The sequence below is a fragment of the Rutilus rutilus genome (assembly GCF_951802725.1).
Source record: "Rutilus rutilus genome assembly, chromosome: 19".
Taxonomy (NCBI): domain Eukaryota; kingdom Metazoa; phylum Chordata; class Actinopteri; order Cypriniformes; family Leuciscidae; genus Rutilus; species Rutilus rutilus.
The window spans coordinates 12,482,390-12,626,568 of NC_140232.1; the positions used below are offsets into that span (position 1 = coordinate 12,482,390).

A 144,179-nucleotide genomic window follows, 5' to 3' on the forward strand; every position below is an offset into this window, starting at 1 on the left:
GTGTTTCTTCATGTGCAGTATATCCAATGAACTACGTACACAGAAAGTCACTGGAAAGAACCGACCGTTTATTCATACAAACAAAGCGGCCACTGCCGCTAGCACATGCAAGCCAGACTTCTTCCTCTTCACACTCCAATAACCCCCTTTAACCCCCAGGTGGCCCTCTAGTGGAGACAGTAGGTAATTACATCACAAATGCATTATGCACAGCAAATGCATTAAACACTACATCACATCCCCCTTTTTCACAGCAAACAACACAAACTATAAACAAGATATATGAACATTAGGCAGTCCATTAAGCAGTTCAAAGCTAGTTCATACAATAGTCCTGAAACCTCACCGGAAGTTTCACAACTCGACCACTCCTGGTGGTTGTGGGACTGCTGTTATGAGAAGATTGCTCTGGCACATACTGTACAGACCGATCCTTCTCTTCATGTGCCTCTGGGACGTGAGAGTGTGCATTGTCATGGGTCTCATCCGCTACTTCAAATGTTTCTGTGTGTTTGTGATTTGTTTTCCTCAGATGGCGCCTGTTGCGACGGAACTGTCGTCCTGCTTCATTGATGACATCATACGATCTTGGCTCATCACGTTTTGAAACAATGAGACCTCGTTGCCACCCCTTATCCGTCTCCATGTGCACAGTATTTCCAGCACGTAGTTCTGGCAGGACTTTTGCTCCCACATTATAATGACACGCTTGCTTCTTTTGCAGATATTGGAGCGCCTGATGAACACCTTTAGGAGTGACCGGTCGCAGAACTTCACTGGACACTGGTAAGATGCTCCTCAGAACTCTTCCCATCAGTAACTGAGCTGGTGAGTAGAACGTACCAGTGATAGGCGTATTTCTCAGCGAGAGAAGAGCAAGATGATGATCCACCCCTGATAATTCTGCTTTTTTCAGGACATATTTAACAGTTTTGATTGTCCTTTCCGCCAGGCCATTTGATTGAGGATAGGCTGGACTAGAGTGTGTCAACTTAATCCCCCACTCTGCAGCAAAAGTCTTCATTTCATAGCTAGCGAAGGGCACATGATCGCACACTAGTTCTTTGGGAATGCCATGCCTTGCATACACTGCTTTCATCTTTTCAATCACTGAGCGCGCTGTCTTGTCTTTGATATTCATCACCTCTGGATACTTTGACATGTAATCGACAATCAATAGATATGACTGACCTCCGATTTCAAAGATGTCGGCAGCTACTTTTAACCAGGGGAGCTCTGGAATTTCATGAGAGATGAGTGGCTCTTTCTGGTTCCTGGGCTGGAACTGTTGGCATGTTGAACACCTTTCAACCATCTGTTCTATGTGTTTTGTCATTCCAGGCCAATACAGAAATTTTCTGGCATGTGCTTTTGTGCGCTGCATTCCTTGGTGTGAGATATGTAATTTCCGCATCATCTCTGTTCTCATTGACTCAGGAATCAAGATTCTCCCTGATACCAACATTATGCCATCCTGCACAGCCACAGTGTGTCTAATAGGCCAGAACTGATGAAGTGAGGGGTTGAGTTTCTTTCTATGTGTCGGCCATCCTGTTTTTTGCATTTTCTCAAGCAACTGGAGTGTACTGTCTCCTGCAGTAGCATCTATAAGCTGTTTCAGCATTTCTTCACTGAGAGCCTCTGTAGCCTGAAGTGAATATACAACTCTCTCATCACTGAGATCATCTGTACCTGTGTGTTGGCCTTCAACGACAGCACGTGACAGTGTATCAGCAATCAACATGTCTTTACCAGGCTTATATTGGACAATCAGATCATATTTCTGTAGCTGTAAGAGCATACGTTGGAGTCTCGCCGGTGCTTTGCTCAATGGCTTTTTGAAGATAGCCTCCAATGGCTTATGATCCGATTGGACATTCACACTGCGCCCGTACACATACTGATGGAACTTTTTGGCCGAAAAAACAATCGCCAATAGCTCTTTTTCAATTTGGGCGTAATTCTTTTCTGCATCCGATAAAGCCCTGGATGCATATGCTATTGGTTGCCCCTCCTGCAGCAGACATGATCCTAAGCCATCTTTGGATGCATCTGTTTGTATAGTGAGTGCTGTGTTGGAGTCATAATACCTAAGAACTGGTGAGTTGGTCAGTGCTGTTTTAAGTGCAGACAGTGCCTCATCATGTTCTGGTTGCCACTGGAATGCAATATCTTTTCTCAACAGCTGTCTGAGAGGAGCTGTGAGTGATGCCTCACCTGGAATAAATGGCGCAAGGTATCTTATCATACCCAAGACCCGCTGCAGTGCTTGTTTGTCAGTGGGTGCTGGCATGCTCACTACTGCCTGTATTTTGCCGTCATCCGCCTTCACACCCTGTGGAGTAATCACATGGCCCATGTAATGTACCTTGTTCACCTTGAACTGGATCTTGTCAGGGTTGAACTTCACATTGTGTTCTTTTGCTCTCTCCATAATTTTAGCAACTATGACATCATGTTCTTGTTCTGTGGCAGCTGCAACAATCATATCATCCGCTACAATGTGTACACCGTCAATGTCTCCGAACACTTCATTGTTGTACTGCTGGAAGACCTCACTAGCAGATTTGACACCAAACGGTAGACGTTTAAATCTGTATCTCCCCCATGGCGTGTTGAATGTGCATAGCAGGGAGGATTCCATGTCAAGTTTGACTTGCCAGTAGCCATCCTTTTCATCAAAAATAGAGAAAATTTTCTTTCCAGCAAGCTTACACAAGACATCTTCAGTAGTCGGAATAGAGAAGTGTTGACGAAGAACGGCTTTATTTAGATCCCGAGGATCCAGGCACACTCGTAATGACCCATTCTTTTTTCGGTGACAACCAGGCTGTTAACCCATGAAGTTGGCTGGGTGACTGGCACTATAACGTCTGCTTGCAACAGCTGCTCCAGTGTGTCCTTCAGTTTGCCCAGCACTGCTAAGGGAATTTTCCTGCAGCCATGTATGACCGGGATTGCTTTCGGATCAACATGTATATGATGTTCACGTGGAAACTGACCGAGCCCTTCAAAAGCTGTTGGATGTTGTGCTATCAATTCCTCTTTGGAGGTAGAATGCTTGACTACAACAGTCTCAACTCTTTTCAGCAGTTGCATCCGTTCACATGCTTCTTTACCAAGTATTGAAATGGACGAATATCTGGTGATGTAAAAGGGTAAGCAAACTTGTACTTTAGGAGTGTTACACTGAAGATTGACCACACCTTCTGGTTTTAACTTAGCTCCACCATATGCCACCAGCATGGTTGAAGTCGGTTGCAAGACCACTGTTTTGTCAAGTAATTGATAAATATCCAATGGTATAATATTGGCTTCGGCCCCAGAGTCCAGTTTGAACTTCACAGTCACATCTCCAATATTTACATCGGTATACCATGCTTTCTGTACAGAGCTGTAGGCTTGTTTCAGTTCAACTGATCCGATGAATAATGAATCAACAGTGACATTTCTATCATATTTAGGCTTCTTGTCTTTTTGTTCAGACCTGCACACTGAGGCAAAGTGATTACGTTTTCCACAGGTATGACATGTTGCACCAAAAGCTGGACACTGTCTTAGAGGGTGAGACTTTCCACACTTTTTACAGATAAAAGAATTTGATTTGTATTGTTGAGATAATGGCCTTTCATATCTCTTTATGTTCTGTTTTACATCTTTTATCCTATTTTTAATGGCATGAACAGTTTTACTCTGCTCTCCCATTGCTTGGATCTGTGTCTTTGCTGCCTCTGCCGCTCTACAAATGTCCACAGTTTTTTCAAGGGTCAAGTTCGTTTCTCTTAAAAGCCTCTCCTTTAAACGCTGATCGCCGACACTGAACACAATCTTATCTCTTATCATGTCAGATTCTGTTGGGCCAAATTCACAGTCCTTAGCCTTTTGCTTTAGTTCTGTGACGTACTTATCGATGGTAATCGTATCGGGCATGGGGTAGACCCAGAATTGATGCCTTTCAAAAACAACATTCTTTCTCGGTAAGCAGTACGTCTCTAGTGCAGTTACTATATCTTGCATCGTTTCATTTTCCCCTTCTGGCTCAACAGACAGTGAATTGTAAACTTCTAAGGCCTCCTCTCCTAAAGCATGAAGGAGAATGGCGATTTTTACCTTTTCAGTTTTTGAGTCCGATCCTGAAGCAGTCATATAAATGTTGAAACGCTGTATCCATCTTCTCCAATTTTCACCTGTATTCCCCGACAGGACTAATGGAGGTGGTAATCTGAAATTATCCATGTGTATTTTCTCACTATGGCAGACTCACTTCAATCAGGATGCACTTATTCTCTTCGTCGTGTCTCAGGCAGACGCAGGCTCGAGTCTTCTGACACCATGTAGTGTTTCTTCATGTGCAGTATATCCAATGAACTACGTACACAGAAAGTCACTGGAAAGAACCGACCGTTTATTCATACAAACAAAGCGGCCACTGCCGCTAGCACATGCAAGCCAGACTTCTTCCTCTTCACACTCCAATAACCCCCTTTAACCCCCAGGTGGCCCTCTAGTGGAGACAGTAGGTAATTACATCACAAATGCATTATGCACAGCAAATGCATTAAACACTACATCACACTTGACTCTTTAGCTTAAATGCGGGAAATTTCTGGAGATTACTCCGCACAGCTGCGTTCTCTGACTTGCTTTCTCTCATCTGCCGCTCGCATTCAAAGAGGGACTTGCGCAACCTGATGCGCTGCTGCCATTGGCTCACAGAAGTGTCAGTCACTGCAGTGCAATGTGTGATTGGGTGATTCTCTTTTCAGTCTAGAACAGTCTTTTTCTCTTTTTTTCAGCTGTTCTTTTTCGATTAACTCACATACTTATTTGTTTACTAGTAGCCTGGGTTACACTTGTATCTGTAAAACCGCATTTTTCCATCTAAATTACGCTCATATGCTCTCATTGACAAATGCAGAACAATTAACGTTAGTTCATGCGTTCATGACATCAAGGCTAGATTATTGTAATGCTCTAATGGGTGGTTGCCCTGCACGCTTAATAAACAAATTACAGCTGGTCCAAAACGCAGCAGGTCGAGTTCTTACCAGAACCAGGAAGTATGACCATATTAGCCCTGTTCTGTCAACTCTGCATTGGCTCCCTATTAAACATCATACATTTTAAAATATTGCTGATTACTTACAAAGCACTAAATGGTCTAGCACCGCAGTACTTGAGCGAGCTCTCAACGCATTATAGTCCTTCACGTCTATTGCGATCTCAAAATTCAGGCCAGTTAATAATTCCTAGAATATCAAAATCGACTGCTGGCAGTAGATCCTTCTCTTATTTAGCACCAAAACTTTGGAACAGTCTTCCCAACATTGTCCGGGAAGCAGACACACTCTGTCAGTTCAAAGCTAGACTAAAAACACATCTCTTTGACCTAGCATTAGACTTGTAGTCAAGACCGCCTAAACCGAGACCAAGACACTACCAAGACCAGAGGGTATCGAGACCAAGACAAGACCAAGACCAAGACCAAGACCAAGACAGACCAAGTCAAGACCAAGACCAAGTCGAGACCAAGACCGAGACCAAGTCGAGACCGGAGGGAAAAAAAATAGACTAGTGTTGAAGCTAAGCAATATGAATTCAAGAACAGGGCCAGTGACAAATAAGGTTTTTAACTGATAAAAAATTCAAATAGGTTAAAACTGCACATCAAAGTAGTTATTATCTTTATGGGGATGTTTTTTACTTATTACTAAAATCTCAATTTTAAACAATGTATTTTAAGCGGTTTAACTGAGAATCATGTGACGACACCAGTCAAAATGTCATACGGGATAACGTTAATGCATTTTCTAAATATTATGATATTAAAACTTTTCAAATCAATAATACTTATTGAATATATAAAGTGATGCAGTAAACAATATTTAGCCTAGAGGTCAAAAAATTCTTTTTGCACAACTATTTTTTCTCATTATATTGTGATTTCTTTAAACGTGACCCTACTTGTTCAAGTTCTTTACCCACATTTTAACACTGCAATGTGATTTAAAATGCAAAATGTCTGAAAATGTTTTACAGGAGGAAATGACCAAGACCAAGACCAAAGACCGTCAAGGCCGTGACAAGACCGAGACCACGTAAAAGTCATCAAATTAAAGATACGCAATTATAAACTTGGATTAGGCCGTTTAGTCAACAGAGATATGCAGATGATATTTAAAAGACCATTTATTTAGTCTAACACCATCTTAAATACAATACTGTAATCAAACAACACACACACACACACATGCACACACACACACACACACACACACAGAGAGAGAGATATCAAAGACACAAATTCATCTAAGCAAATGCCTGACTATCTCTGCCGATTTCGGAGTCTCCAAATTAATCCATTCTGCAACTTTTAAATACATAATAAAATGTTTAAAAACGAAATTATAGGCTTAAGTGCAGGATCCGAAAGTTGGTCGCTATGGTTACACACACACACACACACACCGTTGGCGGTGCGCTGACTGCGCTCAAAGTCATCTGTCAGTTGTGCAGTTACCCAAAATCTCCTGAATGAAGTTAAAACCCATCATGTCACTGATATGTGTTTTTTAAATCAAGTGATCAACGTGCTCGTTGCCGCTGCGATCAGTGGCGCGGATAAAGTGTTTTCTCGTATATTGGGCGCACACGCCGCACTGTCTTCACTCGGACGCGCGCTCCGTTGCGGATAATAATGTTGGATTATCGAACGTTGTGTCGTCGTGGATATTGTAGTAGCCTATTGTATTGCTAAATCCCCGACCACTATGTCGGTCTGAGACAGCGAGACCTAGACAAGACCGAGAGGTCCGAGACCAAGACAAGACCAAGACCAAAGACCGTCAAGACCAAGACCGGTCTCGAGACATAGCCTACATCACTACCTAGCATACACATAACACATTATAGACTTCTATAATTCCATATTTTGCTGCATAGATTAGGCCAGCCGGAACCAGGAACACTTCCCATAAATCCTGATGTACTCGTTACATCATAAGAAGAATGGCGTCTACGCTAATATTAGTCTCTCTGTTTATACCGAGGTTTACCGCAGTCCACCGGATTCAGGCCGTATCCAGATCTGATGAAGGACCTGCGACTGGACGCGACGACAACGCAGTCCTGAAGTGTCAACTAGTATCTCCTCTTCCGCCGGATCCAGGCCTTAACCAGATCCGATGAAGGACCTGCGCCTGGACGCGACGACAACGCAGTACTGAAGTGTCAACTAGTCTCTCCGTTTACTGAAGTGAGGTGGACCCCGGCCGTATCCAGATCAGATGGTGGATCTGCACCTGGACCTAACCATGACGCATCCCTGAAGTGCCAGCCTCATCAGCCCTGTGAAGGCCTCATCGACACGACCAATCTGACTTCTGACCTGTAACGCTGCCTGGATCATAATCATACACTGTTCGCTCGTTGGCCAGAGGAGAACTGGCCCCCGACTGAGCCTGGGTTCTCCCAAGGTTTTTTTCTCCATTCTGTCACCTGATGGAGTTTTGGTTCCTTGCCACTGTTGCCTTGGCTTTTGGTTTGCTTAGTTGGGGACATTTCATATTCAACAATATTATTGATCTTGATCTGCCTTATTTAGGGTGGACAATGATGCAATTTTCTTCTAGAAACAAACTTTGTTGTATTATTTTCATGTTATCAATGTGAAGCTGCTTTGATACAATCTGTATTGTAAAAAGCGCTATATAAATAAAGGTGACTTGACTTGGACTTGACTTGACTTAAAAAGCCAAAATTAAACACATCACTTGTAGAGAATTACCGACCTGTCTCTCTCCTACCATTCATTGCGAAAACACTTGAACGAGTTGCTTTTAACCAAGTAACATCCTTCTTGTCTTGATCCCCAAAACTGTAAGAAAGCTTTAGGATCCCTAAGCAGCAGAGGCAGAAGCAGAGCGAGCAGCAGAATCCCTCACCATCTGTGGCAGCAGAAACCCAGTCCCTTTGCACAGTCCCTTACTTGACCACCCATGTCCAGTCAGAGTAAGAGTTACTTATTTTCAGATTTCAAAAAAAAAACAAAAAAAAACATTGACTTCAAATATACTTCTATGTTTTCTAGGTCCTCGATTCAAATCCTTTTATATTGTATTTCAAAACTATAGAAAGATATGTGTTTAGATTTAGTCTTACAAGCATTATTATGTTTGTTTCTTCAACGGGACAATGTAGGTGTGTGTCAGCCACCTTCCCAAAATAAAATATATGTGGAAATTGGCAAGAAGGTGCAGCTGAATCCTAAACTGAGGAGCCAGAATCAGATAAGCTCTTCACACCTTGACCAGAGCAGCAGCTGAGCCGGAAGAGAGCATTGGTTAGTTCCCTCCTTTCTTTCAGATTTAAAAATGTAAACACTTTAATAATTTAATATATGACTAGTAATATATTCTTTTCAGTTTATAGAACCCTCATATTGAAATTGTATAGGGAATATGTCTTAAGATTTTCTCTAAGAATCACTCATTAAATCTGGTCAGCGTGACATGACTATATGTCTGTTTCTTCAACAGGACAATGCAGGTGTGGACCAGTCACCTCCACAAAAAATGCAGCGCTTGGCAATCAAAGTCAAGGACCAGCAGTTGGAGCCAGGCAGCTTAAAGAAAATGTGCTATTTATGTAGCATATTCATCAATTTTTATAACGTTTTAAATATATAAAATATATTATGTTATATTGTGTTGATACGTTTTTATTTGAATGCATAATAAAAAATAAAAAATAAAATGTGTTTTTGTTTATATATCTAGGACAACACACATTAATTAACACTAGTGTTATATGAATGTGCCGCTTTAAGCCAAAATAGATCATTTTCATCTCCTGTCTCTGAGCTGATTAAATGTTAAAAAAGAAGCTGTACATGAAGACAAAAGACAACATTGCAACAACATATATGATTCGTATTTTCTACAATTTATTTCTGAAGACAATGGTTGTATAATGCTGTACATTCATCCGCATCTGCATTCGTCTGCATCCTAAACATCATCAGATAAAGGTTTGTATTAAAAAACATGTTTTGTTTTTTCAAAAATAAACTTTAAGATTTAAGCTTAGCTTTTACTTCTTGGGGTGCCTACCCCAAGACTTTTTATACTTTACTTTCATTATTGGGCCTTTTGTAAGAGGAGCCTTTTGGAGGAGTTTATAATCATATTCTCAGTCACGAACACTCAGAGTCAGAGGAGACCTTTTAAAGCTACACTGTGTAATTTTTTAAGATGATTCTTTGCAAAAAACACTGTTCTTTTTAAAAATTTGTGTGCTCATTAATGTGTAATTACTTGTACCAAGTATTCTCGTAAGCGTAGAATCTGCCATTTAGAATACATACGAGCGAGTCGCTCGAATGGCGGCAGCCATGTTGTGCCTCCATCTTGAAAATACATTAGCCAAAGAGGGACATACATGGAAATTCAAGCTTCGCCTTTCGCATTTTTACACTTTTGCCTGACCACAATAACACTTGCCTGACGACAATTATTAGTTAACTCTAAGTTGTCAACACTACGGAAAAAATTATAATTTGTTGTTACACTAAATCCTTATGCATCGCTTTCTGTCAGGACTTTTACATGCTTTTCTCAACTCACTGAAGTGACGTTGGTGTCCGCGTTAGCAGTAGCATGAGCCATCAGGCAAGTGTTATTTAAATAAACTCCTGATGTACTTACAAACTTTCCAGTGCCTCGTTTCATGAGTACAGAACCTATTTGTACTACTGTATAAGTTTGGTACCATTCTGGGCATTATTAGTGGGGTAATTTACGAGATACAAATTTGGAGCCATTATGTTTGGCTCGAGGTCATGGTGCAAAGGACCCTAGGTTGATTTTACTCCGAACCATCCCTTTAAGTTGCGGTGTTCAAGGACCTAAGAGAGGTCTGCCAATGTTTTCTAGAAGTAGTCATATTATGTGCTCGTGTGTACAGTCAAAAGCTTTGATGTTAATAAAACTCACATGTTAATGAAACTAAGTATCTTTATTGAAACATCACATCGTGTCAGAAGTGGAGCGCCGTTATCACCAAGTTTCAGCTCCCAGACAGTTTTGATTTTGGCCACCTCGAACGATGGCTGGAGTGGCGTCAGAGATTTCGCCGCTACAGGATAGCCACTAAACTGTACAAAGAAGAGGCTGAAGTTCAGGTCTGTACACTGCTTTATTCAATGGGACAAGAAGCTGAACAAGTGTATCAAATCAGCGAGGTGGCCGGCGCCAGGGCAAAATCCTACCATAGTGAAAGAGGCAGACAGCACCGTGACTCGAAACGGAACCAGACGGAGCATGTAACTGAGTCGAGATGTTAAAGATGCGGTAGAAATCATGGAAGAGGGGAAATCTGTCCAGCAAAAAGTGCTGAGTGCCATAAATGCAGGAAAAAGGGTGATTTCGCTGCAATTTGTAGAAACTGAGAAGTCCATGATGTCAGCAAACCACAAGATGTCAGCAATGTAACGCACTTTTTTAGTGAGTTAACTCACATCAGTGACAGTTGTGGAGCATGGATGGTCACACTCCCAATTAAGGGCACAAATATAGACTTTAAAATTGATACTGGCACTGACATAAGTGTCATTTCTGAGAAAACCTTCTCTGTTACAAGACAAAACTTAAAGTTGATGTGAAACTTGAGAGCCCAGGGGGTACATTGCACAGCAGAGGACAGTTCAGAGCTATGAGTACCTTTAAAGATAAGCAGTATAGTTTTGAAGCAATTGTGGTGACTGGTCCTCATGTCAACAATCTCTTTGGTCGTGATGCAGCAAGGCAATGGGTTTAGTTAAAAGACTGGAAGAGCTCCAACCCATTCGTTTTTTCTGAACTGGGACTAGTAAAGACAAAAAAACAAAACATTAAAACTCCTGAAAGAGGATGCTGTACCATACACTGCAAGACTGGTGTCTGTGCCTTTGCTTCCAAAGGTCAAGAGAATGGTACAATGCGGAGTAACTGAGGAGGTCACTTATCTTACTGAGTGGTGCGCCCCTATAGTGGCTGTTCCAAAGAAGACAGGGCAAATTAGAATTTGTGTTGATATAAAACAACTAAATAAGGCTGTGAAATGAGAGAAATTTGTGCTGCCAACAATTGATGACATTCTTCCTAAACTAGCACATGCCCAAGTTTTCTCACTTCTTGATGCAGCTAGCGGCTTCTGGCAGCTGCCACTGGATATAGACTGTGCTAAACTAACAAGCTTCATTACTCCTTTTGGAAGATATTTTTTCTGCAGGCTACCGTTCTGGATCACCAGCGCACCTGAAATCTTCCAATGGGAAATGTTGACAATCCTCAAAGACCTGGAAGGGGTTGCCACTTTCATGGACGATATTATAGTATTAGCAACACTCCCGAAGAACACGAGCAGCGACTACAGAGGGCTCTGGAAGCCATTGTCCGAGCTGGTTTCAAGCTGAACAAAAGCACCTGTTACGACAGAGTCAACTCAGGTACCTGGGACATGTCATAGACAAGAGGGGCATATGCCCAGACACAGCCAAAATCGAAGCTATCACGCACCTTGAGAAGCCAAAGAACATCTTCAAACTAGGGAGAATGTTAGGAATGATTCATTACCTGGGAAGGTATGTTCCTCGTCTCTCAGAGGTTAATCGACCTCTCAACGAGTTGTTGTAATGAGATGCAGCATGGTACTGGGGAGCTGTACAGGAGGAGGCCTTTGAAAATGTAAAACGCCTAATCACAAAAGCTCCTGTGCTAGCACTCTATGATGTTACAAAGCCCACAGTCGTCAGTGCAGATGCGAGTCTGGGGGGTGTTTTGCTGCAGGACCATGAAGAATAGCTGAAACCAGTGGCCTACTGCTCTAGGGTACCGATGCTGCAAAAATCAAAAATAGAGTGCCTGGCGGCTGTGTGGTCCTGTGAAAAATTCTCATAGTTTCTGTATGGATTAGAAAGTTTCATTCTGCAAACTGACCATAAACCACTGATTCCACTGATCAGTGACAAGTATCTTGATTCAGTTCTGTTGAGATGTCAAAGGCTGTTGTGGATGATGCGTTACAATCCTGTTGCACAATATGTACCTGGCAAACAACTGATGGTTGCAGATACGCTTTCACGATACCCTCAGCCAACCATCTCGTCAGTGGTCTCAGAATTAGTGCAAGAAGTGGAAGCTTATGAGAAGTCAGTGGTGCATGGCCAATCTCTCCCACAAAGCTGGAATGTGAAAAGAGAGACAGATAGATTTCGAGCTACAAAAGGTGAAGGCAGTACAAGACTGATGGTTGGCCCAGGTATGCAGCTAATGTCCCTCAAGCCTTGAAATCATACTACAGTGCACGCCATCACTTGTCAATTTTCCAGGACCTTGTGCTTTATGATGACAGGATCATAATTCCCAAAAATATAAGGTCTGACATACTACAAAGATTGCACAGTGGTCACTAAGGCATTGTGAAATGTAGAGAAAGAGCCAGATGTTGTGTGTGGTGGCCAGGCCTAAATAAGGAAATCATTCCTATTTTGCACCCGCGCACAGCAGACTTTTCCCTCCACCTTCCGTTCCTGGGGGCGGTTCAGCGCAAAGAGGAGGCATGTTCCGGCCCAAACGTTCCCTGGTGCTATTTTGCAGGTTTAGAAAACAATTCCGCCACTGACCAGGAAAAACCTAGTCTAAAGTCAGTGGCGCGTTGCGCATGTTATTCATAATGCTATTTTAAGGGCGCGTGCTTGGCCATAATCAATGTAGCGTGTGCACAACGCGCATGCACTTTGCTTATCTCATCTACACACAGAAGCAGCAGTTCTCATTTTTAGAAAACCATACATTATTACAAGGAAAAATATTAACACATGAGGGAAATCATTGTTGTGTCCATGAAGATGTGAAAAAAATAGGCATAAATCTAGCTTACATTTACCCAAATTTTTATACGTCTGTTTAACCAAAGCTAATTTGGGTGGGTTTCTCCCATCCCCATACAATGTCACTTCTCAGTCTTTTACGGCACTGACGTAAAAGGGCGGCCCTTTTACGCCCTTTTACGGCCCTGACCGAGAACGTCGGTCTCCTCGGCTGTGAACCGCTCCTGGCGTGCGCCTGGCAAATAATAGCCAGGTAATAATAGCAATTCACCATGGAACAAGCACGCCTGCTCTTAAAGGGAATGTGAGATGTCGCTCTGATTGGTTTATTTCACGTTACGCCCAAACCACACCTATGAATAATGAAGCTACTTCAGGCCAACCCATTTTAGATTTGCGTCGGACGCAAGAGTCATTTATCCCGCCGGTATAAAAGCAACAGCGCCCAAGACCCGCCCACAAAGTTACTTGCGTTTCGCGCTGGATACTTGCATTTCAGATCGTTAAAATAGGGCCCTATGACTTTCAGAATATTACTTTGCGCCCTTATTATGCCCAATCGAAATGGAGAGGCTGAGAGGGCAGTGCAAACATCTAAAAAGATTCTGAAACAGTCTGACCCATTCACAGCTTTGATGAGCTTCAGAGACACACCCCTTCAAGCTACAGGTGTAGGTCCCGGACAGCTCATAATGGGTAGACAAATAAGAACTACATTTCCCACGTTAGAGTCACACCTGCAACCTGAATGGCCCGATCTTTGGCAAGTGAGAAAGGCTGATCAAAAGGCCAAAAGATAGTATAGACAGTATTACAACCAAAGAAACTGTGTCAGAACATTACCAGAGATTCCACTTCCATTGCAGTCAAGCTGGATGATAAAAGAGGGTGGATAAGATCCGGCACTATCATAAAGTGTGAGACACCACAGTTTTACCTTATCCAATCAGAAACTGGGGTACTTCGATGAAATCTACGATACCTGATGCCAACGGTCAGTGACAATGAACCAGCATCTGCTTCAGTTCAACGGACAAGGGACTAAAGGAAATTCACGGTCAGGATCTACTTGCGTCCACTAAGCCTAATAATGTCACTTATCCATTAGTAGGCGACCAAGTGCTTGCTAATAGTTAAGATGCAGTGTTCAAGGAACTAAGAGAGGTCAGCCACTGTTTCTAAGTGTAGTCACATTTTGTGCTCATGTGTACAGTCAAAAGCTTTGATGATACTAAAGCTCACACGTTAATGAAACTAAGTATCTTTATTGAAACATCACAAGGACTGTTTTTAAGGTGATAATTCATTATAAATATGAAGATTGTGCTGTATCTAGAAGATTGTTGTATTGTATCTTCTATAAAGATGAGTATTGACATTTCGTTAATAAAAAAAAGTACAACAAAAACAACGTAGCCTATGTTCAGTTGTGTTTTGTGTTATTAACATTTGTGAATGTGTTTTGACTACTTTTTGTAGGCTATGTTGTATAATAGTAGTATAATCTAGGTAATGAAGATATATTAAAAAGCAAGACACAACTGACAAATGTCAGGGCACGGAAAACCCCTGAACTGTTAAAAGGACAATATATCGCTGCGGACATTCAAACGGATTCTTTATTACGAATATAGGACTGACCTGATGGAAAATGCTAGGCTATATCTACTATAAATGCAGGTTCACTCGCTTACTTGATCTCTCACAATACTCTATAAGCTTCAATATCAATGAGAACATTTGTTTACGTTGCTAAGAGTGGTTAATACTGGGTTTTGTGTAGTGATACATAGAACCATTGGGTGAAGCATCATAGCCGCGTTGTATCCTTTTATCGTGAATAAAACAGCCATTGACAAATCAGAATCAAGGACTGGAACTAACCGTTTTAAGCATGTTTAGGCGATAATCCATTCAGAATTTGAAGAAAACGTATGTTTTGCTGCATTGGGTAAGGCCATGGCTTGCCTGTTCAAATTATAGTGGTTTGTGATTGTGAACGTAACCACTTTAATAATAGTGTTTATCCTGGGATGTGTAGGTTGTTGATAGATGACGTAACTATTTCATGACATTCTATAAAATGTGTAGAGATGTGTAAAAAGGAGGAATCACATCTCGCCTTACCCTAGAGTTGGTTCACCCTCTGCCTATGCTAGTATCTAAAGAATAAGCACTAGTAGCTAATGAATAAGTACTAGTAGCCTACTTAAAGTGTAACTCAACCCCTGGTCAGAGCCTAACTCCACCCACTGGCAATATTTGAAAAATGCTGGAAAGTGGGCAAAGCCCAGCGGAGACAGAAGAGACGAAACGAGGGTGGGGCTGAGCGGGTAGGGCGTGCACCTGAGACCCGCAGTGGCGGATTAATTGACACATAGGCGTAATTTCCGGGTGGGACATGTCCCCACCACTTAACATCTCGTATGTACCAATACAAATAAATAAAACATCTCCAGTTAAAGGAACACGGCGACTTTTTGGGACTTTAGCTTATTCACCGTATCCCCCAGAGTTAGATAAATCCATACATACCCTTTTCATCTCCGTGCGTGCCTTAACTCTGTCTGACGCACCCACCGCTAGCCTAGCTTAGCACAAAGATTGGAGGTAAACGGCTCCAGCTAGCATACTGCTCCCAATAAGTGACAACATTTTCCTATTTACATGTTGTGATTTGTATAGTCAAAGCGTGTACAAATAACATGGTCACATGAGACACAGCCATCTTCTAACTGTATACATACTGGGAACTATTCTCAGAAGGCGAAGCACTGCTACTTCTGCGGAGTGATTTACTTCAACTCTGAGCGAACTCTCTGCTCCTTACTATAGGGCTTCTCAGGTGCAAATCACTCCGCCCAAGTAGCAGTGCTTCGCCTGTTAAACAATACAGTTTACAACTTTTTAACCCAAATGTCAAAATATTTACTCGAATCAATGAACAGCACTAATAAGACCCCAGTCTTACAGATCATTAACTAAAAAAAAAGTTGTTTTAGGGTTTAATTACCCTTTAATGAAATAGATACTAGTATCTAAAAAATAAGTATAATAACATGAAAATAGATACTAGTAGGTTTTAAGGATGTTAAAACGGCTTGCCATACTTTTTCTCTCACATTTCTGATTCTTTTTCTTGCAATTGCGAGTTTATGGTATTTCACAATTATGAATTTTTTTCTACGAATTGTGTTTATAACTTGCAATAAAATACTAGTATCTAAAAAATAAGTAGGCTATAGTAGGCCTAGCATGAAAATAGATACTAGTAGGTTTTAAGGATTAAATGTTAAAACGGAATTACCATAATTACAAATGGTAATTGCAACATTTTATCTTGAAATTCTGACTTTTTCTTGAAATTGCAAGTTTATATCTTGTTGCAATTTTTACTTTATTTCTTGCAATTCACTTTTTTTCTCTGGATTGTAAGATAGAAACTCAGAATTGCAAGAAAAAAGTCAGAATTGCGAAATAAAAAGTCATACCTTTTTATTCCGAGGCAGAAACAAGCTTACATAGTGAAACGGCTTCTCGAACAAGAAATCAAATGTAGGGAAAAGTCGGCAAGACTTGATTTTTTTCCATCTGGAATTGATTGGATCGTTGGATTAAGTCAAGTCAAGTCAAGTCATCTTCATTTATATTGCGCTTTTAACAAATTATTATTGTGATTAATTATTGTGGTTTGCTATTGGTGGATCTCATGCAGGGCCGGCCCGCGGCATAGGCGGTATAGGCAAATGCTAAGGGCGCCACTCATCCATAGGGGCGCCAGAATGAGTGAACGAGTGAATTTTTTTATTTTATTTTATTTTTTACAATTTTTTTTTTATAATAGGCTACTATTTTAAAACCATTAATTCGAAATACTACCAAATAAAGCAAAAAAAAAAAAAAAAAAAAAGTCCGGCTCTTCAATCTTCCCCCGCCCATCGAGTGCTTGAAGTGCGTCAGAAACAGAGCGCGCGCGCGATCAGTTGTTGGTAATTTGTTGTGTAGCGTGCCCGACGCCGCATCCAATGTAGACAGCATTGCTTTTGTTAACACACAGCTCGTAGAAACGGGCCTAGCAGCTCGCGCCAGTTCTAGACACGGTGAAAGTTTCCTGATTGTGACAGAAGGCCGAATTTACATGACACATTATAAATGAGCATAGTCTGCGATAGATACAGTGCCAAAAAGAAGAGAAGAGGATAAAGACAGAGGTAAAGTGATGTAGTGAATGAACAATTTATTGCATAGGAGTAAGATACTATAATTTCATGGCAGTTATTTTTACCTTAAACTTAATGTTAGCAGCTGTTCTGAGTTCTGAGTCCCCAGACTGTGATTTTGTAACAATCATGTCAGTTTTAAGACGCATTTTTTATTATCACTTTTTTATTAATGTTTTACTCTACAGTTGTGCAGTTTTGGGGGGATACAGTACAGGCCAAAAGTTTGGAAACATTACTATTTTTAATGTTTTTGAAAGAAGTTTCTTCTGCTCATCAAGCCTGCATTTATTTGATCAAAAATACAGAAAAAAATGTAATACTGTGATATATTATTACAATTTAAAATAATTTGTTTTCAATTTATTATACTTTAAATTATCATTTATTTCTGTGATGCAAAGCTGAATTTTCAGCATCATTACTCCAGTCTTCAGTGTCACATGTGTGTGTGTGTGTGTGTATATATATATATATATATATATATATGCTAAATATATATGCTAAATCATGAACACAATGACAGGGTGAAATGGGCTGTGATGCATGGGGCGCCAGGTAAAATCTTGCCTAGGGCAGCAAATTGGTCAGGGCCGGCCCTGGATCTCATGTCAACACCGGTGAACACCTCATCAGAGAAGAGAAGTCACTGCTTGAGAGAGGGCAAGTTATTTTGATTAAAGATTACTTACAAGGTTGATTTTTTTATATATATATAGGCCTATATAATAATGATGTGCACGGAACATCATTTGTAATAAATACTGCATACTGCAAATCAAGAATTGCCCATTTTGATTTCATGGTGTGTGTGTGTGTGTGTGTGTGTGTGTGTGTGTGTGTGTGTGTGTGTGTGTGTGTGTGTGTGTGTGTGTGTGTGTGTGTGTGTGTGTGAAACGATCAGTGTTGACTGTTTGGTGGTTGCATGAACAATGTATGAATAACATCTCAGTTTTTAGACAGTCAGTTATTTGTGGAATGATGGCAAAAAAAGTAGGCCTAGGCTTACTTAATACACTATTTGGGAACTTTGCATGTAGTTTCATTAAACTATTGAATCTGTTTAGCAGTGTGGCCCCATATTGTTCTGAAATATGGAAACATATTTTATTGTAAAATGGCTGGTTTATTAGCAGAAACGACATTTTTGTGGCATTTGGCAGTGCAGTTTATCAGTGCCATTAAGGTAGATTTATTGGTAGGCTACTTTGTTTGGTTGCTTCATGTGACAGTACAAATTTAATGCAGAAAAACTAATAAGAAAAACTAAGTAAAACTAATATTCGTTTAAAACTTTCACATTTGTATCATACGTGACAACTGTTTTGTACAGTCTATAAGTTGTCACCATCTATGGTGACAACTTAACCTTATTTTTATTCAGCTGCAGAACCACATCCGCTGTAAAATGTTCACTGAAGCTCATAGACAGCTGAAGCTGCGCGAGCGTGAGGCGGAAGTGGATGCGCGTCATTGGCTGTTGAGCTCCTCTTCAGAGTTGTGCTCGTGCTCGTATATTCATTCAAACGGCTGACTTCTGGAGCGCGCGCAAGAAAAGGGTTGATCTCCTTCGAGCTCAAATTCATGTTTCATCCGTTTACTGCATGAATCGGTCAACCAAATCTAAAGGTAAGAGACCATTTAAAGCGATATTATTATCTTAAGCCAGCGCCAGCTGACAATTTCTCCTAAGCTAACCTTGTAGCAAATAAAAAAATAAGGCGGTTGTATTGACCTAATAAAGTCAAGATCCTTCAGCAAATGAACGGTTGGTAATTTTGGGGCAACATTTGCTACTTTTATAATAACAAGAACAATGTTTTGTAACCTTTAGCTAAATCCAAGAGAACCGTACTATTTTATGTGTTAGCACCGTGGCTACCGCAAACTATTCACAAACTAGCTAACGTTACCGTTAATGTTTTGACAATTTACAAAGTCACCTTGTAAAAAACCTAAAGTTTTAGAAACCAACATATTGTTACCAACAGTGAGCTTTTGTAGCCTGAGCAACCCAATTTGTCTATTTATTGCAATAAAGTGTAATAACATACATTTAAAGATACTTCCTGAACTGAAAAATGTCAGTAAGCCACCAAAAATTACGCTTTTTGACACAACCTGAGCTTGAATCCAAAAAGCGCCACTGCTAATGTGATTATGTGAGAAAGCAGGACTAACGTTAACTGTTAAAGGAATAACTGTCAGTGTTTCTGTTGTTTTGAAACACTCGGTTTACACAGACATATTGGATGATGTTAAAGAGACAGTTCACCCAAAAATGACAATTCCGCCACCATTAAAGTGAATGGTGACTCAGACTATCGTTCTTCTTGTGTGTTCCACAGTAAAAAAAAGAAGTAATGCAGGTTTGGAATAACATTAGGTTTAGTAAACGATGACGTATTCTCAGTTTTGGGTGAGCTATCCGTTCAGTAATCCATGTAAAACCACCATGTCATTAGATGGACATTCAACATTAGCTTGCTGGAGTGAAAGTGTAAAAGTCTTTTAAGCTGCTAGAGTTAATCTCATTGGGATGAGTCCTGCTGGTCTGATGGGAAACGGCTCTGATTATCTCATAATAATGTTAAGTCTGGGGTCTTCAAGCTGTGCAGTTGCTTTCGAAGAGGCTTCATTATGTTAGGACTGATAGTAATCACATTCGAAATCATGAATGTGAAAGTTCACCCAAAAATGATTTAGCTGTCATGATGTTGTTCCAGACCCATTCTACTGTCTTCTGTGGCACACAAAAGATGATGTTTAGCAGGGCTGCGTTTCCCAAAGCACTGTCAGCCTAAGTTGATTGTTGAAACATTGCAACCAATGGTCTCTACGATCAACTTAGGCTTACAATGCTTTTTGGAAACGCAGCCCAGAATGTCAAAAATTAAAATTTTCAATACAATAAAAGTGAATGGGAACCAAGAAAAGCGGTAATCACCACCTTTCAGTGGAAAAGAGCAATTTAAACAAGAGGAAAAATGATCACATTAAAGGCCCGTTCCCACTAATATATAGTATAATAAAAGAAGTCATTTGTGGTCACCAAGGCTGCATTTATTTGATCAAAATAGAGTAAAACAGTCATATTTAAAATAATATTTAATTTAAAATAAAAACATTTATTTTAATATATTATAATAAAATGTTTTTATATATTTTATTATATATTATTTAAAACAATAATAAAAAACATTTTTTTTTTCAGGATTCTTTGATGAATAGAAAAATCATTGAACAGCATTTTCTTCTTTTTACAATTTTTTTTATTTATTCAAAATTTTGGGGTATCACCTTGGTAAGACTTCTTTTAAAAACCATAAAATTCTTACTGACCCCAAACTTTTGTAATAATTTCACAGTATTTCTGTTTTACTGTATTTTTGATCAAATAAATGCAGTTTTGTTGAGGATTAGAGACTTCTTGTTCTTTCAAAAATGAACTTACAAAATTTCAACAGTTCTAATTTTATGAGAATAGGAAAGTACACGGTATAGCTAGCGATAACTACACAGAGGAACAATATCATTGGAAACACTTTCTGGACATTTTTTTTCCCCAGCTGATGAACGATAAAAACATTAACAGCCAATAAAAATCCACCCAAGTTCAAATGTGTGAGCTCTTTAAAACGCCAGACAACATAACTGCAGAGTGTGCTTATAAGTCAATTGGTGTGGATGCTAATATATTTTTCACTACATCATGTGAACTGGCCTTAACTCTAGTCCATATGTCTTCTTGCTGACTTCAAGGATGACAAGACAGGAGTGACGTGTCTGTTCTCGGCCGGAGCGTGAGGTTGGGCAGAGGATGCTGGAGGAGGGTGATGGAGAGGTGGAGGGGATCGGAGCAGGAGAAGGGGGGCTTCAAGCAGAGGTGGAGAGGCTGACGGCGGAACTCCAGGAGGCCAATGAGGAGAAGTTACAGGCTGCACGGTACGGCCTGGCCGTTCTGGAGGAGAGCGCTGCTCTGAAGACCAAACACAGCCAGCTGGAAGAAGAACATGAAGCCCTTAAGATGGAAATGCAACAGCTCAGAGAGGTCAGTCAAGAGAAAGAGATGGAAAGAGTGGCAGAAGCTTGTTAAATGTATTCTGGATCATCTTTCTCTAGATTAATGAGCTCCTGTGAAATGCAAGGACTTTACTTCTTGCCAGATTATATCAGTCAAGTCAAGTCACCTTCATTTATATAACGCTTTTAACAATATGAATTGTTTCAAAGCAGCTTTACAGTGATAATATGAAATTACAGTAACAGAGATTGTTTTGGCTTTACAGCAGCTCTAGGATAAAGTTATTGTCCAGCTAAAGTTAGTTTTTATTGATTGATTCACCTCTGTTGCGAAGATCATTAGTTATTAACTTAGGGACTGCTTACACGACACCGTTCTAACAGAAAACCCTCAACACGCTCCGGCCGCCCATCGAGAACGCACTCCCGGAAATAGTTTTCAAGGTGCAAACGATTATCAGTTATACCTCTGCAACCTCTGCGCAAACACCGACGTCGCACACATGCTCATCACGTGTTCAGTCCGTTGGTATGCGCGTTTTAATATATATGTGCGCAAGCGTGTAGTCCTATTTTACAAATCAACCCTCAACAAACTACTTGTCTGGCCTTAAAAATGTATAATACAGAATAATTTATCACGTCCGCGTAGCCACGTGGTGACTCTGTATAGATAAAACGACAATGTTTTATCTGTACAGAGGTAAAGGGAAGGGAAGATCATTTGTATTTTTTTAAATTGCCTTGTATAAATCCCCATTTATAATAATTTGCTGCACAAAACTTTGTCTACAAAAACCGTGTTTATTATTGAAGCAAGTGAACCTGTGTTAAATGTAGTCTGGGTCATGTTTCCTATTACCTTGACTCTGAGTGGTTTTGTTTATTTGAGGATGAGGGCATATGCAACCTGTTCATGTTTGCATCTGAAAACAGATGAATTTGTTGAGAGAGAATTTGAGAATTTGTTTTTTTACTCATGACCAACCAGTTTAGAACCGCTAAGAATCATTGAACTTGTGATTTGCCTCCTGAAGTGCTTTTTTTCTATAAAGGGCTTTTGTCCAAGGAACAATCAAGCATTGAGAAGTCATGTCGTTTAGCTGTTACACAACCAGCCTGGGGACTTTTTCTTTGCCCTTCTTCTGTTGAATGATCAGACTCATCTTCATCCCTGTGTGATTCATATCCTTGTGGTGTTAAAGATGGATAGTTTGCATACTCCTATGTTTTGTCTGGAGATAGGACACCACTTTCAGTGACCTCTGTTTTCCATTCTTGTCAGTATCATTGCAGGATTTGTCATTTCATTTTAGGTTGAAAACTTGGGGATGATGGCTAAATTAGCAAAAGCTTTTCCCTGCAGAACTCTGTAAAATCTTACCAAACCAAAACTTGACATTTAAATTGAATGATAATCACATGACACATAAACAGTTCTTTGGGACCCAGGGAACTAACCAGAAGTAGTCAGATATTTATACAAATGATGGCAAAAAGGAAAATGGTGTAGTTTTGATGATTCAGCAAGCCAAATCGAGCTTGATCGAGTGGTCTGCATGTTATTCTTTTGATAATAATCATTGAATAATCTGTGAAATAATGAATGATAAAATGCCCTATCTTTCTCTAGATTATTGAGCTCCTGTGAAATGCAAGGACTTTACTTCTTGTCAGATTATTAGGTCATTTGTATTTATTTAAATTGCCTTGTTTCCCCATTTAAAAAAATATTTTTCCAAATGTTTTATAGGAAAATGTATAGCTTTTTTTTTGTTTGTTTGTTTGAAATCAAGGGGGTCTTTTGAATTTTAAAATTGAGGATATGTATTAATATGTTCCCATTTCCCAACACTACCATTTTAATAGATCATCTGTTCAGACAGATCAGTCTTTGTGGTCCATGGCCAAAGATGAAAACAAATAGGCTGTAAGCCTGGGACGAATTAGCTTTTTTTGGCTCTCTTTGTTAACTGATTTATTACATAAATCTGTGGCCCAAAATCCCTGCGTTTGGACTTTTACAGTTCTACAAATTTGCAGCACATTGAGGACATTATATGTACACATGCATTATTGGCTGGCCAACTTCGGCTAATATGTCACTCATATTTTATATGAAGTTCACATGTGGACATTGTTGACCCACTCCCTCTGATATGAAGATTAGGCTCACGTATTTCTCTCTCTGTGTGTCTGATTAGTAGAGCATGAAATCTTCAAAGTAGGTGTGTGTGTGTGGTAGAGTGAGATGCCTGGAGTGAACAGATCTGGGTCTAGTGTGATATTCTAGAGATGTAGCCTAGATGTGGTTCACATTGCAGTTGTCATTTCCTGTTTAGTCCTCTAAGATTATACTAATTAATACTTTGATTGAATTGTCTTTTTCATTCAATAGTTCATCCACAAATGTAAATTGACTGACCCGCCTCTCCTGTGCTGTTTAAAAACAATATTATTTTCTTGCTATCTTGAAACACAAAAGAAGATTTTTGACAGAATGTCCAAGCAGCTCTTTTCCATACATTGAATTAAAAAAATAGTGTGTTGAAACCAAAGGCCATTGGATCTTGTGTGTTTGCGAGCTCCTATGAAAGATGTGGAGCAGTTATTATAGTTAAAGGAGCTGTATGTAAGAAATGTATTTCAATTAATCATAAAATAGCCCTTATATGTCACTAGACATTAAGAAATCATGTTCATTTCAAATACTTATATCACTGACAACAGTAGTCCGGCCAGGATATTTTCATTTAAAAAGTGAAGTTGCAGCCCTCAACTGATGTTGATGTTGTCATCTTGTGTTTTGGCCTGAAGCGCCACCCTCCACCTATCTACCAATCACGAAGTCAGTAGTGTTTCGGCATCGAGGTTGCCAGCTCTGCTCTAGTTACCACAGCTACGTAGCAGCCTACGTTCCTGCTGGATCCTGCAGCCTGTCTGGCAACCTCGAGTCAAGGGGGAGGGGATACACCACTCTACAGTAATTTGAAAGTGATTGCAGTACCAGTTTTGGCCACAATCTTACATACGGCTCCTTTAACTAATACTAAAACCATAAAAAATGTAAACTGAAATAAAAGAAACTTGTTTTATTTCTGCTAGTTGCAACACTTCTCATTTTTATTCTTTGATTTTTCTAAATGACTTTACTGAAATAACTAAAACTGAAGAAAAAAAATGTGTAATAACTATAGATGTAATAAAAACATATGACAATGCACCACAAAATTACTGAAACTAATTAAAATGAAAACAAAATATAAAAAATAACTCAAAATATTCATAAAACCTATAATAGTAACTCTTGATAATAAAATAAAAAACCCACCAATTTGCACTTATAATTATTTAGAGCTGTCACGATTTAAAGTCGAGTACTCGATTTAAAAAAATCCTCGATTGCAATTTAACGGTGTTGAGTAACCGTCAAAATACCGGAAGTGGCGCGTTCCACGGACTAGAATCTATGAACCGCCATATTACACTGTTTTCTAAGGCTACGCGATAAATTTAAAGGCACAGTTTCCGTTTTTCTGTCGTTTATGTCATAAATACCACTCACGCAGAGCCGCCATTCACTTTTACTTGACTCTTTCTTCGTTTTCTTTGTCAACTCTGCCATGATTCACCTCTGAAATGCGTGCTAGTGTCTCCATAGAGGCTGCTTCATATGTTGTTGATGTATGTGACATCGTGCCGTAAAGCAAGTCGTGATTCTTGCGATTATTTGTTGGGGCGCCACCTCTCAAACCTGCATTGCTGGTTTTGTTTAGGTTTCCAATAATGCACATTTGGGGATGCAAAAAGTCGGACGCGGTTTGTGTTTCATAGTTGCACTCAAACTCCATCTCTGCATGCTTTGAGTTTGGGTTGCTAATAACGTTCATCTGGGAACGCAGTTTGCGCCATTTCACAAGATTTGTAACGTAACTCGTTTGTAAATCTACGCCAGCACTGGAGAATACATAAATATGTTTCTAAATATCCAAATTGTTGTTCATCGCGATTTCTAAATAAAAGTTGAAACCCTCGCACTGAGTTTGCATGTTTTGATGTGCAGTGTGCACATGTTCTTGCTCAAACAATTACAGCGGCTGTTGCATTTCTATCGTATAGAAGTGACCAAATATTAAAGAGTAAGTGGACATTTGAAATAAATATGGTTTGGCCAATATTAAACAAGGATTTAATCATGCCGAAGTGTAACAATTACTAACACCAGGCCGTTGGCCCCCTTTGCAGGCATTTGTTATAATACGTATTACGTAATGTTATATTAGTTTTATTAGTTATATTACTTATGTTTATATTAGTTTAGTTTATCATTCATTTTACATTGTGTATTTTAACAGTGTTGTTCAATAAAATCCATATGATTACTTAACATATGGGATAAGAACAATTTATTTGAACCAATTATTATTGCTTGTTATATATTTGTATTTTAAGTCATTTTAAAGGCTCTTGTTCACTTGGATCTATTTTTATTACCACAAATTTATTTGATCTGTTTCCCTGATTAATCGATGGAATAATGGGCAGAATATTTGATTACTAAAATAATTGATAGCTGCAGCCCTACAATTATTGCATGTCTTCAGAACCATGGACCACTTTTAATACTTTTATGGTGCTTTTTTATCGCTTTAGAGCTTAGTCTTATAAATCACCTTCTATTTTTGTTGTATGGAATAGAGCTGCTGAGATATTCTAACATCTCCTTTTGTGTTTCACGCAAGGAAATCATTTTGGGGGACATCTTCTTTTAAACAGCATGTTCTGCTGCTCCACATAATGTGCAGAGGTATAAATTCCCCTGCATATATCTTACAGGCTCTCATGTACACTTCACTTCCCCCTCTTCACTCTGCCTTTCATCATTAATTATAGAGCAGCACAAGCATGTTTTCCCACATGTTCTCACATGATTCAAATTATAATGTTCAGAGAAAAGTGTGTGGTTACGCTAAGGCAACCTGTCCAGTATTGGTTCATCTGGTAACAGTTCAATTCCCAGTCTGGGATATGTTTGTTACGGTTTGTCCAAGCATAAAAGCGGCTTTAGCATGAATAAGCTGGAATGTAATTGAAAGTTTCACTTCGCCAGCTCTCAATACAGTTGCTGTTGTTTATTGGCTAGGCAAGTAAACAAATCACTCAAAATAATTGAAGACTAACAACTTCTTAACTTTCAACAGCTCTGAAAACTCATTTGAAGAATTTCAGACATTCACGCAAAATAGCAGAGGGCTGTAAATTGTGTCAGTGTTGCTTGTTCATTCAGTCAATAAACTAAATTGTTTTGTTTCTTCTTTTGTTGGGAACTGGCAAAAACCTTTCTAGTGTAATTCAGAGTCTTGGCTATGGTGGAGATGAGAGGTAAATGTTTGTAAATGTAAATGTTTATAGGCTCTGGCAGACTCTGTGAGCAGCCATAAGCGTGCAACTGCAGATGGGGAAAGTCGAGAAGAGAGGCTCCTGCAAGAGTCGGCCACTAAAGAGACGGCCATGGAGATTCGCATGGATGAGCTGCAGGCGGAGCTTAAACAGGCCCGCGTCATGCTGGCCAATGCCTCGGCTGAAAACGAGAGACTGTCCGGGCTCTCCACCCAGCTGAAGAAGGTACAAACACCATCATCAGTATAAAAATGTGCCTTACCTCATAGACACACGTCCAATAAAACTTTATTGACTTTGCTATATGAGCTGTATAATAGGGTTCATATGCTAAGAGGCTATATTTATGTGTAATAGCATCAAACAAATGAAAATTCTAAGCTGAAATGGCGCTCATTAATGTAACCTCTGCTTGCATACTAGCTGATCAAAGTAAAAGTAGAAATATGAGTCCTTGTTTTCATGAGGCCTGATCATGTGACACAAAACCGGTTTGAGTTTCAAAGTCAGCTTGAAGTGAAGAGAGTCCATAGTGAACTAACAGAATTATTGTACATGTACAATGCACTAATATGCTTGTCACATCTATAAGTAACAGATGTATAAATGTCATGCATATTTAAAGGTAGTAATGCACTGCACATTTTTGGGCTTTGGTCAAGAATTTGTTTCAGACACTGGCCAAAAACTTTTTATAATATATTTATTTTTATATATATATAAATTATAATTTTTTTGTTTCTTGGAATTACAAATTTATATATATTGTGTGTGAAAAATTTAAAGGAGTAGTTCACTTTAAAATGAAAATTACCCCATGATTTAATCACCCTCAAGCCATCCTAGGTGTATTTGACTTTCTTCTTTCAGACGAATACAATCAGAGTTATATAAAAAAATATCCTGGCTCTTCCAAGCTTGATAATGGCAGTGGATTGCAACCAACAGATTGAAGCTCAAAAAAGTGCATCCATCCATCATAAACAAACTCCAAACGGCTCCGGTGGAATAATAAAGGCTTTCTGAAGCAAACCGATGAGTTTTTTTTAAGAAAAATATGCCATTTTTGATAATGGCTAACACTGCCATATCAAGCTCGGAAGCGTCGGGAAGTTTATTAATATAACTCCAATTGTATTCGTCTGAAAGAAGAAAGTCATATACACCTAGGATGGTTGAGGGTGAGTAAATCATGGGGTTATTTTCATTTTAAAGTGAGCTCCTTTAAGAGCTTGTGTGGAAAAAAATAATGACTTTTGTGGGGGAAAATAAATGAATTTTAAGCACTTCAAAGGATAAAATGATTTTTTTTTTCTAAAGGAAATTTGGCAAGTTCTTTAATAAAAAAATATTAATACTACTCTGCCTTATTCCAAATAGCCTCACAATCTGCACAACTATAGTGCATTAAATTGTCATGCCAGGTTTGATGTCAATGGCCGTCTTCATTCAGTTCAATTACAGTATGGAAAAGTGCACCTAGGACATTGTGCTAAACTTCACATTTTTTGTTCAAAGTAAGGTTTGAAATGACACGTGGACGTGCAAATCATGACAGAAATTTAAATTGAGTAACCCATCGCCTTGAGAGAATTTTTATTGATTGGATTTACAGCTGCAACATTTTATGAAGCTACCATCATGTAATTGCTGTGCAGATCTAATTACTTCTGTTCAGTCTACTCTGAATTCTGTGGACCTGTCCTGATTGACTACCTCTGCTCTCTAGGAGTACGAGTGTTTGGAGTTGGAGAAGACCCGTACGAGAGAGGAGATGAAGGAATACAAGGCTCGAGAGGTGCAGCAGCTTCAGGATAACAGTGAGCTGGAAGAGGAGAACATCTCCCTGCAGAAACAAGTCTCAGTGCTTAAGGAGAACCAGGTGTGTGAGAAAATGGGTGGGAGGTGTTGCTGCAGATCTAGAGAAGGCTCATATTTAAGTATGATTTGTGTTCTTGTTTTCTGTATTTATTGAATAGCCAGCTGTTTCTCATAAATATGTCATAGTACATAGTACATAGTGTCATATTTACAAGCAATGTTAAGCCCTTTATTTTAGTGTTTGCTGAACATAAGTCTCTCCTTGTGGAATGTGCTTCACTAGAGATGTCTTATGACTTTGAATGTGTTTCTTGCAGCTGCTGTCACTGCAGTACAAACACTTCTGTTGTAGTGCTTCAGTCTCAGCTGATTTTTGACAAAGCCTTCCTTCTGAGGGAACGCACAAGAGAAAGGTTTTATTCACTTCCCGCATAAATATTCAGACACACAGGCTAGAATGCCTTCCCTATTGGACAAAAAAAAAGATTTGCTCAGTAAATACACAAATAAGCTGAGTTGTCCTCAAGACTTGAATTTAATAACTGGACTAGTCATTGTAAATTAACTCAAATATGTGTTGTGTCTCAAGAATTTAACAGCAAGTTGTGATTTAATGTCACCAGTTCTCATCGTATGCAAAGTTTTGGGATTGACACTGCAGCGTGACTCTGAATGCTAACAATTGAACCCATTTGATGTTAAATTGGTCTGGAGGTAGTTTGATATCACTGGGGTCAAAATTATTATTATTATTTTTTATACAAGTATCTGAATGAGAGTAAAATCACTGCACTGAACTAGTTTTTCAGTTCTGTTGTTTACAAACTATGATTTTAATGTAAGTGTGAAAGTCACAATCAGGAGCAAATCCAGTGTCATAATAGCCCAACAGTGGCTATGATGTCACGAAGAGGATACAGAGCTGGCTTCCTGTTTTTCCCTAGTAAAATAATTGATTTATTGTAATTTGTCATCAAAATTTGTAATATTTGTTATATGACATGAGATCCGTAAAGGCAGGCTAATCCAGCCTAACAAGTGAGGGCAGGGAGCTACATGGGAAGTAGACAAGCGGAAGTTAGTGTATGACTTCTAGTAACCTTAGTCGAAATAATAGTTGCTTGGTGTCTTTGGCAGTGTTGTTATTGCTAACTAAACCTATTATTGACAAACCTAAAATATAAATATTACATGAAAAACTTAAACTTAATTCAGTTAGTTGTCAAGGCAAAGTTTTTAATTTCCATTTAGGCACTAAAATAGCTAAAACTGAAATAAAAAATAAATTAAAGCTTAAAATAATGATTAAAGCTTAAAAAAATGACAAAAGCACACAACAAAATTACGTAAATTAAAATGAATACAGAAAATATAAGTACAAAAATTCAAAATATTGATAAATGCTATAATAGCATGTAAATGACACTGGTCTTCACATTCAGATCTCTAACAGGCAAGTTTGGTTAAATAATAACTTTCTTTTTATCCAAACTAACTATTTAAGTTTCTATGAAATCCTTATACCTATATTTTCAACAAGTAATATTAATATGTATATGCGTTACTATTACAACTAGACAGACTATCACTAAACATTAACATTTGTTTCCACAGGTGGAGTTTGAGTCAGTGAAGTTGGAGTTGACCCATAAAGACGAGGAGCTGGAGCTGTTGAGGGCACAGCTGGAAGAGGCCGGGCGTCTGAGGGAGATTGCAGAGCGCCAGCTGGATGAGGCACTCGAGGCCCTGAAAGAGGAGAGGGAGCAGAAGAACAGCCTGAGACGAGAACTTACCGCCCTTACCCTCAACCCCTTCGATTCTATTGGCCACTTAGAGCTACAGCTGGACGACAGCCGGGATGGAGAGAAGGACAGAGAGGGAGGAGAGGAGGAGGAGGAGGAGGAGATGGACAGTGGGTATAATAACTCTAAAGGGATGGAGAGAAACAGGTGCTCCACACCCAGAAACAGTGACGTGTTCCTCAGACCTCAGGCTCCTGGGCTGGTGGCCGACCTTCTGAGTGAGCTGCACCTGTCCGACAGCCAGAAACTCAAGCAGCAACTGCTGCAGGTGAGGAAACCTGTTCACACCCTACTTGCTCCTTCCTCGTTTCTTGAGCTGTGGCAGCATTTTCCTTTCAGAGGTTCATCACTGGAGTTTAGTTTGCTAAACTATCTGAGAGAATTGTTTGTGTGTATTTGTGTTTTCTTTCCTTCCTGACTTTTTGCATACACTGACATGCAAATTTAACTTTGCAAATTAGGTACTAAAACGCATGTTTTTCTTTTTGGACAATGGGACTGTTCATTCCAAATTCTACACCCAGCCACCTTATTATATGAGCAATGTTACACAAGTAGCAGTGCGATACGGATGTATATCGGCACGGCTGTAATTCGGCCATAGCCACGAGGGCAAACTAAGTAATCACAGCGTGATGATGTATGGCCATATTGCACCACTACGAGTGTGATATTGCGTTTATACCACAGTTAAACGGCTCAAGGGAGTAAATAAATAAGAAACAACAACGGAATATCATGGATTTAAATCTTATCTTGACAGTTGAGCCCAAGCCTCTGTTACTAATTCTAAAAAACTAATTCTTTATTCTGAACTAATTCTATTATGAGAGAGAGTTCGACTAAACGAGTGTATTACCTGCTTCTGATATAGCATTCATTCAGGTCAAAGTCCATAATATTATTTCCAAAAAATAAGTTTGAATATCCTGGAAGGTGATTTGTTTGTTATTGTCATTCCCATGACAGACAGCGCTAAAACAACTTCCTTGTTCTGACTCATTCGTAAAAACAGTATTTTGCCATCTAAAGGCGTAATAATGTAACTTTCACTGAAGTCCAATCACGATCCTTTCTCAATACCAAATACGGCATATTATTTATATAAAATATTTATACATTTTATATAAAATATTTATTTATTTATACAACAATATTTAAATTAACAACAATCACCATTATAAAAGATGATAGGAAATAAACACAGGCAGACAATTCAGTCAAATATACAAAAGCAGTGCTCTAGTACAGGATTTAAGTGAAAAATAAATATAGCCTAAATATAGTTATGAAACTTAATTTTCCACTTAACCAAAATCGATTTGCTGTGGAACAAGTATTAGATTAATAAGACCAAAGATTTCTCATTTGATACACCCCAAATAAATGAAATCTTATGTTTAACCACTATCTACATAAGAGCCAGCTGCAAATTCCCAAAGGACTGTCTCTGCGGGTACATGAGCGCTGCAGAGACAGACGTGCTCAGCGCTGTTATTTAGCCTATCATAACTATTCTGGGTTTTCAACCACATAAGGTTTATTTTAGGTTTCAGACATTCAAATACACATAATTATTAGCAAAACAACATTTATAGTTTGTAAAATACACACTGATGGCTATGGAAGCGGCAATAATTTCGGTATCCAACCCTAAACGCAACCAATCATAGTTCGTTTTGTTCCGCGTCATGTTTAGTGTGAAAATGTGAAGTCGACATCCCTATAATAACAGGCCGGCATATCCATCTAATAAATTATTCATTTAAGAACGTTGTGCAAGTTTACTGCAACAATAGAGCCGCGAACTTCACATACTTTTGAAATCCACCCTTCAGTTGATCCTGATAAGAGCTCATTGTCACAGTTGTAGACATGACGGCGTTCTTCTTCCACGAGGGGATTCGCGTCACAGCATTTAAGGTGATGCGTTCTAAAATAACGCTCACCTTGTGCAGGACATGCAGTAAGTCAGGAGAGGTGTCGTATTTTGTCAGAGAAGGCAAAAAATGTGAAAAGGATTGCTGAAAATTAAAGCTGGTTTGTAGCATACCAAGAATACAGACTTTGCTGTTATTAGTACTGTAGTGTTTTTTTTTTATTGTTAAATTATTGTAGTTGGGTTAGGTGGCTTCAATAAAAAAGCAGTTTTTTTTTATATCATTCACCATCGTTTTGAAGGTCTTTTTTTTTTTTTTTTTTTTTTAAGTATCGGTTCAGGCACCGATTAGGCACCGGTACCATTTTAAAAGTATCGATTTGGAACCGGTATCGAAAAAAAAAAAAACGATACCCAACCCTATTCTCGCCTACAAAAAACTCTTAAAACTACATTTCATGACACAACAACAGTAGTTTTTCTTTTTAAAATATGGTGGATTTGCTCGACTGCAAGCTGAGTGATACAAACGGTGAAACTGTTCAAGTTCTGATACTGTGTAAATATCACACGGCTGGAAATGGCTCTTAGCCAATCAGATTCAAGAACCAGAAAGAAACTGTTGTATGTTATATTATATTATTTAGGGCTGCCCCCTAATATTCGACTAATTAGTCGACTGTCGACTAGAAGAGACTTAGTCTACCAAAAATTTTATTTGTTGGTAATCGCAAAAAAAAAAAAACCTTGCGACGAAGTCACGCAGTCCGTGAGGGACAGGTCGTTACCAGCTGGTCTTTGTGGTAATTACAGTATGTCGGGCAGAAAATCAAAACGTTCGTCTATCATTCATCAACCTCAAATATGGCTTATCATTTGAAACATGCAAGTAACTTGACTCTCACTCTTGAGCTTACTCTAATGTTAACCTAGATAAATGTGCGCTATTATTAGGCAGATATCCAAGTGTTTGTGTGGAAGCTGAAGTATTACATGGACATGACATGACATGGAGGCGCCAGCACGATCACTTGCATTTTTTTCTGGTAACAGCGGAAACTCGTTTTTGGTCATATAGATAAGAGTAATACATAATTTTATTTGTGTAAACTCAATATAACAAGAAAACAGTGGCCTTTGTAAAATAAAGAAAACAAACAGGATGCGCTTTCTGCTGTCTCTGTCGAGGACAGCCCTTATATTATATTATATTATATTATATTATACTCTAGATATTTCAATAACAAGATATTTTAATTATTTAAAACACAAAGTTATTGAAATGATGCTCTAGCAATATGGTATGGGTTTCATGACTCCTGATCATGTTTATAAATCAGGGGAGCAAGTGAAATCAAAGAGTAACCAGGTTCATATTGGCGGATGTCCATCTCTTCAGATCTAACCTCAGACTAAAGTTTAAAACATTCAAACCCCATGATGTAAACACCTGTTTGAAATGTTGTGGCTTTTTATTTTTAACTCGGCTGTTTCATGCATAATACCCTCATCTGACAGATGACTACTTCCTTTTTCATACCACTTCCTGCTCATGATGTACCATCAAGTCAGTTTTACTAAGTAACAGTGTCTTCCACCCACCCCGCTTTTACCTTTTCTAGCAGATAGCCAAGTTTTTTTCTTTTTCTTTTTTAATTTATTTATAAAATGTATAATTGATAATGGATTTTCATTATTAATTTTTATAAATGTATTAAGGTAGGCCTACATTTTTTACTTTACTGCCTTTATCTGATAGGAGACATGAATGGAGTGGAGATAAGAAATGGGATTGGCAAAGAATACTTTGTGTTGTGATTTTCATAATTAATGACATTTAAGCCCTATTCGGATGGGATTAGTTTTACAAGGGTAGATGGAGTAATGTAATTTTACCACAGGACGTCTCATCTTATACATCATGTACAGTCTGTATAAGTGTATGATTTAACTTTTCCCGATGGTCTAGTGATAAAAAAATTGCAATATATTGCTATAGCGAATCACAAGTCTTAATAAAAAAAAAATCGCAATACATATTGTATCGGCACCCAAGTATCGTGATAGTATAGAATCGGGAGGTAGGTGTATCGTCCCAGCCATATAATATATATTAACATATAACACAGTTTGGTCCGGTCAAACAGTTAATTAAATTCTGATTGAATTCTGTTGGTAATAGGCCCTAAAGCTAAAAGAAGTTTTGTGCCTCTGACAAGTGCTTTCAACCTTCTTTTTTTATCTGAATGGTATGCGGAAAATGCTTGAGTTTTGCCACAGACTTGTCCCACCGCCTAGAACGTTACTGAATGCTTTTTCAAGCGCCTCCATACTTGAAAAAACGTGGAAACGTACTTTACCTGAGGTAATTTTTCCAGACCTTTTTACTGCAGGTAAAAGTCGCTGTAATCTTTATTGACATTGTCCATGATGATTACTGAGATGGCACATTAGGAATAGGGCTTTTGTCAAACCTAAGAGAATTGTGGATTAAATTAGTTAACTTAAATCAGTCTAAAGTGGTCCTTCCTTTAAAGAGTTTTTAGTTCTAGTCTAAGTATCATTTCTCTCCAGTGTTGTTTTCTATCCAAAACATTAGGATTGAGTTAATCAACTGGAATAAACCTTGTATTGTGACAACATTTTTGCTGAGAGACATATTGTGTACCCATGTCCAGGTGGAGAGAGAGAAAGCCACACTGAGCAGCACTGTGCATGACCTTCAGCAGCAGTTAGTCCAGTCTAAAGATGCTCTCAGTGAGCAACAGATGAAGATGGATCAGCTGACCCAATGTTTGGAGACCCTTCAGAGTACAGTCTCAAAAAGGACTTGTGAACAAGGGAATCGAATGAGCCTGTCTCCCAGATCCCTTCAAAACCAAGAGGCTGATAATGGCATCAACTATTACGAAGTGGACGCAAAAAGCACAGAAGTACTAGAGTGCCGTATGCAAGCGGCAAACGAGGAGCTTGCACATCTGCGCAAGGAGTTGAAAGAGGCCGGCGAACGCTCCAAGGCCCTGGAGGGGCGCTGCAAGCAGGAGAAAGAACGCTGGAGGGGTGAGGCTCAAGAACTCGCTGATCAAATTCGACAGTGTATCACTGCTAGCCGTCAGGACCAGGAGCGAATAGGACAATTGGAGCGTGAAATCGGCGCTACGCGACAGGTCGCCACTGACTCTGAAGGCCACCTCAGTGTTGCGCAGGAGGAGCTTCTAGCCTTCTCTGAGGAGCTGGCTAACCTTTACCATCATGTGTGTGTTTGTAATAACCTCACGCCTAGTCGCGTTACACTGGATTACTATCGCGAAGGAGCCCAAGCAGGGAGAACGCACAAACATTCACAGTCCCACCACTATCGCGGATCCTTCCGCAGGCACAGGCGGTCGGGTGAATTGTCGGACTTGGGCAGCGGAGGAAGCGGAGAAACGTCCTCTAGCTGCGGAAGTTGTCCAGGGTCTCCTACATTAGACTTCAGGGACCCGACCAATGTGCGCAATCTGGTAGCTATCATACGCTGCCAGATTAAACATTTACAGGTATGTCTTAGCTCTTTATAGTAGAATAATAAAGAAATAATTAAAGGACACTACACTACAATTTTTATTCATGTTCTAGAATGTTCTAGAAGACCCTTAAATAAAGACAGTTAAAAATGTAAAAAAATTAAAATAAAAGAGTAAATAGCCCTGCAAGATTATAGCTCATCAAAGGAACATGTCATTTTAATGTGTTAGTTCACCCATAAAGGAGAATTCTGTCATCATTTTCTTATGTCATTCTAAACTTGTATCACTTTTTTTTTTAAGATATTAAAGAATGTTTGGTATCCAATCTGTTTTAGTTGCCATTGACTTTCATTGTATGGACACTTTTTTTTATATATACACAAAAGGAAATAACTCATAGAGGTTTGGAACATGAGGGTGAGTAAATGATGACAGAATTTTGGGTGGACTATTATTTTATTTTAAGCCTTTAAGCCGCTTTTTTGGGGGGAGTAAGGAATGGAATATGAACCGATCTGCCAAAACTGCATTAGGATGCCTGCCTGAATCTTTTTTTTTTTTTTTTTTTTTTGTGTGTGTGTGTTTTACTTTGTTGATGATTAATTTTTTATTTATTTTTTTACTGCCTTGCATTTTATATTGTCATGTTTTTTCAGTACTTCGGTCAGTATCGCTGTGTTTAAATGTCTTGTATAAATACATTTAATTTATTTAATTACTTGCTTTTGCTAAATTTTCAGGTAGCGGTGGACCTGTGCAGGCAGCGCAACCTGTTGTCCTCTCCAGCAGCTGCAGAAAGCACTGATTCAGACCGTGACACAGAGGCACTGCTTGAGGAAGTGTTAAAACTGAAGTCCTTGCTGAGCACCAAGAGAGAGCAGATAGCCACTCTCAGAACTGTCCTAAAAGCCAACAAACAGGTACAGATGTTAGATATGTAAGATGATTAAATGCATACTAAATAGTAAAAATGTGTTTCAAAGTTCTAATAAAAAAAAAAACCTTTACCCAAATATTTATATTTAAAGGGGCCTTATGTAGTATTCAGAAACACTTGTTATTTGTGACACCAGTGGCCGTTAAGTGAACTGCAGCAAGCAAATTATTACTTATGCATATGTAACGTACAAGAGACTGAACGTGATTCAAGGACCTGATTTACTTACAGCGTAGTTATTTTTTATTCTTTTTCACTTGGAGGTAAAAAGGAGTTGAAAAACCTTTGCAGCGATATACTTTTAACAAACGCCCCGACGCCGCCCACACTGCTGAGAGCGACGTTTAGATGAGTATGTAAATATGTGCTGCGTGCTTTCCTCTCAATAACAAAATATACAACAAAAATGACAGTTGCAAGAAAGCAGCAGTTTAGAAAGCATCTGATCATAGCGATGTGGATATGTTTGCACCAGCTCTGCCTCTGCAGTTTACAGATGAAGTAATTGTTTAAGAATTCATTTAATGTGTCTTTGAACAGAAGAAGAGTGAGTAAACAACAGTTTAGCGCGTCTAAACGTGCCGAGTCCTTCACATAAAAATCAGTCTACAGGCTTTCATAGAGAACCTAGGAAGTCAGGGAAGGTCTCGTTTTTTAAGTTTCTGTACAAGCTTGTTCACAATAAAAAAGCGATTAATACATGAAAATTCTTAAATATGTTAAAACCTTTACATATGTGAAAAGCCCTACTTTTCAGTTCTAATCCTGTACAGTGCAGTAAACACTTACTTAAAATATTTATACAGAAAATGTATATTATCATTGTCAAGTTTGTCTGTAGATTTCAGAGCAGACACAACTCTTGAAATAGTCATATATTGGAAAAGTACTTGGCCTGGCCAATATATCAATCTATCACTACTATGTTTTGTAATGTCCTTTACTCTGTGCTTCTAAACTGAAGCACATGGTTTTGATATTTTGATGTGATGACTGATTTAGTCCTTTTTTTTTTTTTTTTTTTTTTTTTAGACGGCCGAATTGGCTTTGACCAACCTGAAGACAAAGTACGAGACAGAGAAAAGCATGGTGTCTGAGACGATGATGAAACTGAGAAATGAACTGAAGGCTTTGAAGGAGGATGCAGCCACCTTCTCCTCCCTACGGGTCATGTTTGCAAGCAGGTATGATGGGATTACACGTGCACAAAGTGCTTTGTGTACTCGCAGGCCAAGGAAGTTTCTTAGGTCATCATTCATGCAGCACATAGCTTCTGTCTATTAGGGTTTTAGCGTAAAACTGGTTGTTTGTACACTGGTTTGATTTATGGAAAGAATGCAGATGAGTTCATGGGAGAAGTTGGTTCTCCCAATTGAAATTCCAGGTTTCCCTTGTTAATTCAGAAAACAAACTAATCAATTTTAGTTTTAGTAGTTTTAACTTTTATATCTAATCATCTTCATGGATTGTCTTGGGCTAGCTAAGAAAGCATAAATCATCAGCTGAGGTGATATAAGGATTTGTAGAGACTTTATAGTCATAGTACAACCTGCATCATGGTGATAGACTGCAGGCAGTGTTTGTTTACATTTATTGAAAGACTTATGAGAGGTCTTTGGGATATAGTCATAGAGATTAGACAGTCATGACCCTGTTTTAAAAGCACACTAATAAGATTATAATCTCAAGGCCTGTTCTCCCACGAGTTCCTCTCACATGCTGATTAACGTGCAGCTCTCTGATCCCGTGTGCAGACAGGGCAGCTCGCTCTCAGCTCAAGTCATAGATCAAGTGTCAAGGGAACAGTGAGTAGTGGAAGCTGGGATAACGTTCTGAGTCATGTGACTGTAAAAGGAAGAATCTAGACCTCTATAGAGCATTTATACAAACTCATATGTTGGCTAGTGGTCAACCAATATTGTTTTTTTTTAATGGCCGATGCCAATATAAAGTCTAAAAGTAGAAATGATTTTCAACATTATAAATGTCTTTACTGTGCATCCTTCCTGAATACCTATTAATATCTTACATTAATAATAAAAAAAAAAATGTCAACCCCAATCTTTTGAATGGTTGTGTTTGTATTGACTTTTATACTGGCCATCGGCCGCCCTCATTTCTAAAATATCAGCATCAGCAGTTTTAAAGGTGCAGTATGTAAGATTGACAGCTAGCGGTTGAAATGGGTACTGCAGTCCAAATTCAAAGTATTGGAGAGAGTTGTTTCCCCCGCCCCCTCCTCCTCAGACTCAACACTCACGCGGGTTCCCAAATTGAGGACACGCAACAGGAACGAGCGAAATTGACAATGGAAGGCGACGAGCCTTACGCTGTAAGTTAATGAGTATTTATCCATGTTTAATGTCTTTGGACCGATGGATGCTGAGGCTTTTTAGGTTGGGTAGAATATGTGTTCTCTGACCCAGTTCGTTTGCTGGCTTCCATTGCTGTAATAAGCTTTGTTTTCCGTTAACTGGCAACCTAGAGGTGTCGACTTTCTGACATGGAACAAAAATTGTGAAATGGAATAACTGGCTGTAGAGTTGTTTTTCGAAGAAACACGTATGTGAACTTAGCATGTTTCCTAAATATCTGCAAACATATTATGGTATTTTTATGCTTTAGTGCAGTCAAAAATATTACATACAGCACCTTTAAAAATACCTCTAGTTACTAGATGGTTGGTTACAGTCCCAAGACAAAGGTGCTCTCTTCTGTATCTTTCTGTTTTGATCCTTTGGTATTTTCAGTGTAAATCTATGGGATTGATACAATTTTTTTTTTTTTTTTTTACCCACTTTTTCCACCACCAGGCTAAAATTGTAAGTTTGCACAAGTCTCTCCTTAACAGAACAGTTTTTCTGTCATGTCTAACACAGTTAGTCCCTAACATGTTACAGGCCAAAGTTATATACTTTTGGATTGGATTAAGGATTTGTTCTAAACTAAAGTATGAGCAATAGTAATAGTGATGCAAGCATAATTATCAAGGTTATTAACTATTTGCTGATTTATTGTTATTCTGAAGCATTTTATTTTTTAGGCACCAAAGGCTTATGCTCTGTTGTGTGTGTGTGTGTGTGTGTGTGTGTAGCGCTCTCATGAGGACAGACAGACAACACTATTCCAGACATTCTTGCATCAGTTTTTAATAAAAACTCAAATATTTTTAAGGGATGTTTATGCAAAGTGTAATCCCTTTTATTATTTTGTTATTTCATTCTATATTTATTTCATTCTTGTATCTCCATTCCCCTTTTCCTGTATTCTTATTATCTCCCCGTTTTCACAGATGTGACCAGTATGTAACTCAGTTAGATGAGATGCAGAGACAGCTCGCCGCCGCTGAGGATGAGAAAAAGACGCTCAACTCTCTCCTCCGCATGGCCATTCAGCAGAAACTGGCACTGACCCAGCGGCTGGAGGACCTGGAGACCCCTCTGTCCCCTCTCAGTAACGGTGGGAGCCCACGCTATTCCCGGACCAAGCATCTGACCAAATCAGGCCGAGCACCGCGGAGCCCCATGAGAAGCAGTCCACGCTCCAGTCCGGTGCTGGTTTCTACTGGCCCGCAGAACATGAGCAGCCACTTGAGGGTGTTCTCTCGCAGCCTTCACAGCAGCCCCGTAAGAGTGCCCTCGTCGTCTTCCTCGTGCTCGTCTTTTTCTGCCTCAAACCAACCCGAGTCCTCTACGTCCACGCAGAGTTTAGCATCTGTCGGTCTTGTGCGCGACACTACTTTCGTTCGGAGTTACGGGTCGAGTTCGTCCCGCTCCTTAGATGACTCTACTGGAGGGTTGGGACCCTTCGCTATTCAGTCACGACAACCCAAAGTTAATGAGTCACAGGCAAACAGCCTGAAAGTGTCAGCACCGTTTCGCAGTAACACGTTTATTAAAGCACGTCGCACGTCTTTACCTGTGGCCAAAACTGGCTCACATTCAGTCGAAGCTCTTGCCACACGATTAGGTAGAACTGACGGATCAGAGAAAAGACGTAAGGTTACGATGGAGGAAAATGATCTTAAACTTTCTAAAAAGTTCAATGCAGAACGTGCGTTTCTCAAAAAGCAGTCTAACGTCTCTAAATCCCGATCTGCTGAGGGAACTACTTTGAGTCGCTTTGCTTGTTCTAATACGGCATCTACAACGCAATCCAAATTTCTCCCTCGGGCAACCTCAAGTGTAGCGTCTCCCAGCAGTCCATCAGATAAACACCGGAAATCATCATTCCCCTGCAGGACCGAAACATCCTCTAGGTTAGCGAGCCATTCAAACTCGTGTCAGGAATTTGTTGAGAAAATCATCTCCAACCCGAGTCGTGAGATTAAGAGGCAACAAGATCCAATCCGAAAACAGCAAAGAGGTGTTGATGCAGCAAACGGGTCATCACACACTTACACACGCCAGACGAAGTACAGAGCCACGTAACTGCTCCGTTGTTCACATAAGTAACACAGTTTTACAACTAGCTCCAATAAGACGATTACAAAAACATACATAGAGACGTTCAGAATGATGTTGATACTTCTGACAACACTTGTGCATTTCATCAAAGCTTTCATTAACGAGTGAAAACGCATGAACATTTACAATCATCTTTCTTGTCTCGTCTGTCATAGATTCTCTGCATCACGTACCGTTAGTGAAATTCAATACATGTTTTTGAAGTCTCTTATGCTCACGAAAGCATATTTTATTTGATCAAAAATAAAAAATTATCATTTAGAAGAACTGTTTTCCGGTTTAATTTATTTAAAAATGTAATTTATTCCTGAGATGGCAAAACTGAATTTTCAGAAGCCATTACACCAGTCTTAAGTGTCACATGATCCTTCAAAAATCATTCTAATATGCGGATTTGGTGCTCAAGAAACATTTCTTATCAATGTTGAAAATGGTTGTGCTGTTTCAGCTTTTGGCATTTGTGTGAACGAACCCTTTTGACTTGCTTTGTCACTCTGTCTTTGCAGAAATGAAAGCCTCCTTGTGTCCTCCCTCTGTGCTCCAGTGTACATGGACCATGTTCATGCCCAGTTCATGAACACCCTCACCCTGCAGACCTGTCCCAGCATCCTCCTCCTCATCAGACCTCACCTCATTGGATCTCTCATCATGTCTCTCGTGCCTCTCCCACCCTCTCTCTCTCGCCTGTTTAACATGTGCTCATCTTGTTTTTGTTTGTTTGTATCATGCCGTTCAGCTTTAAGACACTGAAAGCTGAACACCTTGTGTCATCTCACGACTTTTCCTTATTCATGAACATATGTACCAAATCAAAAACTCTTGAAGATTATTATTATATGAAGTCTAAACTGGCTGTGACTGACCTTTTATTATGCTAGCCATAGATAAGCACACCTTGTTTTGGTTTTAGCCATTAAAAAACTGAATTTTTAGGTATCAATGAAGACATTCCTCTGGTATAACTGACCAGTTGTGCTACTGCTCATTGGTTCTTGACGTAACTTGCATTGGCCTTTAAATAAATGCATACAGTATAACCAGTAAGCAGAACAATCAACTATGCAGAGGTACAAAGACTTTTGCTGCTAATTAGCTCATGCAAAATAATCTACTTAACAAACTGCCAGTTTATCCTACCTACAACAAGGGGTTAACCAACAGCACTGTTAAGACATGCGATTTATTTTCATTTAGTATGATCGTGGAAAACTGCTGTGACAGTTGTTCATGTCAACATTGAACTCATTGACGGGGAAAACTGTAATAGGATTTAAAATAGTGCCTTAATATTTGAGTGAAGATTTGTAGATAATTGGTTTAATATTTTGTTTATTGAATTAATAGGAAGGGTTTTTGTTGTTTTAAGACTAATTATGGACATTTACGCATGCATGTGCAGATTACATGCATGTTACATTCCCTGCAATAGGTTTGTTTTGTTAAAAACTAGGCCTTCGCAACCAATATTTTACTGTTCTTGTCAGAACCGGACGTGTGTGTGTATGTAAGATGTGTCGACTTGCCTGTCAACACTTTCATCTTGTTTTCAGTCGTTCATGTTTCTATATTTCAAAAATGCTTCCTGTTGTATTTTTATTGTTGTTTATTTTTTAACTTAATTTTCTTTTATATTTTATTGTTCAACCCTACAGAATAGTAATTATCATGAAAAATCAGGTCTTGTTTGTGAAGATGAAAAAATAAAATTGTTTTCAATGTTCGTGTATTTTGTTTTTTGTTTGTCTTATTGAGGATGAGTTGCATGTCAAGCCGTGTCCTGCAGTGGGATGACACACTTCGTCTGAAATGGTTTTTAAAATTTCTTTACAATTATATAATTGCTGATTATTATTATAATTTTTTTTTTAATCACACTGCAGGGTGGTATTTTAGTATAATTTATTTTACTATTGTAGATTTTAATATTTTGAATTACATTTTATTTCAACTTAAAAATGTGATATTTTGCCTTGGCAACTAGCCAAGTAAAGTAAACTTTTTTTTAGTAAAGTAAAAAAATTGTATTTAATTTTCATTCAGTTAATTTGAAGTAAAGAGTTTTTTTTTTTTAGTTAATGATAATCACAAGTTGGTGGTAAGGCAATTGGTGACTCATTTAAATATTAATGGAAAATATTCCCATTTTTCTACCATTCTTTTCATTCTATACGTTCATGTGCTTAGAATTTAAAAGTAAAAAGTTTAACTATTTAGAATTTAAATCTAAACCTAAGCTAATGTAGAATTTAAAAGTAATTTAGTGGTAGTGTCTAATGAATGAGTACCAGTCTCTAAAAAAATAAGAACTAGTATGTAATGAATAACTACTAGTATCTTTTAAAAAGGTGTTAGTATCTAAAGAAAAGGCAATAGTACCTAAACAATAAGCCTTAATAGCTAATAAATAAGTACTAGTACTTAATGGAATAGATAGTAGTGTCTAGAAAATAGATACTAGTAGGTTTTAAGGATTAAATGTTAAAACGGCTTGCCATAAACGTGTTGTAGCTATGCTGAGCAAAGGCAATAAGAAAACACAGTAAGGTTTGCGGTCTTCCCCAAATGATGAATCACCCCTTTTTTTGATCAGTAGCTACTTGAACTTTGTCACAAAATAGGTTTTGATGAAGAATAAATATATACTAAAAAGAATTGATATTATCAGTTGATGCCCTCTGTGTGTCTCTTTTCCAGTACACCAATTCGACATCTAGTGGTTGATGATGGTAAGTGCAACCAGATATTCACTCACTACATAGCCAGCATGAGCCAAGTGTGGGTCTCTGCAGGTTGGAGTAATGGAAAGTTAGGGGAAAGTCACTTAATTTATTTTCTGATATAAATATAGATGTAGTTTCAGTTGTGTCAATCGCTGTATGGCAGCTGCTATGCAAGTTTTAGCTCTGACTCTGACTGAGGCCAAATAATGTAGCCTAAGTGGGATTCTGCCAGGGGTAACTAATGGCGCTTTTCCACTGCATGGTACGGTACGGCTCGGTTCGGTACGGCACGCTTTGGCGCTTTTCCACTGCATGGTACGGTACGGCTCGGTTCGGTACGGCACGCTTATGGCGCATTTCCACTGCATGGTACGGTACGGTACGGCTCGCTTCGGCTCGCTTTAAATGGTACCACCTCTGTTGAGGTTCCAAGCGTACCGTACCGGTACTAAAATGTGACGTGAAAACACTGAAGATCACTGATTGGTCAGACAGAATCGTCACTATCAGTGTCATTGTATTTGCGACACGAGACCATGCACGAGACAAACCCGCTAGATTTAAATAGCCAGTAGACAACAGCCAACGCTGTAGTGTCTTGCAGTTAAAAAGTTTCTTGTAAACTGTTTCTTGCAGTCAGGGGCGGCGCCGGATAATTTTTAACGCATGTGCTGAGGGCACACACACACACATATGTGTGTATATATATATATATATATATATATATATATATATAATTAATAAATGAGAAAAAATTGGCCACAAAATATTTAATATTCAATTATTTTAATGATCACAATTAAAGTTTTAATTTTATTAAATTGTACAAGCGCAAAATTCAGCATTCAATCAAATATTCAAAAAGACTTAATAATAATGTTTTTTCTCTCTATAGGTGCGTTTACTACGAATATGGCGATCGTCAACTTCATCTTTGCCAGACACTGACAGAAAACACTATTTTATAAATAAAAATCAGTGCACGCGTCCCCGGATTTACAAACGCACATCTTGCTTGTTGCACGCACATTATGTCGAAATAACGAGATATTATGTTGAAATAACATTATTATTATTAAGTCTTTTTGAATATTTGATTGAATGCTGAATTTTGCGCTTGTTCAATTTAATAAAATTAGGCCTATATATAGCCTACTATTAATAAATGAGCAAAAATTGGCCACAAATTATTTAATATTCAATTATTTTAATGATCACAATTAAAGTTTTAATTTTATTAAAACGCGTGCACTGATTTTTATTTATAAAATAGTGTTTTCTGTCAGTGTCTGTGCATGGCAAAGATGAAGTTGACGATCGCCATATTCGTAGTAAACGCGCCTATAGAGAGAAATGCACATAATGGATTACATAAGAGAGTAGCCTATTTCTTTTTGTTTTGAATTATTTCGTTTAAAGACATTTCAAGCTTTGTGTATTTGAGGATGAGATGCGCTCCAGTTAACGTGACCGCTCGGGCGCCTCAATGGTTAAATTGTCTATTTTGCATCTTATTCAATCCAGGCAATTGTTTGATGAAAAAATTATTAAAATTAAGATACAATTTATACAAAACGAAATTCACTTTAAAGAAAACAAAGTGAACAAAACTTAATGAAGTGGTCAAAATTATGTCTGACTCGCTCCATGTCTCTCTACTCGTCTCGTGCTGTTCACTTTTCATAATCAACATATGCAGATGGAAAAAAATAACTTAACATTAAATGCGCTTTTTTAATGGCAGTAGTTTAAAACAGTAGGCTACATTAGGCCTAGACTCTCTATTTGTAAAGATTGCTGCACATTCATTTAATTCTGAATTTTGCACACACAAGTTGAAAGGCATTTGTTCAAATCAAGTTCACGGATAATTGTGCGTGCATTTATTAATCATTATGATACTAAAATCATAAAGTAGGCTATGCTATGTACAAAAAATCAGATGAGCCCAGAATATGAACGCAACGTTTAATTACACGTTAAGAATTTTCCTTCCATATAGTAAACCATTATAAGAACGTTTAATTTAATTTAAAAACATCCACAACATGCCGAGAATCAAGAGCACCATCCCCTGTGTTGTGCGTTTGAAATGTGGCGCGTTTACGATGATGTCATGGCAGTAGAGGCGGCAACTATAACGATCAGTCCCACCCATTTTGAAGCGGTACTAACTGCAATGGAAAAGCAACCGAGCTAAAGCGAACCGAACCGTGCCGTACCGAGTCGAGTCGTACCACGCAGTGGAAAAGCGAAGCGAGCCGAACCGTTCCGTGCCGAGTCGAACCGTACCGAGCCGAACCGTGCCGTACCATGCAGTGGAAAAGCGCCATAACATTGTTTTATGTCTAACTTATGTTTTAGCCACTGCGGGGAGTAATAAGGCATCTGCTGGGCAGCTGCTAGCCTAAATAAGATGCCAATTTTCATGGTTGGTGCTCCTCCCGAACTATACTGAATGTCATACTGCGAAGAATTATAGTGCAGGCTAGCCTATCTTCTTTAGCGAGGACTAAACCTGCTAGTCCTTCTAAAGCGACCAACTAACCAACAAAAACTGCTCCACATCAATGAAACACCTTAAAATATTGAGCCTATAGGGAAGACAAACAGCAGAATCGAGGAAGATGTAAAAGAAGACGTCTATGGAGCTTCCCATGAGGAAATTTCAGGGAAAGAGACTGGGCTTTGCCCATTACTGTGGGAAACCCAGTTCTAGGTTTCCACACTGTCCCTAAGTTTAAAGGTCAAGGGTCATCCAGTATACAACCATTGTCTTCAGCCATACATTGTTGAAAAGGAATCATATATGTTGTTACAGTGTTGTCCATTGCTTAGAGTACAGCTTCTTTTTAACATTTAATCAGCTCAGAGACAGGGTATGAAAATGATCTATTTTGGCTTAAAGTGATCTATTTTGGCAATTTACATTTTATTTTGTATCATGCATTCAAATAAAAACGTATACAACACAACATATATATTAAATATTTAAAACATTACAAAAATGTATGAATATGCTACATAAATAGCACATTTAACACCAACTGCTGGTCCTTGACTTTGATTGCCAAGCGCTGCATTTTTTGTGGAGGTGACTGGTCCACACCTGCATTGTCCTGTTGAAGAAACAGACATATAGTCATGTCACGCTGACCAGATTTAATGAGTGATTCTTAGGGAAAATCTTAAGACATATTCCCTATACAATTTCAATATGTGGGATATAAACTGAAAATAATATATTACTAGTCATATATTAAATTATTTAAGTGTTTACATTTTTAAATATGAAAGAAAGGAGGGAACTAACCAATGCTCTCTTCCGGCTCAGCTGCTGCTCTGGTCCAGGTGTGAAGTGCTTATCTGATCCTGGCTCCTCAGTTTAGGATTCAGCTGCACCTTCTTGTCAATTTCCACACATATTTTATTTTGGGAAGGTGAATGACACACACCTACATTGTCCTGTTTAAGAAACAAATGTAATAATGCTTGTTAGACCAAATATAAACACATATCTTTCTATAATTTTGAAATACAGTATAAAATGATTCGAATAGAAGACCTAGAACCCATATTTGAAGTCAATGTTAATTTTTTATTCTAAATAAATCTGAAAATAAGTAAAAACGAGAGATGGAAGGGACTTACAGATGCTTCTGTGCTCCACCAACTCTTACTCTGACTGGACATGGGTGGTCCAGGAAGGGACTGTGCAAAGGGACTGGGTTTCTGCTGCCACAGATGGCGAGGGATCATGTATTTCCCTTGATTTATGGTTCTGCCGGGCACTGCTGCTCCCTGTGGGGTCCCCTGTAAGAATGGGGACAAGTTCACGGGCACAGGTGCATCTTGTGGAGCCCTGGTGGCCATGCTTCCTGTTGAAACCCGGATGCTCCCTGTTGGGAACAAGGTAGAACAAGTGCACTCTGTGAGGTCTTAGGAGTCACAGAAGCTCCCTTTGGGATATTCTGCTCCCTCTGCTGTCCCTGCTGCTTGCTCTACTTCTGCCTCTGCTGCTTAGGGATCCTAAAGCTTTCTCCCAGTTTTGGGGAACCTGGAGGCACAAGTGATCCCTGTGAGGTCCCCAGAGGGCACTGCCGCTGCCTGAGGAGTCCTGGCAGGCACTGCTGCTCCCTGTGGGGTCCTGGCATGCACAGGCGCTCCCACTGGGGTCCTGTCAGGTAAAGGTTTATCCTGTAGTGACTTGGCAGGCAAGGGTGTTCCCTGTACGGAAGAGGCCTGGGGCTTCTGCTGCAGCAGCTCCTTCCTCAGCAGCTCCGGGATCTTCAGATTTCTCTTCTCTGGAACCTTGTTAGGGACGGGTGATCCCTGTGCACAACAGACAGGCTTCTGTTGCAGCATCTCCAGCTTCAGTGGCTCCAGGATCTTTAACTTTGGGGCAGGCACAGGTGGTCTCTGTAGAGACTTGGGCACAGGTGCTCCCTGTGGAGACCCAACGGGCACAGGTGCTTCCTGTGGCCTTTTCTGCTTACACGTTCTCTGCTGTTTCGTGGTTTTCAGTGTTTTATCTGAGTTCAGGGCATTCTCGGATGCATCAGCGAAGAACAGGGATGAGGTGAGGTTCCCCTTCTTAGAACAGGCATGCACATGTGCTCCCTGTTGGGACTTGGTGGGCACAGGCACTCCCTGTGTAGACTTGGCAGGTATGAGGCCTCTGCTGCAGCATTCTGGGACCTTTTCTGGCATGGGTGCTCCCTGTAGAGAACATTTACATTTACATTTACATTTAGTCATTTAGCAGACGCTTTTATCCAAAGCGACTTACAAATTAGGACTAAATAAAGCGAGTCATCATGAAGAGGCAAAAACAACAACAACGCAAGAAGTGCTCAGAATACAAAGTTCAGGCATTTTTTTTTTATTTATTTTTTTTTATTTTTTATGAGGTTAAGTGCTCACGGAAGAGATGGGTTTTCAGCTGTTTTTTGAATGTTGCCAGTGATTCTGCATTCCGGATGAGGCCGGGGAGAGCGTTCCACCAGCATGGAACTGTGAATGAGAATGTTCTGGAAAGTGATTTTGTGGCTCTCTGTGATGGAACCACGAGACGTCGCTCGTTGATCGATCGTAGGCGTCTGGTAGGGATGTAGACTCGTAGGAGTGAGTGAAAATAGTAGGGAGCTGAGCCTGTGATAGATCTGTAAGCAAGCGTCAATGTCTTGAATTTGATGCGAGCAGCGAGAGGTAGCCAGTGCAGAGAGATGAACAGAGGAGTGACGTGGGCCCTCTTGGGCTCGTTGAAGACAAGACGAGCTGCAGCATTTTGGATCATCTGTAGAGGTTTTGTTGCACATGCTGGAAGTCCGGCCAAAAGAGCATTACAGTAGTCAAGCCTAGAGATGACCAGGGCCTGGACGAGAAGTTGTGTTGCATGCTCAGTTAGGAAAGGCCTGATCTTCCTGATGTTGTGCAGTGCAAACCTGCATGATCGAGCTGTCTTTGAAATGTGATCTGTGAAGGACAGCTGGTCATCAAGCGTTACTCCGAGATTTCTGACCGACCTTGATGGGGTGATTGATGATGACTCTAGCTGGATGGTGAAGTCGTGTTGTATAGACGGATTGGCAGGGAGGATGAGAAGCTCAGTCTTTGCCAGGTTGAGCTGCAGGTGATGTTCCTTCATCCATGTGGAGATGTCCGCCAGACAGCTTGAGACCCGTGCAGCTACTGTGGGATCATCTGGTTGAAACGAGAGGAAGAGCTGTGTGTCATCAGCATAGCAGTGGTAGGAGAAGCCGTGTGCCTGTATGATGTGTCCCAGTGATGTAGTGTAGATGGAGAAGAGGAGGGGACCAAGAACTGAACCCTGGGGAACCCCTGTGGTCAGTTGATGTGCTCTGGATACCTCACCTCTCCATGCGACCTTGAAGGACCTACCTGTGAGATAGGACTCAAACCAGTGGAGTGAAGTTTCTGTGATGCCCAGTGATGAGAGGCTGGACATAAGGATCTGATGATTCACAGTGTCGAAGGCAGCAGACAGATCCAGGAGAATGAGGACTGAGGACTTGGAAGCAGCTTTAGCGATCCGTAGGGCTTCTGTGACTGACAGTAATGCAGTTTCTGTTGAATGCCCTTTCTTGAAGCCAGATTGGTTGACATCCAGCTGGTTGTTTAGAGACAAAAAGGATGTTATTTGGTTGAAGACAGCTCTTTCAAGTGTTTTCGCAATGAATGGTAGGAGAGAGATAGGTCTGTAATTCTCTACAGATGATGTGTTTAGTGTTGGTTTGCATGCAAACATGCAAGCACCTTTGGGACAGGCACAGGTGGTCTCTGTAGAGACTTGGGCACAGGTGCTCCCTGTGGAGACCCAGTGGGCACAGGTGCTCCCTGTAGGGACTCAGCAGCCACTGGTGCTTCCTGTGGCCTTTTCTGTGGTGGTCTTGCTGCTTCCACAGGTGGTCTCTGTTGAGACTTTGGCACAGGTTCTCCTCGTGTAGACCTGGCAGGCATGGGTGCTCCCTGAGGAGAAGAAGCTTGAGGCCTCTGCTGCAGCAGCTCCCGTCTCAGAGGCTCAGGGATCTTTAGCTTTGTCCTCTTTGATGTGTTGTCAGGCAGTGTTCCCTGGAGAGAAGGAGCTTGAGGCTTCTGCTGCTGCAGCCACTCCTGCCTAAGAGGCTCAGAGATATTTTGTTTTCGCCTTTCTGTAATACTGAACATGCTGATGGGCCGGATGCGGCCTGTGGGCCGCTTGTTGAGTACCTCTGGTCTAGAGAGGTTTTAATATTTTAGATAATTGAACATTCAACTCAGTAAGTTTTGAGATACAGCTATTTTTACTCTTTCAGTCTGGACAGATAGGTTGATAATAATGACCAATGACCCTTTTTAATTTCAATGCTTTCCATTCATCACATATCACTTTCCTTGGAGTTCCCAGAGTCATATTTCAGGTTTGAGGCTTTTGTGCCCTCTAGTTTGACATTTGCCCATCTTTAGTCCGAGGGGGTCAGTTTTTTTTCATTATGTCCTGCAGTAAAAAGATCCCTGAGATCAGTATGACGATTCTCTTGTTACACTGCTGACAAAGGGCCAGCACTTCCTGTTGTAACTGTTCTCCTTCAGCACAAATGTAATGAAAGGATCTAGAGAAATGCTTTGGAGTAAAAGTATTAATTTCCTCTTCAAAATGTAGTGAAGTCAACAGACAAATACAGTCACAATGAAATCAAAATTGACAATTCTTATTTTTTATGTAATATTTATTAGAAATGATTTCTCCGTCCACATCATTATTATTATTTTTATTCATGTGCCTTCAATATAATCTTTCATCTAAATAAATTCCCCTCCCTTGCAAGGACATCTACAGCAATAGCAAAACACAACGATAAATAGATCAGTTCCTGATGGACAAAATCAAGGCATGCTCTACATTTTTTCTTGATCAAGAAGCTGTTTCACTCAGATGTCACTATAGGGAAGAAAACACTATCGCAATTTCATTTCATACCAACTCAGTTAAATGTAAGGTAGGCAATTTTTTTAATAAACACTTTTTTGTTATACTGGTAGAAACTCTTCACATCTTGATAGCAAACAATAATAAAAGTGGTCTAAACATTAAAACATGCATCTTATAATGTGGAAGTCTCATGACCAAACATTTTTCGTCCAATCGGTCCTAATGCAATGATGCGATGCCCGTCAACATATGTATTTCCATACCTCCGCGCACCCTGCTCACACTGACATCACAGTCATCAACGTGTTCCATGAGGCTATGTAGACAGTCACTGTGCCAAAAACAAACAGCAGGCAAAGTTTACAGTTCCTCCTGAACCAAAACAGCTTGCTTATGCTGCTATCACGCCATGTTTTACGAGATGGCAACCCAGAGCTGTTCACGTCCTCGGACTCGGATTTATGCGTTTCAATGTCAACACTATCAATACACCGAAATGGATCAAGTCAGGTGGTACAAGTCAGTGCTCCTTAAGTTGTTTATGTTCACTGTTATTGTAATGTTATATAATGTAACGTCTCGTGATGCTTTGCAAACTGCTGTGTGCAAGTGGCTTTGTAGACGCTCTGAATGCTTTCAAAGCTAGCTTGCTATTACTAGCCTCTCCGAAATTGCCTACCCTACCTTTAAACCACTGAGTAGCCTACTGCTCTTATCGCATCCATGTACGATAAAACCTGTATTTGGCTGAATGATTTAAACAGCTAGCCCCATGAGGGTGACCCGCTCCATGCAAAATAAAACAGCTTTTATTAGGCTAAATAATTATATGACTTAAGCCTCCATTTGTGAGTATACACGATTTTAATTTAATTTAATTTAATTTAAATACAATTTTGATTTGATTTTTCAAAAGTAGCCCACTATTTACATTTGTAATGAGAAAGAAATGATGCCAGAAGGATTGGGAGTGCGTTGATTTGTCGTACACTTGCTGCCCCCCAGCGGCGTGCAAGTGAAGTGCGCCTCACTCACATTGATGGACGGGGAGATAAAGTGTCCTTTCTCAGGTGTCCGCTCTGTTGTGTAGTAAATAGATCTCTCATACTCACTGCTGCTCAGAGGACACCTCGCTCATGGAGCGGTGACACACTTTCGGTGAGTTCAGTGATACGCTTTACATATTCTTAATAGCACAGACTGCGTTTGAAGCCACAGGGTGATTTCCACAATGTCAAACCCTGGAAAATACGACTGGAAAAATGTGTGCTTGTATTGATGTGTCATTTTGTTCAGATGTGATTCTGTGTGTCCAATTTAAAGTGATTATGATTCTTTTAATGTTTTAAATTCAATATTGTGTTGTGTTCATTCCTATTAGAGACATGTAGTAATTTAGAAAAGTATGTATATTTATGCTCTCTAATATATCTTCTTCCTAACCATCATTTTAGTTGTATGAAAGTTTGATGCATGCCTTCCTCTGTCAGCCAGCAATCTGTTCATGTGATTTTGCTTGAAATGACAAATAAATCATTTTAACAGGGGCAGGCATTTGACCAGCAAATAAATTATAGATCCCCACTTAGGTGAAACTCAATCTCTGCCCTCTTGTTACTCTCTTTGCTTTCGTTGACGACCCCAATGCGCAGTTTCCCAGCATGCAGCAGGAGCTTTGGCTGAGGGCCCTTCTTGATACCTGCGTGTGCAATGAGATCGGCCGCTGCGCAAACACTCCTGACAAGACCGTCCGAACAAGAACTCAAAAATGCCTTATCCAACTGCGCCGCAGGACACAACCACGTCTCCAACTCCAGCAGACCAGCACAGTCCAGAGCAAAGACGTCCACAGACACAGTTAATTGTACTTCTTTGCATCATCATGGCCATAATCGAGGTGCGTTACTCTGCTATTTTTGACAGACAGTGACATGAGAAGTGTGTCTTGTAGAATCTTGCAGAAATAACTTTTGTGTCTAAGAAAATGCAGATAAATGTGATATTGCCGAGGGCCCCTGGAACCTAAGCAACCCGGTGAAAGCCTCAAGGAGCCACCAGGAGCTTCACAAAGAGCTGTTACTGGCCCACAGAAAGTAAGATCACAATACAATGCTCCAAATCAGGCACAGGAATATTTATCTCTGCTCATGGAGATTTTATTAAACGGCTGGGCTTTTTTAAGTGGGTTAGTGAAATATTGATGATGCCACGCTCTCTCTCTCTGGTCTTTTGTGTCAGGCAGTCATGTGTGGACGCACAGTCTGCAATCGTACACCTCTGGTATTATCAGCAGCCTGCACTCAGGACACACTGTGTCAGATACTGTAATGATAGGCCTTCCTATCACTACTGCCAAGTCCTTTAGAGACTACTGAAAAGTTCAGTCACTTTGGCTGCAACTGCTGAGAAATATGGGCTCACATATTACACTCAAATCTCATGATGGCAATGGAGCTCATGGGGAAACTTAGCATTCTTTCGTAAATCTTTTGAATTCCCACAAGAAACTTACATGTCAAATACAGTGTTGTTATAACTAAAACAAAATGTTAGCTTAAATACAATAAAATATAAATATTAGATAAGAAACTTAATCTAAAAAAAAATGTAAATGTAAATTGTAAAATTGTAAATTGGAAAAAATGTAAATTGGAAAAAAAAGGCAAATGTAAATTGCCTTGGCAACTATCTAAAATTAATACGTTTAAATTGAAGTACTAAATAGAAATATCTATATTTTTTAGAACTAATACAAATTATAAAAGCATATAACAAAATTTATCTTAAATAAAATTAAATGAAAACTGAAAATATAAGCTTATGCAAAATATTAAAAGTGTTAGTTCACCCAAAAATAAACATTTTGTCATCTTTTACTCACCCTCAACTCAAGTTGTACCAAACCTGTATGAATTTCTTTTTCTGCTGAACACAAAATAAGATATTTTGAAGAATCTACGTAACCAAAGAGTTGACCATAACATTGATTTCCATAGTATATAAAAAAAGCAGGTTACCCACATTCATACAGGTTTGTATTGAGTTGTATTGAGGTTTATATTGGGTTGAGTTTGTTAACTTGAGTTGAGGGTGAGTAAAAGATGATTTTGTATTTTATTTTGGGTGAACTATCCATTTAATGAAAATTTTAATTGTATATATACTAGGGGTGGAGCCGAACCCGAATACGGTATTCGGAAAGCACAAATAATGTGTTTTTTACGAATACTTATTTCGAACAAATACTTTTAAAAATATTTGTATTCGGGAACAAGAAAAACTCTATATCAAAAAGCTGCGTTTCCTCATGAGACATGGCGACCGGCGGTGCTGCTGATGTGGTGGCTGAAATATTTTGGATTAGGCTAATGTCACGTTGTCATAAGGGGTAGTTCACATAGCGCGTTTTTTGCGCGTGCAGATTTCAAATGTAGGCGCGCGGCAAGCGCGCTTATAATAGAAGCGAGCGGCGCGCTGCATAGCAACGACAGACGCCACGGGAGGGCAAGCGCTTGTGGAAAGGAGAAAGCGTGCGAACTGCGCTCTTCATGATTACGAAGTATCAGCAAAGAATTAATTGATTTCTAGCCCTTGCATTAGCTTTAGATATATTTATGGAGATGAGAAATGAAATAAAAAAGCCGTCATTTTGTCATTAATATCAGTCCGTCAGAAAAGCAGTTCTAGGCTTATTCTTGGCTGGATAACTCTTAGCAGGTTTAAAAAGCTCTTTTAAAATTAAATATGAATGCAGTTTTGGATTAAATATAAGTACAGTCAAGTCAAATAAAACATGTTTTATCTCCTGTTTGGTAACACTACAATAAGATACCATTCATTAACATTAATGCGCATCTAACATCAACACATTGAGTGAACAATATATTTTTACAACATTAATTAATGTTTGTGAATGTTATTTAATACAAACACTTGATTGGTCATGTTTGTTCACTTCATTCATTGTGCATTAAATAATGTTAACATAAATAATGTTAACTTTTGATTTTAAAAATGTATTTTTAAATGAACCCCAAGGAGAATAATTGCGACAGTATATAGCCTAACTATTGTTTATTGTTAGGCCATTTTATCTATTGTTATCTAACAAATGTAATATTAATGTAGTGTTTTTAATACTACAGTTTCCATCTTTGTAACCGTGATATAAACTTTAATATATGTAAATTTAATCTAAATTAAGCTTTACCGAAATTGTTACCGAGAACCGTGGATTTTCACAGGTATTGGTACCGAATACTGAAATTTTGGCACCGTGACAACACTAGTAGCTCTGTTAGCTTGGTAATTTAGACAATAGGCTGTTGACAGAGTAACATTAACGTAGGTAATGGCTGTTATGTTATTTTCTTTTCAATGACGTTCCTTGTTACATGTTCATTGCTGGATTTATGGAAAAACATCAACCAATATTGCATATCCATAATTATTATAATGGATATAATTAAAGAATACTTACACTATAACGTAAATTAGAAGTGTAACGCAAAAAAAATGGATTTTTACCCCTATTTTGAAATTTACTCGAATACAAATACAAATACAAATACTTTTCCCCTCTCAACAAATACAAATACAGATACAAATACCGGCTGCTTTGCACACCCCTAATATATACATATTTCTAAAATAACACTGGTAAAATGTTACTTTTATACCTGTTGTTTGTGCTTTGGCTCTTTGGGCGGGACAGAGGGCTGGTGGTGGGCTGTAAACCGGAGCTTCAGGCGGTTCTGGAGAGGAGGAAGAGAGAGAAGAGCCAGAGGGAGGAGGGAGAGCAGAGCAGGAGTCCTCTAGAGCAGGTGCTTCTCCAGCGCCAGCAGAAACACCAGGAGATGATGGTCAGCAGCCTCCTCCAGGCCAAACAAACACACACAGTTATTACTATACAGCTTAGCCTTACAAAACTGACCATGGTAAACCACAGTTTACACCAAAATAAAGGAGTTGCTATATTTTATTATTTCTACTGTGTAGAAATCATAATGCATTAATATGATGTAATTTATGTTTTCACAGTTTTTAATGTTTGTTTACAACAGGTTCATTGTAGTAACACTAACTGTAATAACTGAGTGAGAATTTCATCCTGTGTTTTCTGATTTGTTACATCCCAGAAGGAGAAGGAAGACGAGCAGAAGTTACATGAGGAGGTTCAGCTCTTGGAGTTTGTGCGAGTGAGACAGAACCTGAAGAGAGTCCATACAGCTCTACAGAAGAACATTCACTCCTGAATCTGGCTAAACATACTTCATTTGGCCACGCAGCTTCATTTAGAAATAAAGTACACAGCGTTTCGTTATATCCATTATGATCTTGTTATTAACCTTTTTTCATACATTTTTAGTCTGTTACAGTTCACTACACAATTGTGTTCTGCAATTATTTAATAATGTAAAATAATAATAATAATAGCCTACCCATGGTATACTCATAGTTCCTTCCAAATACCATTATTTCTACTTAGGTTATTGATAAACCCTACTGTAAAAACATACAAATCTACTTAAAACAGTGATTCACAAACTGTAATATTTTGCTGAGAGTGCTGAGGAAGTCAGTTTTATTGTAGAAACCCTTAATTCTACAAAGTACTTGAGTAAATACCCCGCTTCTACCATGACACATGTTCAAATGATGTTTTCACATCCATTCACTGAAAAAAATGATTCGTTGAATTTAATAAAAAAAAATGTATCGTAAGTGGTTGCACACAATTGATTTTAGCTACTTAATCAATTTTAGTTCAACTTAATGTATTTGTTTAAATGTAGCTAAAATCAATTGTGTGCAACCACTTACGATACAATTTTTTATTAAATTCAACGAATAATTTTGTTCAGTGTTTTTTGGTACTTTATTATTAGTGAAGAAAAAATAAATAACGGGGCAAATTACCGTGGTAATTGTTTTTGTAATGGGTTTGAAAGTTATAAATGTCAGTATTGTAAAATCAAACCAGAACAAACTATTCATATTGTATTTAATAAACATGGCTTTGACTGAACGAATCTAGCAATAAAGCTTGTCAGTACTGGGGAAAATAATGTGTGTGTTTTGCTTGCACGAGCCTCAACCGGCGCCTGTTCTCCTGGCCTGTGATTGGATGAGCAGAAAAGGAGCTGGCCAATGATCTTAGGAAAGCGGAATAAACAGGACCAGCTGTCTGGATGTTGGTCATATGATGTTTTTCCTGCCTCTGCAAAATTAAGGAAGAGTCGGTTTAACCGCTTTTATTTTCATTGTCACTAAAAAATAAGATCGTCTTAAAAACAGTCAAGTACAGAAGGTGGATTTTCTTCTTCGTCTGGCAAAAGTGGTGAGTAATTTTGAAGTGTTTTGCAAGCAGGGAAACGCCAAGACAAGTCGAGTTTAGACACGATCTGTTTTTCTCGTAAAGTTGTGTTGTTCCAGAAACGCAATATAAGTCAGTCATAACCAAACAGTTCCGCAAATCAGCTTTTTAGTAGAGTCGCCACACTCTTTAGTCTTTCCTTTTAAAAGCTTTTAGAGCATTGAAGCAGATGATATTCATGCACTAATCACAAGCTTCTGTTTAATCAATGACCTGAACATCTGTCAGCGGTTCTCTTGAGTTCCGTTTACTTGTAACGCTAACGTTACTCAGCTCAAACTCCACGAAGTTCCCCTTCAAATGGTTGTCAGCAATCGCAATGAGAATGCATGCAAATCTGTTTGTTTTCCATGCACATTATTATTTTGAAATGTAACTTTGAAGTCAGAATAGTCAAGCAAATTATTTGTCAGTACAGGCGCCAAACGGAATAGCTAAATAAATAAATAATGAAATGAAACTGGTTGTCAAAAGTTTGGAATAAATAAGATAATTTTTTTTATGTTTTTGAATTAAGTCTCTTCTGCTCACCAAGACTGCATTTATTTGATGAAAAAAAAAAAAAAAAAAAGTATTGTGAAATATTATTACAATTTTCAAAAGGTTTTCTATTTTAATATATTGTAAAATGTAATTTATTTTTGTGATGCCAAAGATTTTGCCTCATAACTCCAATCTTCAGTGTCACATGATCCTTCAGAAATCATTCTAATATGATTCGCTGCTCAATAAACATTTATCATTATTATCAATTTGTGCTGCTTAATATTTTTGTGGAAACCCAAAGTTACACCATTGGTCGAGGTTGGCAGAGAGCCGCCTCCTACTTTTCTGATTGGCGATCAGATTCTGTTGTGATTTTTGTCAGGTAGTAGAAGCAGTTTATGCTTGGTATTCATAAGTAAAAATGCTTTTCAAAAATATCACACTGATTGAGTTAAACTGAATTCATCTTTGCATTGGTGAATTATTGATAATGCAGTTTGGTATATCATATGGAAATGAGTAGCTGACTGAAGATGTATAAAGTTAGAAGCATTGATTTATTGACAGAGCAAGGGTCAGTTTTTAACATCACAGGATCACTTTGATAGCTGCAATGCCTACACGTCAAAACTATCTTAGTCGCACTATAAAACAACCATTGTGCATGACCCTAAACTGTCACTTGCTTTAAGGAACAATGACTGCAGCACCGCTGGAACAGTATCGAGAGAGAATCCGGACTGAACTGGACAGAGTTGTGGATTTCTGGCTGAAATATTCCCATGACAAAGAACACGGGTGAAATGATTCACAGTTTAATGCGTGGCTTCAGCAGCATTTCCCATATAATTCCTGAAAAATCTAATTGGATGTTGACATATTTGTATTATGTAAGCTTGAATGATTAACATACGTATGCTGAACATTGAAATTGTCCTTAACACTGAACCCTGAGGGACACCATCGTTCAAACCGTATTCATAAGACTTTTTTCCAAAATAAAGAGTCAAAATGATGGGTATTTAAGGCATATGTACTTACTTTTAAGTTATAAATGTTCAGGTTAATTTTAGATGAACATGTGGATTAAATATTATGCCCTTGTTAAATGTTTGTTTCATTATATTGACTTTAGTGGATTTTTTAACTGCCTTGGAAAAGATGGGAAGGTCTATGATGAGCTGAAATATGTGTGGTTACAGGGGAGACAGGTCAGAGCTTTACATGTTTCTCATGTTCTAATATCAATTTATTTATATAATAATCATTAGGGGCCAGTTGTTCAAAAGTAATGTTCAAAAGCTATCGTATTGGATCAAATCTTGAATATGGGTTGTTCAAACGAAAAAAGGGATTCTGAAATCAGATTAGATCACAAAATTCAATCTTGGTTTTTATCTGAATCAAATCATCAGTTTGTGTTGTTCAAAACGTTTTAGTAAGATTGGGAAACCTTTGATCCAAAAAAAAGCAGGATTATACTGATCCCAGCAGAAGGGTGGATTTCAGGAACAAAAATGTTATAAAACTAAAAATACAACATTTGTATCATGTAATACACACACATTTTTTATTTGACTCTTGATTAGTTTAACTGTTAAAGTAATAAGTTAGAAGAAGACATTAGGCAACATATTAAGCCTTTTGGTAGCCTACAGTAAAGTAATACAGAGATTTTGGGATCATAAAATAATCCCCAAACAGCTTTAAATATCAGACAAAAAATTTATAATTATTTAATTTAAAAAGTTTAGGGGTTCTGTAGAGCACTTGTAATCCATGTAATCTAAAAAAAGTGTGTATCTGGATCAGGGTGATCCAATCTAATTTAGCTTTGAAAAACCACCACAAAAGTAAAAATGGACTAGGCCTACCTTATCCTGGATAGCAAAACATGGGATTTCCAAATCCAGATCATTCTGATCCAGATTAAACGTTTGAACAACTGGCCCTAGCTGATTAAATGAGAATTTTGTTTAATTGTTTTTCCAATCAAATCTGTGTTAAGTGAGTGTCTGATGTGTCTAACGTATCCACCAGGTATGGATGTACAGCAGGCTGTATCGTACAGTGGAAAGATTTCACAAACCTGAGATTCTTGAGGCTGCTAAATCAGGTTTGTGATTCAGTTTCTCAGTTGCTCTATATATCAATAAACACGCTACCATTCAAAAGTTTGGGGTCAGTTTAAAAATAAATAAATAATAATAATACTTTTATTCATCAAGGAAGGCCAAGGGTACATTAAAGTGATCAAATGTGACAGTAAAGACTTTTACATTGTTGCAAAAATTTCTATTCATCAAAGAATCCAGGAAAAATGCATCACTGTTTCCACATAAATATTAAGCAGCACAACTGTGTTCAACATTGATGATAATAATAAATGTTTCTTTAGCAGCGAATCAGCATATTAGAATGATTTCTGAAGGATCATGTGACACTGAAGACTGGAGTTATGATGCTGAAAAATCAGCTTTCACATCACAGTAATAAATTACATTCTAAAATAAACTAAAATGGAAAACTTCTTTTAAATTAAATTAATAGTTCACAGTATTACTAATTTACTGTTTTTTATTTATTTTTTTAGCAAATAAATGCAGCCTTAGCGAGTAATAATAGACTTAAAAACATTAAAAAAAACCTTACGACACAAACTTTTTCTGTAAGGTGTGCATTTTTGCAGAAACTGCAAAATGTCAATAAAATAAGAGAGATCATAACTTTTTTGTTTAGTACTAGCCTGAAAAACCTATTTCACATGAACACATTTACACATACAGTAGTCCAAGAGACAAAATAATATTAGAATTTACACAAATGACCCAGGTCAAAGGTTAACATGTGTAAACTTGTATATGTATTTTTTTTTTTTTTTTTTTATGTATCAGAAAAATATCACAACATAAAATGAGCTCCCACACTTCATTGCCAAACTGTCAAAAGTGTTTTTGTGTGTTTAAGATTACATGCCAGCATTTGATCTTGCAGCTTTAATCTTGGTATTCACACAGATATGCAGTGATCCTGTCACATCAGATATTATTGAATTTCAGGAGCTGCATTTCTGCAGAAGTTTGCTCGTGTTCCGGCCTCCAGCGGCCCGGGGAAATGTGCGTTCTGCCTGACGAGAGACGGTCGAGCGGTGAAGGTTCAGAGGACGATATTCAGCGAGTGTTTTTATGTGATGGCCATGGACGAGCTGTCCAGGATTACACAAGACAAAGAGATGCAGGTAAAACTATTAGTCAAGATCTCACCTAGAAATTAAACGTATGTGTAGAAGTGACTATGGATGTACTTTTTATTTTATTTTTTGTAAAAAGTTAACAGCTTTCAATGACTGTTTAGCTTATGCGTTTGTTTTCTCAGCTCTGATTTATATGTCATAAATGGTTGATGTCAGGTTATCTTCTGTCCTTGTTCTCACCAGGCTGATGCTGAGAGCATGATGGATCAGTTGATATTCTGGGTTCAGACTGATCCGTCGGGTCTTGGTCGTCCTCAACTTCCTGGTGATCTCTCTGTGAACAGTATGGCAGTTCCCATGATGCTCCTGTGCCTGGTAGATCAGCTGACAGAGGGTAGAACTGATGTGGAAAAGTACAAAGACCTCAGCGAATGGTGTGTGGAACGGATATTACAGCATGTACAGGTGAGCTAACCTGTATACAAGCTTTAGTGATGTGGAACCGAGCTTAGGATGTGAACGGCCTTCTGCGCATTAGATAAAGTAATGGGAACGCTGAGATAATGGAAACACCAAACGATGATACGTTACGCTAAATTCTTTTATCTCAGAGAGATGGAAAAGCCATTTTGGAAAGTGTCACATTGAATGGAAAGGAACTTCCTGGCTGTCAAGGGCGGTTGCAGAACCCTGGTAAGTGATCGTTTCAAACCTTACTGTCACAGTCCTCCATATACATTTAAAATCCTTTCCCAGACAGCAACATGGTGTCGGCCCAGATCCGGCCCACATCTGGTACGCGTGGAATCCACATGTGCCAGATGTGGCCCGGATCTGGGCCGACACTATGTTGCTGTCAGGGTTACTTCCTGTGACGTCTCTTTCTAGGTCACGCTCTAGAGGCCGGCTGGTTCCTGCTGCAGTATGCGCTGGCTAAAGGAGACGTGCAACTGCAGAAGACGGCGGTCGATAAGTTCATGGAGATCCCGTTCCACACTGGATGGGACAAACAACATGGTGGTCTTTTCTACTTCCTGGATGTAGACGGTCATTGTCCGACTCAGGTTAGATTATACCCATGATTTGGTGTCAGATATAGGGGAAAGCAGGGTTAACTTTAACACAAATTTAGAACTTAAGTACAGCAAGATTAATGTTATGAAGGATGGGATTTAATAGAATATCTGGAAAATATATAGTGCTGTCATGAAACTCTAGATGGCGCAGGCTGATTGGCCACAGCTGATTCTGCAGCCAATGAGTTTGCAGCTCAACATTTCAATAGTTTGGTTCTGTGTTCGCTGTAAGCAAGTCTTGCAGTTTGCTATCAGAAACCCTCCACCTTCCCCAGCTCCACCTGTCTAGATCTGCTACAGGTCATTTCAGCATATCTTGCATGCTCACATCATTATGTCTCCATAAAACATGAAAACCCATCATGTGTGTACAGTTAGAATGGAATATGAAGTTGTGGTGGCCTCACTGTGAAGCTCTGATCGCCTACCTGATGGCCTACAGTCACATCAGAGAGCCTAAGTTACTGGACCGATTCAAACTGATCTACGACTACACCTTCAGACATGTAAGACACGCATTAGAGACATGTAAAAAGGTATATAATGGGTGCAAAGTATCAGATGTGTCCATTGTTGTCTTTGCTCAAGTTTTCTGATGAGAAACATGGCGAGTGGTTTGGATATCTGAGTCGCCAGGGAGAGGTTGTGCTGGATTTCAAAGGAGGACCCTTCAAAGGTGAGTAGCTAAATCTAAATATTTGAATATTTAATTTATTCCTGTGATGTGAAAGCTAAATTTTCAGCATTATAACTATAATATATATATTCGTTCTAATATGCTGATTTGCTGCTCAAGAAACATTTATCAATGTTGAAAACAGTTGTGCTGCTTAATTTTGTGGAAAACATGTTTTTTCAGAATTCTTTTGACAAAAGAACAGCATTTTAGAAACTTTTTTTAAATAGTTTACTTTCTTTACTGTAATCCTTGTACAGGGTTCTTCCATGTTCCTCGGTGTCTCTACATGTGTGAGAAGCTTCTGGATGGTCTTCTTGAAAAGCAGGACTCTTGAACGTTCACTGATATTTTGCACTCCACTACCAGATGTGACAGGAAGTGTAAATGACATCCTTTGCATGAATAATTATAGTTTTAACTACACTAATACTTCCTGTCAAACTGTATTACGGGTTCATAGTTTTCATGTATCTAATTTTTAAGTGGCATTTTTTTTCAAGCCATTCATCTAACACACGAGTGAAAAAGGGACCATCGTTAATTTTTTTTAATTTTATTTTTTTAAGATTAGATGAGTTCGTTCTAGCCATGGCCAATGTTCAGAAGTTGGGACTTGGGTATGTCACTAAAGGGTTTTCTTGATAAAGTTTTTACTTTATTTTTTTTTTGTTTTTAAATTTTAAATTTTTTAGTTTAATTTTTTTTAAAGTTTTTACTTTATCAAGACTAAATGTAATAAATAGAAAGCAAGTTTATAAAGCTAGAAAAAACTATGTTCTGTAAACTACTACTCTGACGATCACTGTGCTGCTCTTACGTGCCTTTTTGTTAATCTCTTTCATAATTCTGCACACATCAGTAGCTAAACCATGTAAAGACATTCCAACTGCTCTGAATAAATTGTTTACTGAAATGATTATATATTTGATTTTGGCTTATTAGTACAGTACTTTTGTCATTTAGCTGATGCTAAATGTATGTGAAACTCAAATCACCATACTTAAACTCATCACCACACATTGTAAACCACTTAGGGTACATTTACATGACAACGGCGTACTAAAAACAGAAGTGTTTCCTTTGCGTTTTTCACATACAGACAACATTGTCAAAATGATCCCTGTGCACACGGATCTGCAAAAATGACTGAAGACACTATTATTCATGCCAGGCCAGTAGGTGGCGATGCCACTTTAAGAAACACTACGTTCCTACAGACTGAACAAGTAATACGCATGCGCAGGATGTTACAGTTTTTACAAATGTGTGTCTCTGTAGTTTACACAGACACAATAACGGCATCGTTTTAAAAAGTTTGCGTTTCCAGGTCCTCAAAACGACATTATGTAAATGAACGTTTTCTGTTTTTAGTGTGAAACGGTGTCATGTAAACGACCCAGCGGCTACCACCATAAAAGTAATTAAACAGATTCCTAAAACAATTCTAAACTTTTATTTTCTAACAAGAGTGAAAAGAAACAAAGGCAACATTTAAATGAAAATGTTTATACACAAACTCACGACAATGCGTGTCTGCAATACCAATAATAATAATAATAATATAATAAGAATTATTAGAACCCCAGCAACAATAGAAGATGGAAAAAAAGGGAGTTAAAGTGAGATTTTGTACAGTTCCGTGGAGAGGAAGAGGGGAAGAGAGCAGGTAGCTTAAAAGAGACAACAGTATCACTGAAAGGAAATGACAATGAAGACAGTAAAACTTAGAGGAAGAGGAAAAGAAAGAAAGGACTATGCAGTAACCTATCTTAGGAAAAGTAGCACCAGAACGTAAATGCCTTTGTTTTTTCCATCACACTTTCAAAATATTGTACTAGTTTTATTCACAATGTCGAGTCCCCCTGACAAAATGTGAGACTCGGTACAAAAAGAATACCGGTGTCATCATGGCAGCGATACCAGTCCTCTGATAAACGCCCCTCCTCTGCCTGGCCGTCAAGTGTGAGTGTGTGTGTGTGTGTGTGTGTGTGTGTGTGAATACCTGGACAAGTCGTATTATGCAGCACACGGCATTTGCGTTAAGAACAGTTTGGTACATCAATATTGTAAAGACAGCTTGACTGCAGGGCAAAACCCATTTTCTCCTTCCTCAAAGAGAACAGAGACCTGCAGCCCGCGTCAGTGAACTGTTCAGGATGAGGTGTGTGAACAGAGGCCAACGGGAAGAAAAACAGGAAAAAGTGCAGCGGTTAGTATGGTGGGGAGCGTCCATTTGATGGGTTGAAAAGAATAATTAATGTGAGCTTATTATGTGAGGAAATGAGCCTGAGCCCTGTGTTTTTCTGTCTCTGTGGTTCCCCTCTCAGTCGCCATCTGCCCCTCCACAGCTTCAGGAAAACATCACCAGATCTGCAAGACAACAGCAAGTCCGTTTGTTTCTGATAGTCCTCACGAATAAAGACGTGTGCTTGCAGTTTGATTTAGAGTGGGTACCTCTGTGTGGATTTGGGGGCGGTGTGTGACTGACGGGTCTTGTCTTCTTGCATTCAGAAGCCTCTGTGGATTTAGGCCCGCCTTCAGTTTTCTGGCTCTTTCTCTTCCTCTTGGTGTCCTTTGACTTGTTGCCACGACCTGAGCTTCTCTGCTCCTGCAGCTCAATCTGATTCACACACAAAAAAAGTAAAGTCTGATTATGAGGGATTATGCCCAAAATGGCAGCTAAAGAAGAAATTTCTTGTTGAGCAGCTTGAACATGATTTCAAAAGATTTACAAAGATCTACAATAGTGAATCCAACTCTGACAGCTATAGTGTTGCTTAACGCCGGGTACACACTGCACGGTTTTGAAAGTCGTTGGATCGTTACACGACGGATCGGCGACGGGGGTCACACATTACACATGGAAACTACGTTTCACAAACAAACCTACAGGAAATAACGTAAGATCATGCGCAAGACTGGATTTCTTCTTGTTAAAATGATGCACGCAAGAAGCTTGTGATCCAAGTGCACCGATTTGCATTCAAAAACACGCTAAATATCTCACGGGCATCAGCCCATCTCTCAAGAGCGCATCTTTGATCATACATAAGAAATTTGTCTGCGATTTCCACAAACCTGTCGGGGAGTGAAAATCAGGGCTAAAATCGAGCAGTGTGTACCCTGCAACAGTATGGCATGGTCACTGAAATTAAATATAGTAGTTTACAACATTGACAAAGGCACTTTCAAACACACAGCCTTCACAAAATGTCACATGACCTTTAAACAGAAAAATGCAGTTACAACAGGATTACTCATCTAATTGCAAATCAACTCCAATTTACCAGCTTAAGGAGTTTGACAGCCATAAAAGTGATCTATTATAACCTATGGCCAAAAGCGTTTTTTAAGTAACAAGGTTAGGACCAGGTCTGATATCACTAACAGTTGAGGGGCCAGTTGCATAAACACAGCCACTGTGTTAAAACGTTGTCTTAAGAACTAGTTTGACCAGCTAGCTACCAGTTATCCAAGGGGTAATCATTATTTCTTTTTGGATTCCAATCTCACTTTTTATGTAATGAACAAATTAGATGACTAACTTTTTAGTCTAAGACTGGTCATAACTTTTTTTTAAGATTAGTCTCATGTATCAGTTCACGAAACAGGCCAGGAAAGAGGAAAATAAAAGGAAAATATGAAAAGGAAATTAAATGAGAAAAGGGAAAAGGAAACAAAATGACAAGGAACAAAAGAAAACAATGGAACAAATTTATAAACTAAAGACAATTAATTGAAAGGAATAGGACAAGAAAAGGAAAAATAAAGAGAAGGTAAAAATAAGAACAGGAACATGAAGTGAAAGGATTAAGATAAGAAAGGGGCAAATAAATGGAAATAGTATAGAAATGGAAATGAAAAGAACAGGAAAAAGAAAATAATGAAAATATAGGGAAATGAAATAGAAAAGGAAAAATAAACAAATAGGAAAAGAAAGAGGAAATAAAATGTAAAGCTAAGAAAACGGGAAAGGAAAAAATGAATAGGAAAAGAATAAGAACAGGAAAAAGAAAACAAAGAAAAACAATTGACAGGAATAATAAAAGGAAAAAGAAATTAAAGGACAAATAAGAGTAAGAGCAGTTTTTTTCTTCTTGTAATTAGGAGTATTGAGTACATGCTTCACCTTCACAAATGAAATACTCAAAAGAACACATGCATTTAAAGAAAGGCCATTTTGAACGGCATTTCTATTATTTACACACTTTAAATCTAAATTTAAATCTATTCTTTTACAAGACCTGACTCTTTGTGATGTGTTAAAGTTATGCAAATGGTTAATTATTTGTATGACTACAAGTTTTTATTTCTCAAATAATAAAAGGCCAACAGAGCTTTTGCCGCAAAGTGAGCTAATATCACAAACTCTATATAATATAATATCTGTTTTTAACCTAGCCATTATACCCTGGACATTATATTCAGTTTTTTTTAACCTGAGCATTATAATAAGAAAATATAGCTGCAAGCAGCAATTATCGGGGCCAAGCGCAAGCAGACGACAAGACATGCCAACATGTCTGAAAGTGTCAGACCAACTGCAACAATGAGCAATTAAAGACATTTAAAGAGGATTTTAGGCAAAATGCCTGAAAAATCATAGAAACAATAATTAAAAATATGATTTGATGGATTATCACTTTCGACCAATAGGTGGCGCAGTTACAAAACTGATGTGATGTGGTCAGAGTGAAGTGACAATGACACATACAAAGATTGGTGTCAATATATCAAGGCATTGCAGAGATAAAGCCTTAATTATTGCTATTAGCATCATGCCTCAACTTTGCTGCTGCGCTATACGAAAACGGTTTCGTCTATCGACACGAAATCCATAAGTTTTAGTCGGCACGGTCTGGAGATGATACGATTCGATTTTGGTGAAAATCGGACAAACGGTCTAGGAGGAGTTCGAAAAAGTAGGTTTTGACTGAAAATCAAGATGGCGGACAGGAAGTTTGGCCAAATAAGGAAAACTTGGTATCTATGTTCTCGGCTTGACCCAAGAAATCTATTAAGACCCGTGGCATTTCAATAGCCAGATTTATTCAAAAGTTATTAGCCTTTTTGGAAATTTTGTTATAACTTTTGACCACTAGGTGGCGCTGTCTTGAAATATTTTGGTTGCCTTCAGGGGATGGTTCTGATGACACAATCTGAGTTTCGTAATATTACACCAATGCATTTGTTTAGTATAGCATTTTATTTCACAAAACTGTATTGAAGTCAATGGGAATTTCATATTTTGTTCAATTATAGCGCCACCAAGAGGCTCAGTCCCACAATTTTTTTTACGTGTCCTCAGAGTGAGCCCATACATATGTGTGTCAATTTTGGTGAAAATATCTCAATTCACTTCGGAGTTATAGACATTTATATGAAAAAACACGAAAAAAATGACTGACACATGACTTTGATTGGAAATTAGTACCCCTAAACATCAATATTTTCGCATTTGGGCATTGGCGTATAGCTATCGACCTATGTTTCCAAACTTCTGACGGTGGTTTCGTCTCGATCGGACTAGCAGTTTCGAAGATATAGCCAAATGTTTTTTAAGCGCTAAATCACAACGCTACACAAACCGTAAGGCGAAACCTAGCATGTTTGGTATCGTGGGACTCGGCAACGATTCAGGACTCTAATGAGATGAGTCGCGTGAAAATAAGTCGACCACTCCCAAAGTTATAAGCATTTGGGAAAAAAAATTCACCACTAGGTGGCGCTGTTTCGAAACTTCTCAGGTTCCTTCTGGACATCGTGATGATGACCAATCCCAAGTTTCATAACAATTCGTTCATGCGTTCATAAAATACAGCATTTTAGCACATAATTCAAAATGGCCGACAGCCAAAATGGCCGATATGGTAAAATTGGACATCAGTCGACTCGGCATGTTGCCCTGAATCTAACAAGACCAATTTTATGATTTTTGGACAAACTGTTCAGAAGTTATAAGCAAAAATAGCCATTTTTCATATCTCCGGACCAGTAGGTGGCGCTGCGCCGAAACGCAGCATGTAGCCTCAGGTCATGCTTGTGATGACATGTACCAATTTTGGTCTGAATCCGATAAAGCGTTGCGGAGATACAGCCCTACGACTGTTTTTGCAAGCGCTACATAAAATTTGTTCGAGCGTTATTCGAAAACGGTTTCACGAATCAATTTGAATTCCATAACTTTTTGTCAGCACTACCTGAAGATGATCTGGTTCAATTTTCGTGCAAATCGGACAAACCGTCTAGGACGAGTTCGAAAAAGTAGCTTTTTCAGCACATTCAAAATGGCGGCCATATTTATATGCCGGAAAATGACGTCATACGGTGCAATCGAATCGGCATGAGCTCAGGAATCAGAGAAAAAAAGATTTTTTTTGTTTGGCCTTACGCTTCAAAAGTTATTAGCAAAATAAAAGTGAAAGTTTGGACAGGTGGTGGCGCTAGAGGGAATGACTTAGAAACACCAAAATTGGTGTATTTAATGTTGGGACTGTCCTCTATCAGAATGTCAAACCAAAACAACTTTCCCGCAATCGGTTCTATGGGCTGCCATAGACTCCCAGTTGGAAGAAGGAAGAATAATAATAAATATAGCTGCAAGCAGCCATTACCGGGGCCAAGCAGAATAAGACGACAAGACATGCCAACATGTCTGAAAGTGTCAGACCAACTGCAACAATGAGCAATTAAAGACATTTAAAGAGGATTTTAGACGAAATGGCTGAAAAATCATAGAAACAGTCAATAAAAATATGATTTAATGCATTATCACTTTCGACCAATAGGTGGCGCAGTTACAAAACTGATGTGATGTGGTCAGAGTGAAGTGACAATGACACATACAAAGTTTGGTGTCAATATGTCAAGGCATTGCAGAGATAAAGCCTGAATAGTGCTATTAGCATCATGCCTCAAATTTGCTGCTGCGCTATACGAAAACAGTTCGGTCTATCCACACGAAATCCATAACTTTTAGTCGGCACGGTCTGGAGATGATACGATTCGATTTTGGTGAAAATCGGACAAACGGTCTAGGAGGAGTTCGAAAAAGTAGGTTTTGAATGAAAATCAAGATGGCGGACAGGAAGTTTGGCCAAATAAGGAAAACTTGGTATCTATGTTCTCGGCTTGACCCAAGGAATCTATTAAGACCAGTGGCATTTCAGTAGCCAGATTTATTCAAAAGTTATTAGCCTTTTTGGAAATGTTGTTATAACTTTTGACCACTAGGTGGCACTGTCTTGAAATATTTTGGGTACCTTCAGGGAATGGTGCTGATGGCACATTTTGAGTATCGTAATATTACACCAATGCATTTGTTTAGTATAGCATTTTATTTCACAAAACTGTATTGAAGTCAATGGGAATTTCATGTTTTGTTCTATTATAGCGCTACCAAGAGGCTGAGTCCCACCATTTTTTTTACATGTCCTCAGAGTGAGCTCGTACATATGTGTGTCGATTTTGGTGAAAATATCTCAATTCGCTTCGGAGTTATAGACATTTATATGAAAAAACACGTAAAAAATGACTGACACATGACTTTGATTGGAATTTACTACCCCTAAACATCAATATTTTTGCATTTGGGCATTGGCGTATAGCTATCGACCTATGTTTCCAAACTTCTGAAGGTGGTTTCGTCTCGATCGGACTAGCGGTTTCGAAGATATAGCCAAATGTTTTTTAAGCGCTAAATCACAACGCTACACAAACCGTAAGGCAAAACCTAGCATGTTTGGTATCGTGGGACTCGGCAACGATTCAGGACTCTAATGAGATGAGTCTTGTGAAAATAAGTCGACCACACCCAAAGTTATAAGCATTTGGGAAAAAAAATTCACCACTAGGTGGCACTGTTTCGAAACTTCTCAGGCTCCTTCAGGGCATCGTGCTGATGATCCATTACGAGTTTTGTAACGATACGTTCACGTGTTCATAAAATACAGCATTTTAGCACATAATTCAAAATGGCCGACAGCCAAAATGGCTGATCGGGGAAAATTGGATATCAGTCGACTCAGCATGATGCCCTGAATCTAACGAGACCACTTTTATGATTTTTGGACAAACCATTCAGAAGTTATAAGCAAAAATAGCCATTTTTCATATCTCCGGACCAGTAGGTGGCACTGCGCCGAAACACAGCATGTTGCCTCAGGTCATGGTTGTGATGAGATGTACCAAGTTTGGTCTGAATACGATAAACCGTTGCGGAGATAGAGCCCTACGACTGTTTTTGCAGGCGCTACGTAAAATTAGTTCGAGCGTTTCTCGAAAACGGTTTAACGAATCAATTTGAATTCCATAACTTTTGGTCAGCACTGCCTGAAGATGATCTGGTTCAATTTTCGTGCAAATCGGACAAACCATCTAGGACGAGTTCGAAAAAGTAGCTTTTAAGGACAATTCAAAATGGCGGCCATATTGTTATGACGAAAATGACGGCATAGGGTGCAATCGAATTGGCATGAGATCAGGAATAAGAGAAAAAAAGAATTTTGTTGATTGGACTTACGGTTCAAAAGTTATTAGCAAAATAAAAGTGAAATTTTGGACAGGTGGTGGCGCTAGAGGGAATGACTTAGACACACCAAAATTTGTGGATTTGATGTTGGGACTGTCCTCTATCAGAATGTCAAACCATTACAACTTTCCCGCAATCGGTTCTATGGGCTGCCATAGACTCCCAGTCGGAAGAAACGGAAGAATAATAATAATAATAGGAACGGGAACAGATACAATAGGTGCCTACGCACCTTCGGTGCTTGGCCCCTAATAATAGGAACGGGAACGGATACAATAGGTGCCTACGCACCTTCGGTGCTTGGCCCCTAATTATAACGCATGTTCTAACTCATCCTATTAACACTGAGGGAAACTAATAGCACCAGGGTCAGAACAAAAAGTGCATTTATGGTAGGGATGGGCATTTCAAGCAAAAATAATAGTCGCTGATCACTGGGAATTATTCGATTGTTATTCGAAAATAGCACCCCTTCACCATATGCTCACCGGTAAAACACGTTCCCTCAAATTCCGCTACGACATTAAATTTCTCTGTACTGTAGGCCTATACATGTAGCCATTAAAGAAAACGCATACAGTTTCATATGCATGTTTAAATAGTATAATTTTGACCACTTCATTAAGTTTTGTTTCGTAAAAAGCCTTTCTTTAAAGTGAATTCCATTTTGTATAAATTGTATCTTAATTTTAATCGATATTTCATCAACCATTTGCCTAGATTTAATAAATGAGAAGCAAATATAGCAGACAATAATCAGGACATGGAGGCGCCGGTGCGATCACTTGCATTGCTTGTGAATTGGAGCGTGTTTCATAAATGAACCGAAACTCAGCGTATAGGCTACTTCACAGGCATGAGAAATATATCTATAGAAAGCTTGAAATGTCTACTTTTAAACAAAACAATTAAAAACGAAAAAGAAACAGACTACTCTCTTATGTCATCCGTATAAAATGTTAATTTCTCTCTATAAGCGCATTCAGTACATTTGGACATTTTTGTGTACTTCTATTTATTAAACGTGTAGAATATAGGGCTGTGGCGGTGAAGGAATTTCCCTTGCGGTAACTTTGAGTGGTTCAATAGCATGATATGCAGTATTATCGCAGTTTATTTATTTGTTGCTATATAAATAAGTGTTACGATGTGTTTAGCATGCACAAAAACGAGAACATTTTCAGTAACCAATGTAACCGAAACTAAACAGCGTCTCTGCGCATTGAAGTGCGGTCACATTGTTACGGCAACGGACTGTCAGCGTTTTTCGAGCAAGTCATTAAACCGTTCATTCAACGAACAAGTTCAAAAACGCTGGTTCATTGATTAAAAGACAGATGGAATGAAACAAGATGTTAATTATTTTTAACTTTGAGCTCCACTTTTCAGCTGACCAGCAATGCGTCGCATGGGTAACGCTGAAGCTGATGCTTCACTTAATAGAGACCATGGCATTGACCAAATGCGTAACTCGCAGATTTTTTTCCCCCGCGGCTTCCTCGCGCTGTGGAATTCTGACCAGCGCTACCGCCAATTATGGTAATACCTTCAACGTTAAAAGGATGATACGACATATTTCGCTTTCCTTGGACACAGCAACCTTTTCACAAATATATGACTTGACCTCAAAGACAGACGCAGGTAATCGCACGCGCTCAGTCGATCTCTCTCATTCACTGTCTGTTTAGGCTTAAGTGCAAATCCACAAAGCCTCTGTACAAATCACCATGATAGACAGCCTTGTTATTATTAGCTTATTTAATACACATGGCACGAAGTTTAAAACAAGAAGGGTATAGCCTTATGAAAAAAGAAAATGCGAATATCGCAGTTGCTGCGGTTACTTGCATTCCTCTGCGGTTGGCCTGTCAGTACTACAATATTGCGGTTATCGCGACAGCCCTAGTAGAATACTTTCCAAACAGTTACATATAGTATTATAAATGTTATGTTCAGACGTTCATGATATAAAAAAATAAACATTAGAATAACTTTTAAAAAAGGAGTGAACATGGAGCAGTTTTTCCGTCAGTGGGAATTTCCAGGACCCAGAGTGGAGTGATTACAGAACGCTTACGAGTGGAGAGAGGAACGTGCTTTCGCTCCACTTCAGGCTTTGATCACACCCCCTCACCAGGTTGAATACACCTCGTCTTTCCTTAATTTAAGACCTATTCAAACTAAAAGTAAGACAATTATTACACTATTTGAGAAATGTAAGCCTATTTACGGCCTTAAAATTAAGAAAAGTGAATTCAAGACATTAAGGACAGGCGGGAACCCTGCAATTGACGGAAATCCGTCGTAAAATCGCTGCAATTAACGGAAATTCGTCGTAAAATCGCTGCAATTGACGGAAATCCGTCGTAAAATCGCTGCAATTAACGGAAATTCGTCGTCGCAACGGAGAACTTTAATCCCTGTAGACTGCTTACAAATATAACAATTATGAGGTAACAAAAATGGTCCTCACAGCACAAATCTGGTGATCTGAAACTCTCTTCCCTCACCTGTATGAGTGTGTGCAGAGCATCATGGGGCGGCTGTGATGCTGCCTGTAGGATCCTGTAAATGGTGTGTGTCTGGTCAAGGGTGACCTCTAGCAGGTCCCCTTCTAGCTGAAGCTCCTCTAGCTGTTCTCTAGTGGATGTGCTCAGCTCGATCACCGGCCCTTTTAGACACGACACTAGTGACGACAGAGACTCCACCCCTGACAAGAGAGAAGAGCAAATGGGTTAAAATTGAATTTAAGCAGTTTGATTACTCATATCAGGGAGGCTAGTGAACAAACAAACAAACCTGTAACATCATGAGTGCTTGACTTCCTGGCAATTCCATTCTCACAGCCAGACTGGACAGGAAGACGAAAAAAAAAAAAGTTGTACAAATATGTTTGTATGTTTACATTTGTTTGATTTCATGAATGTTACAACTGCACCCCCTTACCGATGTGCCATTGGCAGCCTTCTCTTCACTCTTTTTTGGCGAGTTAACATCCTCCGTCAGATCGATAACTCCATCTTCCGTTTCCTCAGAGTCAGACAGCACAATTACAGCATCCCCGTTCCATTTCTTTTTCTCCACTGGTTCTTCCTCTTTTATACTGACCATTTCCTCCTTCACTTGTTGTACACTCTCTAGCGCCCTCTGTACTTCTGGAGTGTCTAGTGCCTGTTTGGCTCGACCCTGCCAGTTAATGGCTCTCTCTGTAAGACACTGTAACGCCTCTCCCTCTGGCAGGCGTACAGGTAACCTCTGCAGTGCCACCAGCAGGGCTAGAATGGTTTCTAGCCGTGGCCGCCGGGATCGTTGGCACCGCGGACAGAGGAAACGTGTGTTCCAGTCCCACCAGCAGAGGGGCTTTGTTAGATGTGTGTCGGAGGAGCCCAGCAGTGGTGGAAAGGGCACACAACCTCCGTGGAACCAGTCTTTGCACAGATGGCACCGGTGAAGCAAGGGGTTGGGCGGACCATTGCACACGCATACTGATTGGCTAGGGTTGAGGGAAGGGGTGGAGCCACCATTCAGCAGTACAGGACTGTCTGAGTCGAGGGGCGTATCTGTCTCCATAGAGTCACTCTGTTTCCTTTCCATCTTGATGCCGTTCTGGTCACCGTTTGCTCCTTTTTCCACACCGGGTTTAGTTAAATTAACCTGCTGAAGACGAAGAAGGGCCTCTTTCTCCAGACGCTCCCCCTCTTTGAATGCCATCACCTGATATTGATAACGTAAGACACATAAATATGCAAAACTCAGGTTACAATGCGATTGGGAAAAAATATAATTATCTAGGCAGTGTTCCAAAACCTAGTAAGCATCTTTGAGTCAAAAGTATACATACTTAAGGCTTCCTTGCACACGAAGTTCGAAATTTCCACACGTTAAAAAATAAATACGACCTCATGTTGTGTCAATCACGTTTACACACTGACTCCGGAAATTTCGTCCGTCATAAATTTCGGATCGGGTTAGATTTTCTGCGTCTTTCGCATCCGTAGCAAGCACTTTGAGAGGTCTTTTGACAATTCAGAGCCACCGTATGACGCATTCAAAAATCTTGGACCTTTAGTCTTAAATTATGGCCAAAACTAGGCATCTTTGGAGGCAGGACAGTTAAGTTACTAACCTTTTAGAACAGCCTTTGCATCTGAAGTGTACTTATGCCTTAAAATACTACCTCTGTAGCCAGCTCACTAGGTTTCAGAACAGAATTTTGGCCATACACAGAGTCAGACAAACTGGTAGTCAGATGTATGAACACACTCAAAAGGTAACAGTAACTCACGATAGCTCCTGGGTCTCGAAGGTCCTGAGCAGTGAGACCTAATACATTGACATCAGAATCTGCTTCTGTACCCAATGAGTTCTCCTCCCTCTTCTTGCTCTTCTCAACACATGGGCACAACACCTGCACAGAGGTGAGGGGTAAAACATTGTGGTGTAAAACTAAATAATGACTATTTTTGATGTAAGAAACCTTGAATAACATGATTACAGAGACAAAGGTTTAGACGGCGCCTTTTAAGGAGGAATTAAGGCCCTTGTATACTTCACACCAGTTCGTTCTTCAATTCCACTTGATGTCATTTTGAACAAAATCAGGCCAAAACAAAGTTTGTTTCAGTTTGCCAAAGCAAACTTTCTGGAAAAAAGTTCGCTCCACTACCATTGGTCCATGAAGATTAGGTAGGTGTGCTCTGGGGCTCCACTTTATTTATTTATTAATAAATATTTCTTTATTCTGTTCAGTCCGTTTAGGTCAGACACCTGTGAGTAAAAATAGTATCACACACGAGAGCTGCTTTATAGTAGAAATTGAAAGTTGTAATTCTAATTGAAAGCAACACTGAAAATGTTTTTCATATTTAATACTGTAAAGCTGTTGCTTTAAAGCAATCTACTGTATAAAGTGCTCTATAAATAAATGTGACGACTGGAGCGCCAAATTGCAGTGCAGGTGCAAACACATCCACATCCTCAGATGCTTTCTTAAATCCACAACGAAAACGAGAGGAAAGTGCGCAGCACAAATTTACATATTCATCTAAATGCCATTCCCAGCAATGTAGGCGGGGTGTTCGCTAAAAATATACCATTTCTCAGGTATTTCAAACTGCTTTTCATCCCAAAGCAAAGAACGAAAAGAACTTTGCCATGAATATATCAGGGCGTTTAGAAAGCATCAGTGTGTTCACCTCTAGCAGACTGTGCTGGCTGTTCTTCTTCAGGAAGGTTTTGCTGGCTTTCTCTCGCCATGAGTGAGCGCTGGCCACCTGCAGCTCCAGCTGCTTCAGCTCCTCCATCTTCACTGGCAGGTCCCGCCCAATGGCCACCAAACCCTCCAGGTCATCCAGACACGGGTAGTGCTCGCCGTTCTTCTCCGCAAGAGATTAGAGACAGAAGAGACATTCACACTTGGGTCACAACCTTGGGACAACCCTGAATGGCCAAATCATATTGATTTACCATTATTCGCAACATCAATTCCAGTTTATCAGAATAGGTTAAATAATTCTAACCTGAATTTCCTCTAGATCCGTGACCCAAGCGCGAGCTCGGCTTAAGCAGGCCTGCAGGGACAGGATGTTGGGCAGCTGCACTGGTATTAGCTGAGCCTCGTTCACGATGGCCTCCAGCGTCGACAGATGGTGTTTCTGCCTGCTCGCAAGAGACAATTGAGAGATGAAAATGGAGGCTGTATTGGTGTGGTGACACATTGCACCCCTCTCTTGAACCATCTCACCTGTCCTCCAGACAGATCTGTGCCTTCTCCTCCCAGCGCTCTGCTATAGTCAGTAGCTCTTGCAGTTCAGCCATGGCAGTCTCCACCGATATGCTCTGTGGTACGTTACAACCCGCCTCCATCAAGTTCCTCAGCACAGCTAGAGTCACCTCGCTCCCCTCTGGCCCTAATGTTCTCCTGACCTCTCCCAGCCAGCGACCCTGCTCCTGAAGCCCGCTCAGGAGCTCACATGCCGGGGCAATAACGGGCAACGACGCTCCCTCCTCCAGCAAGGCCTGGATCTCGCCAGCCGGGGGCAGAGGAGAGTCCTGCTTCCACTCGCCCTTGGCGCTGTTAACTAGAGCTTGAGCACGGGAATCAAACTCCTCTATCTTCTGCAATAACGCCTAGAAAAGACAAGATGTGGTTACACTGATGGCTAATGCATGCGGTTGACACCTATTAGGTTAATGTGTTATATGACATCTTTAGCCTATTTCCCCTCCTTACCTGCACTTCCTCCTGCGGTTTCATAACACAGGGCAGGTTCTGCATGGTGTCCACCAACGTCCTCAGCTCCTCCAGACTCATTCTACTGCTCTGGCTGTTGCTGAGGAGCTCTGTGCTTCTGCTCTCACACTTGTTTATGTCTGTGAGGACAGTGTTGAGGCGCTGGAGCAGCTCATTATTGGGGAACTTCTTGTCAGCTGCCTCTTCTTTTAGAACCTCCAGTTCTTTAATGTCTGAAGAGAGAAGAAAAACATGCATTTGGGTTTTAGGCTTTTTAAGCAATGAATTTGCATGACTTTTCCAGTTGTTCATTATTTAATAGGCAGAAACTGTGAGTAAATCAGTATATAAAAAAAAAGATCCTAATATTTAATCCTAATCCTATATTTTTTTTACTCACAATTTCTACCTATTAAAAAAACTTAGAACTTGGCATAACTAGAAACAAGTATATTCATTATCAACATGACTATGTTTTAAGATTTTATTAAGTAACATGATTTTTCCAGGTCTAGAAATCACACTTTTAAAATTAGTCTCTAATCATATATCCAGGGTTTTCAAGACCCTGGTTCATCAAAGAAAACAAACAAACAAAGTTGTTGAGGGGGTGAATTAAAAAATATATATATACACATCAAGATTTTTAGTTGTTTTAGCTTGTTTCAATACTGGTTTTGTATATTTTAAATAATTTTAAGTCTTCTTGAGACTTAGACTTGAGACTATGCACTTGGACGTTTGCTCCAGGTTCCTGGTTGAGATCCACTGGTTTAAGACTACATAATGGTGGACTTTGACATTCCCAGTCGAACTAATAAAAACTATTTGCAAATGCAGAGAGATAGTTGCCAAAGGGAATGCAGTTACCTATTTTGTTGCCTTCTTCCTGTTCTAGAGCTTCCTTCACTCGGTTGGCCCATGAGTCAAAAGACTCAGCGCGAACTTTCAGCCGATGCAACATGGCCAAGAGTTCGTCCAGAGTATAGCGATACCTATAGAGAGGAGGGACCGAGAGCACATAAGACACTCTGGATACCAAGAATGTCATTAGTAAGAACTCACAGACAGGCACGGTACTGGTTTACCTGAGGTAGAGTTTTTCACTGGGGCAAGAGCAGAGGTCCTGTGCATGGTAGAGGCAGACAAGACGCTCAGGGCAGTTCGAACATGCCAGGGCTGAGAGGAAGCAGGTGGTTTTACATTTGTCACACTGCCTTTCATCATCAGGCAGTAACTCGAAGGCCTCCCTTTCAGCTTCCTTAATACCCTGAGAGATGACGCCACAGTACAAACACCAGCAACTTAATTTATTTGTGCGTGTTTGTGAGTGATGGCGGTTTTGATCAAAGAGCAGCTGTCAGGTGTACTTATGCATCATGACTATTGGTCTGATTCAAAACCTAGCAAGATGCTAACTTATTTTGGACAGGTTAATTATAAACAATGCAGGAGCATTTTAACAAAAACATTATAAGGTGAATAAACTGAAGACAGACAGACAATTATGCAACCATTTCCTCATGAACAGCACAAAACAGAACTTATTATTAATATTTTTAAACTACCTATTTACTATGGAAAAACATCTGTTAAAATGAACCAGATTAACTAAATAGTTTATAAACAAAAACTATGGTTAATTTATTAAAATCTAATGTTATTTATTATAGTATAATATTTCATTTTGAATGATCTTATTATACTTAATTATTGTATTTTTAATAATATTTGTATGAATGTTTTTATAAAACTCTTAGATCAGTGGTAGACTTCCGTCACTCTGCTGTGCTTTACTTCCTGTTGTATATTTTTATACTCTATTCAAATCTCTAGATCTTTTTTTGATATTTGTAGCCAATCAGTCTCCTTGCCCAGATGTTTTCCCTCATTCTGCAAACAAATCATCCCACTTACCCTTTCAAGCAGGCTTTTGCGTAGTTTTCTCTCCTCTTGTACAATGATGAACATCTCCCTGTGTGTGGCGGCAGCCAGGTTCAGATCCAGCTTCTCTGGGCAGGCCGCCATCTTGCAGGTGAGTTCCTCATGAGAGAACACACAGTAGCGCCTCAGCCGCCGGTAATGCTCGATACACGAGCGCCCTGTGGGCAGCTAGCACAGAGACAGGAAGAGCAACAGCCTCAGTGACACACATCTGGTAAAGTATATTTAAAAGGTAGTTCTTTAAAGATCTAAATCAAGGCGTAGTTATGCGTGTTGTATTTCATTACCCAGTCTGCAGTGCAGAAGTTGACTGCTTCTGCAAAGTTATATCCCTGATTGAAACCGCTGTGATAAGCTCGTGGAAAAGTGATGACGAACTCCCCAGCACACTGATTAGTCCGAACCACCTGTCAATCAAAATATGTATTACAGCCAATTAATAGTTTTTATATGAGATCACACCCTTATAAGAACACCCAGCTGGAGGGCAAAACAAGGCTTTCCTTCATTGCCCACAAGTTATTTTTAACAGGTTTGTATTGAGCACTAATGTAGTAAGACAGTGATATTAAAAGACTAAATTCAATATACACCTTATTAATGCGTACTATGTACAGGAAAGCAGACGAACCTAGAAATATAAGCGTAGTGCACAGTTTCTTGTTAAGCGTTTTTAAATAGAAAACCATTATAAAGAAAGACCTCAACCATATAGCGTGTTTCATGTGAATTTTTAGTGATTGAAATACTGCAGCGGATGCTTAATATGGATCACACCAAACTTGCATTTTGCTCACATATTTTTGTTTCTCTACTATTGAGAGGTGATCTAAATATTTGTTGCTCGTAACAGATGGAAAACTGACAGCTTTGTGCTGCAGTTCTATGGATGTTTTGTCTCCACGTCAGTCACCTGACTGAAAACAATGAATTGAGATCAGTGTTTTGAACGGCCATTCACACAAAACATGACATTTAGTATATATATATATATATATATATATATATATATCCTTTTTTCCCTCTTCAGCACACACACACACAAACATACACACACATATATATATATATATATATATATATACATATATATATATATATATATACATACACACACACACACATATATATATATATATATATATATATATACATACATACATACATACATACTGACAGGCCATCATGAAGCAGCCCTAAAATATCAACTTACCAAAAATAGCTTTTATAGAATTTCATTGGGTTTTTTCAGGTCTCATGACACATTCTTAAATTAGTGGCTTAATAATACAAACTCATTACCTTAAATACACTAATGATAATGAGTATGTGTGTGTTACAAACCGGCACTCCGTGACTCATGAGTATATTCGGGTTCATGATGGTGACAAGCTGGTGGAGCAGGTCTGGCTGACACTCAAAGAGCTCAGGTGTGAGTTTCTTCATCACCTCCTCTAACTTCTCTGCAGATGATGATGGCACACCATACCATGTTTTGGGCTCACCCCTAAAAAAGAGAAATTGACAATACACACAAACGTGGTCACTAAACATGCCTTCCCAACCAATTTTACTATTAAAAGAGAAGACAAAGAAGTATAAGTGCAATATTTTAGGAAAGTCTTTGCAAATAAACGAAGAACTGAGTTCTAAAACTGTCTTCAATGTCACATGATCCTTTAGAAATTATTCCAATATGTTGATTTGTTGCTCAAGAAACATTTATTATCATCAATGTTAAAAACAGTTGTGCTGCTTAATATTTTTGTGGATATTTTTTCAGGATTCTTTGATGATTAGAAAAGAACAGCATTTATTTGAAATATAAATAATTATTAAAATGTTGCTGTCACTTTTGATCAATTTAATGTGTCACTGCTGAATAAAAATCTCAATTCCTTAAAATTGTATTGACCTCAAACATTTGAACAGTAGTGTATCATGTTAAAGTGTTTATAAAACCGTGTACATTTACCAGTGCTGCTCCATTGAAGGAGCCGAAAGATGCTACATAGTATATTACATAAAAGCCTCTTTATGCATTACCAGTGTAAATAGTTGATAGAGTAACTCCAGTGATCCTCTATGTGCCAACAGAAAGCGGAGAAAACCATGCCCACATACAGCCATGGCACCTTCATGCCCGAGATATCTGCATTAATGTGGCACAATACTGACTGCTCCAACACTGGCATAACGTTCAGATTCCAGCCGCTGCGGGCATATTTCTGCAATAGGAACAGGATGGAGAGCTTAATTTGCTCTTCTTGACCAAAACATTGAAAAATGAAAAGGGGAAATTTTTTTTTACAAACCTCTTCCTCGTCTGTCAAGTGTCTCTTGCCGTTGTTAACGGGAAAACCACTACCAAATTCCTTTGAGTGAATGTCTGCACCATATTCTACAGTAACATCCTCTTCAATACTACTAACTAATCTCCAAAACTCCTTTTCAACCAGCTCTGTGGGAACCATCTAAAAAAAACACACACAGATAAGTAAAGGACCAATTTAGTGTCAATGAAATGACTTATACTTGTGCATTGTGTCTGTGTGGTCTCAAGATTGAGTAAGGTGAGGGAGAAACACTCACATGAACAGGCATGTTGAAGTAGTCGGCTTTAAAAGTGTCGGCCATCTCACCGAAGCTCTGTAACGTATACTCTCGCGTGGCCTGCTCGAAACCAAATGCCTCTGCTGGCTTTTTACACTCCTACACAGAGAAAACACACATTTAACTGTGATTACTATACCAAGAACAATAAGCAGCAACAAAAAATAGATCAACAGTCACTTAAAAAGCTTAAACTTAAACATATGCAATTGCCCAAAATAGCCCTACTTTCGGTAGTATTTTATCTACCGAAACATCCTGTATAACACTAGAATAAAGCAAGTTTCATTTCCATCTGGTCTCTCTCACCTCTGCTATACATTTGGGACAGCGCCAGTTGCCCTTGGGTGGGTCTGTGAGAGGAGGTATCAGGCAGAACGTGTGATAATTATCATCGCACCCATCACAGAGCAGCAACTTCTCGTCCTCGTCCCCGCGTCCGCACATCCGACACACAAACGAGTCCATCTGCCAGAGATTTCAGTTAGTGCATGCAAAAGATCACATTCTTTAGTCTAAAGATAGTCAAATCAAACATGTTGGTTTATCTTAAAATAACATCTGGGTCAGATTGGAAATGATCTAAATTATCACTGCTGTTGGTGCAAAAGACATATGAATGACATACTTGGCACACACTAGGTAGGATTACATATACTAATTTGTCACATATTTGTTTACATGTGTAGTACATGTATTCCAAAAAACACTTCAGCACAGTCGCTGCATTCAGAACTGGATAAAAACAAGTGCAATAATGTCACGGGACCAACCATGAGTTTGACTCATTTTTGCCTTGCTGTCAGCGTTCTTTTTAGATGCGTCAGAAAAGCTTTTTAAGCAAATATATAGTAAATATCCTTCACTGACCAGTTTGTAAGATGTAAATATAAACATTTTTACTTTCATAAGACATAAAACATATGTAAACATACACAATACAAGGTATTTTTGAATTCTAATAAGAAATTAGTCAGATTCAAGTGTTTACATGGTTAATTTTTTACTACACAACCCCATCCAATCAGTTCCAAATTTAAATTGGATCTAGGCTTTTGAGTCCGATTCCACCATCAATCCAATAACTAAAAGATTATTTGCTTTCATGATGTACATATAGTCACTGATTCATGTCTCAGAAGCACAAAAGTACTCTCAAACTTACAAACTGTGAGCTATTGAGGTTGCGTCGGAGTCTCATGGTCATCTTAGTGCAGGGTTCATCGCCGGGTTCATTCGAATCGCCGATGTGACTTTTGTCATCATCAACATCCTCCTTGACGATGAGATTTGGGGGTGGTGGAGGAATGTCTGGATCTGATTTCGTGACCGGCGTCTCTCCTGGTTCATCCTTCACAGATGCAGATGCAACACTGTCCCGCACTATTACCGTCTGCGGCAGTTCATCTAAAGAAAGGGTTTAATAACTGCATATGCACATTTATAAAAACATAACCATATATTAAGGAACTACATTTCAGTCGAGCTATTCCTATAATTATGTCATGATCACTAAAATGTGTGTGCATCAAAACTGCAGACACAAACCTTTCTTTCGCGTCTTGTCTCGAGCTACAAGACCCAGCCCCATCATTTTAGGTCCAGCCCCATAGATCTGTAGTTTTTTCAGCTCAGGGTTCTTCTCTATGTCTTCTTCTGTAGGCTCCGGCTAATGGGTGCAAGTGAAAGACTGTAAGTGAACTACAGTGACAGAGGTGACGAAATATCTCAGAGGGTTTTCCTTAAGTTAACCCTATCTTTAATCACTAAAAGCCACAGTATAAAGCTTGTTTAGGATGGAACGTGACTTCCACTAAACACAGCTTTTTCCATGAGGGATCCTTGATTGTTCATGCTATCAGGCTATTAATGTTCCGCTACTATTCTCATTGTGGTAAAGCATCAGAAAGATTGGCAAAATAGTTTTTCTCCATTTTTCTTAAATAAGTCTTCAAATAATTTGTTGATCAAACTGATTGAAGACCACAGATTTATCGATATAAAGCAAAAATGGTTGAGACAGCACTGCAGACCGATAAAGCAAAAGCAAACATGCATAAAGTTAGTTTTGTGCCAGACTTGATTGCTATGAAGAGGAAAAAAAACAATTATTCGTTTAAACAATTAATACTGAATGGCATTTCTAAACGGCTAAGTCTGTTATGAAATGACCGACTGCTGAAAGGGCTGGGCAATAAAGCGATGTCTTTATTCAGGTTCAAAATGTATCTCTATATTTAAAAAGGTGAAATACTCTACAATATATTTCAGTCAAAGGAACACCAAAAAGCCCATGTTGCCAAACACATTCAAAAGTATAATACAAGTGAAAAAATCTAAATCTACATAAATCGACAATAAGTTTTCCACACTGATTTTCCCTAAACAAAACAGCAATATTCACATACATATTTATACCTAAACAGCTAACAAACTAAATTTTAACCACAAAAAAAATGCCGCACAGGGACTTGAGTTCTAAAACTCTTAATTGAAAAGAACTATTTAAATTATTAATGAAAAATAATTTAATGTACCAATTTTAAGTTTAAACAAGATGCCATTAAAACAACTTAAAGTTCTCATATTTTGAAAAACTTGTCAATATTGATTATGTGACTTAATGTTTATATCAGTAAAATCACAGCAAATATATCATACATATTTATAATATCACCCAGCCCTAACTGCTAAATGCCTTAAGTACGCAGAAGCACATGAATATAAGCAGCGTTATGACCAGATTAACGTGTCACGTCAATCAGTGTTTCCCTTAATGTTCCGTTCCTGAAACCGGTGTCATCTTAAAGCAAAAAAGTTAAAACAACTCATTTTAAACTAGCTGCAAGATGAACAATATGAACCAGCCATTGAGAGAACAGCAGTGATAACATGTTATTGCATATCATAGATTAGAAGTAATATGCAGGCCAAAGAGGGGCAACCAGTCCACCACCAGAGGAAATGTAAGCAAGCCAGCATTGCTAAAAGTGTGGCAAGACAAGCGAAGTGAAATGTGAAAGATGACTGACAGACACTGAGGAAGATGGGATGGATGCACAAAGAGATAAGCAAAAGCAAGAGCTGAAAGAAAAGAAACAAGAGTGAATGACAGCAAGAGGCCGAACAAGGGGTTTTTGAGAGCATGAGGAAACATTAGCAAAGGAGAAAGAAAGTGAGGAATAGGGAGGATAGGAAAGAACAGAGGGAGCGAGAGAGAGAGCGAGGCAGTACCGAGGAGATGTTCTGAGAGCCAGTTGTAAGAGGGTGGTGAGTTGGATCCTCTGGACCCTGCATGGGGAGACAACAACCAAAACAAAATGGATTCCAGAGAGAGACAGAAGGAAAAAACAACAACCATGTGCGACAGGACAGAGTCAATCTGGGGATAGTAACGTATTAAAAATGTGTGTTTTTTTTTTTTAAGTCTGAGGTGATTTAAATTTCAGACAAAATATTAAGGGAAAAATCAAGTCAGCGTATGTGAAAATGTACAACTTCTTTGTTGTATTTGCACATGATTGTTCAAAGGATAACAAACAACCATTTATTTAAAATAACCTGAAAAATATTACATGTATACCAGTGAAAAGTTTGGACACACCTACACGTTATTTATTATGATTATATTTGACACATTTTTAAATAACAGTAGAAAGTCTAAGAGTTTTCACTATGAAATAGCACGAGTATATCAAAACTATGATGTATTGGAGCTTCTTTGACAGCCCTGAACACTCTGGACATTCTCTCACACAACTTTATGAGGTGTGTCCTGTGATGATTTTATATTTTATTAAAAAGTACCTATGTTGGACACTTTCCATGCACTACGCAGTGTCCCAAATACCTGTTATAAAATAAATAAGTTACATTTTTAAAGAAATTAATATGTACACAACTTTTATTTGTCTACAAAACTCATTTGAAACATTCAAGCAAAAGGCTTTACTTCAAAAGTTCAGATCTGGAAAAAAATTATGTTAAGTGTGTCCAACTTTTTCCTGGTAGGTTGTTGTAGTTCTTTTTCATGTTTGAACTAGGACGTAAACCAACAGACCAACTGGTTTAGACAAAATATTAAGAGGGGAATGGTCATTCAAGTAATGGGGGGCAATCTCATGAAACAATTACAATTGTTTAGTGAATCAGAAATTAGTGTGGGAACCACAAAAGGTTCTCTCTCAACTCTAAACCTATGAAGATGTCTGCAGCTGATACTACAGATAAGTTTATTATCACTAATGCTATGAATCCATTGACCACGCTAATGTAATGGGCAGGCAAATTAAAAAGCCAAACACCCGCAAAATAAATGCTCGGAAAATGCTGAATCAATGGAAATTATAGGGATGAGAATTGCATTAATATGTAATGAAAATGTATGGTTATGGCCAATGGTTTTAAAGAGACAAAGCGTAATGACAAATGAAAAGCAGAAAGTGATAGAAAGAAGAGAGAGAAGGATGAGGGCAAGATGGACACAATGCTTTTTTTTTTTTTAAGCACAGGAAGCAAAGCATGCTGGGAAGCGCCTTGAGAGCATGGTCAGTGCTGATCCAAAAGCGATCATACATCTCATAAAAGCACATATTTGGATGGATCCATTAAGCCCTGGACAGTTATACATCCATTAAAAGGAAAAGATTAAAGTCATCAGTATGCAAGTTAAGATTACTAAAAATAAGATTACACTAGTAACTAACTCTTTGTTAATAGAGCAAACTGTAAATGCAAACACTGATTTTGACATAAGTGATATAAATTACATTTATTTGTTAAGGTTACACATTAAATGATGCTGTTTTTAAAATCACTGCACTGTTTATCATCAAATACTTTTGTCACTTAAATGACAAAATTAGCTAATGAAGAGATCATTTTATGTCACAATAAAATTACATAACATACAAGCAACAGTTCAATGACGACAAAATTTTCAAAGTTAACATGCGCAAACCCGAAACATCACTCACCTCAGGCTGAAGACGATTGGCTCGTCGCCCATAGCTTGTAATCTTGGATGGCGGGACTGATTGGCGGAGAGGAATGGAGTGTGGTTTGTATTCCCGGTCAATCTCATCACTGTCATACGGCCTGGGTTTACATGGCTGGATATGCCGAACACATACGCGTCAACCTTACACTCACAATAAGGGCTGTACGTCTTTTACGACCACATTTATGTGAACCATATTCTGGCCCATTCACACCAAGAACAATAACTATAAATAACCATTTATAAACTATCCTCAGCATCTCCACTTACTTTTTGGGGGATGTCGTGGTCTAATGGTTAGAGAGTCAGACTGGTAACCCAAAGGTTGAGGCTCAATACCACCAGGAAATGACTGAGGTATCCTTGAGCAAGGCACCTAACCCCCAATCACTCCCCGGGCGCCACAGCAAAAATGTCTGCCCACTGCTCCGGGTGTGTGTGTCCATGGTTTGCAGAGTGCGTGTTTGTGTTCACTACTCACTACTCCTAATGTGTGTGCACTAATTTGGGTTAACATACTTGGCCTTCACATGTCACTATAACAATAACTATATTAGCGTCCACACCAGCGGATGACATAGTTGTTTATTCTAAGTGCGCAGCGGTTTTATAGTCTGCCGCGTTAAATGCTTAAGGCGAGCTCTTTAAAACAGAAAGGATTCTGATTGGAAAAGAATTGTTCTGCAAACTGTGATTCCAACGGTACCATTTCTCTGTGCCGTTATCGTTGTGGTGTAGACTCTTCAATTCCTTTATAATTTATAAAGATTTTTAGATCTACATCCTCATCGGTATTTCTATAGTTATCATCCTTGTTGTGAACAGGCCTTAAAGATTTATATTTTGTAAAAGACATTTACCTGCACCACAGAATATTCCTGTGCACATATTAAGCATATTCAAATAAACTTGCACATGCACAATTCTTTCTGTGATTCTCTTCCGTTATGTTGGACAGTAGACAAATAACAACATATGTAGGTTATAACTCTTCTTTTAATGACTGTAAAAATAAAATAATCGATAGCTTTATTTTTCACAACTGCCCTAAGCAAACGGAATTACCTTTGTTTGAACATGCGCTGAAATAAATGAATGTTTAGTTACAGAAGGCGTTTCAAATGAGGCATTTACCCAAAATTCAGATCAAAACAGGCATGTTATTCAGGTTAATGTATATACCTAACGCTCACATTATCAAATTCTGAATATTAGAATATCTGTGTGCATGTAAACACTTTCAAAGAAACATTATTTTACTGTAGCTCTTACATAATGCAAAATGTGCACATATTTTCATATAACAGCCACAAAAAAAGGTCAAACACTGTACCGGTAAACTGGCTCCAGACTGGAACATCTCAAATGGATAGACGATCCTCTCATAGTGGGACCTTAGGAGAGAGCCAATGTTTTTGCCAGGAGGATAACCGAGCTTCTGTGCCACGCGTGCCCAGCGTCTCTCCTTGCTCACTGCCTCGAAACCTCCTTCCTCTGTCACAATCTACCACACAGGACATACAGCATGTAAGTTATGGACTTACATCAATGCCAACCTTCATGTCTTTCCAGTTTATGCTGTTTTAAAGATCAATGATATACTTAGGCCCATCTTGTTTTCCTATTATCAATCAAATTACTTTAAACAAATCTGTCAATTCCATAAAAGACTGCAGTATTGACCTTGGCCAAGCTGAACAGATCTAGAATACGTCGTTCTATGTTGGGGATCTTCAGGGATGATCCCTGGATCTCCCAGAACTTGGCAATTCTGTCCAGATAATTGAGCTTCACTCTTGTCTCAGCCTGAGAAAAACAAACAAAACAAAAAACAGATGTGTTTCACTGCTTAGTCAACATAAGAACATGTGGGTCATGCTTCATGGAGTAAGACGGGTAGGTGATGAGTTCAACAGGAAGCAGCTCTGACCTCAAGCTCGTTGAGCCTTTGAATACGTGGAGTGAAATGGAAACTGTCCACCTCCACAGCAAATGGTGGCTGCCAGTCCTGTAATAGAAAGAAAAGTCAGTTTACATGTGAATATTTTCATGACATAACTATAAAGGGATTGTTCACCCAAAAAAGAAAATTCAGCAGCACACAAATGATGATATCCCAAACAGTTTTATTGACCGTTGACTTCTATTCTACAGGCTAAAAACTCTTTTCAAAATAGCTCCTCAGAATACAGTCTTGTATTGCAGGTTTGCAACAATATATCTTCAACAGAATTTACTTTTTGTGGGTGAAATATCCCTTTAAGCAGGTAGAAAAATAACTATCACATAGTAGAAGAAAAAAGAAAAAGCGTGAAATGATTACGGGAGGTGGGCGAATCTTGCATATTCCAGACTTTTCTGCTATTGGGCGGATTTTGGCGATATATCCCAGTGGATCTGCAAACTCCTCCCATGACGGTTCAAACACTGGACATTCCGGCGGCGGAACAAACTCCTCCCCTCCATCCATCGCTCTGAAAACAAACACTTCAAGTTAAAAGGAAATGCACAAGTTCACTTAAATCAAACACTGTATCTTCTAAATCAACAGCAAATACAATTGCATTGGCCTTCAACACAAGCAGAATTAATTTCTGTATAAAACAATCATACATCATTCTTGCTGTTACACTGAAATGAACGTGACATTTTACTGAAATCATTTTATTATTGAGGTCGAATTGTTTTTTATTCACTGTGACACATTTTTCAGCAGTTTTTGCTAATTCATGTTTTTAAACAACACAATTATCCATGAAAACTTTTGACATGTATAATTAAAGGTTCAGAGTACACCATCGCTAGATCCATATATAATACCAGCTCAGAAGCAAATGTGTCTAAATTAAAGTACATAAACGTGGCGGAACAGGTTTTGCATCTATTAAAGTAAAGTTAGGGGATGATGCATCCACTGAACGAATCAAAGTTTAGCAGACAAAGGAAAAAGTCCTTCCACAAGTACACTGGTCGAAGGAACTGGAGAACAGAAACTAATTTCTTAGAAGCACATATAGAAATGCACCTTATTTCATTTCTATTCTGAAACATCATTTCTAACTTAAGAAATCCCCTGCTTTTGACCTTGTCTTCCTCTAATCTCAGACCAGACAAAATGGGGGAGGGAGTGAAACATTGCTCATTTAGGCCTTGCCAGGAAAACATAAATAGCCTGCATATCACCAAAACTGTGCCGTATAAAACAGGAAAATGCCTTATATGACACAGGCCTTTCATTTAGTACTACTTACAAAACCTTGTTTATACTGGTATCTTCCATGTTATGAAAAAGACAACAAAAACGGATCACGTGACAAAAACGGTTCACACTTCATTTCCCAAGCTAAAACCGATGACATTAACTTCTCGTTTTAACGGGTTAATCCTGATAAATGAATAACATGAATATATGTAATAAAAAGAACAGGGTCTCCATCGGTCTTGCTCAAATGATGTCCCACTCAGATTACATAAAGTTTAGCCATTTAAATCAAATAGATGTTTTTGACAATGGCGTGACAGACGCCAAACGTTAGTTATAAATAAAATAATGGTGGCAGTGGCTGTCTCTCAAAACATAGTTAGCTGTCTACCTAGACAAAAGACATTAGACTTAGACAAAAACACATTAAAGGGGCATATATAACGGTTAAAACTGCTTTCTAGGGTACACAGCACACCAGGGTTTGAAAGACAGTCATATATAATCCCAAATTTCCTGTAGCTTTAGCCTGCTAACCGGCCTCAACTCGCGTGAGATTCGAGAAAAGCTTTTAAATTCACTGATAATAGTAAAAAGACCAAAAGAATGTGGTGAATGGACACTTTTTAGACGTATCTGTGAAAATTATGTGTACTTGGGATTTGCTTAGAAAGCAGTTTTATAGAAGTAGCTGGTTAGCTGTCCGGCTAATGATCAAAACAATAAAGCCTCACCATCCGTGTGTAGCAGTTAAGCAAGTTAGACCCACAACAAATCCAACAAACGATTAATTTGACGTTAAAGGTAAAACGAACCTCAACATATCCCAAAGTATGAAGACTTAAATAGATTACAAATCCAGTACGAGGGCCAAACACAAGGACTCAACCCCAAGGAATGGCTGAGTTGTGGAAACGCACACCAGGTGGAGATACTTAACTTGTCTTGGGTCGCAGGTAACGTTATGATGTGCGACATTTAAATGGACAATCTGATCGTCTATACCAGGTAAAACATAAACACTTGCGCTAAATCGATATAAATTTAGCCATCAGTGCAGTTAATCTGAACAACACAGTCTTACATTTTTTTTTGCACTTGATCTGAGTTCTTCTTATTCTTCGGTGTCGCCTGAGCCGGTGTGTTTTATTATTTGTGTCTTTCGGGGTCTTGTATGATGATGATCACGGGGTCTATTGTTCGGCAGAGGGTCAGTCTCTGGGTGGCAGTGGCTCTGCGGCCTCCTCGATCAGCCCATCCCAGCACACACACTCTCATACACTCTCATACACACACTCTCTCGGTCGGTTAGAGGGATGATGATCGCCGAGATCTTCTTTTCTACTGACTCCAGAACGTCCCGCGTAAGTTGACGTTTTCTTTATAATAACCACTTCGAGCGCGTGCGCAAAATACACGTTTCCAATGTTTTCTTTCCTCGGCACTTATCCACAGTTCATCCTGTCTGAACTACACGCCATCTTGGTTTCATCACGACCTAAGCACAACTCTCTCAAGATCCATTGATCTCAATTGGGAAAACACGCACTTGACTGGATGCGAGCACGGTCTCATCCCTCCACGCTTCTAGTTACATGTAAACTAGTCCCCTGGACTCGTCCGATTTAATACAGAAGCACGTAAATTATCGTCCCGGATACAACGGCAAATGCCTGCTGGTTTCACAAGTACTTTAAAAGTGGACTATATATTTTATAATGTCGAATTGTGAATAGTTGTGTGTTGTACAAGTGATGCAGGTAGACGAGCGTACGTGACGCGGAGTGATATTTCACCTCTTTCTTGGAGAAGTAGTTCCAGTGAGTAAAATTTGCGCAGAAGAGGTCAAGCGATGTATGCGAAAAACAAATCGGGTAGCGACAACTAGTGACAAAACATCGAAATAACCCACAATAAATTATGTCATCATTTACTCATTTCAGTTTGTGGGTTGGGTGGAATTTTCTTGATTTCCCATAACAGATAGCTATAAGTTGTATCAGATTTTAGTACATAATCCAAATTATGTTTATTACCCAAACTACATAGGCAATTTTTTCTCCTAAATTTTATTTGTTTCCCATAATGTATTTAATATATGTTGCATACTTTAAAAATAACAATAATTACTATAATACTTATATGAATAAAAATGTACTGTTAATTAGCATAGGTTATGCACAATGTATGTAAAACATTTTTTTTACTGTTTTGATAAATATTTATGTAAGATAGGCTATCTATGTAAGATCAGGTCTGTAGAACAATATTTGTCCATCTAAAACTTAAATGTATCAATGAAATTATAGAACTGTGGAAATATAATTTTAACAACAATTGCATATGTTCAGTAGAATTGCTTTGTTCGACAGTTCTCATTACACAGTGATTTATTTGAGGGAGTAATAATTCTAGTTCAAGAGCTTAAATGAAAAAACTTGACAATTTGTTGGTCCTGGAATTTTAATGGTGAGTCAGATTGAATATATTAATCGAGTCTTAAAGGAATAGTTCACCCAAAAATGGAAATCTTTCATAACTTACCATGTTGTTGCACTCTCAGTCACCATTTGCTTTAGTTTTATGGGGGAAAAAGGCAATGGAAGTGAATGGTGACTGAGGCTGTCAGTTGCTATTGTGTTTGACAGAATAATATTTACATTTTTGGGTGAATTATTCCTTTCAAAGATTATGCAGTTCAAAATATATGAAGAAAAAAAAAAGACACACAACAACAACAGCAAGTTGTGTCAGGACACTTTATATATTTTTATTCATAATGTTAGGCAATAAATATTCACATCTCTCCGAATTTGCTTAATTTCATATATTATCTGTACACAAATAAGATGACTTCATATACCTTTTTCAAAATTACACTTCAATCTGCTTTGACATACACACTTGTACAAGTTTACAGATAAAATTAATTTTCTTGGATCAAAATAAATATGCAATGATCATCTACATTTAATGCCATCTCCCTACACACACACACACACCCACACACACACACACACACACACACACCCACACACACACACCTTTGACACTTTCCCTGTCTCATTGTCAATATTAAATCACAGTCTATTTACAGTTTGTTACAGAGCTCAGTAAACACAGACATACTCGTGCAAGAAAATTCACAGCGGAATGACAGACAGTTAATGAAAAATATCATGAAAATCTAAAGTAAATACAATTAATAAGTTAGATATTTCTAATCTTTATATTCTGTCCCATCTCGTATTGATATCCGGCCATGGAATATATGTAAATGGAGCCCCATTTTCCACCATACTGTCCTATTATTATTACTGTGCAGTGCTGATCATATGTAAATAGCATATGCAGGAGCACATAGAAAGAGATGGCGATTTGAAAAGGTGACAAAAGGGCATAAATATCTTACACACAATAACTGAGCATCACATCTAGACAAATAATACTGAGCATCTGCATTAAGCCCAGTCCAGAAATATATAACAGCACTTGAGATCACGTTAGGCATCCACACAAACAGAAACTTCAAGCAGTACTTACACTAAGGCCTTACTTAAGGATAAATTACCTTGATTTCTCGTACAGGTAAACTGAAATCCTTGTATTAATGTGATAATTTATTTATACAGGTTCCTTCATCTTCCTCCTCTCCTTCATTAATCATACAGAGGAAAAAAGAGGAATGTTATTGAAGTATGACTGAAATATGGTGCTATATTGTCAGAATAGGTCGTTTTTTAGCCCAAACCAAAAATCAGCTGCACATAAAGCTGAATCAAATCCATCATAACCGGTACACAACTTCTGTTTAAAAAAAATAATGAAATAATACCCATACGAAGTCTCTGACATTCAAGGACACTTGTAAAGACAAGTGTGTTTGTCCATAAAAATCATCAATAACAATAAAACACATCCTTGACACTTCACCGTTGAATGCCAAAGCATGAGAAAACATTTCCTATTTACAAGTCAAATTTAGTTTCATAACATAACATAAGAATAGTTATATTCATTAAAATTTAAATTCATAGCAAACATTCATATAACAGCATTAACTAATCAAAAACACCTTGGTAAAGAATGGTTGGCAGTATTAATGAGGAACCAATGGAAACTAAATACAGACAATTCAGATGTGAAGACTGGCAACAATCTTTCATGGAATGTTTCCTTCATACGTCACTAGCCCTCATAGGTAAAAATACTTAACGTGGGAAAAGCGTAATGTTTTTTTGTTTTAATGGATTATGGAGATATATTCATTTAATATAGTTCAGAAAACACATTCATTTCTAAAGTGCATTTGATGCCTTTTGTTTTCACATTCTGGGCCTTGACAATTTTACTGGAACTTTACTAGAAATGTGCTAAGAATTTAGACATGGATGATAACGTACACAAATTGGCTCAATGATTTTTACTGTAATGTGAGTTTACATCCTTTGAAATTCATTCAAGCCCTTCGGGATTCTTAAAAACTGGATTAATAGAAAGTAATGCTGCCATGAGAAAATGTTTAGACTTTAGGCACAGTACTTTGGATTTAACATAAAAAAAATTTACATTACAGATCAAATTATGAAATTTACTTACTGTTTTCTCATTTGTGTATAAATTTATATTTATTTTTCTGAAACATGGTATTGGTGCAACTGTAGAAATTAAGTTTATAAATAAAATGTTACTGATATATTATTTGACTGATATATATGTATATATATATATTTAACATTACTGAAATATTATTTTGTGCTAAAATTCCATATAATTTTACACATGGTAATAATTCTGAAAGTGATTCTAGGATGATTACAAACAGCACATCCACATACAAGGCTTTTAAAGAGGTCAGGCCAATACTGACTTACTTTAAACAATCATACCAGGTGTAAGATATTTGCTTTGTGGATTTATCTCTATTAACACTCATATATGTCAATGTTATAGATGTATACAAAAAGAGCAATAGAGCATTTACAATTATTTAGTAAGTAGAAGCTGGACATCAATTTAGTGAAAAGATTATTGCATCTTGCGAATGCTAAAGCGACTAATGCTTAACATGATTACTGGAATGTATGAAATCACTGAACATACTGTGCTTTGATCTGTCCAGCACAATGTTATTTGTATGCTCTCTGGTCTTCACATTTCCTAAACAGGTTCCCAGGTCAAACAAGGTACAGTTTCTCCAATGCCTGTGATGATGAATGCAAAATGCAACCATTTTACCCTAACTTTATGGCTCTACGCAACTAAAAACAAGACTGTGGACAATTTTATGTTCGAGTTTGTGTGTGCATGTCCACGTGTCTTTTACATGCTTTAGTAGGATATTTCTTGTCTGAATATGGAATTTAAGAAGAAGAAGCCAAGAAGTCATTTGGCAGTCAAACCCATCTACATCAGCTAAACTGAAAGTAAAGTGTCCTAATTGTTTCTCTTTGTTGTTGTCTAGTATATTTCCCACAGCACTGATCTACCTAAGAGCCTTCAACTATCTGTATGGCAGTTTTGCCTCGGTAAGTCCCTTCAATCACACTTGTGGGAAGCGCAGGTGAAAGTAGCAGAGTCTTAGCAGGCTGCGTTTCTTTTTCCCACTGGCATTATTATCAGATTTGGCCCTGCCGCTGCCTGCCTCCTCCACCCTCGCAGCGGTCCCCCCTCCGATTACCAAAGGACCCTTCAGCGTCCCCCAGCCTCGCGACTTCCCCCGGCTCACACTACCGTGCTGATTCGGTTGGTAGGTTTGGATTTGGCGCGTTCGACTGTGCCCGTCCCCCCAGGTGCGGCTCCACTCTGGGCCGGCGAGGGCCCTTGCTGACCCCCGGCTTGGGAAGGTGGGCCTTGGTGCTGGGGGGGGAGAGGGGAGAGAGGCGTAAGAGGGGTAAGGGGGGAGGAAGGGGGGGGTAAAGGGGAGTGGGGGGGGGGAGGGGGAATAGAGCCCAACGGAGGATACTGGGGCAGATACTGGGCGGCCGGCGGCCCGTGGTGGACAGTGCCGGACGCGGAGACTGGAGGCGGCTGAGTTGGAGCAGGGAAGGGCGGGGGCGGAGGGCTGGCGAAGACGAAGTGAGGTTGGTGCACGGGGTGGGAGCCCGGGTGCGGCGTGTGCACATGCACGGGGTGGGTGTGGGAGTGTGCGTGCGGGTGCGGCTGAGAGTGCGACAGGGTGAGAGGGGGCTTGCTGATGCCGCCTCTGGCCGAGTGTGTGGGCTGCGTGTGGAACAGAGCAAACTGCGGATGAGGGGAGAGTGGGGAGTGAGGAGAAAGGGGGGGAGGGTGGCCGGAGCCCATGTTGCCCATGCTCCCGTAGCGACCCTGCAAAGTATGCTGGGAGATCGGCTGGTACGGGGAGTGCGCGGAGGGGTTGGGGAGTGGTCGTCGAGGTAAGGTGACCCGCTGAAGAGTATGGAGGGCCGGCGGCCCAGATGTAGGTACGGTCTGTGTATGGAAGCGGTGGTGGTGGTAGTACGGGGGTGGAGGCTGTCCACTGACATTGTTGCTGGTAGTATGGCAGTACTGGGCGTGCAGGGCCTGGATCTTGGAAGGACCCCCGCCCTCCCCCGGGCACAGCGAGGACGGGGACAGAGGCGGTGGCCCTCCTGTAGTCGGTGGGGCCACAGGGGCGGGGTAAGGTGGCCCCGGGGGGATAATAGGACCCGGCGCTTTGGATCGCTTGCCCCCAAAAAGGGAGCCCAGGAAGGAACCGGTGTTGTTGTTGTTGCTCCCAGTCCCCATTCCAGTCGTTCCTCTCTCGGTGCTGCTGGAGACTGGCCCAGCGCCAGTCACCGCAGGTGTGTGTTGCTGCCCCGGCCCACCCCCCACCCCCACTCCGGGGCTCAGGATGGGGCGGTGAGGCCGGTAATCTTCTGCTCCATAGCATCCCGGGAGCACAGTGGCTACTGGATAACGCTGGTGAGGCCGTGGACTGCTAATGATGGAACCCTAAGACAAAGAGAGTGGGGGGAAAGGAGGAAAAAAGAGGAGGACAGCAAAGCCAAAAACAAGTGTTTGAGAGAGAAGAGAGGGTGTGCAAAGTGGAGCAGGAATGTGGGCAATAAACAAGAGAGAGAAAGAAAATATAGCAAAAGGATACAGAGAGAAAGGTGGTTTCGATGGGGAGGAAAAACAGGGGTGAGTTGATTAGGGTAGAGAAACAACATTCTGTCCGCATCATAATTCAGAACATTATTACACAAACACATGCGCCCAACCATCTATTATGTGTCCCGAATGCTTATAACGCCAATTTTGCTATATTATTTCTGTTTTGTGTAATGGTCAAAACCTATGCTTCCAAGAAATTACTCATCTGTTTAGTTGCTATAAAATTGAAGATGAAACAGCATTTGTAAACCATTCTACTTCTGTAATCAGATGAGGAAAACAGAGTATTCAAATGAGATCAGAAAGGAGGCAGAACTTGATTGGTGGACATGTAATCAAAGTCAAGGTCACTTGTCTTATTTGAAAGACTTCAGAAAGTTGCAACGGTAATTCGTTTAATGTGGGCTCAAATCAATCGTCACTTGAAAAATTAAGAAATCAATTAATCAACTATGAAATGGATAAATGGTTAGGAAAGCTGATCAGCAATGGATTATCAATATTGGATATATAGGTTAAATAATTTAAAATGTGATAATCAAAAACAGTCAGTTAATAAAAATGCAGATATATAAACAAGAAGAAACTGTGTAATGATACAGCTTATTTGTGATTGATTGATAAATGCATTTTCCTATTGCTTTTTTAATATCTATTGCCTATTTTACACTGAACCAGGAAGTGGCATCCAATCTGCTGTCATTCTCGCTATTACAGAAGCTGTCAGTGAGATCAATGCTGTTTCATGTGTAAATCATCAGTTTTAGGACTGCCCCAAAACGCACTAATGACTCATGTATAAAACGAGTGTACTAAACGAGTAAAAAAGGGTCAATTTTATTACATATTTGACTTGATTTGGGAGGGACACTTAATAAAATGCAGGACTTAGTATAAAAATGAAGAGAACTGATATCATACAACCACTAGTCCATGCATAACATTTCAAATACCAAACATCTACACAAACCACATTACAAAAGCACAATGCAACCATACAGAAGTAAAAAACAAACATGAACTAAATTTATATGTTTCTATAGAACATCAATGTCATGCAGAATTAATTCCGGGTCTTCTAGTCCAGATGTTCCAGAGTAAACTACAAGATATTCAACGATGTCCCGAATGACTGCAAATCTTCACAGGGAGTCTGAATGACTGATGTTATTGATTCATAGCCTCAGTCACGTGTACATTAACATTCCACGGACCACACATGGTCACACAAGATGCACACACATGGCTCTGTGTCTATGGTAAGGACACATGCAGGATGGCGCCATGTTTTGTGGGGATTCCAGGCAGGCATGCGGGTGGTTTGGGTTTGGGGACTAAAGCTAAAGATACAGACCTCTGCTTCACTCAGACTTACTTCCATTGTACTGTCAAGGGAACCAACGCTGTTTCTGCGGCCACGTTTCCCTGTTACCCAGTTAGCAGATGTCAGTCACAACTGCAGTGTGTGTGTGTGTGTGTGTGTGTGTGTGTGTGTGTGTGTGTGTGTGTGTGTGTGTGTGTGTGTGTGTGCTAGAGAGAGGGTGAGTGAGTGACTGAGTGTAATACAATGACAATCAGTGTTAACTAGAGTTGTCAGACTAAAACTTCGGTCAGACTACGGAACCAAGTCGGTACTGAAAGTTTAAAATTGTGACGCTTTATCAAAGTAGGTACATTTTGACAACTGTAGTGTTAACATAATTTAAAATTTCTTGTTGGTGTTGTCAAATTTTTTGATTATTCTTGATTTTGAAGAATATCTCACCCTAAAATTACAATTTAGCCTAAAGCCATATAGGAAAAATAAAAAGAGTGTTTTGACAAAAAACTTTGTATATGTTATATGTACGTTTAAAGGGATAGTCCACCCAAAAATTTCATTCTTCCTCTGAACACAAAAGAAGATATTTTGAAGAGTGTTGATAACCAAACAGTTTCGGGTCCTATTAACTTCAATTGTATTTTTTGTCCATACAATGGAAGTCAATGGGAACCGATACTGTTTTATTTACCAACATTCTTTAAAATATCCTCTTTTGTGTTCCACGGGAGAAAGAAAATAGTACATGTTTGGAACAACATGTTGACAGAATTTTTATTTAGGGGAAACATTTCCTTCAATATTTTATATTTGCCCCTAATGTAGTATGGTATTAAACGGCCATAATTACATTGGCTGCCAGTCACAGTAAAGAGTCTCACCTGATTCAGACAGGTCCCTCAGTGAGGAGCTGAGAGCAGTGCGTTTGAGGCCCTCTCCTGGTGAATAGTTATCATCCAAACTAGGCCTTCCCATAGTGCCATTCACCACTTCATTCTTGACTCCACCCACTCCTCCTGCCATCATGCTGTTGGTGAGCAGGCTGGGCCGCATTACTCCCTTCTGCTTCTCCAATTCAGCTGCAGGAGGAGAAAGAACAAATATCATCAGAGGACTATACAGTGTAAGACCTTTTCCTAACCAGGTACAATGTTTCCAGCATCAAATAATTTGTCTGTACATATACTAAAAGCAAGTTGTTAACAATGAGCTATTTTTGTCTTGTTTACTATGTGTTTTCTATGAGTCATCATTATGGTGACCAGGGGTCATTGTAAATCAATGATGTTAATGTTGTAGTAGTAAACCACCAGCAGAGGGCCAGAATAAAGTGTAGTTGATTTATGAGAGCAGCAGAGGGTGCTGTACTCACACTCTACTCTGTATTTCTCCATTTCCTGCACCTCAGCAATGCTCTCCCTCAGATCACTGACGAACCGTGTGCGGTCCTGTTGACTAGGGGCCGTGAACACAATCAAAACTTTATGCTCACCGCCCGGGATGGCTGATGCTAATTTGACACCATGAGGATAGTCTGAGGGTGGAGAGAGAAAAAGATCATGTTTATTCAGGGTTCACAAATAACAATGTCACATTATTATTATTTTTACAGGGGTCATGACATGAGAAATCAAATTTGCCTTGATCTTTTGACATATTAGAGGTCTTTGTACCATTAAAACATCTTGCAAGTTTCATAGCTTAAAAAGACCTCCTCATTGTAAACAAAGCATTTATTTAATCAAGTTCCAAAAACAGCTTGTTTTGATATTGCGGGATCTGTGGCGTCCACAGAGTAATGGAGAGTTTGCAAAGATACTAATATTGGCTCTGACAGCAGCTGCATCACAAACCATAAGTAAATGATTTCATAATGCTTTGTCTGTAAATAAAAAAAAATCCAGAAATATATTTGTTTTTGTTTTGTTCGTTTTTTGTAAACATTTAAACATTATAAGTTAACGTCATGGAACATAATAAAATAATAAAAAAATCCATGTCACGACCACTTTAAATATAGGTTTAAGTGATGATTTTAGAGAAGCAGAAAAATGAATATTCACTATAGAAATTTCCATGACTTTTCCTGGTCTAACAATCACAATATTAAAATTCCCTGACATTTGTTTTCCAGGTTTTCCATGGCCATCGGAACTGAACTCTGTTGATTATAATAATTTACAGCTTTTTAAGAAAACTCTAAACTAAGCCAGGGAATTTTTAATATGACACATATATTATTATCATTTTTTTTAATCAAAAGTTTGGGGTCAGTACGAGCAAGGACATATTAAACTGATGAAAAACAGTAAAGACATTTATAATGTTTTATTTCAAATAATTGCTGTTTTTTAAACTTCATATTCATCAAAGGTTCCTCAAAAAATGTAGTATTGTTTCCTTCAAAATATTTAAGAAGCACAACTGTTTTCAACATTGATAATAATAATAAATGCTTCTTGAGAAACAAATCAGCATATTAGAATGATTTCTGAAAGATCATGTCAAACTGAAGACAGGAGTAATTCAGCTTTGCCATCACAAAAATAAATTATATTTTTAAATTTAATAAAATGGAATGAAGCCATTCAAAATTACAATAATATTTCACAACATTACTATATTTTTGAGCACATAAAAGCATTCTGGGTGAGCATTAGAAACCTTTTTCAAAAACACCAAAAAATCTTATTGACCCCAAACTTTTGAACTGTAATGTGTATATAAGAAAGACGAAAATGAACTTCAAATCTTACAGGAGTTCTGGAACATGTGAACCTGCATCTCCACAAGAGGGAAGGACTGTCTGAAACTGTATGTTACGGAGGTTTTCTTCTTCTGGAAGATCTTTGTAACCTTGAAATATAATAACAAAGAAAAAGAACCACTAAGCATTTTAATATGTAGTAACTTTAAAATACACATTCATGCTGAGGAGATGTTGCTAAAATGGCTTGGGCCAATTCATTTGGCATGCATTATTAATAGATGTGTGTTATTGACATTACCACAATCAGGTCGTTGAACAGGAAGACCTCTCTCTGGTGGACTCCAGATCTTTGAGGACGGTTGGTGTCCGGGACTTCATAGAGCTGACAGCAGCACACCAGTCTGCGGTGGGGCAGAGACAGAACCTACACACAGAGCAGATATTTCCATTTACTTTGGAACTACATTACAAATTGTTCATCAAACAGGTCAAAAGTATGATTTTACACTGACAGAACAGTTCACTATTCTAAAAGATTCTAATAAAAAAACTCAATTTGATAAACGTCTCAGTAGTACTCACAGGTTTCTTGCCCACAATGACTCTCTCCACCGCCTGCACCTGAGAAACATGGTCATCATTGGTCCTCAGTTCCCACTTCTGAATGCGTTGGTAGATTCCAACCAGTAAGTCACGTGGGATGTCCTGACCATTATCCACCCCTGAGAGAGAAAGAAATGACATGCACACAAGAAGAGATTTAGTGTATTTGCAAAATCCCTGACAGTTACATGGCACATTTAAAAGCAGATTGAGACTGTGTTTGTAGTTGGCCACTTAAGTAAGTGCCAAATATGTGAATGTGTGATATTTCAGAGAGAGAGAGAGAGATTTGAACACCACCTCGCAAGTTTTTGATGAAATCGTCCAGCTTCATCTTCCTTTCCGCTTTGATATTGGGGCTGTACATGTCTGTGTTGAGGAGGATGATGGCAAACGCTAGGATGAAGATGGTGTCTGGGTTCTGGAACTGTCTTACCAGTGCTGGGTTACAAACACAATACCTCTGACTACAAGACAGATACAGAGAGAGAAATAGAATTTAAATGTGCAAATACTGAAGGATAGATAAAACATGTTTTATAAACGCATTATACCAGCTTTGAAATCTGATGGGATGAGCCATGTTTGATGTCACTATATAGCTGATTTATGAGCGACATCAATAGGAATTTTCTTTTACCAAGACCCCTTAATAGTGTTAAAACCATTGTAACCCATAGCCTCTCGTGGCTTAATTTAATAAATGTGAAATGCTAAGTTTTTTTTTTTTCTTTTTAACTACGATTGCATTAACCTACCTGAAAGCCTCAATAAGTCTTTCCACTTTTTGGGCCTCTCCTTGTACTTTTATCTGAGCTTGAAATTTCCTCAAAGCATCATCGAGATCCATTCCGGAAAAGTCCATTTCATCCACAACACAACTGAGAAAAACAAAAGTGGAAGAAAATGGTACATATTTATACATTCTCATGCCAAAATGTGCATTCATTTGTTTGAGGATGAAGAAATTCTTTATTTTCTGTGCATTTTTTATGTAATATTGTTCAAAATATTGTATTGCTCGATTGCAAGGGTGTTGGGGCTCCACAAGGGGTCTGGCAATTATTGTTCTGATCTAAAAAAATTGAATATTTATGAAACAATTACATTGAAACAATATATTATTAGGTTAATTAACTTCAATCAAAGCCAAAATTCTCAGATTAAAATGTATTAAATTACATTAAAATGTAGTGTACAGTATGTACTGTAAGTATATGAACATCAAAAGTATTATTTTAATGACTTTATTTTAAGCATCTTAAAGTCTGTACAGTAAATACATTAACATTAATAATACTACATGTAAGTTATTATAAGTCAGATCTAAAATGCAACAGTTAATTTAATGCAACCTCTCTATCCACCAAAGGGTCTTGGCCTGAAAAAGGTTGAAAACCCCTTCTCTGTTGAACTGCAAGCTAAGTCAAGTGTTATAGTGTATACGTTATATTCAATGCATGGCTATGTATCTTTTCAGTTGAACCTTGTTAATGATTACATTTTTTCAAAGCAAACCTTTTTGAAAATTAACCTTTTGTCATTTGCTAAAAGATTTGCTTTACACCTGGTATTAAGATGTGTTTTGGTCGATCAGATCACAAGTAGACGAGGAAGACACAGGTTTACACCTGGTGTGGTAATCTGTCTCTTTTGTCTACTTTCAACCACTTCTGTCCTGATTTATTTAAGGGAAAGTTAATAGACGGGTAAATGTATGTTATTGTTTTTTCTTTTATCTTTTGATCTAATGTACAAAGTAAGCTCACGCAATTTACATATGAACGCACCCGAAGACGACGGAAAAACATGCAGAGAGCATCAGCTTTGTTGTCAGCTCATGTTAGAAATCAGGAATGGTGAGAGAACATTGTGCTTGGTAAGTTTTTCTTCTTCAAACCAAACTTGGGTCTTCAGCCAACAAAGTTTGAATCCCGTCTGGCTACTAAGCTTCCCATAATGTTTACGCGTTAGTTCAGTAGGCGGAGATTAGGCCGTCTTTTGTGGCTGTTTGAACGCATTCGACCACATGAGCGTTTACATTACGAAAGCAATCTGGTCTAATGTGTTTTCGAATACCTCCGGAAGTGGTCATAAGCTCAACATTTTTCAGATCCCATTTACACCTGTATTTAGCATAGGGGTGGGGGGAAAATCGATTCTTAGATGCATCGCGATGCGGACGTGGACTATTCTGAATTGAATCACAAATGTCAAATATTGATTTTCAAAATGTTAATTAATAACGTAATGTTGACGGAACACAAAAGGCACCAGGACAGTCTGTGGCGTGCAGCTGTGCACATAAAAGAGACCCATGATGGTTGAGCGAGAAATCCGACCGGCACGCTCTGCATTAAAATCTAGCGTAACTTTGGCTTCTATGAAGTTGAAGGGAAAAAGGACCTGCACTTTATGCAAGTGGGGCTCCAGACTGCGACCAAATGGGTGACAAGGGGTCGCACTGGTGCGACCACCACGTTGTGCAATTGATAAGAGCTGCAACTTCTGTTACATACGATACGAGAAACATCAAATGGCACGAAACGAAAGTTACAAAACCGCGCTATTCATTTAGCTTCCGTGCAACGCAAGCTCAGAACAGGTTTACTCGTGGGCCAATCTCAATCACGCGACACTGTTGTTACACAGCGCTGGAAAATCCAGTGAGAAAGAATTCACCGCAGATAAATAACATTTCACCGCAGATAAATAACATCGCAGCGAGATTTAATTGGAAGCATTCAAATTTGGCGCAGAATTCTGTTATAAACCACATGTCAGATCAAACAGCGCTGACGTGGAAACCAGGACAATCTTAAAAGCTTCCCAACTCGGAAAAGGCAAAGCGAATTACAAACTCTATTGCAACATTTATTGCCAAATCACTTCCATTTGTTTAATTAACAAAATATATTGGAAGTAAATTCATTATGGATCATTACAGATACATTGCTTAAAAAAAATCCAAGTAGTCACATAGTGAGAAAAAAAATCTATATAGAAAAAAAAGATGTATTGATAATTGTTTTATCATCACATCACATCCCTCTGATTCGTAATCGAATCGAATCGTGTCTAGAGATTCCCACCCCTAATTTAGCATCGTCCACTTTAGATCTGATCGACCAAAATGCATCTTCATACCAGGTGTAAACAGGGCCTTAGCTCTAAATTTATATTTAGCTCTTAGCTCTAAATGTTAGAGGATTTATTGTGTGAACTCACTCCAATACATCTTTGTTGAACTGTTTCTGTCTGTTTCCAAGGAACTCTCCAATCATCTGCCGACTCAGACCTTTTCTCTCCAGGATGAAGCGAGCGATGCCCACCGGTGTGTCTGACACAAAGCCCTTTTCAATCAGGTACTGGATACCCTTTTCCGGCTTCCTGCAGTCCAAAAAACAACAGTACAGTTTAATCATGTTTTAATCAGATTCATTCAGTTTCCTCTATGTGATTTATAATAGCTTTGTCACTGGCTTGTTATTATATTAAATGGTGGGATTGTTGCTTATAAGAGGTAGAGTTTCATTTTCTCTTACTTGTTGAAGAGGTTGAGTCCAATGCGATATTGTCTTCTCTGAACCACATCGTTGTTAAAGGCAGGAGAGTCCCAGCTGTGCCGGCTTTCTCTCTGGTAGGTCTGTTTTCCTAATGGGGGCAGGGGCTCCCGCAGACTGTCCCTTGACGAAGAGCCTGAGCTGCAATTAATGGTCTCATTAGAGTTTGTGGTGGAATTCAGTGAGTCATTATCACCATCCGAACAGCACTGCTGCTCCAAGCCACCAGGTGGCAGGGGTGCTGAAGAGGAGGATGAGAGTGGTGTGGTTGGGGGCTGCTGAGGAGAGGAGGAGGACGAAGGAGTGTCAGGGTACTGGTGATGGTGGTGGTGGTGGTGGTGATGATGGTGAGCCATGTGGTGTGGGATATGTGACGGTATCGATCGGCTAGCTGGACGTGTTTGACCTTGTGCAGCTGTCGAGGATGTTGAACGAGCATTAGGGTTGTGTTTTAGTGTACCTTGAGGTGACCCTCCCACTGAGTCCTGCTCATACACTAGTTGTCTGCTGAGGGAGCCTCGATCTGAGCGGTCACTCATGTCCACGGAGCTGTCGCTAGGTGGTTCAATTGTAAGTAGTGGTAAGTGCCCTCCCCGTAAACGGTAATCACGGCACTCTGTGCAAGGTGTGCTTCGGCGACTATTGCTGCTTCCTCCTCCCTCTGTGTCACGACTATCCTCCCGACCACCTACCCCGCTTCCAACACCCCCCCAGAACTCAGTGTCTGTGCTGCTAGGGGCCCGGTCTAGAGAAAGCGGCGAGGAAGGTAGTCCGTCGTCCATGTAAAGTGTGACATCGCTGTAGGAGGTGGCTGTGCTATCCTCGTGCATGCTCAAGCCCCCTGTACCTCCTCGATCCCTGTCTGCAAGGCCTCTCCGCAAGGATGCGTGGCTGTTGCTGCTCCATATGCACTCGCCAAAGTCATCCACAACACCACTTCCATCCCCTATCCCTTCCTGGGAGTCATCTCGGCGTGGTCGACAAGTTAGGGCATCATCAATGGAGTCTGCCAAGGACTTCACCTTGAGTACAAAGAAATGAACACTGTCAGATAAACTGTGCAAAATATTTACCTTTAGGGTTACAGAAGATCCCTGTCTCTGGGGCAGTACCCATAAAATGTGCATATACCTTAGAATAGTACTCTTAAGGTACTACTATGAATATTTTAGGAGTAAATAAGGTACAAACTTAATTTATTTAAGGGTACTGCCTAGGGGCTGCACTGACTAGTTAACTTTAATGCTCTGCCATGATGCTTTAAGCTTGACATCGACTAGTCGCTGGTCATGGCCTATAGAGGGCGCAACAGGATAAGAAATCTTGGCAATCCATTTTAAAGCTCCGTGTTCAAACAGTTAAAATTACAAATAAATACATACTCCACTCCTCAAGCGCTACACAAGATGTTTGATTATACTATCTAGATGCTCAAAATTGATCGGTAGAATGCACGTTTTAAACAGCTTATTGTACACATAAGTTAATCGCCATTCTAAACGAATGGGTGCTGCATTGTAACGCACACACATACAGAAGCTTGTGCACATCGCTTCAATATTATTATTAGAGAGACACTGCCAGGTAGAATTAATTCACGCTCAATCACTCTCTCACTAATGCATTCATAGCCTATAAATGTTTACTGTGCTACTTTATCTATATCTGATTTAGAACGAGCAGAAATCGGAGATGAAAAAAAATAATGACCCAAAGACAAAAGAATTGATCAAAATAAGCTGTTATGTAAAGTCTTGTGGGCAGCGCTGTGTCAATATGCCATGGCTCTGCGCATGGCAACCCGCATTCGAGTCTCAGCTCGAAGTTCAGGCTTATTTGTTCATTAATGACGTCATCAGCGACTAGATGGCGTCGACTCGACTTTCATCACATAAATGTCAACTTTAAAAATTCTGATGTCGTTCAACCCCTAGTGCTGCCCCAATGACAAGTTGTTGTTTTTGTTTTCTGAGAGTGAAGGAGCCACAGGATAGGCATTTTTTTTCATAGCATTATCTAGTCATGGTTTGACAGTTCATTTATAATCATTTAAACAATCAGTTCACGTAAGGCTGTGTACGGAGAAGCTGAAACAGGTATGCAAAACTTTGACCAACTGTCTTTCTGGTAAAGCTGGTTGACCAAAAACATCTTGCTGGTTAAGCTAATTATGTAGCCTATATATTAGCTTCCAATGTTGAGGATCAGCATCCAAAACACAACACACACTGCTGACCAGTTTTGCTCGTCTTTTCAGCAGGGTATGTTCATTCTTAACCCCCAAAGACCCTTTATCTCTATAATGACTTCAGATACAGACAAACTGAGAACTTACTTGTTTAGAGAAGGAGTCCTCAAGGTGGGTGTACTCCGGCCGTGATGGGGAGCTTGGCTCTGTGGTGCAGGTTGGAGAATGCGGAGGACCCATTCCTGGACTGTGACTGTAGTGAGTCGGGGTGGGAGGTTGAGGCTGTCGGTCATCAAACGAGTACTGCAGTCGCATGTTGGAAAGGATGATGCGGCGTGTCATGCGGCTCTCAGAAGCTGAGCTGCGTAGGCGCTCAAAGTTCTTGTTCATACGATATTGACGGAATGCTGTCTGGATGGTACGCGCTGCTCGTCTACTTACGAAGTAACCTCCATATTTCTTCTCCAGCATCTCCACCTGCACAATGACAGCCATATCAGTTATATTTTCTCTAACAGAATGTGATTTACTGCGAATCATAATACTTTTTTGCATTCCTTACCTTCTTGTCTTGTAGGTCTGTAGAGAGTTCATAGCTGCTTGATAGGGTTTTGCACCTCTTGGTTTCCTCTTCTTCTTGCTTACGTAGGGCCAGGCTAGCTGGTTGGTTGCGTGTACGTTGTGCCCAGGCAAGACTGGCTGGGCTAGGAGGGGGCACAAAAGGCACCCTGGGGCCTGGGGGGCCACAGCTGTTGTCCCCGTAACGGTCAGAGCGGTACACGTAAGGAGATTTACTGCTGGAATTGTCTGAAAAGGGACGTGAAGCTGAACTCTGGGTTTCCTCCTCACTGAAAGGGGTGGGTGAGAGAGAGAGGAGAGAAAGAGAGATAATAAGTTTGAGTCTGAAACGCCCCCATAATGAGAGGATAAGATAAAAATCTCAAACAACTCAGGAATTCATGACATTACTCATTTTCCACTGAGTTAGCATTTTGACTTTCAGGAAAGCTTTAAACAGGGCCAATGTCCTAAACAAGCCTCAGGCTTTCCTAGAATTATCAAACAGTTAAAAGCAAAGACAGAAAATGTTTAACAATTCTAGTTATACTTAAGATTTGTAATTAGAAGTCATTGTCTTAATAAAATCTTGGTTCCAGTATCAAAGACAATAGTTTATATATAAATAGTCTCATCTTCATCAGCTGAGTTCACAGTATGTGCTGAAACTTTAAAGAAACTTGAAAAACTGTTGTAAATTTCCTGTAAAATCAAGTTCTGTTTTTGACATCTGTACCTGTCAAGTAAGAAGTTTAAGCATGTGGACCGCACATGTGTGGCATCATATCCAAACTGTTGGATCATATCCAAACCTTATCTCTACACTATTGACACTATATGTCCTCATCTCTTGCTCCTCACACAACAGTTCTCATCCTTGATGACTTGTTGTCTTCCACTTCCATAAGGGACTTACTCATCCTGCAGTCTTCCATCAGAGCAAAAGATTGATTTATACTTATGTTATACCAACAAACATAAATGACATCAACTATGCAACCTCATTCAGTGGACTTTATACTAAAGTATAACATGAAATAGATTTCTAGGTTTTCTGAAGAAAATGCAAATGGTTCTTGCCAGTGCAAAACTCACCAACATGAAACTAAGGTACTGTGTGGTAGGCGTTCTGAGAGGTAATCACATTTCTATGCAGTTTCTAAAGCCTTCTAAGTTGTCATCACATTGCTTTGCAAATATTAGGATGTTCAGAGTTGTTGCTAGGTTCCTGCTAATGATGTTGTATGGCTCACATCTTGCAAATTCAATGCAATTTAATGTTTTTTTCAGTCTTTTTTTTTATCAGCCAGGCAAAAATTGAAATTTGCTTGGAAAAGCAATAACACACTTCTCCTCAACAATCCACACAATCTGTGGTACCATTCATGCCAATAGCACAAACAAGTTGAAGTTACACACTGACGTTTAATACTTTGTGTTAAGAGTTTGCAAACACCACTGCATAAGAAATTACAGAATAAGAACAAACAGTCTATTGACAGAGGAGCATAGTTTACAGGGTCAGTCACCCAAGTGTAGAGGCGGTGACCCTTGGGTTTGCCATGGGAAACACAACAGCATGTGATCTGAACTCATAATCCTGACACAGCTTTCTGACAGGACAGTGGGTACTTCTGAATCACTGCAAGCAGCTTCCTGTTCTGCATGACTAAGTCGGAGGAGGTTATTGAAGGCAAGATATTATCATATAATGCTAATGTACTGCAATTCAGACATCTTACGAAACTATTCTCATTTTGCCTAAATGATTTCTCACTCTCTCAAGCCCACAGAAAGACACTTGCATGCATATAATCCTTGTTTTGTTGTTTATCACATGTAACAACAGGTAACCATTACACACAGAAAGGTCCAGTCTTTACAAAAGCACAATACCCTCGTTTCACCCTCTTTTGTATGTAGGAAAACAGAAACCTAATAGGCTTAACAGCGGGTGTTAGGATTAAATGCCATCAAATTTGTAAACTTTTAACTGTACACTTACCACATTTACTAAAAACAGGTCATAAACCCACGCACTTGAACATCCACCCTGAGAACGAAAGGAGGTTTCGCTTCCTTTAAGTCCAAATTTGGCAAAGAGGCTGAAGCTCCTGGAATTCACCAAGTGCTGAACTTTGTGGCTTTTTTAAAGTCGTTCTGTAGTTATGACCGACTGTCAGGAGGTCACCAACACATAGTCACATGGCAGTGCTTAAACCCTCCCTCCTCCCATTTTCTCTCTCCCTCTCATTATTTACATTACACAGAGTGCAGTGGTATAGTTCACCGAAGTCATTAGCTCGGAAAGTGTGACCAGATATGTAACTGAGGCTGGAGTTTCTGGACCAATCAGCTTTAGGATCTCCTTCAGTGCTTGTATTTGTCATCTTCTTCATAGATGGGTCTAGAATAGTTTTTCACACAGGTGTTTGTGGTAATCGTCTATGATGTTCACAAAAACTTGTGTTCCCTCTCTGTTGTGCTGGTCTGTATTTTCCACCCCTAATATGTGGTTTCCTGTATTTGTATGGAGTGGACAAAAGACTGAAGGGGAGAAAGGAAGACACAGTAATCGCCTTTTGAGCTGTACTGCTGTGTCAGTTCAACCCATTTGAAAGCAAAATCATAACTGAGATCTCTTTTAAGTCTCAATTGTTTAATAATTTTCTCAAAACTTTCATGGCCCCCAGAATATTTTGTTGTATGAATATCTGAACATACAATATATCAAAAGAAAGAACAGACCTCTGCTTTTAGAAGAAAGAACCATTCTATTCATTGATTTGACTGTACTGACACTATTGTATGAGAACTGAACTGAACTAGACGATGACATCACTGTTTTCTGCAGAACTGCTTTATAGATGAAATTACCTAATTTAATAATAGATGATCTTTACAACGGAAATGAATCAACACTGAACTGACTTCAGCTGAACAATGATATCATTTTCTTTTAGAGCTGCTGTACAGCCAAAATTAACTCTGTTTGCATCATTGAATACTTTTCCTGTTATCACTGTAAAGCTGCTTTGAAACAATCTGTATTGTATAAAGTGCTATAGAAATAAAGATGATTTGACTTGACTATACCTCTTCCTTGGTCTACATTTCTTTTGGTAAAGTTTGGCTCTTTTAATTTATAAGCTGTTTAATGTTTAATGATCATGTTAGCTTACATGTGCATAAGCAATGCTTCTTTTGCTTGTTTCTGCTTCTTCTTTGCCTGTGTTTTGACCCGGAGATTCAGTCCTATTTCAGAGGATGCGTAATAGCGCCCCCCTACCATGTAACAGTGAAAACACGGATTGCCGGAAAATTCTGTCAATGCTAGGGAAGCATTGTCCCATAAATGATGGAAAATTCCGTCTATGGCAGGTAGAAAGAGGTAAATGTTAACGCTCAATATACTGCCATTGTATTGAATTCCTTCCACCAGATATTCATTACATTATCACCTTTTGTGTACCATGGAAGAAAGAAAGTCATGCGGGTTTTGGAACGACATGAGAGGGAATACGTTTTGGTTCTGGGTGACCTATGCCTTTGAAATAAAAAAGATAGATTTCTAATAGCTAGCCTACCTGAAAACAAATTCTAGTTTCAATATCAACACTGACCCCCGGTTTCACAGACAAGGCTAGTCTAGTCCCAGACTAAAATGCATGTTTGAGCTGTTTAAACTGAAAGCAATTTGCACTGACATATCTTAAAATATGTCACTGCCATTGTTTTGTCTTTGTCTTTTTTTTCTAAGGCACGTTTATAAAAGCTACTTAAATGTCCTAGTTGAAGGCCTAATCCTGGCTTAATCTGTTTACTCAGACATTTGCATTGATGTAATTATTTTCTTTGAAAATATTGTTTGCATTTCTTCAGTCTGAAAAGGGCAGATGATAGACAGCTATGTGACCTGAGCAAACATACACACTATTAGCCTATGCTAGGCTACTTTACATGAGTAAATGGACTAGTTGCTTTCAAGACTTAACCCAACTGAGTGTACGTGTTATTTGCTGTTTTGGATTGCTTTTTAAGTAGCTTTAAACATACAATTGCATAAACGTAAATCCTATAAACTTACACTGAATGAAGGATGCCTTGTATATCACTGAGGCTTGAGCAACCACATAACAATTCATGAAAACGTACTTGTGCTTTACTTTAATATTGGTTTAGAAAGTTGGCCGTTGCTTAGTTTAGCTCTGTACTGCAACATGGTTTAGAAATGCAATCTGGCATCTGCTGCCTACATTCAATGACAAACCTGCAGTGCATGTTTTATTCTGGGAATGCTGCTATAACATCTGCTCATAAAATTGTCTTTTTGCATCTCACATCTTCCTTTTCCCCATTCCTCCCACTCCTCCCACACACTCTGTCTCACACACACACATGTATGAGTGAGGGAGGTAGGGTTGCTTAGTGACAGTTGCCGTGAGACCACCGTGGGAGGTGAGGCAGTCATTAGAAAGAGTGTTGCTATAGATACGGCGCGCTAATACGGTAACCGTGGGTGTTGGTGGATAAGTTGCAGGTTGTAAGATTGTAAGACTTTGAATGTTACAACGGATGAGTAAGATTAGAATTTAACTACTCGCATACACCCAATTAAACGACACAGTCAGTATGTGCGTGCTGTAAATGTAGAATTTGCATAAATAAAACAATAACATTCAAAATTAACAGGATAGTCCACCCAAAAATGGAAATTCTGTCATCATTAACTCACTCTCATATCGTTCCAAACCTGTAACACAGGTTCAGCATAAGAAAGAAACTCATACAGGTTTGAAACAACTGGAGTGTGACATAATTAAAATTCCTGGGTGAACTATCACTTTTACAATAAACGTGTTGGTCTCTTAGGAGCTAAAGAGATATATAAAAGCATCGTTTCCCCCATCGTTATAGAAGAGATTTATCTTTATTTTTGCTTTCAGATTAGGAGGTAGCAGGTCAGCCCTGTCTAATGCTTATTAAACAGCAGGAATGTTGTAGTAACTTGCTGAGCAGGTTGCATCAGAAACACAGTATGTCCAATTAAACTTTTCTAAAAACTGAATACTCAGCATATTTTGCTCTGCAAATACATTCACAAACACCAGAGCCAGCTTATATTAAGAGGCCCCAAGAGGTAGGGGAGAGCCGGGACGATTGAAACGCGGGACGGATGAAACATTGAGATTTCCTTGAAAACCGCACTCACGTCATGCAAGTCAAATTTTGTCAGCATGTACAGCACGCAATGCCTACCAGACCCGTGAAAACATTTCTTCTTTACGTTGTGCTGTTTTGGAGTTAAAGCCGGAAAGCTGTTTTTGAGTGCAGTAAGTGAATTCTTTCGTGCGGTACTTTTTTTTGACTGACAAGTTGTATTTATTGTTTCATGTGCCGTTGTAATGATAATACGGCAGGTGTATTAGTCCTGAAACACACCCTTAAGTGTGCAATATCAGAGTGTTTTAGTTTAAGGGCAAAACAGGATTAACTGGCAGGAGGCGCTGTCGGGACGGTTGAAACCAACAACACCGCCAGTTAAACCTGGTCATAGTAAATATAAAACCGTGTCACACTATATGTTTAACTGTTTAAGTATTGAATAAAAAAGTGTTTTGTAATAAATAATGAAAACACATTATATCTGTGATCATTGTGACATGAATTAAACCTGTTCATGGTTATTTAGCCTATAGGCTACTGTTCATAGATGGTTATTTAGCCTATAGTGTTGATAGATTCATATACTGTTCCTAGACTTGTTTATTTTAATGCAAATTCATTTTCAATTACGCAACACGTTATCTCTTTAATAATCATCAATTGTCCAATCTTAAATCTTCAATAAATTTCATTTATCGTCTTCCGGGTGACCTCGTTTTCTTCATATTAAATATAGCAAACACTCAATATGACTCAAGGAAGAAATGTAAGAAAATGAATTGTAAACGGATTTGTCTGTCTGTCAAAATAGCCTATTAGAAAGATTACGCAAAATGCACATAGGCTTATCGCCTATTGTTTATTGGGCAACAGAACAAAAAATGGTTAATATGAACCTTTAAATTAAAATAAATTACAAAATATGTTTGTAACAATATGTACATAAGTTACTTGTCAGGTATTGTTCATAAAAACAAACATTAGATGAATAGTTGCCGTTTAAACTGTTATGTTTCATCCGTCCCACCCCTCAGGCGGGACGATTGAAACAAAGCACAACTACCGCTCAAAGTCAAATTTTACTTAAATCATTCTATATTTGTACCGAATAACACATGATACTAAGAGAACACATTTGTGAGTTGTTGATCACAAAAAAAAAAAAAAACTATATGTAACCTTATCTTAGAAAACGACGTTTATCTGAAAAGTGTTTCAACTGTCCCAGCTCTCCCCTACTTTGACACTTAAGCCAAACTAAAAAACTGGCAAAATAAGTACCATTTATGTAAAGAAAGATGGCACAAATAGACCTTTCAAACTAAACATTTCCCCCAAAAAAGTCAATATGTACTTGGATACTTTTTGGTTGTGAAAATTCACTCAAAACCGAGAAAAGCTTGTGCAGATGTCATTTGGTTTGACATTGAGGTGATTGACATGTCAAACAGTGTGAAAATACTTAAGTCACTTTTGTGTTAGGTAACACAATACCATTAACAAAAGAAATAAACAAACTACTACATACAATGTTGTGTAAGCTTGAGCAATTACATTATGTTGTCTATTTTCAAATGTGCTTAATAAATCCAAAGTCTTCGTAACACCATCCATGTGTGAACCATCGAGTTATTGGGCCCTATTTTAACGATCTGAAGCGCAAGTGTCAAAGCGCAAAGCGCAAGTAACTTTGTGGGCGGGTCTTGGGCGCTGTTGCTATTTTCCCAGCGGGCTAAATGACTCTTTTGAAATCTAAAAGGGGTTGGTCTGAAGTAGCTTCATTATTCATAGGTGTGGTTTGGGCATAACGTGAAATAAACCAATCAGAGCGACATCTCACATTCCCTTTAAGAGCAGGCGCGCTTGTTCTAAAGCGGATTCCTATTATAACGGCGGATTTGCCAGGCGCACGCGAGGAGCGGTTCACAGCCGAGGAGACCGACGTTCTCGTCAGGGACGTTGGGGATGGAGAAACACACCCAAATTAACCTCGGTTACAGGCGTATGATAATTTGGGTAAATGTGTAAGCTAGATGTATGCTTTTATAATAAAATGTCTGTCTATCTATCTATCTATCTATCTATCTATCTATCTATCTATCTATCTATCTATCTATCTATCTATCGTAATAATGTATGATTTGCAAAAATGATAACTGCTGCGTCTGTGTGTAGATGAAAGAATCAAAGTGTACATGCGCGTTGTGCACACGCTACGTTGATTAAGGCCAAGCATGCGCCCTTAAAATAGCATATGAATAACATGCGCAACGCGCCACTGACTTTAAACTGTTTTTTTTCGGTCAGTGGCGCAATTGTTTTCTAAACCTGTAAAATAGCATGAGGGAACGTTTGCGCCGGAACACGCCTCCTCTTTGCGCTGAACCGCCCCGGGAGCGCAAGTGTATTTCTTAGTTAACCGACGTGCATCTGTGAAGGGAAAAGTCCGCTTTGCGCGGGTGCAAAATAGGAATGATACATGCGTCGGTGTACAAAGTCAATTGCGCTGGGTGCAAGATAGGGCCCATAATCTGTCAAATTCGTTCAGCTGCAGGTCAGTTCACTAGAAACATGAATAGCATTCCTTCACATAATGAGCTGTAATAGCTGTAATTCTGTGAGACTGTGGGCTGTGATCTGCATTCATTGTCTTCTTCATTCACCTTGACTAAATTAGTCCCTGATTATTTTCTAATTGGTGGGAAGACAACTGTTCACACAAACAGCACTCTGAGTGACAGTAAATAACATGATAATTATAAAAACATTTCAATAATGTGCTGTTGACAACTAAAAATAAGAAAGATCCGACATGCCACACATTTGCGGTAATATTTGCTTTAAGCCCAGTGTTTAGATCACCCAAGACGCTCCATATACCAGATCTTTATGTGATGACATTTAACCCTTAATATAAGATGTGAGTGCAAAGACAAAGCCAAGGAACTCTAATTAGATGCTTAAATCTAGGGTTTAAAAAATAAATGAAGTGGGCCGTTTTCAGTCCATTAACCAGGATATGACATGACATGACTTGAAGTCAAAGCTGCAGTGGCTTCAGGACAAGTGTCCTCGAGAGGCCCAATCAAAGAGCAACACAGAAAAGTCCCGAAAAGACCTGGCAGATTTTGAGACAATCTCCATGGAATAATGGGAGAAACTGACCAAACACAGGTTCATCAAGTCAACCAAAGGAAGATCTAGAAATCAAGGTTGCAAATCCATAAGCTTTCTATTCTTTAAAAAACACTCTGAAAACTGAAAAGGTCTGAATCCGTTCTGATGGCATTGTAGCTTCACAGAGTCTGCATGCACAGGGTAGAAGCAAAAGGGGTGCGATGAAAGAAATATTCAAGAAAATCAGCGAGTTATTGAGGCAAACACCAGGAAAGAGCTGTCAAGACCAGCTTAAAAAGAGGATCGAATTGAGTCCTTTTAAAGTCGCAGATTTCACAGATTCTCTTGAGCCAGAATGTAATCAGTGCTATACAGATATGCTAATCCAAGTTGTCCACGGGGATGAGAAGCGGTTTTAAACACCACACAAACACAAAGATAGCAGAGTGGGTAAACGCAGTGTTTCAGCTGCAGTTCCAATCATTTCATTACTCGCTGAATGCGACACATCACAGAATTATGTGTGTCCGTTTTTATTTCCTTTTGCCTTTATGAAATGACCCACAGGTCAGTCCAGATGGATTATTTAAAGGATCAATGTTCTTTATTTTTCATACAGTATAACACAAATGTGATGTAATTTAGTGAAATGAAAATTCTCAAAGTACTGAGGTACAGTGTAACAGTGTACTGATTCCCACAGTGCAACAAAAAGAAGAACCAATGACAAATTAAGGACATGCGCATGCATAATTAAAATAGAATATGATAAAGTTTAAGCCTCAAGAAATATGATGTGAATAAAATAGAATAAAATATAGTAGGTAAATAAAATAGAATATAATCGAGAGAGAATAGATTAGAGAATTTTATGCAAAACATACAAAACTAAAATGTCAAAACACTTGGTGCAATGTGCAAAAAAAGCTCTGCCTCCATATGGGAGAAATCTTCAGAATGGATTTAAAGATCATAAGATGTGTAAAACTGAGCTTATAACACAGACTTATTATTTGATTCAGCCATTTGAACACATAGTCAAATTAACTGAAATATTTAATTAACTGAAATGCAAAGGGATTAAACTTTATGCAGGTATTTTTTATGCCATTTTGGGGGGGGGCATTTTATTAATACATTCTATTACATTTTAGGACAAAAATTTAGTTTGACAGATATTTTGTCCCAGTGGTTTTATGTTATTTGATTTAATTTGTGAATGAATTTAATTTATATTTTTGGACCCCATTGACTCTCATTACATGGACAAAAACCACTTCTGTAAAATATCTTTGTCTATATGTTCTTTGTCTTTGTGTTCCATAGAAGAAAGAAAGTCATACAGGGTTGGAATGACACTGGGGTGATGGTTTTTTTTATTTTTTTTATTTGATTATTTTAAATTTATATATATTTTTGACCCCATTGACTTTCATTACATGGACAAACCCAGTTGAAACTTTCTTCAAAATATCTTCTTTTGTCTTCCATGAGAGTGAGTAATATATATATATATATATATATATATATATATATATATATATATTAGCTTATTAATCGCATCTGAAATAAAAGTTTGTGTTTACATATGTGTGTACTGTGTATAATTATTTTGTATACATAAATACACACACATGCATGTATATATTTAAGAAATATTTGCATGAATATACTGAATAAATATTTTATATATAAATAAAAAAAAAATTCTTAAATATTACAAATATTAAATTATACACAGTACACACATTATGTAAACACAAACTTTTATTTCGGATGCGATTAATCGTGATAATTCATTCTGGGTGAACTCTCCTTTTAAGAAAGGTATTTCTTTAGACTAGAACAGATCATTTTAAATATGATATGATGATATATCCACTTGACAAGATAACATAATATAAAACTTCTGAAAATAAAAAATGAACCAGCCAAGTGCATCTGAACACAACTGCCATAAGTTTCACTACAAGCAGAACCACAATCCATTTGACCAGTTTTACAACTAAAACGCTTACCTCTTCTGTTTTCCAGCATTCACTCTATCCTGTCAGAGAGATCCCATACTGATGATCATTCCTCATCCATCCTCAAAGCACATATCCAGTCTTATCCTCCCTCTTCTTGTATTTGCCCCCCGCACACACACACACAACTCAGGGTCTCACCGGAGATCCTGCCATCTCTTGATGACACACAGACTTACACAAAAGATATTTCACTTGTCTCTCTCTCTGCTGAAACATGTTCAGCTGCTCTTTAGCTGCTGGTTTTAATGAGCACGGTCAGTAAACACACTCAAACCGCCTATATTATACAGCAGGAAATAATGGTCCTAAAAATACAAAAAGAACAAAGTGCAAATATGACCTCAGCATTTCCTCCTCTTTGCCACAGTAACACCATTCACACATAAACAAGAAAACAGAAAAGTTGACTACACTTTGCATATTAATCTGTACACATCCGCCTGGAGTATGAAAAATGAAAGTATTTGAGCTTCAGACAAGAAATCTCAGCATAGCACTAATATCGCTAATAGCTCTGTAGTCTGTAACTGCCATAACCATTATATTCATATCAGTAATCCACAAACTCTTTTGTGTGATGGACACGGGACAATATTGTATATGAGTATGACAAACATACGACCACTTACCGTGTTGCTGGTACAGACAGTCAGACATTCACACTGATCCTATGTGACAAAAACCGCACCCTCATACAAGTGCACTCGCTCAAACACATACTGTAGAGTTGAATGACTGCATTTCTGACAGTCTTTTGACAGTTCAAGCTGTGGGAAAACAATGTGTGTAAATATAGCTGGCTGACGCACATGTGGTGATTAGTGCTACAACATTTAAACTGACAGGAGTAAGGAGAGAAGGAATGCATGTCATACATACATTCCTGAACAGCATGTGTGCAGTCATAAAAGGGGGCGGAGCAAAGTTCATGTGGCTTAAAAAAAGCTGCTGAAATATTCATTTACTGTTTCATTATGAGTGTGTGAGAGAGAAACAGAGAGTTTTCAGCCTTCACATTTATTCATATCTACAGCATCTGTGAGTTTCATTTCAATAAAAGCACCTTGTTTCCATTTGTGTAAATACAAGTTATTTTGTGGAGAATATCATTTAATAGTGTGCTTCAGTTCCTTTACATATAATATATGCATATCATTAAATAAGGAACATTGTTAAAATACTGTTTCTATTATACAGTACATCTTTGCCATTCTCAGGAAACACTGCCATTTGTGTACCAAATGTGTCACTATGACTTAAAGCTACAATATGTGATTTTTTACGCTAACCTCTTACAATAACAAAGGCGTATGTTGATGACGCATAAGCGGAATTATGGAACTTGTCGTCATGCTGATGGATCTAATAATGTTTATGGATGAGTGAAAACATTCATGTTTTTAGCATGACTGTGGTATGAAGCAGCTAGGGCGCGATTGCTAATGAGAGACAGATATCAGCGCCACACGCGAGTCCCGCGGATATAAAGGAATAAGGACATTTCATTCTACCGAACTACACGCTGAAAAGAATTACTGAATAATTGTGTGCTGAATTACTACTCACACAGGTCAGTTTATTAGACGAATGAAACTTGTGAGGTAACGCAGCGCAGTTTCAATTGGTCTAATGTTACACTATCACACTAAACTGCATTTGAGTGTGTTGAAAGTTATAATGTTATTCTATGTGTTAGTTTGTTGGCTATATGAGACTATAGCAGTAAGCTAGATCAACTTTAGAATAACATTCTGATCATATTTTAACATTTCATCATGTTGTTCAGCTATATAACATTGATTTGTTTTATGTACATTTGCTCACCTGTCAAATAAAGTACATGCAAGAGCGGCGTCTCGTCAAGTCGAAGTTTGTCGCGGACGTGGAGCTCTCGGCATCTCGAAAACACCACGCCGATATTGATCCTCGTTTTAGTTCTCTTTAGTTTAGTTCTTAAATCTGCTTGCCATGGTCCGTAATGTTTGAACAAAACAACAACAGCGTGAGCGTGCCGCTAGACGTAACGCAGTTGTCCACGTCTGTCGCCATGGTTACTATGGCAGTACAAGCGGAAACCAGGTATAACGCAGATATAATGTCATTGACAGGCGACAACTGAACAGGGACGAGCCATTATTTAAAATGGGAATTTCTCTGAAATAAATATTTTTTGGGAACTTTTGGGATATTGTAAGTACACAACTGCAGGAAATATATCACACTGTGCAAGTGATTTTTTTATTACATTTTATTACAAAAATCGTACATATTGTACCTTTAAGGTGTGGTTGCATTTGTGAAATTTCTGCTAAATTTAGTGGGCATTGTCGATTGCCAAAAGTGTAGCAATGTATGAAGCACCGCTCACACAGAAGTCACTTTCAAACTGAGCAGCTTTCTGTTGGTCAATGCTGTGAATCTGTGGAATTTACTTGAACCCGTTACGAATTCTGCATGGGGAAATCTTTTGTTCTGAGGCAAAAATCTCATGTGGAGTCCTGTTGAAATGATAGTATTTCACCTGTGACAATTCGACTAACAAAGGTAAATGCTACGCACTTTTACAGTAATACTGATTTAAGTTTAAAGTCGGCATGAAATCAAAATGGACCCTATTTACTTTGTTAGCGCATATTACTAGTCTTGTGGTGAACAATTAATCCGTGCAAGTTAAAACACAGAAAAAAATTTTTTGGCTTCGTAATCTTTAATCAAAATCTGAAAATGCCCCTCCCCTCTGCATTGGAGGACCTTAATTCTCTGATGACGAAGGTTTGACGGCTTGGTTTGGGAAACGCTTAACCACTCCCCTCAAATCGTTAGTCTGTAATGAGCGAGAGATGGAGAGGAGGAGCGCTAGAGTAAAACCCTGCCCTCTGTTCAATATTCCTTTTCACTGGGAAATACTGTGAATACCAGCACTGGAGAAAAGTCGTTTGCAACTTCCGGTTCACGCGGACTTTAATAGGCCCCTTTTTAAAGAAAATAAATCTTGATTTTGTTTTTGGGGTCTATTAGAAAAGGTTTCCATGCTTGAATGTTCATGTTGAGTGGTTGCGTTTGACTCCATTTTTAGACATGCACTCATGAACTTCCCCTCGGGGGAATCCCCACCACCATTTTGAAGTGGGTTCAACTTCTTCAAGTGGGCGAGGGAAGTTTATTTGAACAGACCCTCGGACCCTTGATTTTGACCGAGGGAGCGAGTCTACTCAATATGTACACTTCAGGCAGATCCATAGACCACAGTGCACCATGATTGTGACGTCACAACAGATTGAGCTTAATTTACCCCCACCCCACACAACTCTATAATGATGTTGTTTTGACATTTAACCGCATTTAATACTAGTAACAACCTTAAGCTGACTGTTTTTTTACACCGTAACAATTTATTGTGTTGTTACCATTTTCGTTTGTGTATTTTTTAATATTTCATATACATATATTAATATTCAGAGGCTGCATTTGAAGGCCAATTGCATTACCGCTATGTGACGAAGGCTGCCCCGATTCGAAGGCTCCTTCAAATGCGGCCTCCAAATGCGTCATACGTTTCCCGTGAAATAAAGGATGTACAACAGATGGATTCTTCGTGGCCTTGCCTACCCCAGAATTCATTGCACGCCAGTGAGGACAGGATTTTTTTTTTTTTGAGAAATTGCCGAATTACACTTTTAAACATAAGTGTTGGGTTTCAGCTTACTCAAATATCTAATGATACAAATTATAAATGTTGACTAATATCTAACTAAAATGCGGTTATATATAGTTTATACTCTTTATTATATACAGAAATGGACAGTGTTGAACATATTTTAACAGTTTGTGAAGTGTTGTGACATTTTCCTAATTTTCTGATCGCCACTTCCCACTTCTGATGTCCTGAAATTCAGTATAAATTTGAAGTTATAAAAAAAAAATGAAGGAGGGAAAAAGGCAGCGTGTCCTGATAATGATCTACTCTATTCATAGTGACACATTGAGCTATAATATATGCCTCCTACTAGAGAAAACAAAGAAGTGTAAACATGAATTATGAACAATAGGTTAACATGGTGTACACAAATTCAACAAGCACAGTGACATTTGGCATACTATTCATTTACAAAATAAGGTTCTTAATAAACAGTGTCTGAAATGAGGATTCAATTATATTAAAATGTCAGCATAGAAAGGAAAGATTATCCAGCAACTGTTCTGATTTTTTTGATGTACATTTTGTGTATTCTTTAAGCAACTTTAAAGACATCTTAAACGGCTGCAAAGTCATTGTACCTGTGCAGTGTTCATTCAAACAAAAACAAGAAAACACAAAAAGCTCATATTATTGATTGTAAATTATATCTCTGTACAGAGAATATAGAAGTACAGTAATAGTAAGATAGCAACACAAAGCACTGTTTTTTAGTATAGGTGTGATAGTCCCCCAACTGAATACAGCATTTTTATTTTTTATTGACTGATTTGATTGTGTAAATTAATTCAATAAGTTATCAGAAACACACGTAACAGTAGTTAATCGAGACTATTCAAGCTATTCGACATGCAATTACAAAAACTGTACCAAAAGAATTGTAGTGTCTGTAATCACAGAGTTCAACTAACAAATGTCAATCAAGCAGCTCCACTCATGCTGATTGGTTGCAGGTTAGCGAGAGGAGGGGCTACTGCACCCAGAGGCGGTGCAACAGAACTGGTGCACAGAATCACTCCCACCCTCCTCCTTCTCCTCCTCCTCCTCACTAATGATGAGGGACAAGAGGGTCAGAGAGTTGAAAGACAGAGATACAGGGACAGAAAGTCAGAAAAAGAGGGATGAAAACACATAGAGAACATTGAAAAATACACACAAAATTATAGAGTTGAATTATTTCCACCTGAAGTAGGATACACTACTGATGTTAGATTCAGAATACTCAAACTGCTTTGCTCAAATATGTCCACTAGATGGCAGACTCAACACATTCCACTAGTTGCTAAATCACAGATTTGACTGGAGCACTACAAAACTACAACTTTTAGCCTAATTGGAAAATATGTAAATGCTTTTTCTGAATAAGTATAAAAATCTAATCACAGTACTTCCTACTGTTTAGCTAAAGTGTATAAGCACCATATTTAATTAATTGCGAATGAAAATGGGGCTATGAGGGCTGTTCATACTGGCTTATTGTACTAGATCACATGTATTTTTAGAAGTTATATGTTTTATTTGTTTTGGTCCACTGAAAATACTGACAAAAAAAAAATGTAATTTTAATGTTTCATTTTCATTGAAGCTGAAGGGTGTAATCTGTACGCCCTAGCATCGCCAAACAGAACTGCAAAACCAAATATTGTTATCAAACAGGTTTCCCGAACTCTCTATCTCAGTTGAGCTGTTGCTGTACGGAGCTGGTCAGACTCTCAAGCAAAGCAGAGTAATGTATTGATCGCATCACAGAGAGTATTTACACTTTTAGGAGAAACCAATAAATTAATGGTTTACTTGTCTCCATATGGAACTGGGATAGAAGAAAATATTTTAACACTGAAAAATTACACATTACCTTTAATAATCTACACCAACACATTGGGCCTCATTCAGTAGCTAACCTGTGTGTAAAATGAAATGGAACTTTCCAGAAACTCAGAAACTTTCAAAAAGTCCCTTTCATGTTTAATTGTAGGATTGAAAATTATATTGAGAATAGACTATTAAAATAACAAAAGGTATTTAATAATAGTGTGGAAAAACTATACAAAAATCTATTTAAAATACATTTAATTTATACTAAGTATACTTCAAAACCATTAACATATTTATTGACATATAACTTAAGACTTACTGATATACAATCTTTATCTAGAGTATTTTCTTTATTGCACACTGCACATTTCTTAATATTACGTCTGAAATGTGTTTTAATATCACTATTAATAAGGATTGCATGATCTCTGTATAATTTCGCTCTTTAAATGCAAGATATTTAAAATGTACCTAAAGTACAAGTATACTTTCAATAGTTCCACTTTAGCACAGTCAAATATACTTAAATATAGTTTGTCCTCAGCACTACTACCGCACAATTAAAGTGCATTAAGTACAAAATTAGTTTTAACTTTACTTTAAGTATACCAGTTTAGTATACCAAAAGTACAGTTGCAAGGTATTTATATTAAGCACTTAAATATGTAAATGTATTTGTAGTCTACTTATTACAAAATAAATGTATTTCAAATACATTTTAGTATATTCTTTCACTAAGGTAGCTTGAAGTCAAATACTACTGGTGATCAGAATAATAGTGATTTATAATAAAAAGTGACTGTTTATTATAAGAATTTTTTTTGTTTATTAATTAAACTGGTTGATTAATTTTGTTATTATTTATTATTATGGTAAATATTGTTATCAAAATGTAGTGTAATCAGTATGCCAAAAAAAGAAAACGCGTTCGGCGCATGGCTGGGAGCAGGTGTACATTTTTGAAAAAACATTTAAAAAATATGAACATTTATGAATCAGAAAATGTACATCAGATCATCTTTTTCATTTGCACTAAATTAAATGTGACGTAAACATTGAATGAATCACTTGCAGAGTGATACTAAGTTAAAATAAAGAGGAGGCATTTTGCAAACAGACGTGCGCACAAGGCTTTAAATGGCACGGTTAAGGAAGAGAGGATAGAGAACGACAGATTTCACTCTGTGTCCGTCTCTTCTTTTACTCTCTCTCTCTCAGTCGTGGCTGTTCTGTGAGGTTTGGATTGAGCCAGCCATGTTTGATCATGCAGAGCTCATTTACAGAGACTTAGGGGCCATTCACATGACATCGTTTTCAACTAAAAACAGAAAACTTTTGATGCGTTTTGCCCGTTCATTTACACGACATCGGCACTTTGGGGGCCTTAAAAACACAAGCTTTTGAAAACGGGTTTCAAAGTGCACATTTTTGAAAACAACGCCTTTATTGTCTCTGTGTAAACTACAAAAACGTGTATTTATGAAAACGGGGACGTCATATGCGCATGCGTATTATGTCTTCAGTCTAAGTGCGTAGTGTTTCTTTACAAAGTGACATCGCCAACTACTGGCCTTGCATGAATAATACAGCGTTTTTAGTCGTTTTCGCGGATCCGTGTGAACAGGGATCATTTTGACAACGTTGTCGCCTGTGCGCGAAAAACACGGAAAAACGTTTCAGTTTTAAGTAAATCGTTATCGTGTAAACGCAACCTTAACGAGACGCTGGAGGAAGAGAGAGAGAGCGAATGAGAGACACTAGGACAGAGAAATAAATGAGGAACTGATGGTGAAATGGTAGCAACTGCGTATGACAGGCATCTGTCAGACCGTAAGACATTAATTGCTAGCTCTCACTTCCTCAAGCGTCTGTCTGACATGCTTCATCTAGCATCTTCTCTGACACAGTGCTAAAGTGATCACTTTCTCCTCCGCCGTCCCTCAAGTGTCCTTTGCACTTTACAGCGAGGGCAAGACGAAGGACACGGTGGAACCCACACAATCTGACACACCAGGGGCCAGTTGCATGAACATAAACATTATGTTAAGACTATGTCTTAAGAACTAGTACGTGTAATCAGTCTTAATTACAGACCAATCTACGTGTTTATGTAACTAATTTAAAAAAGTTATGTACAGTCTTAAAGAAATACATTTGATGAATAACTTTTGTATGCAACCGGCCCAGGTGAGGGCAACAGTTTGGATGAGTGAAGGAGGTCAAAGGTCTAAAGGTGAGGGGCAGATTGGTGAAAGGCTGGTGGAAGCACAGACATTACTCTGTCTGATAAGTGTTGGTGAATCCACAGATATGCAAGACACAGTGGAGAGAATTACACCATGTAACATCCTAAAGCAACAAGTGATAAATCCCATCTCTTTCATATCAGAGTGTACATATAATAATAAAAGTATTAATTTCTTACAGACCCCAAACTGTTAAACAGTAGTGTATATTTAAGATTATATGAATATTGAGCTGTGAATTCCTGCTGATATTCAGAACAAAAACACTCTTGCTTGTGCGATATTGATCTTGTACATCCATTGTTGCAAAAATGTGCTGATTTGTCACTAGGGGGATTTTATCTAGTTGGCTAAAATAGATGAAGTTTTGTCAAAACTGCAAAAATAACTTCATAAGAATGAACTATTAGCCAATCAGTAATGTTTTGCACCATATATATTGTATAGCAAACATGAATTTATAGAGTAACATTACAGCTGTAAAATTTCCAGCTTATTGCACGTTTTCTTTTTGTAAAGAAAAAAAAAATATATAATTTCAGTGAACTTTAAAAAAAAAGAATATTTCTAGAAATCAAAATTGATCTTTCTTTTTTGGTGCATTTAGGGAAAATCTAAAATAGGGCCAGCAGAAAACCTATACACTGCTGTTCAAAAGTTTGGGATGGGTAAGATTGTTCATGTTTTTTAAAATAAGTCTCTTATGCTCACCAAGGCTGCATTTATTTGATAATAAAAAACAAACAAAAAAAACTTGTAATATTGTTAAATAGTATAACAATTTATAATAACTGTTTTCTATTTGAATATATTTTAAAATATAATTTATTCCTGTGATGCAAAGCTGAATTTTCAGCATCATTACTCCAGTCTTCAGTGTCACATGATCCTTCAGAAACTGTTCTTATATGATCAATTGCTGCTCAAAAAACATTCATTATTATTATCATTTATTTGAAATAGAATCTTTTGTAACATTATAAATGTCTTTACTGTAACTTTTGATTAATTTAATGCACCATTGCTGAGTTATTTTAAATTGTAATAATATTTCACAATATTACAGTTTTTTGTGTTTGTGTGTGTGTGTATTTTTAATCAAATAAGTGCAGTCTTTGTGAGCATAGAGACTTAATTTTTAAAAACATTAAAAATAGTACCGATCCCAAACTTTTTGAAGGCAGTGTATATATATATTGAGCACTGGAAAATGTTCAGACTGGCTGTGATTTTGCCGCTTTGTACAGTATTTCACATTCATTGAAGAGATAAAAATGTACTTGACCCTGGAAACTTGTTGCATAACACATGGTGTAAAGGGATGTTCACAATAACAGCATTTTGCAGCAAAACATTTCAATTTTAATCAGAGCTGGTGATTTGTGGAAGGCCTTTTTTTTAACCTTGCAGTAAGGGTGAGGGAGGAGGAGTGGGATCAGGACATGAACTAGGTAAAACCAACAGCTCTCCTATGTTCTGAGCATGTTTAACTTTATGCAAATGAGCAGTGACACAGATTCAATCACCAATAAAACTAGGATCACCTTCTGCACTCCCATTGGTAGTCTCTGCATTGAGTTGCTGCTCATTTGCATAAAGTTGATCTCTAATTGTCTGCCGCTTTTGTCTGCGGAAATTACACTTATTTAGAATGAATGACTCCGGTCGCTTTGTCACTGCAAATGTCTGTCATTGTGAATGGCTCTTCAGGGTGATGTGGGAATCTGACGGGGGAAATAGGCTTGTGTTGTGGGTACAGAAACAGTGGACTAAGGGATTTTGGATCTGTCGGCCCTCTGCTGGCCCTTACCTGGCCCGCTCTGAGGGCGGCTCTGGTCTGCCCAACCTGGAAGGGCAGCAGAACTGATGGTGACTGCGGCTTTTAGCAGGCTGGTGGGAACTGAAGGTGGAGGCTGAGGAGAGATGAGTGAGTGTGGAGCAGCTGGAGGATGAGTGTAGTCTGACACCTCTGAGAGAGACAGAGAAACACACAAAGAGGGATGGAAGGACGAGTGGAGAGCAAATAAAGGGACAGAGATGGAAAGAGAAAGAAGCAGATAAGCAGATGATAGCAGAAACAAACAAACAAACAAGCAAAAGCAGTTCATACAATACACAGAAAAGTTAGATCAGACACTGTAATGAGATAGTAAAATGTTAATAAGTAATGTGAGATCAACTTAAAAATGAGTGTTAGCAGCAATTACAAATACAAAGTTCTGTCATGAAACTCAAAATGGTGCAGGCTGACCCTGAGAGGGTCCTTAAGGAACCCTAAGGAAGAGGAAAATTATCTTTGATAGACCTTAAAGTTTTTTTAAATTATGCCTAATGTTTTCTGTTATGTACTAAAAAAATTAATAAAACAACTTCTGCAGTCAGTAAAGCTTGGCAACGTGTTCTGCACATGAACAATTGTGTCAAGCAAAAATAATATTTAAGACAAAATCATTTCTTTACATTTTTGGGGAGTGGGGAGTGTTACACGTGGGGTAACACATGGGGAGTGTTATTCGCTTTTAGCCAAGCTGAACAAAACGGGTTTAAAAAAAAAAAAAAATTGTATTAGACCAATATAAAAATGACACAATCATTTAATTTTCTTTTTAGTGCAAGCTAAATTAAATAAATCACATAAAATATATGCATGAATATTATGCACTTAGTAATTTTTTGAACTTATACTGACATATAGTGACATGGATGCAGCATTATGTAAAAATCAATAGTTTTGGTTAAAGATGCCACTGCTATATTCACAGTCTGCCATCATTAATTCGGCTAATGAAAGTGCCCAATATGTGTCTGACAGCCAATAAAAAAAATCATTAAAGCAAAACACTAGAGAAATACAATAGTTTTAAATGCAAAGTGAATTTAGGCATGAGAGCATTTTAATGTACATTATAAAAAATGTATATTCATTTTTAAGATCTGCAAAAAAAAAAAAAAAGATTTGACAGTGTTATTAATTATTAATATTTAACTTTAAGTAAGTGTTAAATTATGGCAAAGGCAATCTAAATGTAAAAATAGAGGAAATGAGCATGAATATATGGCTGTCTGATACCAGTAATTTAAAGCTACACTGTGTAATATTTTAAGTTGATTTTTAGCAAAAAACACGAAATGATACGTTCTCATTAAGGCGAGACACGGCAGGCAAAAACATAGTTTTTTTTTTACTGGTCAATTTGGAGATTTTTGGATATTTGTCTTCAATAACATGTCTTCTTTCAGACTTGTGGTGAAAAAAAGTCCGAAATACACATTTAGGTCTTTATTTTATTACACTTTGTCTGTTTGCGTCTGTAGATTTCTCATAAATTCAACAAAAGTTTGCGTTCTTAATCAACATACTGCTCCGTGATCTCTGCCGGCACCCTGCCATCACATGCACCATTAGGAAGCTCTCTCTCTTCTGTACAGTCCTGTCGGATCCAAATATGGTCATTTCCTTTTTAGCAGCAACCAATCGTGAAAGTAAAAGGGCTGAATGCGCAATCTCATTGGCTGATGATACATTTTTAAAGCCCGTTTTCTCAAAATGACTTTTCTCTTATACTCCAAGTCCGAAATCTCCACTTCAGTAGCACCAATATACACCAAACTTTCCAGTCTTGTACCTAGTTATATTATGAAGACATTTAAAGAGGGATTTGTAAATATATTATTCCTAGCCTGATTTATATAACATTTTATTCCCAAAAACATGGCGAAAATTTTTTTTTAAGGCTATTGACAGTATTTTCTGATTTACAGGATAACAAAAGTAGATATCCATAAATCCCTCTGTAATTTTTTCCCATCTAATATGTGAACACAATGAATTTTTTTTTTAACCTGGCTTTATCTCAGATTTCGTTTTTTAAAATCTATGCAAATTAGCGCATATTTAATTAGACATTGCCTAATTTGCATATTTAAACATTAAATTACAGAAAACTTGTTATACATTTTTTTCTCATCTTAATGTAGGTAATCAACTGGGAAAGTTTCATGGTGATATCCGCTAGTTACAAATTTGACCCTATTCACCTGTAGAGTCTCGCCTTAATGTGTAATCACTTCAACCAACTAATTAAGTATTCTCGTAAGTGTATAATCTGCCATTTAGAATACATATGAGCGAGTCGCTCGAATGGCGGAAGCCATGTTGCGCATCCATCTTGAAAATATATTAGACAAAGAGGAACATACCTGGAAATTCAAGCTTCGCCTTTCGTGTTTTTACACTCAGTGGCACTGAGATGAATGCGAGACAAATAACTGATGTTACCAACATATTAAGCATACCTTGTGTGATTTCATTTTTTCAAGTTTCAACATATTTTCCAAAAGTATTCCAATTAAATTTACATTTTAACAAGCGCACTATTAGTCACAATGTAAGAAAACCATTCAAATGATATGAATCATATTTTGCAATAATGGCCACCCTGCTGTAATGTAAAAAGTGACATTGTTTGGTGTGTGAATGAGAAGTAGAGAGAGAAAGAGAGATGGAGAAACAGCACTCTTGAGCTCTGAGAGTGGAACTAAAGACTCCCACCACCCCAGTGGCTTACATAAACCAATACAGTGACTGAAATCTTCATATTGTGTAAGTCTGCTAATTATGTGTGTGGTATTTCCCCCTTGAATCTTTTATTCATTCCTTTTCATACAGTATGCACTCATGAGATTTGCTATTCAGCTGACATTCAAAACCGCTCCACATGCAGTAGCCTATAAGCGCTTCTGTGTGCTTCCAAAGCTAACAGCCACTCACAAGTTCTGTTTGGGAAGATTTCCAGTCTCATGCTGCAGTATCTCCAAGGAAGAATGAAGAAATCAATGAAGTGGTCTTCACTGAATCACTACATGCACTTCTATAAGCCAGCTGTGCTGCGTGAGTCACTCAATCTGTAGCACGTTAGCATTTAGCTGTTGGAATGGGCTTTAGAACCCACAGCAGTCAAACATGCAGATCCAAACCACGTTTTAATTTTACCATGGCAACAACACAATGTGATACAAAATCTGTATATTTCCTTAAAGGGTGTTAAATATGCATGTAAATGATGTTACAATGTACTAGTTGGGCTCTACAATAATACAGTGTATCTGTAGTTCAAACAGTAGAGCACGTGCTAGCAATAAAATGTTTACCTTGAAAGCAATGTAAGTCGCTTTGGATAAAAGTGTCTGCAAAATGCATAAATGGAAATGCTTGTATTACAAGAAAGTGAGTAACTGTGTTTTTTTTTTTTTTTTTTTTTTTGTCTTACACAAGCATTTTTTCTCTGTCTAGTCATAATGTAATACACAGTATATTATTGATAATTATCGAGTTATCGAGATATTATCTAGTCTGTTCTTCAAACAAATGTAGCTTTTATGATACTTTTATTGTTATGAGTTAATACGATTTTTGTTGTTGTTTAAAAGCAATGAATATTTTTTTTTCCTTCAAGGATGCATTAAATTAATAAAAGTGACAGTAAAGACATTTACAATGTTAAAAATGTTCTATTCTATTTCAAATACATTTTGTTCTTTTTAACTTTCTATTCATCAAAGATGCCTGGGAAAAATGTATTACGGACCCTTATTTTTCCAGTGATATTCCTCTGACCTTGTCTCTTGTGACACTGAAGACTTGAGTAATGGCTGATGAAAATTCAGTTTTGCCATCACATGAAGAAGTTACAAAAAGAAAAAATCATACCCATCCAAACCTTTCAATTGTAGTGTATGTACAGTATCTATGTAAGCAGACAAGGGTTTGTGTATGCAAATCCAAGAAAAATATATAACATGATTTGAGAGAAACAAAACAAAACCATGAAACCATGTGACTCGTATATTCATTAGTAGCTAAATTCAGCCACACACTGTCACAAAACTTCAATGCTTTTACTTGAATTGGTCTCATGAATGAATCGGTTCATAACAGCCTTGGAAAATGTGGGGAAAATAATTTCATAATATTTCCCTGGTGAGAAACTATGCAAAGACCACCATCATGAGGTAAATAAGCCCATGGATTAAAGGTAGGGTAGGTAATCCTGTTCAGAAACACTTTTTTTTATACTGGGTGAAATGGTCCTTCCATCCTGATAGTAGTCAATACATTATGTGTTTAGAAAAAGGAATGAAAAAAATCAGACCTCTGTAGCAGCTGCAGGACAGTAAAAACTCTGACCAATCACTGCCATTCGGTGCGAATGTAAAGAACCAATCAGATGCCTTCATGTCTCGTGCCCGAGCCCCACTGCGCGCGCTGCCCTGCGTGCACTCATCACATGTCACCGTTCCCGGAAATATTCAGCTCAAAGCACCTGCATGCAGTCAGCGAAGGCAAACAAGGCAAAAACTACTTCCTCGGACCCTGCCCGCACTCTTGAACGACCTCCTCTGCTTCGCCCTCAACCCCGGACCTGTCCTCGAACCGACGATGCGGTACTTGTCTCCGGACTCGGAGTGTACGTTAGTCTTCATTAGAGTCAACAATGTTTTCATCATGGAAACTCTTACATGCAAAACACCGTATATGTTATGAATCTTACACGAAATTCACCTTCATCACAGTGTAACTGATGGTAATGGAAAAACGTGTATCAATGCAACCTGTTTTTAGTTTTGCCTTATAAATATAGCTCGTTACCGAATGAAACTTTACCATTATCGATATGCTAGCTTGATAGTGAGTACTAAAAGAAATCTTATTTGTTTATATTCATAGTGATAAAGTTAGGTATTTTATTACATGTGATTCTGACATGATGTCACTGTATGTACTGCGCTCCTTCCTCTCCACTCGTCTCAGGTAATAAATGCGTCTTGTTCCAGCCTGAGCGTTTGGCGTCGTGCGTTCATGTGTTTTGGGGGCGTGGCTTTGGAAGGAGCTCAGAAGGGAGGGGGTGGAGTGAATGGAAATAATGAGCTGTGTTTATTGCAGATTAAAAGGTCTACAGTCACTCGATTTTTATATTTTCTTTTTCAGAGTACTTACATTTTAATTATGTATTGGTATATAAAGACAGTTTAAACAAATTTGGAATGTTTTTTTTTTAGAAAAAGGATTACCTACCCTACCTTTAATGAAAAGCTAATGAATTGCTCCTCAAATGTTATACACATATACTATAATGTTTAGATGCTTAGGGTGATACACTGAGGTGTAGGAATGAAAAGTGAATCATTACAAACCTTAACAGCTTGGCTCATGAATATTAATTAGGAGACATAATATTCGCTTAGTCCTTGTTGAGGCAGGTAAGTGGGCTCTAGACATAGTAAAATACCACTTGCGTGTTCGTTCAGTCCATTACTGAAGCAAACAGCAAACAGAGGCTTCAGCTTGATTGGTTTATGTGGTTAGTTACATTTTTTTCTTTGCAAGATGATAGCAAGTAACTAAAAAGCACAGAAAACCTGCTTCAAAGTCAATGCAGTGTTGATAATGTACATGCAGATTGTCACTACAGATCATTATAGACATGGGATTAAACAGCATCTTACCTCTCTAAATGTTTTGTGACAGAAACTGAATTAAAGACAGGGAGAGAGAGAGTCGGTCCCTGGAGCAAGAGCTCCCAGTGGGAAGATTACGCAACACCGACAGTAAGAGCTTTTCAACAAAGCCACATTTATTACCCCTACGCCGCAACCTGTACCTATCTGCTAAAGCATGAGTAATAGGCTCACCTGAGGGGTCTCGCTTTCCATTTCACACACACATTTATGCGCAAAGTCATTGCTTTTTTCAAAAGATAAGACTCGATTTCCATCTCATTCCTGTCACACTTAACTGTAATTAAAGAAAGACTCAATCCTCTTTTCTGCAGAGTTCTCTATTTATATTCTCCAGTTTCCTCACACCTCCGTTTATCTTTTCTGTTCCTCAATCTTTCTAGCGCTTCACTGCCTGCTTTTACTTTGGCACGCTGTAGGGTCGGGAAATTGGTCTCATAGTGAGAGAGAGAAAAAGAGAGAGACCGTGTCTCAAATCCTATTGAGATGCCTATCTAGACAGCATTTGCACATCTAAGTATTTGACTTTGAACTAAAAATCTGTAAGGCACCTAGACAGCATTTTTCGACACACTGTAGGAACGTTTCATTTGAATGTCACAACTCAAACCTTAGCGAGCTGCAACCCAAAAGATAACATTTGGACATCATGAGCACATTCGAGCATTCAATTTTAATGTCTGAATTCAAAATCTGGTCAGCTGCATGCCTACACATCCTTTTTGCATCGTTTGAACATTTGATTTGAATGTCCAGACTGAGTTGCCTAACTAGACCGCATTTTTAAGCATCATCATAACCATATTTGAATGTTTGATTTGAACATTAAAACTAAAATCCTAGTGGGCTGCCTAAACAGACAACATTTGGGGGACTACAGGAGCGTTTAAATGTTTGAATCAAGCATTTGAATTCAAAACCTGGTAAGTTGTTTACAGTATTTTGGGCATCATAAGCACGATTATATTATGATTCTAATGTCTGAAACTCAATGCCTAGTGAGTTGCCTACTTAGACAGTATTTTTGGGGTATTATAGGAACGTAAAACGTTTAAAATCAAAACCCAGTGAGCTACCAGCCAGGACAGCATTATTTTGGGTACTATAGGAGTGTTTGAATTAATGACTTGAACTTAAAACTAAGTGAACTTCCTATCTATATGGCATTTTAGGCATCATAAGCATGATAATAAATTGAAATGTAATATCCAAAACTCAAAACCTAGTGAGTTGCCTACTTTTTTGGTCATTGTAGACATGTTTAAGAGTTCAAATTGAACATGCAAACTCAAAACCCAGTACTATATGAGTGTTTAATTGTTTGAATCAAGCATTTAAACTGCATATAAAAGTGGGCTGCATCCCTAGACAAGATTTTAGGTATCATAAGCATTGGTAATACATTTGATTCGAAAATTAAAGGGTTAGTTCTGTCATCAATCACTCACCCTCATGTCTTTCTAAACCCGTAAGATATTCTGCCATCTTTGGAAGACAAATGAAGGTATTTTTAATGAAATCTGAGAGATTTCTGTCCCTCAATTGACAGTCTAAGCAACTACTACACTGTAAAAAATGTTACTGCTATTTACTTAAAAAAATTATGGTAACAATATTACACATAATATTTTTGAGTAGTTAAAGCTTGATTTCATTCATGGAATCTACCTGAATAAATCATGTAAAATGCCCTAATTTATTTAATCTATGACATAATGAATTACAATTTTTTTGTGAAATGTGCTTTTTTATTTGAAGTATTTTTTATTCTCAAGTGAATGGATATGACCTGTTTATATTTAACTTTGAGATATATTGTTATATAAAAAGACTGTATGCTGCTAGGACAGTACAGAATCAAACTTGCAGAGTTATTGCTACATATATGTAACAATATGCTTCAGAATATTTAAAAAATGCAGTTATTCACAACCTAACCATAAGCCCTACTCTTCTGCACAATGGTAACGATCAAAACTTTAACATAATAGAAACTCTTTCAAATGTCAAACATACCTGAACATTAAACATTAACAGATGTTTCCCTTTACTCAAAAACACATGAAATAACACTTAATTTCAAGATTTACTCTCCATTTCCAGCCATGTGCAAAGCATGCTGGGAACAAACAATGGCGTCTCTAAATAAAACCGCATAAATGAGCTAATTCTCTTAAAATAAATAGGTAGCCCCTTTTCCTTAATTTTATGAGGTTTATCAGTTCCTCAATTCAAGCCTTAAAATTGTGTATGTTTCCTTAAAAAAAATAGGAAAATGCATCTCTTGGTTTTATTAGTGAAATGTTCTCAATATTTTCTAGTAAACACTGAACCACAATTTTCTTAATGAAATATACATACTATTTTTAATGATCACCTCAATTTTTTAAATGAAAATTACAAGACTCATGATTCATTTTTTACAGTGTACCCATACGAATTGAGTGGTTTATTCCTAATTTTCTGAAGAGACACGGTCGCTTTATATGATGAACCGAATAAATTTAGGTTTTTATTCACATAAATGTTGATATTGCACATTTAATCTCAAAACTAGGCTGTCAAAAACAGCATTTTTGGAAATCTGTACTCAAAACCTAGTGGGCCGCAGCAGCTTTGGGTATTTCAAGCTCAAAATCTACTGAGCTACATTCCAACACAGCAATTTTTGGGCGCTGTATATATTTCATAACTAAAACATTAAACTCAACTCAAAACCTAGTGAATTGTCAATCAAGACAGCATTTTTTGACCATCCATGAGAAATTGTCAAAAATTTATATTAAGACTCAAAATCCAGAGAAAATCCAACCTAGACAGTGGGCTCACTAGGATTTGAGACGCAGCCAGAGAGTGAGTGAGGAGAGAGGGAGACATCAAGGGATGAGCAGCAGGATAACTGGAGAAACACCTACACAGCGAATGGTCGATCCAACGTTTTGAGGAGGCCATGGGATGGAAGTTTGGAAGCTCACATGAAGACACAGAGGTGGCTGAAGGACAGAACTAGGACTTCACACAGAGTAGGAGAGGAGAGTGGGAGGAGAAAGACAGAAAATACAATATAAAAAAGTGTGCAAAAGGCTTACTATGGGGGTGGCTGAGGGCAGCGAAAGAGAGGGAAGAGGATATATTTCTCCTGATTCGTAAAACGGTAGATGTTTAAAGATCAGTGTCACCGTGTGGGAGCATCTGTGCTTATTAGAGAGTGAAATAAGAGCGAGAGGAGGAGAACAAAAATAACAGCAGAGAAAAACAACAGAGGGACAAAAGAATGAAGAACGAGAGGAAGAGTGTTATTGCACTTGAAACAGTCAGTCCTCACATCTCATATAGACAACAATAACATACAAACAGCACATCTGAGGTTTATTTTTAATGTTTTTTTTTTTTTTTTTGTATTCCAAACTCTACCAATATCAACTTAGGAAAAACAGTGTCTCTGTAAATATATATATTTTTTTCAATACAATGCGTAATTCATTCTGAATGCAAGTTATGCATTAATGTTTCAAAATAATAATAGCACACTTTTATTGAGCCGCTGAAATACTCCCACATAAATGACCCCTCCAATCAGTTTGGTAAAGTTTATGAAATGTGTTTTACAGTAAAAGCTCTTCTAGGCTCTGTAATATAGGCAGCGTTTCAGCAAATGTATCAAGGGGATGACATCCTTGTTTTCCAGCAGTGACTATAGCCCCGCTCTGGCTGACTCAATCCTTCTTTCAAACAGAGAAATACATTCCTGAAATGTCCTTGATGTTATCAGCTAAGCTGCGCTGTTACAACGTTGCAGGTTTTATGTTGAACTCGCATCTATCACGGGTAACAAAAATGGACTGGCAAGACAGATAACAAACTTCTTCACATAACAACTCTCTTTTTATCCTAACAAAGCTGCCAGTTTGACAAAATGTTGTGCTGATCTTTATCAGAATTCATTTATATTGACACACTAACAGATGCACAAACAAGAACTCTAGTTAGAAAAAGGAAAAGCCACTGAAACAAACACACTTTAAACACTCGCTCTTCAACTAGTCAATGAAACTCAAGTCCAGTTTGAGTACAGCTACAACCCCAAAACTATTGTTAAAGAAATTGACAAAAATCTAAAAGACACTCATGATGAATCACTAAAAGCACATTTTGACCTCTAAAATAAACTCCAATGTTATTCAATCCTAATTAGAACTTCTAAATTGGCCAATTATCTATTAATTAAACAATTTAAAGAAAGACAAATCCTCTCCAAGTGACCATGATCTAGAAATAGAGAGGGGAAGACGTAGACAAACATGGACAGGGAGACAGCAGAGCATCTGTAGACACTGTGATCTATAGCAAATAGAGGATGAGAAACACTTTCTACTCATTTGTACTGGAATAAAGCCATAATAATTTGAGAATAATCTTAGTGACCATTTGCAATATTAATGCTTTAATCTCTTTAACTTCTTTTATGTGTTAACTTAATTCTCAAAATCTTAGACTTTAACATGGCACTAAAACAGCATTGTACAATAGAAAGATGTGTTGTCTTTCTTTTTAAGTACACAGTGGGGGGTACCAGTGGGGTACAGTCAGTCAGTCATAATATCTTATCAAAGTCAATTTAGGCTGCAAGTTCACAACTAAATCATCATTTTGTCACATTAAGCAGTGACACAGGATACAATTGCAAGCAATCCCCAGAATCAAAATATCAGATTGGGATATTATGCCAATAAAGCAATGGTCTATTTTGCCCCTTTGATATAACCGTTGTCTGGTTAACAAGGCCTTTGTGATTTGGTGCAAAATTGGACGAATCAGCTGACATTAGAAGTGAATCAGATTTTGTTGCATAAGTTCTTCACAAAGACTTTAATATCAACAAGCATGGATGTAATAAAATATAACCCTGAAACAATGACACTTATTTTATTCAAATACAGTACAGCACTATTTTGGCACGTTTAGCACATGGTTAAACTCCATTGTGGGTGGTAAGTAGATTACATTTTTAATGGTAAAAAAAAAAAACATTTCAAAAAAGTGGCAAAAATATATTGAATTTACCCCGTTGTCAAGCCGTCAAGCATTTTTTTTTAAACCATCAGAAAAATATTTACTGAAAAAAATAGAAGAAAAATCATTGACAAACTTGTAGTTTTAGTAAAACAGTTCAAACGGATGTCAGCATGTGTGTAGCAGCAATCATTACATTACAACCATATTTGGAGGTAATCATTTGATTCTAAAGACGCATGGCTCTGAACGTGAGGCTTCCGGCTGTGGCAGGAATTGTACAGCACTGCACTGGCATTGCTTCGTCCCACGGTTACCAGGACACACTCCTGCTGCCTGGCAACCCAACGGCTGTGTGTGTGTGTGAGAGTGGGTGTAGTATGAGGAGTGCCAAGAGATGAATTCCAGTGTTCAGAGACCGAGATGAAGGATTATTACATTCTGACTGCCAGCACCTGCAACACTTTTTTCGATTTGCAGTGTTTTGGGGAGTTCCACTTAAGCTCTCTAGTAATAACTAGTGGCACTATATCACTGGTTCAACAGTGGGTGAATCTGCTCGGTTGCGCACATATAATAAGCTAAACACTAGTAACAACTCAGAACACAAACATTACACAATATCATTTAAAATGAAAATTACTCATATAACCAAACAAGCAAGCACACAAAGTCTCCTGAGGGCAACATGCACAAACTTCTACAACTTGAATACTAGAAATTCTCATTCCTGAGGCAGTTTGAAGTAGAAAAATGCTGCATGTTGCTATCCTACCATGTCTGTTTATTTGCAGTGAATATAAAAATGCTATACAAAATACATTATACGAATACTAAATAGATTTCCGTAAAATCATCATTTTAAAAAGACATTAATGTTATAAGTGAGCATTCTGAAATTGGTTTGAAATGTGATGGGGTTCAGTATTAATAAAAAGGTTGACAACCACTAGTGTAGAGGCTAAAGTTTATGCCTGGTAATTGGAAGGCTGCTGCTTTGCTCCTTGTAAGAGGAGCCATGAGCTTTCACCATTATGCCCTTAACTCCAGGATGCTCCAGTTGGATTGTCCCTGTAATACGTGCACTACAATATAAAAGCATCTGCTAAATCACTACTTCAAAATCTTAATAAGGTCTATAGCACCTGAAGAAATGACTTCTAATATTAAAGATTAGATGACTTCAAGGTAAATTTGATATTAGCTACAATTATCAGATACAAAGGAAATTAGATGTGGAATAAAAATATAACATGACTCATCAAATGAATATTTCACCTGAAAAATGATCACCTTCATGTCATTTCAAACCTGTCTGACTCCTTCTTTCTGAAGATTTTCCATGCAATTACAGTTAATCGGTACTAAAACTTTTGGTGCTTTAACAAGGACACAAAAACACCATTAAATATTATAAAAGTAATCCATATGATTTTGGTGAGTTATATTCCAAGTCTTCTGAAGCCATATTATACAAGTTTTTGATCAACAGACTAAAATTCAAGTCTTTATTAGCTGATAATCACTGATCCAACTGGCCAATACCGAATCACTGAGTCAGTGAGTCGAACTCGGTATTTGATTCAGTCAGATTCCAGAACAAATCCTTCAGGGGTACGTTTCCCATACTGGTGGCTAGTTCCTATATGTTCCTAGAACTACCCAGTGCAAAAGCCATGCATATTTTTTTTTAATTTTTTTTTAAGAAACCAGACCAATGTATAGTTGACATTTGAGGCTTAATGCTATTGAAAAGCAATAAAAGTAGAGTGTTTTCAGCTTGTTTTTTATATAAAAATATGGCATTCAGTTGCTTCAAACCATGGTATAAAGCTATTCAAAACATCATTCAATGTAAATTGTAATAACTGTAATTAATAATCGCTATTAAAATTTTCTACTATAAATTACGGACATGGCTTGTGAGGACTAATTCTTATTTTTTAACAGTTATTTTGCATTATTTCCAGATTCAATCATAGGGTTAGGGTTAGGGTCATTTTACGTACTAGAGCACGTACGCACATGCTCACTCTTCAAAAACGCTGCTTTAAATCTCTCGACAAACTAAAAGACGTAAATGACATTTGTATTTATTCGAAATGATATATATATATTGTACTGAATGCCAGCTTGCTTATTTTGCTCAAGGTAATGATTTATTAAGTCCACATGCCATAGAAACAAGAAACTATGCTTCTAACCACAGCACGAGATCTGTCGTTCCAACCACACAACTTTGCGTTACTGTTTGCGAATGTTCGTTGGAACTATGGTTTCGGGAAACACTGACTCAATGGAACTTGCGACCATAGTTGGCAAACGATACTTTTGGGACACACACCCCTGATCGATTTTTTTTTAAGAAGAATGATTCTTCACAAATCAGGCATCATATGAAATACTTTAAAGGTTCTTTTATAATATTTTTGCACTTTTGTGTCCTTCAGTGTTATTGAATGGAAAACAGTGATCAACTCATTCCTTCAGAATTTCTCATTTTGTTCCACAGAGGAAAGTAATGCAGTTTTGGAACAACTTGATGGTGAATAAATACTGACAAAATGAAAATTTTGGGGTCCTATTAACACAGAGCCAAAGAATGAAAATACAGTACTTTCACAGACAATCTAAGGTTAAACTAATTCACAAGAAGGAATAAATTAGCAGGCAACATCAAATGTCCCGTTTGACGCAAATAGCAATGGGTAATCATGCCTCCTCAAAAACAAATGCTGTGTCACTTATATAAAAAAAACAAAACCAAATCCCACACATTTTCCCCAACAAGTCTTTTCCCCAACTCTACTGTTCTCCATATTAGAGTCTCTCTCTCTCTCTCTCTCTCTCTCTCTCTTCTTCCTCCCACCCATGTTTCTTTCACTGTTGTGTTTCGCCCACTGAGTTGCTCTGAGCTCATACGGTTCCCTCGGCAACAGATCTCCTCTACTCAAGAGCCATGTTTATTAACAAGACCCGCGAGAGTGCTAGTTATGGCTTATCATACATTACATATTCAATAGCTCCTGAGGCTGGAGCACGTCATCAATCCAAACACACGGAGAATCCACTCAGTCGCTTATGAGCTATCATTACCCCGATGTAAAAGACGGACGAGTTTTCATATGAGGCTGATGAATCAACTTCAAGAAATCAAAAAAGAGTGCTGCATTTAATATTCAATAGCTTTGAAAGAGGGGTTTCCACAAATCACAGCAGAACTGCTATAAGGCAGTGTTAAGTATGTATTTAAATGTTGTTTATTTAAATTTAAATGAAGAGGGAATGCAACATTTTTCCCAAAGTGCTTCTCCAACCCCTACTGGACACGTGTAATTAAATCTAACATTCAATCCCATCCGATTAGACCAGCAGCAAGACAGTTACTACAACATGAGAGATCATACTCTGTCACCATCTGCATGACTCTCAATAATGAACAGAGCCCACATCCTGTAATTAGCAGGTTCAAGATACTATAATTGACGTAGCGAGAGGTTGTCTGAACACTAAATTGACACTTTTTCTGTGGAAATATGGCCAGTTGAATTACTTCCAACATACATGATAGAGTATAGTCGCTAAAGCTCAGAGCTGGTAACTGAAAAGTTGCTGTTTTGAAGCTAATAATTTGTGAGCCATTATCACTCCATTGCTCTTGAGTAAAGCATTTAACCCCAGTTTGCCCAGGGGAGGACAAGATTAGTTAAAGCCATGATTAAACGAAAATGGCGCTAGATCTTTTCTTGCATATTAATGGAATTTTTTTTTTTTTAAGGCTAGAACTTGGATCTATTCATGGGTTAGTCTCAGCCTCAGATGTCACACCCACAGACCGTTGGCTGAGCGTCTGATGCATATGGCACACAAAATGGGAAACACTTCGGGGGTTTCGAAGTCATCATCTGATCGGGAGACGCTGATCGTGTGTGTCACGCTCTCAAATGCAGGGTCATAACCACCAAATACACTGAGGGGAACAAGTCCCCCCAAAATGGCCGTTTTGAATTGAAAATATGGTAACATTTTTCGTGATTCATGTAATTCCTAACAGAATGTGAAACGTATTTAGTTTTTCAACACATTAGGCATAAAAGTGAGTGCGTCTATATTTTAAAATGTTATTTGCAAATAGTTCAAAATGATTACTTCCCTACTAGAATTAGACATAGCATTTCCTTACATTTTCAAGCCCCTAAGCATGATGCTGAACAAAACGAACTGTGATTGGTTGCTTTACATGTCGATCAGACATCCTATTGGGTGGTCCTTGGCCAAGAGAGCTATGGAGTCTAGACTTTCAGCCATTGTTGATTGGATTTTTGATATTAGGGTGTTACACTCAAATACGAAAGTGATGGGGTTTAAGTGGACTAAATGATTGGAGAAGTCCGGCATACCTAACCAGAGAGAAGTCTGTAATTTCCCCAGAAGATCAAGTTATTACATTTTACTTAAAAATGACAAGTTTAAATAAAAATAAATAAATAAAACCTACACTCTTAAAAATAAAGGTTCTTTACTGGCATCTGTGGTTCCATGAAGAACATTTAATATCCATGGACATTTTCCACTGTAAAGAAGGTTCTTTTTAGTGGAAAAGTATTATTAAAATGTTCTTTACACTCGTCACCATTATGTTCAGTTATATTCAGTTCTAGGAGTTTGTTGTCATTTCTGTCTCGTGTTTCGTGTTCCGTGTTCCTAATTGCCGCCACTTATCTGTCACCATGGACACATACACAATCATTACAGCAATTCGTCGTTTAGTCATAATCTATGTGTATTTAAGTTCCTGCATGTGTTCTGTTTATTGTCCGGTATATCGTCTATGTTAAGTGTGTATGTTGCTTCCCGTTCGCCTTTCTGTTGGATTATTGTTAATAAACTTCGTGTTGGATTATATTTGTCTTCCTTGCCAGTTTGCCAGCAACCACCCGTGTGATAACAAAAAGAAAAGATGGTTCTTTTAAGAACTGTTGGTAACACTTTATTTTAAGGTGACGTATTTACACGTTACTACATTTAGTAATAACAGTAAATTACATTACAAGTAACTAACCATAAGTCAAAACCTAACCGTAACCGTACAGTAAGTACAATTAATATTA

The 144,179-nt window shown here is 38.4% G+C and overlaps 5 protein-coding genes across 12 annotated transcripts in view; 3 read left to right on the forward strand and 2 right to left on the reverse strand.

Moving 5' to 3' along the window:
* Positions 1-18,585: 18,585 nt before the first annotated feature.
* Positions 18,586-42,645, forward strand: LOC311278179 (protein bicaudal D homolog 2). Its single transcript, XM_084388816.1, has 10 exons — positions 18,586-18,717; positions 20,851-21,139; positions 26,524-26,736; positions 28,241-28,393; positions 29,947-30,402; positions 34,692-35,552; positions 36,263-36,442; positions 37,492-37,643; positions 39,752-40,085; positions 41,432-42,645. Exons 2-10 carry the CDS (start codon positions 20,909-20,911, stop codon positions 41,435-41,437), a joined length of 2,586 nt encoding a protein of 861 aa, XP_084244942.1. The 5' UTR covers positions 18,586-18,717; positions 20,851-20,908; the 3' UTR covers positions 41,438-42,645.
* Positions 42,646-52,738: 10,093 nt separating this feature from the next.
* On the forward strand, positions 52,739-56,353 carry LOC311279034 (protein FAM107B; the record flags this gene model as incomplete). The annotated part of the gene is made up of 4 exons (XM_084390265.1): positions 52,739-52,934; positions 53,059-53,170; positions 55,792-55,939; positions 56,216-56,353. 4 exons carry the CDS (start codon positions 52,739-52,741, stop codon positions 56,330-56,332), a joined length of 573 nt encoding a protein of 190 aa, XP_084246391.1. The 3' UTR covers positions 56,333-56,353.
* Positions 56,354-57,253: 900 nt separating this feature from the next.
* renbp (renin binding protein) lies at positions 57,254-63,803 on the forward strand. Its single transcript, XM_084390359.1, has 11 exons — positions 57,254-57,417; positions 58,632-58,737; positions 59,075-59,150; positions 59,980-60,055; positions 60,999-61,177; positions 61,376-61,597; positions 61,744-61,825; positions 62,021-62,196; positions 62,583-62,714; positions 62,797-62,884; positions 63,145-63,803. Exons 2-11 carry the CDS (start codon positions 58,637-58,639, stop codon positions 63,219-63,221), a joined length of 1,209 nt encoding a protein of 402 aa, XP_084246485.1. The 5' UTR covers positions 57,254-57,417; positions 58,632-58,636; the 3' UTR covers positions 63,222-63,803.
* Positions 63,804-64,325: 522 nt separating this feature from the next.
* Positions 64,326-91,964, reverse strand: kdm5c (lysine demethylase 5C). Of its 4 annotated transcripts, XM_084390357.1 has the most exons (28): positions 91,492-91,964; positions 89,529-89,679; positions 89,136-89,213; positions 88,889-89,011; positions 88,539-88,709; positions 87,183-87,317; positions 85,441-85,497; positions 83,755-83,875; positions 83,372-83,613; positions 82,516-82,674; positions 82,186-82,305; positions 81,909-82,067; positions 81,640-81,821; positions 80,938-81,100; positions 79,881-80,000; positions 79,567-79,761; positions 78,738-78,919; positions 78,520-78,644; positions 77,650-77,882; positions 77,161-77,546; positions 76,937-77,075; positions 76,613-76,792; positions 75,703-75,825; positions 74,364-75,131; positions 74,217-74,268; positions 73,928-74,127; positions 65,342-65,507; positions 64,326-65,257 (listed from the first exon to the last, which is right to left on the reverse strand). In XM_084390357.1, the coding sequence occupies exons 2-28, from the start codon at positions 89,673-89,675 to the stop codon at positions 65,238-65,240; spliced, it is 4,746 nt and encodes a 1,581-aa protein (XP_084246483.1). In that variant the 5' UTR covers positions 89,676-89,679; positions 91,492-91,964; the 3' UTR covers positions 64,326-65,237. The 4 variants fall into 4 exon arrangements, with proteins under 4 accessions (XP_084246483.1, XP_084246484.1, XP_084246481.1 ...); XM_084390358.1 differs by lacking the exon at positions 85,441-85,497 and having other exon boundaries at positions 91,492-91,922; XM_084390355.1 differs by having other exon boundaries at positions 81,640-82,067; positions 91,492-91,913.
* A 4,031-nt stretch (positions 91,965-95,995) lies between these two features.
* iqsec2b (IQ motif and Sec7 domain ArfGEF 2b) overlaps positions 95,996-144,179 on the reverse strand; it is a 79,391-nt gene continuing 31,207 nt past the window's right edge. For 2 of the 5 annotated variants that reach the window (XM_084390022.1, XM_084390021.1), the window contains exons 3-15: positions 108,471-108,756; positions 108,056-108,385; positions 105,703-106,742; positions 105,386-105,547; positions 102,916-103,038; positions 102,458-102,624; positions 102,137-102,276; positions 101,853-101,978; positions 101,601-101,700; positions 100,217-100,378; positions 99,726-99,923; positions 98,878-98,948; positions 95,996-97,361 (exon numbers count right to left, since the gene is read on the reverse strand). In XM_084390022.1, the coding sequence (XP_084246148.1) occupies positions 96,132-97,361; positions 98,878-98,948; positions 99,726-99,923; positions 100,217-100,378; positions 101,601-101,700; positions 101,853-101,978; positions 102,137-102,276; positions 102,458-102,624; positions 102,916-103,038; positions 105,386-105,547; positions 105,703-106,742; positions 108,056-108,385; positions 108,471-108,756 (4,135 nt within the window). In that variant the 3' untranslated portion in view covers positions 95,996-96,131. Of the gene's footprint in view, positions 97,362-98,877; positions 98,949-99,725; positions 99,924-100,216; positions 100,379-101,600; positions 101,701-101,852; positions 101,979-102,136; positions 102,277-102,457; positions 102,625-102,915; positions 103,039-105,385; positions 105,548-105,702; positions 106,743-108,055; positions 108,386-108,470; positions 108,757-110,471; positions 110,719-144,179 lie in introns of those variants that run through there. The other 3 variants (XM_084390024.1, XM_084390023.1, XM_084390025.1) reach the window with 3 other exon arrangements.

Coding starts and splice junctions, on each gene's coding strand:
- LOC311278179 (XM_084388816.1), top strand. CDS start 20,909: ATGCTGGAGGAGGGTGATGGAGAGGTGGAGGGGATCGGAGCAGGAGAA. Junction 26,737..28,240: donor TCTCCACCCAGCTGAAGAAG/GTACAAACACCA, acceptor TCTGCTCTCTAG/GAGTACGAGTGTTTGGAGTT. Junction 36,443..37,491: donor TCCTAAAAGCCAACAAACAG/GTACAGATGTTA, acceptor TTTTTTTTTTAG/ACGGCCGAATTGGCTTTGAC.
- renbp (XM_084390359.1), top strand. CDS start 58,637: ATGACTGCAGCACCGCTGGAACAGTATCGAGAGAGAATCCGGACTGAA. Junction 61,598..61,743: donor GGATATTACAGCATGTACAG/GTGAGCTAACCT, acceptor CTTTTATCTCAG/AGAGATGGAAAAGCCATTTT. Junction 61,826..62,020: donor AGGGCGGTTGCAGAACCCTG/GTAAGTGATCGT, acceptor GTCTCTTTCTAG/GTCACGCTCTAGAGGCCGGC.
- kdm5c (XM_084390355.1), bottom strand. CDS start 89,675: ATGGATGGAGGGGAGGAGTTTGTTCCGCCGCCGGAATGTCCAGTGTTT. Junction 88,710..88,888: donor ATCTGTTCAGCTTGGCCAAG/GTCAATACTGCA, acceptor CCTGTGTGGTAG/ATTGTGACAGAGGAAGGAGG. Junction 82,306..82,515: donor GTCCCAAATGTATAGCAGAG/GTGAGAGAGACC, acceptor TTCTCTGTGTAG/GAGTGTAAAAAGCCAGCAGA.